General features: G+C 51.0%; 4 protein-coding genes and 2 long non-coding RNA genes across 20 annotated transcripts in view; 4 read left to right on the top strand and 2 right to left on the bottom strand.

Annotated features, from left to right (window-relative positions):
* Positions 1-10155: 10155 nt before the first annotated feature.
* Rasgef1a (RasGEF domain family member 1A) lies at positions 10156-93216 on the top strand. Of its 3 annotated transcripts, XM_063233575.1 has the most exons (14): positions 10156-10236; positions 16736-16788; positions 86158-86358; positions 87255-87377; positions 88320-88457; positions 88694-88915; positions 89234-89311; positions 89466-89558; positions 89847-89949; positions 90024-90103; positions 90545-90736; positions 91228-91351; positions 91617-91689; positions 91777-93216. In XM_063233575.1, the coding sequence occupies exons 3-14, from the start codon at positions 86164-86166 to the stop codon at positions 91799-91801; spliced, it is 1446 nt and encodes a 481-aa protein (XP_063089645.1). In that variant the 5' UTR covers positions 10156-10236; positions 16736-16788; positions 86158-86163; the 3' UTR covers positions 91802-93216. The 3 variants fall into 3 exon arrangements, with proteins under 3 accessions (XP_063089645.1, XP_063089644.1, XP_063089643.1); XM_063233574.1 differs by lacking the exons at positions 10156-10236; positions 16736-16788 and adding an exon at positions 70915-71230; XM_063233573.1 differs by lacking the exons at positions 10156-10236; positions 16736-16788 and adding an exon at positions 82497-83164.
* On the top strand, positions 10175-23641 carry Hnrnpf (heterogeneous nuclear ribonucleoprotein F). Of its 3 annotated transcripts, XM_013148577.3 has the most exons (4): positions 10175-10236; positions 16736-16788; positions 20071-20344; positions 21718-23641. In XM_013148577.3, exon 4 carries the CDS (start codon positions 21770-21772, stop codon positions 23012-23014), a length of 1245 nt encoding a protein of 414 aa, XP_013004031.1. In that variant the 5' UTR covers positions 10175-10236; positions 16736-16788; positions 20071-20344; positions 21718-21769; the 3' UTR covers positions 23015-23641. The 3 variants fall into 3 exon arrangements, with proteins under 3 accessions (XP_013004031.1, XP_005002089.1, XP_005002090.1); XM_005002032.4 differs by lacking the exon at positions 20071-20344; XM_005002033.4 differs by lacking the exons at positions 10175-10236; positions 20071-20344 and adding an exon at positions 16404-16547.
* Fxyd4 (FXYD domain containing ion transport regulator 4) lies at positions 29218-32286 on the bottom strand. Of its 8 annotated transcripts, none has more exons than XM_013148580.3 (8): positions 32168-32286; positions 30736-30903; positions 30382-30414; positions 30284-30307; positions 29755-29829; positions 29640-29676; positions 29441-29475; positions 29218-29359 (listed from the first exon to the last, which is right to left on the bottom strand). In XM_013148580.3, the coding sequence occupies exons 1-8, from the start codon at positions 32172-32174 to the stop codon at positions 29343-29345; spliced, it is 396 nt and encodes a 131-aa protein (XP_013004034.1). In that variant the 5' UTR covers positions 32175-32286; the 3' UTR covers positions 29218-29342. The 8 variants fall into 8 exon arrangements, with proteins under 8 accessions (XP_013004034.1, XP_063089653.1, XP_063089650.1 ...); XM_063233583.1 differs by having other exon boundaries at positions 32160-32274; XM_063233580.1 differs by having other exon boundaries at positions 30736-30895; positions 32160-32217.
* Positions 93217-98971: 5755 nt separating the features above from the next.
* Positions 98972-100063, top strand: LOC134472285 (uncharacterized). The gene is made up of 2 exons (XR_010042140.1): positions 98972-99139; positions 99768-100063. It is a non-coding gene; the product is annotated as an uncharacterized LOC134472285 (long non-coding RNA).
* Csgalnact2 (chondroitin sulfate N-acetylgalactosaminyltransferase 2) lies at positions 99653-137359 on the bottom strand. Of its 4 annotated transcripts, XM_003466110.5 has the most exons (8): positions 136918-137358; positions 125392-126317; positions 122587-122803; positions 120945-121046; positions 117757-117935; positions 115649-115743; positions 109921-110002; positions 99653-102527 (listed from the first exon to the last, which is right to left on the bottom strand). In XM_003466110.5, exons 2-8 carry the CDS (start codon positions 126050-126052, stop codon positions 102235-102237), a joined length of 1629 nt encoding a protein of 542 aa, XP_003466158.1. In that variant the 5' UTR covers positions 126053-126317; positions 136918-137358; the 3' UTR covers positions 99653-102234. The 4 variants fall into 4 exon arrangements, 3 of the variants coding, with proteins under 3 accessions (XP_003466158.1, XP_063089642.1, XP_023419239.1); XR_010042138.1 differs by lacking the exons at positions 99653-102527; positions 109921-110002 and having other exon boundaries at positions 115646-115743; positions 117426-117935; positions 136918-137359; XM_063233572.1 differs by lacking the exons at positions 99653-102527; positions 109921-110002; positions 117757-117935 and having other exon boundaries at positions 136918-137359.
* A 78-nt stretch (positions 137360-137437) lies between these two features.
* LOC134472284 (uncharacterized) overlaps positions 137438-139784 on the top strand; it is an 8305-nt gene continuing 5958 nt past the window's right edge. Inside the window, exon 1 of the long non-coding RNA XR_010042139.1 lies at positions 137438-137891. This is a non-coding gene — a long non-coding RNA (uncharacterized LOC134472284). The remainder of the gene's footprint in view (positions 137892-139784) is intronic.

The raw sequence follows: 139784 nt of genomic DNA on the forward strand, positions 1-139784 counted from the left end.
CAGATCCCAGGTGGTTTGCAGTTCTCTCTCACTACAGTTTTGAATGCATGGGGGGAAGGGACACTCAGAGCTCACCAGTCGCTTGCCTGAAATGGTGTCTTCGCCATACAGAACATCACAGCTGGTAAGAGTTGGCAGTGATGCTGGTAGAGTGACTACCTCTATCATTATCATCTTTTTTTTTACTGGTACTGGGGATCAAACTCATGACCGCCTACTTGCAAGGCAGGTGTAAGCCGCTGAGCTAAATCCCCAGCCCCTATCATCATTGTTATTATGAGGCAGTACTGGGATACAAACCCGACTCACAGATGCTACCACTGAGCCACACTACCAGCCCCACACAGCAGCCTCCTTTGCTCTGTGCATTTCCCCAGCAGCTGAGGCCCCAGCTTGCATGTGATGAGTAAAGTCCCAAAGTTACCCCTGACTTTCCTATTACAGAGTAGGTATGGTTAGATGCCTGGATCTGTACCAAGGTGTGCCACGAGGCAGGGCAGATGGCAGCTTCTTTTTCTTTCTGCCTCTTGGTACTTTTTTTATTTAAGAAATTACGGGGGTTAGCTGGGTGTGGTGACATAAACCTCTAATCCCAGCACTTGAGAGGATGACAGGAGGACCACTGTGAGTTCAAGGCCAGCCTGAACTGAATGGGGGAGATCCTGTCTCAAAAAACTAAGTAAAGAGGAGGAGGAGGAGCAGGAGGAGGAGGAAGAAGAAAAAGAAAGAAAGAAAATAAGAATTGGGGCTGGGGGTTTAGCTCAGCAGGCATAAGTGCCTGCCTTGAAAGCAGGCAGTCGTGAGTTCGATCCCCGATACCGATAAAAAGGAAAAAGACAAAAAAAAAAGAAAGAAAGAAAAGAAAATAAGAATTATGGGGGCTGGGACTGCAGCTAAACCTGGAGCTCTGTATCCTGTGGTTGCCTGCCATGCAGCAGACTCTAGGCTCCATCCCTAGCACCACAAAGAAGAAAAAAATCACTGTAAACACATTTTTGGCTTTTTTTGGGATACGTGAGAGTTGAACTCAGAGCCTTTGCACTGAGCTACTTGACCAGCCCTTATTTATTTTTTCATTTACCTTTTTTTTTTTTCTTTTGGTACCAGGGGTTGAACTCACAATCTTGTGCTTGTCAGGCAGGCATTTATACTCCTGAGCTAAACCTCTAGCCTACTTACTTTATTTTGAAACAGTGTCACTGTTGTTCAAGCAGGACTTGATCTTTCAATCCTCCTGCAACCTCCCAAATGCTGAGATTAAAGGTGTGCATTTCTGACTCCTGCTTTTTTATTTTTATTTATTTATTTTGACAGGGTCTCACTGTGTCAAAAGTGAGACACAGGCTAGTCAAAGCACAATCCTCCTGCCTCAGTTTCCCAGGTATGGGGATAGCCTAGCAAATAGAATTTCCAAATGATGAAACATTTCAAATTTTAGGGGCTGGGGATTTAGCTCAGCGGCATAAGCACCTGCCTTGCAAGCAGGCAGTCGTGAGTTCGATCCCTAGTACCGATAAAAAGTTTAAAAAAAAAAAAAAGAGCAAACATTTCAAATTTTAAGCTAGCTGGGTGTAGTGGTGCACGCCTGTAATCCCAGCACTCCCGAGGCTGAGGCAGGAGGATCCACTGAGTTCAAGGCCAGCCTGGGCTACAAAGTAAATTCAAGGTCAGCCTGAACTGCATAATAAAACCCTGTCTCAAAAAGGAAAAACAAAAATTCAAACAGAGCATGATGGCACACACCTATAATCCCAGCACTGGAGAGGCTAAAGCAGAAGGATCCCCTGGAGTTCAAGGCCAGCTGCATAGTGAGATCCTGTTTCAAAGAAACAAAAAATTTACAAAAGAGTTTGAAGATAATATACAGTCAGGAATTTTGCAGCTGGGAACAGAGGGTAACAAATTTTGTTTTACGGTCAGGTAAATTGCTTTAAAGGCCACTGCTTCAGGTAAATTGCTTTAAAGGCCACTGCTTCCCCCGTAAGGAGGGTCAGGCATGGGTGTGCACTGCCTTGACCCAGTTTTTTAGGCCCTGGCCAGAGGCCAGTTCATTCCTCGCCCCATACAGCCTTGGCCAGTTAAATCCCCAGCCCCAGCGGCATTCCTTATCCAGCTCCCACACTCTGGGCATCAGACACCTACTCTAATCTCCCAGGGCCAGGTAGCAGGCAGCTGCTGTGCCCGGAGCCCCCTGGACCTTTTCTTTCCTGCAGAAACCACAGTAAGGGTGCCCACAGCTCCCTGCTCCTGTGCCCGGAGCTTGCCCCGCAAGTGGCCTGCCTGTTGGAGCGTGCCCTCTCTGCAGGGCCCTGTGAGGACAGGCATTGTCCTCTGTGGTTTTACTTCCTCAGGTATCAGCCCCGGTCAACTGTGGACAGAAATATTAAGTGGAAAAATTCCAGGCATAAATAACTGCTACTTTAGGTGGTTTCCTGCTGTGTGGAGCCTGACCTCGATGAGGCCACCCTGCCCCTTCCTCCCAGGACTGGGCACCGCCTCGCCAGCACTTCTAGCCTCTAAACCTAGGCCTGCTGAGAAAGTGCAGTGGACAGCGTTGTGGAGGGAGTCTATCTATGGAAGTACACTGCTGTTGTTTTTATTACTGTTAATCTCTTACTGTGCCTAATTCATAAATTGAACTTCATCAGAGATAACCAAGTTTGATCAAAATGCACAGTGAATCCTGTAGTCCCAGCACTTGGGGGGCACTGAGGCAAAATCACAAGTTCAGGGGCTGGGGATTTAGCTCAGCGGCATAAGAGCCTGCCTTGCAAGCAGGCAGTCGTGAGTTCGATCCCCCGTACTGATAAAAATGAAAAAGACCAAAAAAAAAAAAAAAAGAAGAAGAAGAAGAAGAAAAAGACAAAATCACAAATTCAAGGCCGGCCTGGATAGCATAGTGAAATTGTGTTTCAAAAAAATTGTTCAAATAATAAAAAATTTTTTTTTGCCTTTTTCCTTTTTACTGGTACCAGGGATCAAACTCACGACTGCCTGCTTGCAAGCCAGGCACTTATGCCGCTGAGCTAAATCCCCAGCCCCAAATAATAAAAATTTTTATAGTAAAACACATTGCCTTTAATCCCCCTCGAAATCCTTCCCCTCATTTGAAAAACACCCTGTCTGTCTTGCCAGAAGCAATTCTGGGAGTCCTCTTTCCTGAGTGTCTTTAGGAAATGTGATAAAAAATGCAGTGAATGCAGCTGTGCAGTGCCATTCCATGGGAGGGCAGGATCCTAACGGTGTGACATTGTGTCCTCAGCCACCTTAACCAGGCTTGGTACTTCTGGTTCTTTCCTAAAGTCAAAATGGCCACGAAAGGGAAGTATTCTGAGTCCATTCAGGACATCACAACTACACACACTCAGGAAAGAGGACTCCAGAGGGGCTGCAGAAAGTTACAAGGGCCTTGGGATGAGTGTGTTGCCGGAAGCTTTTGAGTGTTGACAGCAACATGTTTTACTGTAATACATTTTAAAAAATTTAAATATGCACTGTATATGTTGGTTACACCTTGTGAGTGGACACCTCCATGGAGGGGAACTGTGCACCCCGGGTTTCGTCTGAGATTCCAGGCATCTGGGGGAGTTTTAGACGCTTGTTGCCCTGTGGGTACGGGGATAGCGGTACACCTGGACTTCAGAAGTCATTCTGGACCTGCATCTGACCTTGCCTTATCTTCTGCAGGAGAGGTTAGAACAGCTCCTTCCCCTCCCACTTCTGTTCCACAGCACAGGCTTGAGGGGGGTGTGGAACCTCTCCCTCTCAGAGGCCCCTGGCAAGCCCTCCCTCCTGGCTGACCGCCTCAGCAGGGTACATCGAGGAGAGCGGGCCAGAAGGGCCTTGATGCCCCTGGGAAAAGGGCCAGGTGGGTTCTAGGTGTCCCTCTGAGAGCAGTCAGCTAAGATGTCTTGTTTTCTGGTACCGGTGGTAAACAGAGGGTTACTCTACCACTCAGCTACATCGAAGCCCCTTTAATCCTGCCTCTCCATTTTATTTTATTTATGTGATCATGGGGATTGAACCCAGGGCCTTTCCACCAAACTACATCTCCAGCCCTTTATTTTAAAATGTTGAGATAGGGTCTTGCCAACTTGCTAGATTGAGCTAGGCTTGAATTTGCAGCCCTCTGGCCTCAGGCTCTCTTCGTGTTCCCCATTTTGGCCACACACTGTACCCTGTGCTTGCCTCCTTTCTCCTCCCACGGGTCCCCTGGGGCACAGGCCCTGCTGCTGAGACCTGGAGTGCTGGGGGCAGGGCTAGGAGACAAGACCTTTCAGAACAACAGTAGGCAGGCTAGCCTCCAGCACAGCCTGCCTCAGTTTCCTGAGTGCTGGGATTACAGGTTTGTACCGCCACACCACTGCAATAGAATTTGTTTGTTCATTTGTTTTTCTTTCCAGTCAGATTTTATGGGTACATTTAGGTATACATAATGATCACATTCATCCTAGAGAATTTGTACCTGTACATAATATGTTTATATTGCCCCATTCCCTTACCCTCCCTTCGTCCTCTCCTCCCTTCCCCATTTACAAAGGCTTTGTTTCCATTTTTCCTTGGTCACTATTTTTAACTTTAGCAACAGAATTTCTGAATGATGAAATATTTCAAAACGTCTCTAAAGGCTCTGAGCGTGCCATGGTGACTGCATTTGCAGAAGTGCTGACAGCTATAGCTTCAGCATTTCTCTCTGCACCCCACTCAGAATCGGGGCACCCACAAGGTGTGCAGGAGCTTCAGTCCCCACTGCTCCTCAGACACGAGCTCCTACTTCCCAGCAAGAACCTCAGAGGCACGGAAGGACAGCCATGCTGAGTCATCGCCTCTGTGCTCCTCACCCGTGTGCCTGACTCATCCCCAGATGAACACTGGGAGAGTAGGGCCATGCAGAAGCTGGACCGGGAGGCAAAAAGTCAACCAAGTGCAGCTGGGTGCTGAGCACAGGCCTAGCATGCTTGAAGCCCTGGGTTCCTCACTAAATAATTAAAATGGAAGACTCTGTCAGGTGTGGCCAGACAGGTTCCATCTTGCACTTGGCTGTAGACTGGCTACCACTTGTGACTTTGCACACCAGACACTGAGGCTTTCACCTGGCTTGGGAACACAGAAGCTCTTGGAGCTTTTGGAACCTCCCTGCTGTATACCCTGGGGACGACCGACCAGCACAGGTCCAGGGGCCCCAGGGTGATGCCACTGCAGGGCTGTGAGACACAGTGCATGTCCCTCAGCCCAGCTACAACAGCAAGAGTCCAAACGCAGCTCGGCCCCATCCATGGGAAAGCCAGGTTCTGACTGTGTGCCAGAAACCCCGCTCTCCTACTCAAGGGCCAGCAGCCATCTGCCCAGGACTGTGTGGAACAAGGTATTTATATCGCTACTGATCTTTTTTCCCTCTTCTGCAGTGATATGCTTGAACCTATGCCAGGCAACGCTATGGCTGGGTTCCAGCCCACCCCTTCTATTTCGGTTTTATTTTAGACACTAAATGGCCCAGGCTGGCTTTGAACTTTCCATCCTCCTGCCTCAGCCGCTCTAGTTCTGGGATTACAGGCATGTCAGCATGTCAGCACATGCAGCATTTATCACAATTCACATTAACCCTGAGAAAGGGGCAGATTTATATCACTTTCGCACATGAGGGACTTGGTAAGGTCATCCAGATAGGAAGTGGCACGTCCTGGTTTGTTTGTTCCTTTGTTTTAAACGAGATTGAAACTAGGGTCTGCCCACTAATTCCCAGCCCTATTTACTTATTTTTGGATTTTTGAGACAGGGTCTTGCTCTGTAGTCCAGTCTGGCACTGAACTCACTTTTTAGCACAGGCTGGCGTTGAACTCATGGCCGTCCCTCCTAACTCTGTCTCCAGAGCTCTAGGATTACAGTTGTGGGGCACTGTGCCCAGTTGAGAATTAAAAATTTTGATTAAATCACAGGTTAGCTGGCCATGGTGGTGCATGCCTGTGATCCCAGCACTTGGGGGCTGAGGCAGGAAGATCTAAGCAAGTCTGAGGCCAGTCTAGATTACCTAGTGGGTTCAAGGCCTGCCTCAACTTCAAAGCAAGACTGTGTCTCAGATAAATCAAAAAATAAAATCAAGATTAATGAAATAAGACTAACAGAAAAATAACACAGTTCCAATCAATCTTTTCTAAAATAAGAATTGTACACCACTAAAACTTGGTAAAAACCGGGCCACATTTGAGCCCTTGCCTAATGAAACCTCTATGACACTGGCTGGCTCTCCTCAACCTCTGTGCCATACCACAGGTTCCTGCACTGTTTACAAATGAGACAATCTAACCGGAAATGGTGGCACACACCTGTAGCCCCATCCCTTGGGAGGCTAATTAAGTAGGAGGACCACTGAATTTGAGGCCAATCTGGGTTATGTAGTGAGAGCCTGTCTCAAAAAACAAAACCCACAACAGATGAACCTTACAATAAGCTGCTTTTGCTTTTTTTTTTTTTTTTTTTGTCTCTCTTTTCAGTATTGGGAATTGAACCCAGGTCCTTCTCACTAAGCTGTATCCACAAAACTCCCCCATCCCTACCCATTATGGGTTTTTTAAGATTTTTTTTTTTTGAGGGGCTGAGGATTTAGCTCAGTGGCATAAGGGCCTGCCTTACAAGCGGGCAGTTGTGAGTTCAATCCCTGGTACCGATAAAAAGGAAAATGAAAAAAAAAAAGTTTTTTTTTGAGACAGGGTCTCTCTATGTAGTTTGGGCTGGCCTTGAACTCACTTTATAGCCCAGGATGCGCTCAAACTCACAGCAATATACAGGTGTGCACCACCACAGATGTCTTTATGTTGACACAGGATTTTGCAACATCACTGAATTTGGGTTTGGGCTTGGGATCCACCTGCCTCAACTTCCTAGAGTACTGGGATTATAGGTGTGTGCTACTCGGTTGCCACCCTGCTTTCCATTTTGAATGAGGGTGATCTCAGTGGGAATTCATCCACCTTAGAGCAAAGTTCACAGGTGACCAACGGGAGGTACAGTGGCCCTAAAAGTGGAAGGGTAACATATCAGATCACACTTTCTTCTGTACATGCAAATGAAACTCCCTAAAGAAACAGGAGCTCATATTGAAATTATTAGAATAACCAAAATTTCTCAGATAAAGGGATTTCAGTCATCAAGAAGTCAATAAAGGTAGGGGCTTAGGGCAGAAAAGCCTGTGCCCAGTTGTGGATTATTTATTTTTGGGTTTTTGAGGCAGGATCTTGCTATGTAGTGCAGGCTGCCTTTTTTTTTTTTTTTTTTTTTTTTTGTCTTTTTGAGACAGGGTCTCACTATGCAGTTCAGGCTGGCCTTGAGCTCACTTTGTAACCCAGGCTGGTCTTGAACTTGCAAGGATCCTCCTGCCTCAGCCTCCCGAGTGCTGGGATTACAGGCGTGAGTCACCATGCCCGGCTCTGAGACAGAGTCTTCTTATGCAGTTCAGGCTGGTCTCAAATGCAGGGATGCTCCTGCAAGTGCTGGGATTACAGGCATGCCACCACGCCCAGCTACAGGCTAGATTTGAACTCACACCAATCCTCCTGACTCAGCCTCTCCAGTGATGGGAGATATAAGGTATGTGGCACTGATTTGGCTTTTTCGTAGTTATAGGCTGGCCTCAGACTCACAGGATCCTCTCCTGGCTCAGCCTACGTGCTGGGTTTACAGTGTGTATCGCCATGCTCAGTCTAAGTGTAAAGCTGCCTTGTGGGGATACAAGGTCCACTGAACACTTGAGACCTGCCCAATGTCACTGAGGAGAATTTGCTTAAATTTTTGCTAATTGTGATTTGGTGCTGTGGATGGAATCTAAGGGCAAACATTACACCTCTAAGCTGCAGTCCCTGCCCCTACTTTTTAATGATAGTAAAATACATATAAGATTTATCATCTTAACCACTGTAAAGTGTACAATTTAGTGGTGTGTATGACACTCACGATTGCATAAACATTCTCCAGAATTCACTTCATTTTGCAAAACTGCAGCTTGGCACACATTAAAGTCTTTGCCTCTTCAGCTCCTGTTCCTGTGGATTTAACAGCTCTGGGTATCACAGAGGTGGAATTATTTGGTATTTGTCCTTTGTGACTTTATTCATTTAGCATGTTGCCTGAAATTCATGCATACTGCCACCTTTGTCTGAAATTTCCTCTCTTTAAAGCTGAATAAAGTTCTTTGTGGACACTCATCTGTTGTTGGACATTTTGGTTGTACCTATCTTTTGACTTACGAAAAGTGCCTCTGTGAACATATGCATAAAATATTTGAGTGCATCCTATAAATTCATTTGGATAGGGGCCAGGGATTTAGCTCAGTAGCTCAAGCACTTGCCTAGGAAGTGCAACGTCGTGAGTTTGATCCCTGGTACCAAAAAATAAATAAATTCATCTGGATATAAACTATACCCCAAAGTAGTGCTGCTGTATCACCATTAGTTTATTTTTGGAAATGGATTTCTTGGGGCGTTGCCCACATTGGTTTCGAATTTGTGGGCTCAAGAGATCCTCTCTCCTCAGCTTCCAGAATAGCTGGGTTTGAGGTCCAGCACTGCCCAAAAAAAAAAAAAAAAAAAAAAGTACTTTCTACACAAATTGCTCTGCACTTGGAAATAGCTGTTTGCTTTTCAGTAGGATGGTAGTGAGGCACACTTGCACATCCTATGCACATGCTCTCCAACTGAGCTATATGCTTCCAGGCATAATTTAATGGAAATTTTAGTTTGGCATTTTTTTTTCTGTAATGAAAACTGAACCATGGCTCCATACACTGAAGGGCATCCCCCAGACTTTATTTTTATTAGTTCCTAAATGGTCCCAAATGATATTAAACTTGCCAAATTTTAGATCAGAAAATTTACAAATATTTCAGACAAGAAGAGCCTATATAATCTTCACCAGTTAGCACTTTGTTTCTGGAGTGCTAAAGTTGACCCACTGTCTTTCCAGTCTTTTTGTGTTGTTTGTTTTTTTGGAGACAAACACTTGCTATGAAGCCCAGTCTAGCCTCGAACTTCTGACGATCTTCCTGCCTCAGCCTCCTCAGTGCTGGGACTACTTAAGTGCGAAAGCACCCCTCGGCCTTTTTGAAATAGTTTAGTAATTGCCCAGACTGTGCTTGGATTTGCAATCCTCTGCTTCAGCTTCCCAGAGTGCTGGGACTATCACACTCTTATGTATGCACCACCATAGCCTATCTTACTTGACATTTTTTGTAACTAAGGAACATGTTAAAACTTGACCACGGTTCAAAGACACACACACACACGACTTGTTTTTGGCACTACCACTGCGCTGCCCAAGCCCCTTGAGGTAACAACCCTCAGACCCTAACACAAATCTGGCTGTGTGCCTTTAGCGCAGGCAAGAAGCCATTGGTCAGGTGCAGGGCGCAGGCCAGAAGGGACATCGGCCGGTCGCTCCGTCCCCGAGGGCTACACCGGAGCTAGGCTCGCTGCTTCAGCACCGCGCGACCTTAAGGGCACTTGACGGTGTCTCCCCAGCATCGGGGGTCGGGATGTCGTACTTCCGCAGCCGGCCCGTTCTCAGGCTGTGAGATCTCGGGCACCCCTCCCTCACTCCACACCCAGTTCCGGGTTCCGCAGGTCGCCAGCACGCTCCAGGGGTTCCTTCCCCCAAGCGGGTCGCGCCTGCGCCACCGCAACGCTCCCGCTTTCGCCCGCCTCCTTCCTCGGGCCCCCGCTGACCAATCCCCCGGACCGCTCTGAGAGCGTCACAATAGAGCCGTCATGGCTCCGCCCACTGACTTCCGCCGCCGAAGCTCCGCCCCACCGCCGTCCTTGCGTCCTTCCGGCTCCGTCGTGGAAGCAACGCTGCGCGGTGTCTTCGTGAGGAAGGTGGGGTTCAGGGGAAGCTAGTCGCGGTCGCGCTGGCACTGGCGGTGGGTCGGGAACCTGGGCTGCCGGGCTGCTGTTCCGAGTGCACAGAGTGTGGGGCCGAGCTGGGACTGGGCGCGCAGAGAGCAAGAGGGCTTCTTCCGGAAGCGCCTCGTGCGCTCGACGGGCGGGAGCCGAGGCCGGTGCCGCTGCGCGCTGACCCCGCCTGGCGGATGCTCCGCCCGCGCGCAGACGGGGTTTCCATGGTGACAGTAAACAAGCCCCAACGGCCTGTGCTGCAACTGCCAAGTCCCCCGCGTTCCACTCTCTAGGTGCTCCGAGGGACGACCGAGACCACAGTGTGAGACAGGAGCCCGGAGACTCAGAGCCCGAGGTGAGGCCGCCGGGGATTCGACGTCCGCATCCTGGGTGGAACCATGGGACTGGGGCTGGGAGGCGGGATCCAAATTCGGGATCTGCACTCGGGTTGGAGAGGTACTAAGTGCCTGTGGTGGAATCGAAGGCCTGACTTGGGCTCCGGAGGAGTCCGAGCTTGGGGTGCTCCAGGGGTGGAGAGGCATTAAGTCCTCGTGCTGAGGCCTTGGGGCTAGCGTTTGGGCTCAAGCGAGATCCGAGATCGAGTTACACACCCCGGGTGGATTGAAGACTCGGCTACATGTTTGGGGTCAGCAAAGTGTGAGCTGTGCTTGAGGTACCGCATTCCCCCTCATCCCCGGTCGTTTCACGGTTTTGGGTCAGCGGCCTGAGAGTTGGAGCCGGCACGGCGTGTTATTTTGCCGTTCGGGTGGCGGTGGGCCCCAAAGGCCGCGTGCAGCTGGCTCTAGGCCCCAGGGAAACGACGGCGGCGCCCACGTGGCTGGGCACCTGGATTGCACTAGGCTGAGTGCCCCGCCCCTGCGCCCGCCCGCCGAGCTCGGCGCCGGCGGCCCTTTTTTCTTCCTCGTGGCGCCGCGCGTGCCCGCGCCCGCCGGGTGAGAGTAGCTGCGCCGCGCGGAACTCCGGGCCTGACCTTTGCTTTGACTATACGTATTGCTTAGTGTATAAAGCGCGAGCTCACGGGTCCTCCCCTTTCCCAGGACCGGCTGCCTCCAGCGTCTGTTAGTAAACTCATCGCCATGGTACCATTTTATATAATCTTTACTACTTTCATCGTGTTGTTAAAATCGAGCTTTTTTTTTTTTTTTTTTTTTTTTTTAACTTTTTGGTAGTGAAAACGAAAATATCTCCGGTTCTGTGATTAGACAAAAGTACGCATCCTAGGGTCTGTCCTTGAAAAGGTTTTCAAAGTGCTAATTCTAGAAGAGATTTCATTTTAGAGTATGCAACAATTTCTACTTGTAATGAATACTAAGAGATTAGTTTCAAAGCAACTTTGTCTTCTGCTTTAGGAGCGTTTATGTTCTTGCATGAAATTCTGTAAGACATTTATTTTTACATTTTATGGTCTGTTTCTGATTTAATAACTTACATCTGTGAATCCAGAGCAGGGCCCCCTGCATGCCAGCAAAATCCTTTCCCACCAACCAGAATTTTCTAGCCCAATATCTTTTTTTGTAGTGTTACTTTTTAAACTGGCAGGTGATTTAGGTTTTTATTTGGGGTTATGTTACGAAGGTTTTCTTTTTTTTTTTTTAAACTAAACTCAAATGAAGATGTGATTTAAAAGGAAGTATCAGCCCAAAGGGCCGAGAGAGACCAACCCAAGCCCTGGGCATGTACCCAACTTAACCGTTCCTAACTGGCTATGCAAGAGGTGTGTGTCTCCCTTTCCTATGTGCTAACCCATGGTACAGATGAGAAAATGGAGGCTGGGAGAAATTGCTCAGGGACACAATTTGGTCTGGGACCTAGATTTCATGGAATCTGTCGGAACCTAATGCTGATCAAGTGTTCTTATGAAGGCCTGGGTGAGCAAGAGGAAGAACCAAATCAGCCCAGCTTGTTTTACAGCAAATCCCAGGCCATTTTATAAGATCTTTTTGACAGTGGAGTTACTGTGCTGGAACCTCAGGATTTGGAATATGCTAAGAGAATATGTTCTTGCCCTTGAGCTATACCCCAAATTCCTATGAGTATTTTGCTTATTTTGGAGTGATAGTGGGGACTGAACCCAAGGCCTCACACATACTAGGCAAGCTGTCACTAAGCCACACCCCATCTCTTTGTTTTTGAGATGGCCTCACTACATTGCCCAGGCTGGCCTTCTGCTTCAGCTCTCCTGAGGAATACAGGTGCATGTCTCCAAGCCTGTTTTCTAAACACTCTTAGTTTACATTAAAAAAAAAAAAGAAAGTTGAAGGGTACATAGTAATTAATATTTTTATTTTAACCCGGTGCTGGAGATGCAGACCAGGGCCTTGTGCACACTAGGCATGACTCTGCCACAGGCTGCACAGCACCAACTTGCTTAAATGTTGTTCTAACAGGATCCAAACAAGGCCCCACTTCATAATTGGTAGATAGAAGGTAGCTCTTACATTGCTTTAATCCAGAGCAAGTGCTAGCCAGTAGAAATATAATGCAAGTTATATATGGAATTTTACATTTCCAGATAGTTAAAATGATTGCAGTCTCCGAACTCTGGAGGGCTAAGGCAGAATTACAAGGAGATATTGTATAAAGATAAACTTTGAAAGGGCTGGGGACAACAGTGCAAAGGCCCTGCCGCAGAGGAACAGTAATCAGTCACTACTTTAAGTCTGGCTATACACATTGCGAAGAGGGTCTGGCAGTCTATGACATAACCATTCTTTTTTTCTTCCCCACTTTGTTTTGTGTTTTTCTGTTTTGCAGTACTTTGTGAGATTTCCCCCCCTCCCCAGGCCACTGTTCTGTCTTCATTATTTACAAATTCAAAACTGTGACTTCCAGAACCAGAAAGACTTTTATTCTGTAATAGAGTTTGTGAAAGAACTTGTGTGTTTTCCCTTTTAAAAAATTGATGGTTTGGTCTAGTGCTTTCTTATCCTGTCCAGTCCCATTCGCATGCACATCTCTGGGGTCCAGTCCTCACTCCTTCCCACAGCAATGTGCCGTGGACCAGACCTGACTATGCCAGCCTACTCTGCAGTCCTCAGGAACATCTTGCTGAAGGGATGTGGGCAGAGACTCCCTGGGGACCAGCACCAAAGCTAGGGAGGTCCTCAGGGAAGGTGGTACCCAGGGTGGTGATCTAGGGTCCTTTTGTGTCCACTCTGATTCCTTAAGCAGAGTCTGCACAAACTTCTTAGCAAACATAACTTAGCTGTGCTATTGAGATCTTTCTGCCTCAGCTTCCCAAGAGTGTCCTGCCAAACCTAGCAAGGTGTTGATTCTTAACTCATTTGTAAAATGCAACCCATGATAAATACAGCAACAATTGCTTGTTCTATGCTGGGTTTAAAAGGTTTTGCCTTTCAGATACTCTAATCTCAGCATTCTGGGAGGGAGGCCTAAGCAAGAGGAATTCAAGTTCAAACCCAGGCTGGCCTAACACACTAATCTTTCTGCCTAAGCCTTCTGAGTAGCTGGTTATAGGTACATCACCACACCTGATTTATGTTAACTGTAAAACAATCGTATTGTTTACCTAACGTATCATTGCTGTCATCTTTGCCTCTCAGTAATAGTTTGTTTTATTTATTTATTAAAAGAAGGTCTCGTTATGTAGATCAAGCTAGCCTTGCTCAGGCTGGCCTGGGACTCTAGGTGATCTGCCATGGCAGGGCTCCTGAATGCCAGGGCTACTGGTGTGCACCACCACGCTCAGCAGCTTATTTTTTGTTTTCAGTTTATTTTTAAATTTTCTTACAAGGGAATTATTACTACCCTAGATTTAACTATAGTAAGAAAGCTAAGTAAAGAGTCTGAAGCTGAAAGGTAACAGAAAATTGCTATCTTACTGCAACTACATCATGACATAACATCTTTGGTGAATAAAAATGCAGCAGGAGCCAGGTGTGCTGGTGCACAGCTGTAATCCTAGCACTCTGGAAGATGAGGCAGGAGGATTGCCCCAAGCTGGAGGCCAGTTTGGACTACATAGGGAGACCATGTCACCAAAAAAAAAAAAAAATCAGTCGGAAGTCAAACTGTTAATAGTTTCATAATCCATTTGCAGCTTCTTGGTCCTTAATAGCCCTTAAAGATAGTTCGTGTTTCAGACTTGGCCCAGATGAGAATTGTATTGAGTTTCTCACAGCTGATACTGTGAATTCCTGAGAAGTACAGTTGTATATGTTGGTGTATATTTTAGTTTGAGGTTGGTTCAGAGTTGCATCATATTGTCAGATGAGTCCAGGACAGTAAAAAATGTTTGAGACCCACTGAATGGACCTGATAGGAATGCTACTTTGGAGCTTTTTGGCTTTTGTGCATTTTGTTTTTGAGACAGGGTTTCTCTAGGTAGTGCTGTTTGACTTGGAACTTATAGTAATGATCTTTCTGCCTCAGCCTCCCCAAGTGTGGGGAATATAGGTAGGTACCACCATGCCTAGCCCATTTGGAGGTTTCTTTCTTTTTTGAGTCCATCGACTCCCATTTCCAACAGAATTGGAAGATGATCCATAACCACTAAGTTAGAGCTCTGTTTACAAACTATCACCCCAGAATTTTGCCTCCCTAGACTTATTAGGCACAAACCACAGAAGCTGCAGACCTGGTTCTGTTTTATGAATTTATAACACTTTTTTGGTCCCAGGGATCAACTCAACGATCTTGTGCTTGTCAGGCAGGCCCCTATACCACTGAGCTAAATCCCTGGCTGTTTTATGAATTTCTTGAGAGCTAAACAGATTGAAATGTCTGGCTGCAAAATAAAACAATACAGTTCAACTAAAACAAACTGGCAAAAGCTGCATCAAAAAATTAAAAATTTGAGAAAAAAAATGAGTTGCTTCTATTTTTAAACGTTAGCTATTTGAGAGAAGAGTTCCCTTTTTGTCTGCATGGAATTTTTTCAAGAGTTCCCACCCCACCACCCCCACACACTCCTACCCTGCTATGCTTCTAAATGTCATTTCCTTGCAACAACCCCAAGGCAAGATAGCCCCCCTTACCCATTTTTTGTTCACATTAATTGCCATACATTTATTAGTGCTTTTTGAAATTTTTAAATACTTTTCGAGACAAGGTATCATCAAGTAGGCAGGGCTTGAATTTGCCATCCTCCTGCCTCAGCCTCCCCACATATTGGGGTTTACTAGTGTATTGTACATCAAACCCAGCTTGGTAAATTTACTGAATATTTCAATCCCACCAGCATCTTCTAGATGTGTGTCTTTCCTTTCCCATCTCTTATCTCCATGCATCCCTTAGTAGTGTAGCTCCTAAACCATTCATTCTCTTAACATATAAATTTCAGTCACACACCCAGGATATAGCTCAACAGCGCATTGCCTGCCTGGCAAGCAGGGAGGTTCTGAGTTCAATTCCCAGTATGTACATACATGCATAACATAAATGGAAAACCCCTCCAACCACTCCAGAACTTGGAAGCAATCTCCTGGCTTAGAACAGGAAATGTCAGCCAGGCACTGTGCCAAACCCCTAGAAATTCCAGGTAGTATGTTGGTGTATATTAAAAGAAAATTTTAAGAAGCAAAGTTAACTGTTAAGCAGTGTAGGTCATTTTCATAGAGGGTAGTTCCTGAAAACATCAGTTTTGTGCCTACTTCTCCTTCAGAATAGTTTTGAGTGTGTTTTGTTTTTCTTAAGAGATGGCTGGACATTGAATCTTGAGAATCCTCTTACTCAGTAAGAATGAGCAAGGAAGTGGGGTTGGTTTTTTTTCTCCATTTTGGGGGGGTGGGGTACCGGTAATCGAACTCAGGACCTGGAGTTGGCCAGGCAGGCCCTGTGGCTGGTAGCAGTGTTAGTGTTTTCAAACAGAAGGAAGAGTAGTAACTTCCCTCTGCCTACCAGCCAGCCATGGAGTTTTCGCCCTCTATCTCTACCTATAACCTTGTGAATAATTTCTAAACGCATCCCAGCCTTCCTACTGTTTCACCTACAAATACTTCAGGGTGTCTTTGAACAGCGGCTTCCGTATTCTACACAGAATCACGTTGCCATTGTTTACAGCCAAATGCCATTGTGTAGTTCTTCACTTCTCGATTCTTACCGGTCTGTTTGAATCAGGAGCCAGGTACGTTCTGTGCATTGTGAATCCTCCGGGAATCGGAGTCTTGTGATTCGTAGTGTCACTTAGTTCTTTGCCTGGGTCTGTTCCGTGGACAGGCCGGCTCGCTTCTCGTCGTATCCCAACCGCAAACATCACCTTACCTTATACCTTTGCCCTGTAGTCCTGTCTAGTGGCAGCGCTCGCGGGGCCGCCGGGCCTGCGGAGCTCGCGCACCCGGGTACCTTGGACTTGGGGCGGGAGTCCCACCCCCACCCGGGCGCTGCGCCCGGCCGCACCTGCAGGCCTCGCTCCCATTGGCTGCGCCCCTGAGGGCGGCTCCGCCCGCCCCGCCCCGTGACCCGCGCGCGGACTCCGGCCTGCCCGCCCCTCCCCCCCGGAAGCCGCCCCGCCCGCCCCTTCCTGCGCGGCGTTCGCGCTCGGCTCGCTGTTCGGCTCCGTGGCGCGCAGGCCGCGCTCGCTCTTCTCGCCGCCGCTTCCCGCCAAAAGCTCTCGCGCCGGCCGCTCGTGCCCCGTCCTGGGAGTCGTTGCGGCTGCGCGGAGGCATTGCGCCGGTCGGGACCGCGGTGAGTTGGTCGGAGGGGCAGGGGAGGCACCCGGGCCGCGTCGGGCGGCCGGGCGGGCGGAAGTGCGGCGCGGGGCAAGATGGCCGGTGTCCCGGCCCCCGCCTTATGTAACAATCGCGGGAAGTTCGCGGCGCGCGGGCGCGCCTACCCCGGCCCCCGCCGACGCCTGTCTCTGTTCTCCTCCGCAGGACGACCGAGCCGAGTGCCCGCTGAGTGCCCCGCTGCCGCCCTCCACACCCAGGTGAGTCGCCCCGAGCCTAGTTGGAAAGGGATTCGGGACTGCGCAACTGAGAGTAGTAAGAGGGGACGGGCGGGAAGTGGAGAGGGCGCAAAAGTAGCCGGAGAGCCGAGTTTTAGGACAGCGCGCTCCTGCCTGGACCGGAAGCGGCTCCCTCCCGGGGGAGGCGCCGCAGGAGCCTGCGCGCGGTGCCCTTGTTCCGGGGTGGGGGGGCGTCTAAGTCGCTCTCACAGCACCGGCAGCCCGGCGTGGATGCCGCTGTTGGAACCGCGTGGGGCAGAGTCCGCCCCGAGGGCACTCCCCTCCCCGCGACCTGAAAATGCTTTGTAAACAGCGACAGTGTTAGGTGAGCTCTGGAACTGGAGTTTGGGGTGTGGGCGTGGGGTGCTCTTGTGGGAAGGAAAAAGGTGGTGGAGCAGAGATCTGGGGATTAGATTAGTGGGATTAGGTCTTCACACAGGCTGTCTCCGGGCAGAATTAGCTCGTGCTCCCCAGCCCTGCAGGTCGAGGGGGAGGGAGCTTGGGGCACGTGCATAGCTTAGGCAGCAAGGGACCCGAGGTGCCAGGTCTGTAGTGGCGCTGAGGAAGTGGAGCGACCCTCTAGCTGTGGACACGTGTACCTAGGAACAACCAGTTCTTACCAGAATAAGAGCAAGAAACAGGACAAAGAAATATTATAAGGTGCTTTGTTAGGAGGTTGCCCATCTGTAGGCTAATATGATTTAAGATACGCTGGGTAAGCAGTATGCCGAGTTGACAGTTTTTCCTGCTCCTGGGAATTGAACCCAGGGGCTCACATATGCTAGGGCAGTGTCCTACCATGGAGCTACATCTGTAATTCATTTTGTTTGTCTGTCTTTATATTTACTTTAGATAAGGGCCTTTCTGTACAATCCAGGTTGGCCTCGAGCTCACTGCAATCCCCCTACCTCAGGCTTTCAAATACTGGGATTACAGTCTGGTGCCAACATACTGAGTGTGGTTTTATTTTTTGAGACTGACATTTGTGGTGTAGTCCAGGCTTGATCCTCCTGGCTCAGCCTTCCAAGTAGCTGGAGTTACAGGCGTGGTCCTCCACACCTGGTTTAAGTTAATCTTTTATTTAGAGTATTTTCAAGTTAGTATTTTCAAGTTAGGGTTATTATGATACGGGCCTACCCTTAAAACCTTGCTGTTGAAGTCAAATAGTCATATTTAGCATAAATTTTGTGAAGAATAGGCTCATTCTAGAGTTTGATTGGATTTCAGTGTTTGGGGAAGTTGAAGATGAGTTTGTCCTAGAGTTCCTGGGTAGATGAAGGTAGGTTACTCCTGCTGCAATTGGAGAGCTGTATAGGTCCAGAGCCCAAGACCCTTCGGTAGCTGTATTCCCCAGTCAGGTTCAGGGAGCTGAGCTGAAAGCCTGTGTGTCCTAAGCCCAGAGATGACCTAGAGAGAGGGTTTCAGGAAGAAAATGACTGTATTCTGTTGGGAACAGTAAAGAATGAAGAGGCACCATGGATAGAAGTGACAGTTGAGGGAGACCCTCTAGAAGACTAAGCTGGGGACTGTAAATGGGGCAGGGAATGGACAGAGCTCAGTGCAAAGTGAAGATAAAGCAGGAGGTTCTCCAGGTTTGGGCCCAGAGCACAGCTTTAGGTAACCATCTGCAAAGAGAGGCAGCTCCCTGTTGACAAATGCCTGAACTTTGGGACTTTTCTTCTTCAGGTGGCCCAGCTTGGAAATGCAAGGTGGTGGGGATAAGCCTGCAAGGCTGGCCTGGCATGGTGACTTGAGCCTATAATCCCAGCCAGCACTCAAGGCTGAGGCAGGAGAATCACTTTAAGTTCATATCTAGCTGGGGGGGCTCCATAGTTCAAGGCCTGTCTAACTTAGTGAGATCTTACTAAAAAATAATCCAAAAATACAGCAGGGCTGTTGTGACTCCTACCCTCTGCCTTGGTTACCTGCAGTTCCCAGACTTTCCAGGCTGGGGGCAGCCTTACCTTAAGTACCTTTCTGGCTGTACTTGGCTGGTGTTCCCTGCTGTTGCTGGGTGAAGGGTGTTACTGGCCTCTAGTGGTCAGGGAGGATATTGCAGCCACACATTAACAGTGCACAGGAGGTCAGTACCCATAACAAAGAACTGCCCTGTCCAGAGTGTCAGCAGCATTGAACCTAAAAACTGGCCTTCAAGGCACACTTTGCCTGGTGTGTGCACCTGCCCTGACATTATGGTCGTGGAACAGCCAAATGTGAAACTTCCTGAGTTGTCATGGATTGTGTTGGAGAGTTTTTGTTGGCAATACTGCCAGTTGAACCCAAAACTTGCCCAATGAATTAAAGCCAGATCTATCTATCTATCTATCTTTCTTTCTTTCCGTGCCAGGGATTGAACTCATGACCTCGAGCTTATCAGACAAGCACTTGAGCAGCTGAACTAAATCCCTAGCCCTAGGGTCTTTAATTTTTGAAAATCTTGCTCAGGCCAGGCTGGAACTGAACTTGGTACTCCTCCTGCCTCAGCCTCCTAGTGTGTTAATATAACCAAATGCTCTTTCTTACATGAGGGGTGACATTGTACTTGGGGTCTAAGGTGGGGATGAGGACAAGACAGTAGGCACTGTGAGGAGGGTGCAGCTCCACAGTGGGTTTCCACAGTGCTACTTTCAGAAGTTGGTGTGACAACAGAGTTTAGGGGGCCCCTGGGGAAAAGGAGGGTGGCTGGGAGTAGAACACAGGGACAGTGGGTGATAGGTAGATAGATCATGCTCCAGGAGAGTGCTAGGCCGAGGATTGGAGGAAAACCTCATGGCACCTCCAGATTTTGTGAATGAGGGAAGTGGTTCATACACAGGACAGTCGTGGGTCTGGAGGAGTGCAAGGAACCCCCTATTTTGGGGTCCTAGACCCATCACCCCAAGACACAATAAAACATGCATGAATTTGTAACCTGGGCCAGGAGAGGAAGGGGTCTATGGTAGCTGCTTGGATGAGGCTTGGGATGTGGTACCCAGTGAGGACCTGCTCTGCCTCAATTTATGGGATGAGTGAGAAAACGGTGCTTGGTCCTGGCAGCGTTTTTTGAGTTATTGCTTATAGATCTGTTTCACTTGTGCCATTGTACTGGTACTGGGGGGGGTGTGGAGGCTTTTGAACTCCCCACTGTGACAGTTAATGGGAAGCATTCCGGCCATCTTGGTCTGCAGAAGGTACCAGTGAGTGAAGGCTGCATCATAAGGGGTTTGCCAATAGGTATCACACTCACTGCTGCTTCAGAGCTTGCCTTGCTGTTTTCTCTTGCAGTTGTCATCGGTTTATTTGGTGACACTGGAGGTTTAACTGTGGCCCTTAATCCTGAGCTACATCCCCAGTCCATTCGATTTTTTGAAACAAAGTCTGTAAGCTACTGAGACTGGGCTCGAACTTCAGTTCTTCCTGCCTCAGCCTCCCAGAGCATTGGAATCACAGTCCCATGTCATTCTGCCTGCTTGCCCTTGCTGTCATACGAGTTTAGTCTCAGGTGCTGTGTGCACTTAACCCTGTCAGCAGAGGTATCTCAGCCTCACTGGCTGTGAAGGTATGGTTCATTTCTTGTCTCAGGATACCTTTCACACTGTCAGCAAAATGCAGGCCTTGCCATGTCTTCGCCTGCCTATGGACACAGGAAGCCTAAGGTCCAGTGATTCCACACTTACGTGTAAAATGCGCCCAGCTAGGGCCTCACAGGTGGATGGTCTGCTCCCTGGGTATGGCTCAGGTGGCCTCACTAGTTCACCTGGGCCTGACCTCACAAGACTGGTCAGGGAAAGAAAAATTACTCAAACTCTGTTGCATATGAGAGCTTTGATTGTTTCACCCTAGTGAGTTTTTTTCCCCCTGTTTTTGGTATTGGGAACTGAACTTCTAGGTCCTTTGTCTGTCTTTCCTTTTTGTCTTTTTTTGAGATAGGCTCTCTATATGCAGTTCAGGCTGGCCTTGAGCTCACTTTTTTGTAGCCTAGGCTGGTCTCAGACTCCCAACAATCATCCTGCCTCAGCTTCCTGAGTGTTGGAATTATAGGCATGAGCCACCATGCCCTGCTTGTCTCTTGTTTCTTGAGAACACAGTCAAATAGTCCCAGTTAGGTGGAACTTGTGAACCTTCGTTCAGCCCATCCAGATGTTGGAATTATAGCAAGACTGAGGATTCTTCTTTTTTTTTAAACTGAGTTACTTGGATGTCTTGTTATTTATAGATATTAGTCTTTTGCCAAATACTTAGATTGCAAAAATGTTCTCATTCTGTAGATTATCCCTTCAGTTTTTCTTTGGTACCGGTACCAAGGATTGAACTCATGCTTTGCCCCTAAGCTAAATCCCTGGATTTTTTTTTTTTTTTTTTTTTTTTTTTTAAAGAGATACGATTTCACTGTTGCACAGCCTGGTCCTGAAAGTTCTGGCTTGGCTCAGGTGATCCTTCTGCCTCAGTTTCCAAAGTAGGTGGGGCTGTGGGTGTGTGCCAGCAGGTTCAGCTCTGAAAAGTTCTTTCTAAATGTAGTACTCAAACTCAATTCTCTTTTTCTTCTCTTTGAAAACCTGTAGTAATTGGCCACTAGAAGGTAACATACTTTTAACTGAAACTTCCAGATCACCGCTTTGCTCTTCAAATTTTATTCTCCCTTCTCTGTGCTGCTTTTTTAAAAATCTGGCATTGACTCTTGGCTCTGAAATGCATTTGTTTTCTTTAAGGTTTTTTTTTTGGAGACACTGCTGTGTTGTCCTGGCTAACCTCTGACCCAGATCTAGGGATCTTCCTGGATCAGCCTGGCAAGTGCTATAGGACTCTAGGCGCAGGTCCTGGCTATTTCTCACTGCTTCATCTAGTTCTGTTGCTTCTTTCTTTACTGTTCTTTGCATATTCTTGTGCCAGTTAAAAGTAAAATCATGTAAAGTAGTTTCTGCTTTCTTACAGCCACACAGCTGCGCCCGAGCTTGTCTAGCGACCGCCCAGGCACGTGCTCACGATGCTGGGCCCTGAGGGAGGTGAAGGCTATGTGGTCAAGCTCCGTGGGCTGCCCTGGTCCTGCTCAATTGAGGACGTGCAGAACTTTCTCTCCGACTGCACGATTCGCGATGGGGTTGCAGGTGTCCATTTCATTTACACTAGAGAAGGCAGGCAGAGTGGTGAGGCTTTTGTTGAACTTGAGTCCGAAGATGATGTCAAAATGGCCCTGAAAAAAGACAGGGAAAGCATGGGGCATCGGTACATCGAGGTCTTCAAGTCCCACAGAACCGAGATGGATTGGGTGTTGAAGCACAGCGGCCCCAACAGTGCCGACACCGCCAACGATGGCTTTGTGCGGCTCCGGGGACTCCCGTTTGGGTGCACAAAGGAAGAGATCGTGCAGTTCTTCTCAGGGTTGGAGATCGTGCCAAACGGGATCACACTGCCTGTGGATCCCGAGGGCAAGATCACAGGCGAGGCCTTTGTGCAGTTCGCCTCGCAGGAGCTGGCTGAGAAGGCGCTGGGCAAGCACAAGGAGAGGATCGGGCACAGATACATCGAGGTGTTCAAGAGCAGCCAGGAGGAGGTGAGGTCATACTCGGACCCACCTCTGAAGTTCATGTCCGTGCAGCGGCCGGGGCCCTATGACCGGCCAGGCACCGCACGGAGGTACATTGGCATCGTGAAGCAGGCAGGCTTGGAGAGGATGCGCTCTGGGGCCTATAGCGCAGGCTACGGGGGTTACGAGGAGTACAGCGGCCTCAGCGATGGCTACGGCTTCACCACCGACCTGTTTGGGAGAGACCTCAGCTACTGTCTCTCCGGCATGTATGACCACAGATACGGAGACGGCGAGTTCACAGTGCAGAGCACCACCGGCCACTGCGTCCACATGAGGGGCCTGCCCTACAAAGCCACTGAGAACGACATCTACAACTTCTTCTCACCACTCAACCCCGTGAGAGTGCACATCGAGATCGGGCCCGACGGCAGAGTGACAGGCGAGGCTGATGTGGAGTTCGCCACCCACGAGGAAGCTGTAGCAGCCATGTCTAAGGACAGGGCCAACATGCAGCACCGCTACATAGAACTCTTCCTCAATTCTACCACGGGGGCCAGCAACGGGGCTTACAGTAGCCAGGTGATGCAGGGCATGGGGGTGTCGGCCGCCCAGGCCACCTACAGCGGCCTAGAGAGTCAGTCTGTGAGTGGCTGCTACGGGGCTGGATACAGCGGTCAGAACAGCATGGGGGGGTATGACTAGTTTCTAGGGAGGTTGGAGTCCTCAATCAAATTGTCACAGGCAGCCGACATGCAGTGAGGAGCAGTTTATGACTAGAGGAAGCTGTGGGACCCATTTTGCACCATGAGTTTGTGAAATCTGGATTAAAAAATTACCTCTTCAGTGTTTTCTCATGCAAAATTTCCTTCTAGCATGTGATATTGAGTAAACTAAACTATTTTCTTCTTCCGCTTTTCTCGATTAACATTTGGTAGTATATTGGAGTGGTGTTTCCTGAGTTAAGTAGCTTAAGTATGTTAAAGAAACGTGGATCCTTGGCGCCGACCCGTGAACACCTTGGGGAGATGTACTTTTTTGGACAACTCAAAGGTGCTAGATCCCTAATTCAAAGAGGAACATTTCTCATGTTTGTTCATTCTAGTTTATATTTTCATTTAAATAAATCTTTTAGGTTAAGATTAAGCTTTTTAAAAAGTTAGTTTTGAGAATTGAGACACAATACTAATACTGTAGGAATTGGTGAGGCCTTGACTTAAAGCTTTCTTTGTAATGTGATTTCCTTTTGGGTGTATTTTGCTAAGTGAAACTTGTTAAGAAAATTTTTGTTAACTAAATTTTTTTCTTAAAATAAAGACTTTTTCACAATGACTGGCACAGATTATCTGCTTAGCAAATAGGTAGCAAAAAAATGACCGGGTGGCTGGCAAGAACTCACTTTAATCCTAATGTATTTCAGTGTGGATTTGAAAATAACAAAACATCAAATCTCAATCTCTCTACTAGCGTTGAGGCTACAATAAAAATCTAATAAAATGTTCAACATGCATGGTGGACATGGTGACTGAAACACCCTGTGCGGTGGAGGGAACATACCTCCAGGGTGATGTGGGGGGGGCTTGATGCAGTGTCCCATCTGTCTCTGCCCTGCTGGAGTCTGAGTTTGGAGTCTTCTGCACGTGCTGAAGGCCATGGACCTCTGGGACTTAATTTCTAGTCTGCCTTGAGGTGTACTGGCTGCAGTGTTTTGTTGTGCTTCCTGTGGGAGGTGCATTCCTGAATTGCTGGGGACAAATTATTACAGGATTTGCATACACCTGAGCTTGAAAGCTTATTTCTAGATTACTGTGACAAGCTGCTGTCCACCCAGCAGAGCAGCCCCAGGCAGCTGTGTGTGGCTTGTTAACTTACCTGGTGGCACAACATGATAAAACATTCTATGCAAAAATGCTTTGTTAGGTGTTTCTCCCAGCTTTACATTTTTTTGTTGTTGTTGAGACAATATTATCACTGAATAGTCTAGACTGGCCTTAAACTGGTGTGTTGGCATCCTCAGGAGAGAGTATTGCTAGGCTTGCAGATGTGTGCCCCTCAATCGTTCTCTGTCCTCAGCTTCATCTTCACTCCCATTTGATAGTGTGTGATTGAGGTATCCTGACCTTCCTGACCTCACCGCAGAAATCTGCCTGGTACCCTTGTTCCTACCTTTACAGAGAAGCACCTTGGTTACAAGGGTTTTAAGTCTGATAACTGCATTTGGGCTCCCCAACTGTCTGGCCTGCAATCCTCCCTCCATTGTATGTCTCCTGGTGACCTGATGGACATGCCAAGGCATGGGGCTTAGATAAGGTGCTGGTGGGGAGCGGGAGGAGGGAGATGGAAAACCTGGGGGCTGGAGAAGGCTCTGCTGGGGTTGAGCTGCTATTGACCTGGGCTGCAGACTTCACTGGACAGTGATGTCAGGAGTCCACCTTCAGCCTTTAGGGTACACCAGGACATCTGGGGTGAACTCTGGGTGCCTCAGCTCATGCAGAGTAGTGTACAGGGCAGGTTGGCAGAGCCATAGGGCCGAAGTGCCCTATCTGGCCTCCCCTGTTGTGGCCCGAAGGCAAAGGGCGATTTTCCACACATGGACCTGTTGGTGGGTGGCAGGTTCCAGGTGCGCAAAGCGCTGTCCCTAAAGACTCGCTCACTCATCTCAGGCTGTGGTGCAGGTGAGACTGTTTCAGACAAGGAGTCCTGCTGGGTCAGCATCTTGTGCTGAGCGGGAGTTCATCTAAGTGAGGTTCACTAACAAAAACAGGTCAGGATAGCAGCTTTGATCCATCTTGCCACCTTTTGAGCCAGGGTCTCACTGTGTAGTTTAGGCTAGTCTTTTGGGTTTTTTGCTACAGGGAATTGGACTCAGGACCATGTCATTGCCAGGCAAGGGCTGTCCCCCTGAGCTGTATCCCTGGCCCGGTTCAGGCTGCTCTTGAACTTCCTTTGCAACCCAGGCTGACCACACCAAGCAGTCATGCCTGGCTTTAAAATTTAAGAAAAATGGCTCTCAAGCCAACTTGAACTACATGGCGTAATCTTGTTTCAAAAAACAAGAACTGAGGTGGGCACGTAGTAGCTCTGTGGTGGTAATGGCGGCTCATGCCTTGCCCTGAAAAAGTGAAACTACAAGTTTCCTCTTGGCCGTCCCCTTAAAAGTTACCCAACCCTGTTATGGAAAACTAGCTGGGCGTGGGTTGGAGGGTACGGCACCACAAAGCACAAGCCACACCTCAGCTTTAGTTAGGTGGACAGGTCGATTCTTGGCCTCTTCCTGTTAACCCACTGGCTCCACTCACACTGGGGACACATGACATGCCAGGGAGGATGGGTGCTCTGGAAGGACCAGAGAGAAGAGTTGCTTAGAAGGGAAAGTGCTTTACTAGATTCCATGTGGCAAGCTGTGGAAGCCTTTGGGTGCAGGAGGCCCCAACCAGCCTGGGTCTGGCAAAGGCTGAGTGTTGTGACCTGTGTGACTGAGGGCTCCTAAGGCAAGGAGGGTCAGAGCTGGGAGCAGGATCAGGACATCAGCCTGGTCTGTTGCCTTGGCCTGGAACCGAGAGCCTCATGAAGCAGGTACCAGCTGGAGCCACATCCCCAGTCTCCAGGGCCTCCGTCTTGTTTTCTGTCAGGACAGGAGCAGGGCCAAACTGGGAGAGTTACACTACATAGGCAAGCCTCGGGCTGCCATGTACCGGTGCAGCCACAGTGGCCCCCTGGACTCATTACACTGGCACCCCAGGAAAGCAGGGAGACATGCATGGGTGGGTCACAGGGCAGTGCACCGTGCTGGTTCCCTCAGGAAATGCTGAGGGGACCCCAGGTGGTGCACCACCTCCAAGACAGCAATAAAGGGCAAAGTGTATAACTTCTGCTACAAGGGCTGCGCATGGGGTCAGAAGGCAGGCATTCTGTCTTGAGGACTGAACTAGTCATCCAAGTGCATCCTCTTCAGTCAGCATCAAGGAGCAGAGTCTGAAGCTTTCTGTGTCCTCTGGGATGATGCTAATGCTCCTGCTTTGTTACAGTGGTGTCATGAGAATGTGACCACCTGGGACACCTCGCATTGGGGCCTGGCTCCCTGGATACCCCATGTGCTAGAGGGAGGCCGAATCCAGGGCTCCGTGGTCTTGGCAAGGTATTCGGGGTACACTCGCTGTTAGGGTCTGTGTGCTACATGTGGCCAGCCTGCCTGGTGGCGTGTGGCCTGGCTGCTTGTGCTGCCGCTGCAGGGAGCTGAGTGGCTCCAGAGACAACAGATTCCCGACAGCCTGTGCTCCTGGCTGTCGCTGTGGCCCGCTGCAGCTGGGCCAGACCCTGGGTTCCACCTCTAGCACCACAAGAATATCTCAGTGCTGCGACTCAGTATGTAGCAGGACCTTTGCATTCCGGTGCTGGGAGTGAGCCTGGGGCTTCACATGTGCCAGGGATGTGTACTGCACCGCAGGGCTCCTGAAGTTTTCCAGGTTGGCTTTGAACTTCCAGTTCTCCCTCAGCCTCCTGGGTTGCTGGGATTACATGTGTTACCATCACATGGCCAGATAGGATTTAGCATTCGGAGTTTGTCTTATGCTTTGCTTATGCCTCCTAATTGCCAGAAAGCTGCATGGGCTCTGCCCATTACTGTGCCACCTGCTATACAACACTCAAGCCCCAGTAGAGGTTCCCTGTCCCTGATTCCACATGGTATCTGGCCAAACCAAGCATCTGAATCGAGGCCTTTTTTTCTTTTTTAAACGTATCAGGATTGAACCCAGGACCTTGGCACTGAGCTACATCCCCAGCCCTTTTCCTTTATTTCCAGGCACAAGGGACCCATGCGGTGAACTGTGTGATGGTGGCCATGCATCTCCACACCTGCATAATGCTGCGTAGGACTAAACACGCACACACAAGTACCACGAGACTGGGCATGTCTCTGTCACGTGGGTGGCGGTGTGGCTGTCAGCATCTGGGGTGCGGCAGCCTTGCAGGGAGTAGAGGCGGGAAGTGGGATGGGGACATCTAGATGCAAGCCTCTCAGAATAAAGCAGCGCTTTTAAATTGCAAGTGGAACAGGCACAAAGATAGATGTGTTTAGTCGAAGTGCAGAATTGGATTGATGCTGTCCTGAAGGCGGCAAGCATTCCTCCACTGAGCTCCTTGCACTCCAGGGCTGGGTGTTTCTGTGTGAGAACTGCTGTCCAATAAAATGACGACAGCAGCAGTGTGGATCCAAGTCAGGAGAGAGCAAGCAGCCTTTCCAGTTGTTGGCTGTGGGGCACACCTGAGTCCTGGAGGGCGGGTGGGGGCTTGGTGGCCGGAAGGTCCTGCCTGCTGCCCTCGATGGTGTGGCAGTGCTCTTGGAAACTGCCTTGCTGTGTGAATGAGAGGCCTCTCTAGTCTAATAAGCATGAATAATCAGTGAAGCAAAACAGTGGCACATACCTGTAACCCCAGTACACAGGAGTGTAGCAAGTTGCTGGCCAGCAGCTTAGTGAGCCCCTGCCCCAAATATATAACAGACTGTAAATGTGTTGACAGAACAATGACAGATGTCCAGGTGGTGGCACACACGTTTAACCTCAGCACAGTAGGAGGCTGAGGCAGGAGGATGGCAAATTGGAGCCCAGCCTGGATAATTTAGTGATTCAGTGAGATGTCTCAAAAAATAAAAGGCTGGGGATGTAGCTCAGTACAAAGGCCCTAGGGGCTCAAAACTCAGTACTGCAAATACTAAAAATTAAAAAGCCAGAAAGGGCACATCAAGCACAGCCCTAGGCCCACTCTGGGACCATTTATCAGGAATGGAGCCCAGGTTCCAGAAGTGCCAGAGGTGGCCAGTCCCTTGTGCTGGCCCAAGAGAAGCCCGGGGTGTCTCAGTCTTTGGAGCACAGGCACTATTCCAAACCATAGATTTTTAGGGCACCGAGCCAGCACTGGGAAGTGTTTGGGTGGGTCCTCAGTACTAGGTGCTCAGTTGGTGAAAATTAACCCCTGTACCCTGCTTGGGTTTATACCCGTCCCCTCACTTTGCCAGGGGATGCCTAGTGGGGGCAGATTGTCACCTAGCTATGTCCCCCAGCCCATGTGGTGTCCCACCCAAGGACTGCCTGCCTGGGATGGGATGTCAGCACTTGGGCTCTTGGTGACACAGACAAGCATTGCAGCAGAGCTGACAACCTCGGGCGTGTTCAAGGGAGGTATGGCCATAGACTCCAGTGGGTAGGGATGCTGTGCTATGGGCTAACAGTGGCTGTGTGAGCACAGCCACTGTCGCCTTGTCAGGGGGCTCGCCACTGCCTCAAGGCCCTGTCCCCTCCACCCCTTACTAATGCCATTCTGTCCCCAGGACCTCAAGCATGGTCCAGGGGATCGACACTCTGCTTCTCTCCCTTGGAGACCCTTGAGGGTGGCAGACAGGATGGTGTGTTGGGGTCCCCACCATACCCTTTGCTACCCAGTTCTGGCACCTGTGCTCAGCAGCCACTGTAGGATGTGATAGGAAGAGGGTGGCCAGTGAGGACTTGGGGGAACAACAGATGGTTTGGAGGTCTAAGCTGCCACCTGCAGGGCACCTGGCTATGGCTCTTCCTGAGGTCTCAAACTGCAGGGTTGGGGATTCCCTGTGCTGTGCAGCTGGAGGAGGGCACAAAGGAACTGCCACCCCAGGTCACAGTTGGGAGCCTGTGTGGGGCCGAAGGGCTCCTTCATGCTCTCAAGGGGGCGCCCACTGGGCATCATTTGGGGTCACAGGCTCTCTGGGTCTTCAGGGCAAGGCCTGAAAACTGGGGCTTGCTGTGGTGGAACCCAGCCATGGGCCAGTCGGGGGTGAGGCTTCATGGTGGGGGTTGACATGGGGCGATGGGGGGCAGCCAAGTGTACCCTGACTTAAGCAGCAGACCACAGAGCCCACAAGACCACAAGCACAGAGGTGGGACTATTTAATAGACAGATGAGCACAGAGGGGGGACTATTTAATAGACAGATGAGCTCTGGGAGGGAGCTGGCATCGAGGCAGTGGGCAGTGAGTGCCCCCCTGTGGGTCCTTAGCTCAGCAGCCACTGGCACCTGCAGAGAATGGGGCGGGGCCTTAGAAACACAAACAACCTGGGGGCACAGACCCCACCCACCCACTGGAATCCAGCTCACCTGCGTTGAGGAGTGAGGTGCCCTTGGGTGGAGGGCTGCAGGAAGAATGGAACAGTTAGCAGCAGCCAGCCCTGGGACCCTCTGTCCCCTCCCCAGGTGCAGAGCTCTCCCTCACTGAGCCCTTGGGCAGGGGGTGTGAGCGGCAAACCCAGGTTGGCTTCCCAGTCTACTGCCCCACCTCCCAACCCGCGCCCCTCACCTGGGCTCCTTGCTCTGCTTGCACTTGCACTTGCCACCTGTGAGGGGAGGCACTGGCTCAGACCAGAGCCCTCCTCACCTCCCCCCCCCGCCCCTCCCTCACCTGCCCCACTCACTCAGGGCCCAGGCGAACCCCGCGATGCACAGGAGCCCCGCGAAGATCGTACCACCCAGCTGCAGGCTCTCCCAGTCTAGGCAGGTGGACCAGGTGGAGAGGGGGGGACAGAGAGAGCCTCACTCATCCCAAGAGAGAGTTGGGGGCTGGGCTGGGGGGCAAGGGGCCCCCTGTGAGCCCTGGCTCCATCCCCAGCATGGAAAGTGGGGTGAGTGCAGGCGTGTGGTGCACAGCAGAGCTGGGGCCAGGGCTCACACAGTAGGGGAGGCGCCTGTCCAGCTGCCCCCTGACACTCGGGCAGCTGATGCTGTGTAGAAATGGTACGGAGACAGGTGGCAAGGAGGGGCGCACAGAGCAAGGAGGAAGTGCTGCTGAAAGGTGGCCTGAGCTGGGACCCCTGGCCCAGTCTGGACGAAGCCGTGAGGACCAGGGAGATGGTTCCCCCCTCACTCCTCTACCTCCATCCCTCGGCTGCACTGGAGCACAGCCTTAATCCCCAGCCACCACATCCCAGGGGTAGCAGCTCTTACCATAGTAGAAGGGACTGTCCCTCTCTGAGGAAGGAAAAAGAGAAAGTAAAGGCCAAACCCTCGATGGGATGGGGCCCAGGAAGGGGGGTGCTCCTCACCAAACAGGTCACCGGCTTCCGTGACGGGCAGGCCTGGGCAGAAAGAGCAGAGGACAGCAGGTAGTGGTGGCAAGGTGCCACCACTGCAGGGTTTGGAGGCCACCCTGGCCTGCCGCAGCCCTTCTTGGTGCTTTCCCAGCCTGCACCCCCAACCCCAGGCTTCTGTGGCTCTGGCTTTGTACAGAATGGATGCCTTGCTGGTGTGTCAGTAGCTTCCTGTGGTACCTGGCAACCTCACTGCTCCCCAGGACACCGGCTAAGTGACCCAGGCCTGTGAAAATATTTCTGCAGTGCCCACATTCCGCCCTCAAAGTCCTTCCCTGCATGCCAGCCCCAGAGAGGTGCCAGACTCACCTGCCAGTGCCAGGAGGAAGGCCTGGGTTGCTGCTTCCATGGCTTCCTGTGAGCAGGGCTGTGGGCAGGACTGGTGGAGACGTGGGACTGAGTGGTGGGTCACCTTCTGGCTTGGCCACAGAGGCTGCCTCTTCTTCGGTCTGGAGAGGCTGGCCTCTGCCTGGCACCCTGCGGGGTAGCTTACTGAAGGCAGCGGGACTTGGACAGTGAAGTTGAAATCTACAGTAATCCCACTCCCTGAAAACTTGCTCATGATCTGTGGATCATAGGTGTGTCACAGGAGGAGCCCAATGGAATTCAGGGAGGGGTAGCCAGAATGGTCAAGGTCAGCGCTGCGGTCTGAGCCAGTTGAGGTCTGAGCCCTGGACATTCACAAAGGCCTGGGGCTGGGGTGGCAGCCTGAGCCCAGAAGCCAGGGCTGTTGCAGAGGCGTGTGAGCTGGGGCCCAGGGTGGGCAGGGGGTGCTGGGCTGAGTTCCCAGCCCTGCTTTAGGCCCCCAGATGGCACCACGCACGCCCCTGCCTCGCTGTGGGCGTGATTCCACCCACAGCCCCTCTAGTTGTCCCTAGTGACCTAGGCCTGTGCACATCGGAGTCAGTCTGGCTGGTGTTACTTGGGGTCTGCCCTGCAGCCACCATTGCTGTCATTGGGTAGGATCACGGAACTCAGCCATCAGCCCAGGTCCCTTAAACTCTCTGGGCTCAGTGACCTTAGAAGTTATGTGAACTATTTATTGAGCCTAAAAAAAGCCTACCACTGAAAACCAATTACAGGGTATAAATATATATATTATATCGCGGGTGTGGTGGCACACACCTGCAAGCCTAGCATTTACGAGGCAGAGGCAGGAGGGTTGATGTGAGTTCAAGGGCAGTCTGAACTACATAGCAAGACCCTGTCTCAAAAAACCAAAAAAATAAACACATAGCATACTGGCAAACACTTATCCCTCACTTGGGAAGCTGAGGCAAGAGTACAAGGCCAGCCTGAACTATATAGTTGGACTTTTCACAAAAAAAAAAAAAATAGCAACAAAAAATTTTGTAAATGCATAAACAAGCCAGGGATATAGCTCAGCGGCATAAGTGCTTGCCTGGCAAGTGCAAGGTCCTGAGATTGATCCCTGATACAAAAAATTAAAATAAATGCATAAACAAATGGTCATTTGCCAGACAAGGGATGGTGGACACTTGGTTTCTGAATGAGGCTGGAGCAGATCAGGCCCAAGGCTGCCCCCACCCAGCCTCTGGCTCTTGAGGGGTCCTCCCCAGACCACCTCCTCCAGCCTAGGCTGGCTGCTGCAGTCTCAGACCTCAGAAGCCCAGCAGCAGCCCACTCACTACCCAGAGTCCTCCGGCACCTGCCCCCCACCCTCAGGCACCAGAGCCACCCCCTCCTGTGGTATCCCACTGTCCCTCGGGTACCTGCACACCTGGCATTCACCTGGGCACGGTGGGAGCAGGTCTGGGGTGCACGCAGCCCTTGCTCTTTAAAACCCACAGCCCCACCCAGAGATGCCAAGGGAACTGGTCAGACTCCTGCCCTTCCCCCACCCGCCACACCTGGCTGGGGCTGAGGATGAGGGAGGGGGCAGGCGCTTCCTCTTCCTGAGGAATGGAGAGCAAGGGGTATTGGGCTGCTCTGAGGTCAGCATGGGTTCTGGGCTTCTGTGGGTCACCTAGGGCACAGGGCAGATGGCACTTGGGGACTAGCCTGAGGCCTCTGTCCTTCTGTTGTATGCTGAAAGGACACTTGGCAGGCAAGGAGCAGGGTCTCTGGCCATGGAGATGGGCTGGTCCTCTTAGGCAGAAGAAAGAGTCATGGGCAGAGAGCTTTGCAGTGGCTGCTAGATGGGGAGGGGTCCCTGGACCCTGCATCACTGAGGTCCCCTGCCGCACTGAGTCACCAGAGGGAGCTCAGGCAGGGATGGGGTTATGGGGAGTCTTTCCTGGCAATGTCCTTGATCTCTGCCCAACGTGCGGATGGGGAAGCAGGGACCCCTTAACTTCAGACAGCTCTGGGACCTCTCTGGCTAAGTTGGAAATGTCCACTAGACTTTTTCCCCTCAAGTATTGGAGACTGAACCCAGGGTCTTTGAACTGATCTACATCCTCTTTTTAGTTTTATTTTGAAACAGAGTCTCATTAATTTGCTTAGGCTGGGCTCAAGCATGGGCTCCTCCTGCCTCAGTTCTGGGGTTACAGATCTGCACCACCATGCCTGGCTATCCCAGGCGTATTTTTAAATGAAGGAGTATAGGCCCTGCAGTACTATGGGGCAATCTTTTTTTTTTTTTTTTTATTGGTACTGGGGATCGAACTCACGACCACCTGCTTGCAAGGCAGGTTCTTATGGCACTGAGCTAAATCCCCAGCCCTATGGGGCAATCTTAATAGGACACCATCAGTTATGCAGGGGTGAACTCTCTGAGGACCACCACCTGTGGGGCCCAATGTGAAGATGACCACTTGTGGGGAACCAGTAGGGGCAACACTCTCCACCTGCCAGCTTCCATGCCGGCCGTGCCTGTCTAGGAAGAGGTTACACACGGATGGCAGGGCTGCTGGCCCGAGGCTTCCAGAAGTGCAGACTCCTCATCCCCAGGCATAGAGAGGAGGCCAACGGGGAGCGAGGCTCAGTACCCTGCTCTTAGTGATCATGACCCAGCTGGCTCTGTCACTGCACCTTCACCGCATGTGGCAGCCGCCTCCGTGGCCTCTGCTTTCCCGTGTCCTAGAGATGAAGGCAAGTGCTCTAGCACTGACTACGTCCTCAGCCCCTTTTCAGTTTTACTTGAGACAGGGTACTGCTGACTTCCCTTGTCAGGTTTGAATTTGGAATCCTCTTGCCTCAGCCTCCCAGAGTGCTGGGAAGTGTGCCACCTTCCCAGGTCTGGCTGTGCTTTTGACAGACTGCCACAGTCTCCTGTGGGCCAATCCCAGCCTTTAGGCCCTGACCCTTGCAGCTCTGTTGTCATTCTCTAGATGCGATCCCATATATAGATCCCTGTAGTCTGGGAGCAGAATTGCACCTGGAGCCCATGCTGAGGATGCTGGATCATCACTGAGTAGAGGGACCCTGAGAGCCTTGCTTTGCAGCAGCGGCCACCACTTACATCTCCCCTCTCGGTGTGCGTGTGTGAACACGTGAGCATGCACTGTGTGTGTGTCTGCACACACAACTATCGGAACAGACACTCATGGCCTTATGGTGATTCCCATGCCAGCTACTGCATCTGGGAAGACAGGGGAGAACTCGGGCTGTGCCAGGCAAGACAGAAGCCATTTCCTTTTCCCCTCTGGTCAATCCTTTCTTCCCCTGTGGTGGGGGGCATGGAACCCAGGGTCTTTTCACTGAGCTATAGTCCTAACCCATTTTATTTTGAGACAAGGAATCGCTAAATTGTCCAGGCAGGATTTAAAGTTGTGATCCTCCTGTCTCAGCCTCCCAAGTGCTGGGATTACATGTGTGCACCACTGCACCAGCTTCTTTGGTCCACCTTAAGAAATTCCTGCTTTATTACTTTTCTTCCAGAGCATAAAATCCTTCAAGGAATCAGGAGTGGCAGCAGCAGGGGAAAGGAGCATTTCTGGGTGAGGCAGGCTCTTGACAGGGACGAGGAGCCCAGGAGGGAGCCCCTGGGGGTGCTGATGTCCAGGTCACTCTGCCACCCACCTCCAGGGCACAGTCCTTGGTGTCCCCAGCTTGCTGCCTCCAGAAGGGAAGAACTTGTGCTTTTTCTCTCTGATATTTGACACCAAGGTTGTGAGCCTCTGTGTGTGTGTGTGTGTGTGTGTGTGTGTGTGTGTGTGTGTGTGTCCCTGTGGGTGGTGGTGCTTGTTACCCAGCCTTCCCTGTCAAAGCAGTGAGAATTCAGAGCCCAGTGCCTTTGTGGCTCCTAGGCTTCTGCAGGACTGGCCCGTAGGAGGCCGAAGGTGAGCCCAGGCGGAGCAGACTACTCAGCCTGAATGCTGCACCTGAGATGGAGGGCACCTCAGCAGACACTGCCTTGCCTTGTTTGCTAGCAAAGCCAGGGTTGAAACCAGGGCCTCAAACTCTGTAACCACGAGCTCCAGCTCTACTGAGCCGCCCCAGTCCCAACAAATGCTCCTTAAGGAATGAAGTATTCAGAGACTCATTCCTCTCAGCCCTGGGTTTCAGGTTTAATATCTAGGAAGATAAGCTGGTTAACTAGGAGCTGGCAGTGTGCCACTTCCTGCTTCGGGGGTAGCTGCTGCCCCTGGGCCTGGGCCTGGCCACAGGGACAGATGCCCAGGTGTGGTGCCACCTCTTGGTGCAAAGACCGGCCTGCCGCAGCTTCCTTCCAACCTGGGATGGGGACAAGTGAGCTTTCTACTGTCAACTGTGACAGTAACCCGAGATAGGCCTGGGGCATGACCCTGGAGAGCAGAAGTGATGGGGTGAGGGGCACGTGCGTGGCCCCCAATAGGCAGATCTGTGGTCCCTTTCTGAAGGCTTTCCCCAAGCAAAGGTGGTGGTCATCGCACAGGGTCTCTACCTGCACATGACCTCTTCTGTCCCATTTTTTTGTATCGTTTAATTTTTACAGAGATTGAATCCAGCGCTTTCGCGCTACATCTCTTAGCCCTGTTTTAATTTTGAGGAGGATCTGGCTAACTCACTAAATTGCCAGAGCTGGACTTGAACTTATGAAACCCTGGCCTCAGGCTCCCCAAGTGCTGGAATGACAAGCGAATGCCACCATGCCCGGGGTCATGGCTAGCTCAGACCAGATCCGAAGACAAGCCATGCCTGTCCCCGCCTTAATAACTGCTTGTCCCTTGTGTAGCGCTGCCTGCTGCAGCGCACCTGGCCGTATCTTCGTCTCCTCGGTCTCGCAGAGCTGGATCTACTAAGAGCACGGCGGAGAGCAAGGTGCCTCGCATAAGGGACGGCCTAGTTCCGGGAGCCCAGGCCCGCAGTGTACATGGAGGCCGCAGAACCCCGGCAGCAGCCCGGACACTCCCTGCGCAGACGCGGCCTCCTACAAGAAACGCCGTGGCCTGGCCCTCGCTAGCCTATCAAAGCCGGACGTGGCGAACGGCAGCCAATCAGCCTCAAGGAATGTGAGTTTGCGCGGGCCCGCACAAAGAGTCAGTGTGGGCGGAGCTCTCCATTGGGCGGAAACGATCATGATGGTTTACTCGCGTGGATTGGCTGCTCCGGTCGCCGGAAGTGCAAGTCGGGTGTCCGCCCTCCCTTGCTTGTGCAGTTGCTCGCCAGCGCTCGGCGCCCCCTGGCGGCGGTGGCGCGGGTCGTGTAGAGAACTTAAGGAGTGCGGAAGGCGACAGCCTCGAGGTCCGTAGAGGACGCGGCCGGCGTGTCGGAGGACCCTCGAGACGGCCAGGGAGGCGAACAGAAAGACACTTCCTCTTCCTCCCCCACTTCTTTTTCCTCCACCTCCACTTCCTCCTCTTCGTTGTCTTTCTCCTACTGTTCCCCCTTCACTTCCTCTCTTTGACTTCCTCCTCCTCCGCCCTGTCCACCTCCACTTGTTCCCGCTCGTTTCTGGGGCGCCTTGACCTGTCCCCGCACCCGGCCTCTCTGCTGTGCAGCCCTCGCTCACTCGCGTCCGGTGCTGGGTCCGTCCTGATCCGGGCGGCTCTTTCCTGCGGCCTGGCTGCTCCTGGCACTAGGCTCAGAAACCTGGACCGCCGCAGGAAGACAGCATGGGGCCTGGGTGCATGTAGGACGTTAACTGTTGAGCAAAATGACACGGTCCTCGAATGGCTCGACACGACATGGGTGCACAGTTATGGCTGAAAACTACCCAGGGGCAGTGACACACCCCTGTACTCCCAACACTGGGAGTCTGAGGCAGGAGGATCACAAGTGTGAGGCCCCCCCCCCCCCCCCGTGCGGACAGTTTAGCGATTTCAGGAGACCCCTGTCCAAAAAAAAAAAAAAAAAAAACCAAAGGCCCTAGAGATGTAGCCCCCTTTGAAGCTTTGCATTCAGCCCTCAGCACCACTTACAGCCAAAAGCAGAATTATTCCAGCAGCATGTGAGCGCACTCCCCTGTCACCTCTCGCGCGCAGTCAGCTGCTATGCACTTCTTGCGCTAGCCACGCTGGAGCCCCACACTCCTTGTTATGCCCTTTGAGAGGAGTCTGCGCCCTGGGTCTCTTCCCCTGCGCTGCTGGACACAGCGCAGAGGCTGGGTCCCCAGACTGTGCCAGGCGTCCTGCCCCGCACCGTCGGGCTCCTCTGAGCTTGCTGAGCACCGAGGCCCCACACACATCCCTTCCCAGCCCTTTTACAACCCCGGGATACTCTCCTGTGGAGAGCTGGCTATGGAAGAGACCTTTTTGGATTGAACCCAGGGCCCCCTTAGCAAGCTACATCTCTAGCCTTTGTGTGTGTGTGTGTCAAACTTATGATTGCGCGTTTGCAAGGCAGGCACTTACGCCGTTGAGTTAAAATCCCCAGCCTTTTTTTTTTTTTTTTTTGGACACAGAGTTTCATTAAATTGCGCAGGCTAGGTTCAAACTTTCAATCCTGCCTCAGAGCGCTGAGGTTGCAAGGAGCTGACGTGGCACCTGTGGCCTAAACTGGGTTAGAGAAGGAAAGAGCTGTGGCTCCAAGCCCAGCGGTAGATGGAAGTGGAGAGTGCATCCAGGTCCCTGGAGGCTTGTCACTTGGAGCCTCGCCCCCCATTCCCCCTGGTCCCTCCTCCCCAGGGGATGTTGGGAAAGATAGACACCCCCCCCCCCATCTGCTGCAGAGCCCTTTGTCTCCCTCTTCTCTCCCGGGTCTTGATCTCAAGCAGCCTCTGCCTTTACTCTTCTGAGAACCTGCATTTCCCAGGCACAGTTAGATGCTTGGACCTCAGCTGTGCCTCTGACTCCCCTGTGGAAGGGAAGCTCTTGCCCCTGCCTGCAGGAAGGGCACACCCTCGGCAGGCCTCCCTCTGAACAATTGCTACACCTTGTGGTCTGTGAGCCAGCAGGGCCCCCAGGTCCATGTCCCTGCTGCAACTGTGTCACGTTAGAGGCTGGAGGCCCTCACTCACCCTTCAGTGCATCAGTTTCTTGTGTGGAGTGGGGTGAGCCTGATGAGAGGGCAGAGCTTAGCACAGTGTCAGAGATAAGGGAGCCACGTGGGAAAGCTGGTGTCGCTCCATCCTGGGCCTCTAGTGCCCCTGTCACAAGTCCCCACACAGAACAGCTACTTCCATCCAGCAGGGATCTCTCCCCTGCTTCTGCGCACTTGTGTGTCATACAACTTTGTGTGAAACTCAGTTTACCCTCAGGCATGGTCTCTAACAGGAACCTGAGATGTGCTGGTTTACCCAGAGCAGTGCTCATGAGGTCAGTTTTGGAGGTCTCAGGCCCCATAACTGGGCACCTTAGAGAGCAGCACCAATCACACAGGGACAGGTGCTGGAACAAACTGCTTTCTCGCTGCCAGGAAGTGAGAGGGAGAGAACCATGTCCCACACTCCCTGGAGTGACGCAGCTCCAGTGACCCAAAGTCCTCGACTGGGCCTCATTTTTTTCATTTCTGTCACCTCCAGATCACACTAGCAGAGGCCAAACCATGACACACCAGCTCCACCGCACAGGACAGATGCCTGCTGCCTTGCAGCTCTGCAAACCCTGCAATCACCCGAGTTGGTCTAAGCTGTCCTGTGAGTCCATCCAGACAGCCTGGAGCTAGGCTGGCCGAGGGCGGGCTCCAGCTGGCCCATCTCGGTCTGTGTGGGTTCCCACAGCATCTAGAGTGATTCATTTCTCCCAGGCAAAGGAGCAGCTTTTCCTCCTCCTTCATCCTTTTGAGCTCTGCCTGATTCCAGAGTACAGTGATATTTGGGCTGGAGGATGGGTGTTGCAAGCACAACCTTATTCAGATTAGGCCCCAACTCGAGACCCTCCTGTCTCAGCCTCCCAGACCCCTGGATGACTGCAGATTTTCGTATCCTTGAATGTGGAAGTTGCAGAACATGTAAGTTTGCATGATCTTAGCACACAACATGCAGTAACCATTGCCAACACTGCCGCATCCGTGGTCACCTTGCCTCTGTCCCCATAGCCTGATCCCTGGCATTCTGGAAGGGGGACAGGAGGAAGGATTTGGGTTCAGGGAGGGCCACAGCTTCTGTCACAAAGCCCATCTTGGGGGCCAGGGTAGGCACAGGGGCTTTTGGGAGAAGGGAAAGCCATGTTGCTGGGGTGCCTCACCCAGGGCCTTACCCAGGGCCTGTCCCTGCCTCTGGTCCCCTGCTGTTCCTCAGACAGAACCAAGCTGGGAAGAGTCACCCAGGCCGATGTATTGGGGCTCTGTGGGTCAGAAGAGGTACGACCTCAGTTAACCTGAGCCACTGAGGACAGATGCGGAGCAAGATATTTTGTGGAGAGGGAGCCTGGGGCTTGAAACTGTGCCTCTGGGTGGACTTTGTCATTCCTGCCATGCCCGTGCCTAGATTTTAGATTAGAAGTTTATGTAAAGGCACGCTTATCTCAGACTCCACACTCATTCCCAGAAATCACTCTGCAGAAACTGCCCTCCTCCTCTCCCTTATCCAGTAAGGCTGTCCGTGAGGTTTCTGGGAGGCTGCTGGCTGGAGCTGGAGGACTGAACACCACTGTTGGGGGCCGTGGACAGCCCAGCCGGTCTCACCTCCTGTTTGCTAGCTGCTGGACCTGAAAGTTCCCTGCTAAATGAACCACTGGCCGACGTCAGGTGGCCAGAGCTGGGCCACATCTTCCATCTCCACAGCAGCAGTGGGTTTAAAGCAGTGGATTTGTCATCCTCTGTGCAGTAAACAAAGGCCATGTCATGGTCCACTCCATCAGACCACCAAGAATAATGAGTTCTTCAAAACAATGTTTAAACCAAACAAAGACTTAACGTGTTTTGTAGTTGTAAATATTAAAATTGGACCCTCCTGCCTCAGCCTCCTGAGGTCTGGGATTACAAGCATGTATCACCACACCCACTAGATTTGCCCTCCCCTCCCTTCCACTCCCCTCTCCTCTCCTTTCTTTTTCTTTCCTTTTTTTGTTACGACAAGGTCTCACTGTGTTGCCCAGCCTGGCCTTGGGTTTTGTTTAGATTTTGTTTGTTTTGATTTTGCTTTTTTGAGGCAGGCCTCACTATATAGTTTAGGCTGATCTTGAACTCACTATGTATTTGAACCAACCTTGAACTCTAATTCTCCTGCCTCAGCCTCCTTGTGCTGGAATTATAGGCAGGCACTACCACACCCAGAAGCCCAGTCTGGTTTTGAATTTCTAGGCTCAAACAACTCTTCTATCTCAGCCTCCGAGTACTACAGGTGTGTGCCACTTCGTGCAGCCTGAATACAAATTCTTAACCAGGTGTGGTAGTACACACCCATAATCCCAGGACTGGGAAGTTGAGACACAAGAATTACCAAGATTTTGAGACCATCATAGGCTACAGAGTGAGTTCAAGGCCATCCTGAACTACATAGTGAGACCCTGTCTCAAAAAAACAATGCTGGGCGTGGTGGCTCATGCCTGTAATCTCAGCAGTCTAGAGGCTAAGGCAGGAGAATCACTTCCAGTTCCAGACTAGCCTGGGCTACAAAGTGAACTCAAGGTCAGCCTGAACTGCGTAAGACCCTGTCTCAAACAAACAAACAAACAAACAAAACAACAAAACCTCCATGAATTTTTGAACACTATTATTCCTTGCTTCTAAGCCCTTAGCAGAGAAGTAAAATGTTACTATATTAACTTCTGGTGAGCAGTGCTGGGATTTTCCATGCAGAGCAGTCATCAGCAAAGTGGCTGTTCCTCGAAGGCCAGTGTCCTTCAGCTGTCCACAGCAGGGGCAGCTGGGTCTGCGTGGTGGCATCAGCTTGGCCGAGTGGGCCACTTAGGTCTGGGCTTGCTCTCTGGAGTGCTCCCTCCCGAGACAACAGGGCTGCTCTGAGGCTGTATGTAGTTGGCCACCCGGTGCCCAGTATATGAAGCCAGTTCTGGACCCTGAAGGCGGGGCTCCAGGAGAGCAACTCGGGGGACAGGGTGCTAGGAGGTAGGAGCATGGGGGCTGCAGCTCAGTGCAAGCTCCTGCCCCTCGAGCCTGCACTCTGGGAGCAAAATAAGCAGAACCACAAGACAGTGCCCAGAGCTCGACTGGTGTCTGGAACCGGATTTTCATCTGAACTGCCTGTGATTAGCTGTACTGTGACATGGCTCAAATAGTCATCACCAGGACTGCGGACGTTGGAGATCATTTCAGAGGAAAAATGAAGAACGGTGGGCAGGTGCCTGTCCCCTCAGCCTTTCCTCCTCCATGGCCTGTGGCCTCTCCATTGGTGACTGCTGGCTCAGCTGTGGGGACCCTCCATCAAGTGTTCTGCTGTAGGAGCAGCAGGACTCTGGGGTCCCCCTGAACAGAGCCTGTCCTCACTCCTCCTGGAGCCCGAGAAACTCTTGGGCCATCACTGCCCACACCCGAAGTCAGGGAGGCCTTGGTGTGTGCAGGCGTGGGGAGGGCTAAGGGCCGAGGTTGTGGCTGCATGGGGGAGGGGTGGAGGCTGGGGTACCGGACACTAGGGACCTGGCATAGAAAGGGCACACCACATGGGGGGTCTAGGAGGCTGGGGGTGTGTGGCACAGGGGTAGGGTCAGCTCTGCGAGGGGCCACTGTGGTCAGGACAGGCAGAGGACTCAGCCATAGAAACCATTGAACTTACTCATTTTGTTTTGTTTATTTTTGCAGGACTGGGGTTAAACCCAAGTCCTTGGTGCCGAGCCACAAACCCAGTCTTTTTTTCGTGTTTTATTTTGAGTCACCAAGGTCCCAGACGGATGGGGCTAGAGCACCCAATCTTCTAACAGAAAACCAAAGGACAGTACATGTCTGCCCGAGAGCAGCCTCCTGTGGATGATCGAGGGGACCCTGGTGTCTCAGGACATCTAGGGGGAGCCCTGTGGTGTGGGCAGAGTTGTCCCTCAGGACCCCTATATTTACCTTTTCTGGAAAATTTTTACACTACAGATTAAACCCAGGATCTTCACACTGAGCCACATCCAAACCCTTTTTATTTATTATTATTTTTTCAGACAAGATTGTGCTATATAATTCAGGGTGGATTTGAACTCACTGTGTAGCCCAGGCTGGCCTCAAACCCGTGGTGATCCTCCTTGCCTCAGTGTCTCAGTGCCTCTTGAGTGTTGGGATTACAGGGGTGCGCCACCACATCCAGTCCCTTTTTTATTTTTTGAGACAGGTTCTCACTATGACCCAAAGTTGCCCAGACCTGAGTTCGAACTTGCGATCTTCCTGTCTCAGCCTCCCAAGTGCTAGGATGACAGGAATGTACCACCACACCTGGCTCCTCCTCTGAGATTCCTGGCAGGTGTCTTTACTGTCCCACCAGGCCCCCCGGCTGAGATGGGTCCAGATGCATCTTTCCACTTGCTCAGCCTTCCAGCACAGTGTTCAGCCTTCCTATGGCCAGAAGGGGGCGGTCCAGGCTGCCTCCTGTGACATCGCATCGTTCTATGTCCGCTACTCCAGTGCTGAGTGTGGGGTGGGTCTGCAGATTGGTCCCTATCCAAGCTTTTTCTTCACTAGTCAAGGGAGCACACCAGTGCTCAGCCCACTGCCAGGGGTCCTGAAGTCCCTTGCCGCCATTTCTTTCCCTCTTTCTGGAGTCCTCTCCCCAGGACAGGGGGATATGAAGGCACTCCCATCCAGGCTCCCATGGTGGCACCATTGTGGGAAGGGAGTGCCTGGCCTGGCAGGCTGGCATTCGCAGCAGATCCACTCTTGAGTAATGACCCCTGGACCCACGAGGCCTGTGAGCAGAGGAGCAGTTCCTGAAGGCAGTGACCCCAGCATCTCCTCTGCCCACCCGGTCCCACTTCCTATGCCACTGTCCCGAGAGAAGGATTGGGTCTCCACATGTGTTCCAGGGGACAAATCGCAGCAACCACACAGAGGAACCCAGCCAGGGAGTCTCAAGGCGGAGCCCTAACTCAGGATGAAGTGTGACTCAGCCACAGTGGACATGGCCAGCCAGTACCTGGTGTCCTGTACTTTACAGTCCTGGCAAATGGCGCCCAGTCTAGGTGCAGACACTGGCAGCCTGGGTGGACCCCAGCCCTCTGTGACTCTATTTGCTGACTCTGGGGTAGGGGAGATGCTGTCTCCCACAGACACAGGATCTTGGCTCAAGGCCAGCCCATCTGTAGCTGATAACTGGACACCTCTCCCAAAAACCCAATGCTCCTCACAGACTGCACCTGGACCTCATGGGGACAGGACCTGTCAAGAGACCTCAAGTGACAGTGGCTGAACCATGTAGGGCACAGCATTGGCTACCAGTAGCACTGTTCGCCCCACTGGCCTGGGTCTGGAGGTCACCCGGGTCACATGTCACTCATAACTGGGGTTCCTGATGGGACACTGGTGGGAGCTAAGGGTCAGGCCTAGGTGGGCCACTCAGTCAGGGCCCAAAGAGCAGCCATGCCACTGTTCCCACGGGTCTAGGGGAGGGAAGACCATGGGCAGGAGGCCAGTGAGGCCTACGTGGCTCCACTGAGGTGAGCCCAGATAGAGACACGCTGTCCCCGGCAGGGGCTCCTGGCCTGGCTGCTGTCAGAGCTGAGGAGCAGGAGGATGGTCCCTCACCTCCAGAGCTTGCCCTTGTCCTCTTCTGGAGCCTGCGATGGTGACCTTGTCTGGAAACAATCTTTGTCCACACGACGAATCTACAGACTCTCAGCTGAGGTTGTCTGGCCCTAAGCGCCATCCCTCATGTCATTCTGAGAGCCAGTGGGAGGAAAGTCACAGAAGAGGACCAGGGTGCACACAGTGACAAACTGTGGTGGGGCTGGCCTGTTCCAGGACAAGGAAAGGCATGCAGATGGCACAGGTCCCAGGTTATAGGTTCCGAACAGCAGGAGGAGCAGGAAGAACCCAGGTAGTCTGGGTCGGAGGAGGCTGTGTACATTGGGTGGGACAAAACGCCTGAGTCCAAGCTGGGATGGACCTGGTTTACCTTCCCTGACCCCCCAGGCGCAGGCACAGGGGCCATGTATCACTAGGGGTCACATCCTCACTTCCAGTTCAGGATCCAACCCAGGGCCCGTGCCCGGGTTATCCAGACAAGCGTGCTGGCACTGAGCTGCACACCAGCCTTGTTCATGTAGACACAGTATCCTGGAAAACTACACAGGGACAATGACTAGGTTCACTTGGCACTGCCATGCTGGTGACTGTTCAAGATGGCACAGTCACGCCTGGCTGGACGCACACCCCGATGTCACCCTGAGCCTGGAGAGGTGAGCTGTGGACTCTGGCCTGGTGACACCTTGATTTCAGACTCAGCCTCAGGACAATGAATTAAACTTGTGGTGTCTGGAGCCCCGAAGATTGTGATCATCTGGTCACAGAAGCATGGGAGACAGAGGCAGCAAAGGTCAGGACCGAGGAGGAGTTTGCAGAACCGAGGAAGTGGCGTGTGGAGCCGGAGTGCTCGGTGCAGCGGTGTCGGCCACAGCAGGGCTTCCGGACGCACCAGGCTTGGTTCTGCGGGGCTTTGCTTTCTCCTACCCCAGAGGAGCCTCACTTTCACCTGTCCATACTGCTAACTTCAGTGTTGGGGTGTTCAGCTTCTAAGATTTTGATCTGTGAGATTATTTTACATTAAAAATTCCTTATAAAATTGCAGTTACTGTTCTAGTATATTCTTTAATTTTTTTTTTTTTTTGGTTAAACAAGTAGATTTTCTGCTAATAGTGCTAGTAATTTTTTTTTTTTTTTTGGTCTTTTTGAGACAGGTTCTCTCTGTGCAGTTCAGGGCTGGCCTTGAGTTCACTTTGTAGCCCAGCCAGGGTGGTCTTGAACTCGCAACAATCCTCCTGAGTGCTCTGATAACAGGCATGTGCCACTATGCCTCACTAATCTTTTCTTGTTTTTGTTTTGTTGGAGGCAGGGTATACAAGTAAATCTTTAAACCCAGGCATCTCTTTCAAAAGATTTCTGTATTGTGCACTGTGCTTCCTTGAATAGGGGAGGGTACTGTTTTGAGCTTTTCTTTACCTATCTGACAAAGTTTGAAGCCTGTCCTCCCTACCTTCATTTTATTTTATTTTTGAGACGGGGTTTCACTCTGCAGTTCAGGCTAGCCTTGAACTCACTTATTATTTATTTTTGGTACCAGAAATCAAACTCGCAACCTTAGAGTTGCCAGGCAGGCGCCATGCCGCTGAGCTATATCCCCAGTCCTCTGAACTCACTTTGTGGCCCGGACTGTGCTCGAACTAGAAGTGATCCTCCTGCCTCAGCCTCCCAGAGCGCTGGGATTACAGGCCTGCGCTGCTATGCCCAGCTTCTTCCTTCCTTTTAGACTAGGGGTTGAACTCAGACTCTGCAATGAGCTCCATCCCCAGCCTTTTATTATTTTTTAAGTGTTGAGGGAGGGTCTCAGTAAACTGCTAATCTACCCAGAGTGTGCTTGCCCTTGCAATCCTGCCTCAGCCTCCCAGAGTTGTGGGGTGACAGGTCTGTACCCTGTACCCATGCCGGTGTTAAACATCTCTTACATGTCTTGTGCATTTTGGCTCCGCTCACTTGTGCACCCCTGGGTCCCCGCACCTCTGCTTGCGCGAGAAGGCGCTGGACTCGCCACGGTGGGCGGGCGCGGGCGCCCCTGCCCCGTTTCCGTTCCAGTCTAGAGTGGAAGCAGGACCTTCGCCGGAGGGTGGCGCCGTGACAACCTGGACAACCGCAGGGGCCACGCTCTCCACGCTGCCGCCTCCGTCCCGCCCACAGCATCTTCAGCCCAGCGGCCGCTGGCCAATCAGAGCCTCCGCTCAGGCCTGGGCCCCGCCCCCGCCCCGCAGCCTGGCAGTGGGTGGGGGAGTGGAGAGACTGGGTGTTCCCATGGTGACGGCGTTCCCAGGGCGACCGCCAACAGCCTAGCTGCGCTAACCTGCTTTCCGCGGGAACCTGAGGGGCAGGCGGGCTAGGGGACCACGGGGCACCAGGTCCCGAGGAGCAAGGAGGGCACCTCGCGTGGGTGCTGAGATGGGGCGGTGGGCTGTGATTGGGGGGAGCGGGCTCCTCACCCCCGCCGCCACCCTTGCCGCCTCGGTGCTTGCGGGTTCGGAGCCCCCACTTGCCCTCCCTCCACTCGTCTCCCCTGGCTCCACCTCTCCTTTCTTTTTCCAAGGCTGGGGCCTGACCCAAGGCCTTGATGGGGAGCTGCATCCCCAGCTCTCAGCCAGCGCCCTCTTATTTTTTATCTGAAATCCGGTCTCGCAAGTTGCCCAGGCTGGTTCAAACGCATCCTCCGGGCCTGCTGGAATTATAGGTGTGTGCCAACATGACCAGCTCTTTCAGAGTTTTGTACCCAGGCTTCTCAGGACCTTCACCCCTTTTTAGGAAAACAAAGTCATTTTTTTTTCCCAGCAGACCAGTGGATAAAGAAAATGTGCTATCTACACACTGTGGAGTGCTTTCTACTCTGCCATAGAGAAGAAAGAACCGGAGTCATTTGTAGGAAAATGGCTGCACCTTGAGACCCTCATGTTATGTCACACAAATTAGCACCCACCCTTCGTTATCACCCAGCAGTTGTCCCTTTCTTCCTCAAGGTCATAGGATTCTTGGGGCACCCTGAGTCACAGACGGGGATAGTGGAACCCCCTCCCTAAACACTTACCCCTTTGTCAGAGGTGACCTTGGTGATTCGGTACAAATCTGACTGGCAATGTGGGAAGAGTGGGGAGCCTGTGTGTGTGCACATGTGTGTGTGCATGCACGTGTGCGCACGGTGTGTGTGTGAAAGTGTGGATGAATGCACATGTGTGTGCATGTGTGGTCTTTGAAGCATCTTTGCTAAGTGATGGGTGCTGCTGAGCCCGTAGGATCCTGGGGGGAAGAGCCCCACCTGGCAGGTCACCAACGGCCCTGGGAGATGGCACCTGCAGCCCACACACCCTCGGCTGGTTGTCGTCCATGAAACTCTGTCCATCCTTCCTGACATACCCCGTCCCCACTGCAAACCCCTCGTCCCACTGGACCTCAGCTCTGCAGGCCAGCTCCCCATCCTCCCTCACATCCCAGGGTTCCTGGCCAAGCTGATATCCCTGGTGTGCCAGGGTCTCTCCAGTTGCCCTGTTTCACTTCCTCTACCTCAACTGGGGACAGCTGTGGGCCCAGGCCCTGGACCCCTGCTTCACTGTCCTCCTCCTCAAATGAACCCTCTTGTGTGAGCTGCTCCACACCCCTGGCTGCAGCCTGGCCACAGACATGAGGCTCAGGATACCAGCCTCAGCCTGTCTCCGCTCAGCCCACCTGAAGCTGGGCATCCTGCCCTAGGCACCGGTGAGCTGCCCTGCTGGCCCAGTTACCCAGCCCAGGGGGCGGGCGGGTGAGCGCTGTGAGGCAGAGCCTGGAGGTTAACTCTGCATATGCGAATGCACTAAGTATTAATAGAACATGATATTAATAAGGATGGCCTAGAATCCTTGCAGCTTGGGGGGAAGCTGGCTGTGCCGCTGTCCTCCCAGCCCTGCCCTGGGGACATCCTTGTGGAACAGCTCTGCCTTCCAGGCACTGTGGCTGCTGACTGCGATCCTTTAGCCGGGCTGCTTGCTCTTGTTGTGGCCCATAACTTCTGCATTTCTGCGGTGCCTACCTGAAGCCCATTTTAAACTAAATGTCAAACATTGTGCTCAACAAGTGACCAGCTGGAGGCCTCGATGAAGAAGAGGAAATTGGACACACAGAACATGAGGTTATGGGAGGCCTAAGGGTGGCGAGGTGCAGGCTGAGGCAGGAGGACCCCTTGGAGGCCAGGGTTCACAGCCAGCCTGGACAACACAGTGAGTGAGAGAATGTCCCCAAAGACAGAGCTCAGGGAGGCTGCCGCCCAGGTCATGTGCAGAGTGAAATGTGTCCTCTTGGGGCTACAGCACAGATGTAGGGAAATGGGAGGGACAGCAAGGGGACCAGCATGGCGTGAGGACCAGTGACAAAGGCTGCACTCACCTCCAGGCCAGGAGCCAAATCCTTGTTATCAGCCCTATCAGTGCCTCGGCTTCCCCGGGGGAACTTGGACCTCAGTGAGGACTCCACCCTGGGCTGTCCACCACAGACATCCTCTGAGAATCTACTCAAACAAGCTTGTCCTCAGCAGGGGTGGGGAAGGCCGGTGAGGGGTCACCGTGGGACAGTGCCCAGTGTCACAGAGAACAGGTGACATCAGATGACAGCAGCCGTCCAGCGGTCATTACTGCAAGCCAGGCCGTGTATAGAAGCAGGGCTCTCCCCTCCTCCCTGCGGAGCGGACCAGCCAGAGGAGAGGATGGAGGAGAGGTGGGAGGCCAGGACGATGAGCCCTGCCAGGGGCTCTCCCCTCTTGAGTCCCTGAGTCCCTGAGGCTCCAGGCTCTGTTCCCCGGACCCGTGGCCCTCAGCTTCTTCCATCCCTTCTTCAGGCTAAACTGAGTCCCCGCTGTGGGCCTGTGGTGCACAGTGCCTGCCTCAGAGATGTCTCCTCCTGCCCAAAAGACCCTGGCTGTCTGCCCACTCTCTCTGGGCTTTGGTCACTCTGTAGCCACACTGGTCATCTCCCCACACCCTCATGGAGGTGAGGTGGGGGCTGGAAACGGTGGGGGGACCAAGTGGAGGCACTGTGAGCTCCGGGCTTGGTCTGGGCTAGCAGGCTGGGGCGATGCTAGCTACACCCAGCATGGCAGGTTTTATTTTTGTTTTTGTTTCATGTTTTGCTATTCTGGGGGTGGCACTCAGTACCTCCTGCCTGCTAGGCAAGTGCTTTACCCCTGAGCTACGGCCCCAGGCTTTTTTGTTTTTAAGACATAGGATTTCAAAAAGAGAGAGCGAGAGATAAAACATTTCTAGATTGCTCAGGCTGGTCTCTGGGACTGCAGGCATGCGCCACCACGCCCGGCTCAGTGGCTGTTTTTATTATAGCAGAGGTCAGTAGCATACCATTTTGTGGATGGGGACATGCCATTAGGGCCTCAGTGCCTTTCTTCCCTGTCACCTCTCTCTGTCGTCGGCCTCCTCTTGCCCCTTCCCCATCTCCAAAGTCTGTCTCTTAGTTTCCTGCCCTCTCTCCCTTATTTTATTTATTTATTTATTTTTGTCTTTTTCCTTTTTATCGGTACCAGGGATCGAACTCAGGACTGCCTGCTTGCAAGGCAGGCGCTTATGCTGCTGAGCTAAATCCCCAGCCCCCTCTCCCTTATTTTTAAAATCAGATTTCCCCCTAATTTTTTGTTGAAGAGAAAACATGTTGATTTTATTTATTTATTTATTGCCTTTTTGGAGACAAGGTCTTGCTGGGCAGTTCAGGCTGGCCTTGAGCTCACTTTGTAGCCCAGACTGGCCTCAAACTCATAGCGATCCTCCTGCCCTCAGCTTCCAGAGTTCTGGCTGTAGATTTTAATTTAATTTTTTTTTTTTTTTTTTTTAGTGACAGTAGAACCCAGGATCTTCACACTGAGCTACATACTCAGCCATTTTTTAAAAATTTGAGTCAGTGTCTTACTAAGTCCCTAGATTGCCCAACCTGCTCTTAAACTTGCCATCCTCCTGCCTCAGCCTCCCAGACTGCCAGGATTACAGGTTTGCACCGCTATCCCTGGCTGTGATTTAAGGACGATTTTCCTACACACACACACACACACACACACACACACACACATTCTCTTACATTCTTTTCACTTGGACCTGTCATAGGGGAATCCTGTGTGACCGTGGTCCATGCTGAATTTGCAGGGAAAGCTGACATTTGATTTTCCCGTCGGGGAACATGGTGCTGTCTGTCTATCTCTGCCCTTGTTTGTAGAGACTCACTGACAGTCACTCCACTCACAGCCTTCTCTGGGGCTCCTGCCCCTCTGGGCTTACTCAGCTGCTGCCAGGAACCACCTTGGTCTCCTGCACCCTTACACATCCTGCTGAGGCCGTGGGGGGTTGAGGCAGCCAGGCGGGCTCCTCTAGATTTGTCCCCATTCCCCTATATTTGCCGTCTCAGGATGGGAAGTCGGGTCACAGAGCAGTGACCGCAGCATCTCCAGGCCAGCCCCGACCCTCTGGTCCACTGCCTGCCCCATGCTTCTTTATCTCCGGGGTTTTCGAGTCTTCGTCCACTCGCGCCGTGGGGGCCCACGGTTGTGCCTGCTGAAATCGTTGCCAGCTTTTATTTATTATTATTTTACATTTTTTTTTCAGTACTGACATTGAGCTCTGGGCCTTCAATATGAGCTATGACCCCAGGCAGTTTTTGCAACAGGGTCTTGCAAGTTGCCCTGGATGGATTCACACTTTCAGTCTCCCTGTGTCAGCCTCCCAGAACGCCGGGGTTACAGGCGTGCACTGTCAGCCCAGCTTCTCCTGGTTCCTAACAACAGTTTATTAACATACAAGTCACATACCATAGGCCATGTACAATATACTATTGGATTTTTTTTTTTTTTTTTGGCATTAATGTGTTGTTGTATATTGGATGGTTTTTAATGTATTAAATTCTTACATGTTTTTGGGGGCTGGGGATTTAGCTCAGTGGCATAAGCACCTGCCTTGCAGGCAGGCAGTCGTGAGTTCGAGCCCTGGTACCGATAAAAACAAAAAAGATAAAAAAAAAATTCTTATATGTTTTTAAATTTTGGTTGAATATATTTACATTTATATCTACCTAGAAACTCACATCTCTGTATATTTATATAGTATGTTTTTTTTTTTTTTTGGTCTTTTTGAGACGAGGTCTTGCTGTGCAGTTCAGGCAGGACTTGAGCTCACTTTGGAGCCCAGGCTGGTCTCAAACTTGCAAGGATCCTCCTGTCTCAGCCTCCGAGTGCTGGGAGTACATTACCCACCATGCCTGGTTCGGATTTCTTTTTTTTTGAGTTAGGGCTTGCTATGTATTTGAGGTGGCCTCGAATTTGTGTCAGATCCTCTTGCCTCAGCCTCCCCAGTGCTAGATAGGCTCGTACCACTGTGTCTGGCCACATTTGCCATTTCAATCACTGTAACTCATGCAGTTCAGTGGCACTGTGTGTGTGGAATGCAGCACACCCACTGTTGCTGTCTGTCCCCAGAGCCTGCTCACCACCATACATGGACGCACTCTCCATCAAGCGAAATGCCCACCTGTGGCTGGGTGTAGTTCTTTGTTGTTTTTTGGTACTGGGACTTGAACTCAGGACCTGGCACTTGCCAGGCAGGCACTGCCCCCCTGAGCTAAATCCCCAGCCCCCGGGTGTAGGTCTTGATAAAGCACTCACCTAGAGGCCTTCCCTGAAAAACAAAACAAAGGAATTAACATGTGGTTATGTACATGTATTAACTTCCCCCAGGAATAGAATCATTACGTGTGCAAACTGGTACTAATAAGATGTTTAAACATCTTTTAAAATATTAAAAAAAGAAAGATAAAAATGAAACAAAATAGCAACATTCCCTATTGTCCCCCTAGTCTTCGGAATTTGCTGACCTGAGTGTCTTATGTACGAGTCAGGGTGTGATAGTTGTCCTTTTGTGTTGGGCTTCTTTTACTGAGTGTCCTGTTTTCAGGGTTCATCCATGTGTAGCATGCTCACCTCTTCATTCTTTTGCATGGCTGTATAATACTCCACAACAGGCGGACCTCCTCGTGTACCCATCTCTGTTGATGGGCATCCAGTAGTTCCCACCTTTAGGCTTCTGAGAATGATGCTGTGTGAACACTGGTAAGTGAAGCCCTTCGAGCCCTGCTGCAGTTCCTGTGGGTGTTACTTGGGCATGGCCATGATACTGCACACACAGTATCTATGTCTTTTTTGGGGAGAGCTGCCAAACTACTCTCCATTTTACCTGCACCATTTTAACATCCTACCAGTGTTGTGCGAGGTTCTGGTAGCTGTGTTTTGGCATATGATCCAAGAACTCATCACCAATCCAACATCAAAGATTTTTCCCATGTTTTCTTCTAAGGGTTTCTTAATTTTAGCTCTCAAGTTTAGGTTTCTGTCTTGTTAGGTTTTACACGTGGTGTGGGGTAGGGGTCCAGCTTCACTCTTTTGCAGGTGAACACTCACCTGTGCCAGAACCCTGCACTGAAGAAGAAAAGACTCTTCTTTCCCTAGTGGACTTGTCTGGTGACCTTTTCAGATCCCACCTCTTGTCATGGTGAAGGTCTATTTCAGGACTGAGTTCTATTCCATTGAGTTCTGTGTCCATCTATTGCACACCAGTGGTTACTGTAGGTTTCAAACCAAGAAATGCAAGTCCTGCTACTTGGTTCATCTTTTTTTATATTTATTTTTTTTTTAATTTTATTTAAGGAGAAAAGAAAAAAAAAAGCAAGGAAAGGGTACAAGTTATACAGATTTACAGAAAAAAAAATGAACAGTAGGAAATCACCAGTTAATGGATTACACATTGTCATCCTAGAAATAATTGTTCAAGTCACAAAATTAAAGCTTGTAAAGTAGACATTCCATCAATGATACTGCAAACAGTTCTGTTCATTGATCCAATAAAACTCTGTGATATCATTTTCTATCTTATACACTTAAATATACATGCAGTTATATAGTTTGGAGCACTTTCTTTTCCTCTCTTTTGTATCATGACTATTACACATTTTGGGTTCCATTGCTCCCACGGTTCTTATTACTTTTTTGGAAGAGAGTAAAACCAAATGTGACATAACAGAACAGAATCGGTCAAGTCAAAAGGGTGGACATAATAGATAATGTAAAAACATAATACAAGGTGATCAACAATGGTTACCATAATGCCTCCCGCTATCTCTAATAGAATTGCCTATATTGTTAGTTATAATACAATTGAACAAAACAGTAAAGAATAAAACCGACAAAACCAAAACATTGGAGACATTGTAGGTCTTCAAAAGTAGATAAAAGTCAACAAGAATGGGCGTCATAATGAATCTCATTATCTTCACAGCTGATGCCTAAACTTTCGAACCTGATACTATCCAGCAAAACAGAATAGGGGAACATCAGTTAAAAACCAGATGGTGAGAGTAATACAGGGCTTTAAATCAAGGTAATGGAAAGTCAAAGTGGGTTACTATAATATATCCTGCTATTTTTTTCCCTTAATTAAAAGGATAAAGATAAAGTAAATAATGGAATGGAGATTGAGATAAAAGAGGGCATAACAATGAAACAGCACAGATCAAAACATAACCATTTAAGCAGAATAGTGTTTCAGCACCAGATAATCCTAACCTAAAAGTAGTTACCATATTGTCTCTTTCCTTGAAATCCTTGAGTACAACTTCGTATACTGTAGCATTAAGTATATCAAAACAATGTAAAACCATTCAAGAGAATGTCAGCATTACAGAGTATTTAGAATCGACTAACAGAAAATGAACAATGGTTTCTGTATAATCTCCTTGTCTTTAAAAGGTTTTCGCTTATACTATCGTACATAATAAAATCCAATAAGATACAGCCTATTTAGACCATTGGAGACAGAAGGACAAAAGCTAGATGAGACTTCAAAACAAGATGATACTAAATCAGTATTACCTATTAAGATGTCATTTTCTCCAAAATAGCTGTTCCTATCATCCAATCTTCTCTGCCTCATTTCTGTTGAGCTCTTTTTCTTTCAGTAGCTGTCAGTTTGTCTTCTTCATTTTGTTCTCTGCTCCATTCGTTGTGGCCTCTCTGCCATTATTTCTGGATTCTTTGTATTTTTCTTTTTTTAGAATATCCTGCAATACTCTCTGTATAGTTGAATTGGTGGTTGCAAATTCCCCCAGTTCCTCTTTATCCTGGAAGCACCTTGTTTTTCCATCAACTTCCAGGGACAGTTGTGCAGGATATCTCAATCTTGGCTGGAGATTATTATCTTTCAAAGCTTGAATTATTTCCCCCCACGCTCTTCGTGATTTGATGGTTTGTGCAGAGAAATCTGCTGTAATTCTGATGGGTGTTCCCTTGTAAGTGGTCTGTTTCTTGTCTCTGACAGCTTTTAATATTCTGTTCTTATATTGAATGTCTGGAATTTTTATTATTATATGCCTGGGTGTTGCTCTGTTTGGGTTGTAGGTAGCTGGGGTCCTGTATGCCTCATACATCTGAGTATCTTTACCTTTTGCTAAATTAGGAAAATTCTCCTGGATTATTTCTGTGAGTAGCTTTTGTAGTTCACTTGTTTGTGTCCCTACTTCTTCTTTTATGTTCTTAATCCTTAAGTTATGGATCCTCTTATCATCTTCTTGTCTTTGTATTATTGCTGTTTGTTTCTTTGTTATTTTTAAGAAGTTTTTCATTTCATTCTCCCATATTACAAGTCTGCCCTCCAGCTCAGATAGTCTGTCCTTAGTTTCTTTCAAGCTGTTATGCCAGTCTTCGATAGACTTCTTAGTATCTTGGTAGTCCCTTTGAACCTGCTTCACGTATTCTATGCTTTCTCTGTTTTCTCCATCAAACAATTCTCCCCTTTTTTTCTGTTCTTCCATTCCACCACCTGTTTTTTCTTGGGTGGTACTTAGCATTTCTCTAACTATTCTGCATACTTCTAGCTTCAGGTCGTTGATAACTTCATTCCTGAATTGGTCTATGAGGCTCTCTATATGGCGCCTTATGTGTATTGGTGTGGTGTCTGCTATTGCCTGTTTCTCAGAATTGGGGGCCGAGGAGCCTTTCTTGTTGCTGCCTCTTCCCATGCTGCCTCTTCTTCTCTGTTCCTTATATATGCAAGCTTATGTAAGAGGCCAGGCTTCTCTCCCAGTCAGCCACAGCCTGATCGAGTTGCGCCAGTTAGGTGTTCCCGCTCACAGCTGCGCACCAGGGAGTTACAGACCAGGCAGCCTACGTGTCTCCCCTCCCGGCCACCGTCAGGCTCTGGGATCTGGATTGGGACAGCCTACCAGGTCCGCCAGCAGCGTCACGAGGCCAGGCACTTTTCACCAATCCCGCCCGAGAGGGGGATGTGTGGCTGGAGTCGCTACCGCGCCCTGCTCCCGCAGGACTGCTCGGGCCCAGAAAGTCCTCTGCTGGAGTCAAACTGTGGTAGAGTGTCAGTTTCTCTCACTCACCTCACCACAAGTCAGTGCACGCCTCCCTGCCATTCGCAGATTGCCGTTCTCAGAGCTTCTGCGCGTCTCTCTCCTTGCCGAGCCGCTTAGAGGCAGCCAGCCGCCGCGCGGCGGGAAACCCAAATCGTGGCTTACAATGGCGCGGTTCCAGCCTCTACACCGAGTCTTTTCTGTTCCTGTTTTAGCACCAGGACTGCATTCCAAGTTGGCCTCTCTCAGCCCAGTTCGTTCCTGAGTCAGCAGAGCATATCTCCACCTGCTTATGTCTCCTTAGTCCGCACCATTCCTGGCTTCTGAGCTGAGTCTTTCAGAGAGCCTCCGGTAGTTGCTGTTATCTGTCCACCATGTTCTCCCGGAAGCCTACTTGGTTCATCTTTTCATGATTGTTGTAGGTATTCTGGGTTCTTTGAATTTCTGGAACAGCTTGTCAGCTTTTACAAAGAATTAACTTGAAGTTTTTTGAAGAGATTGTATTGAATTTGTAGATCTTTGGAGAATTTTGCCATCTTAACAATATTGAGAGGCCAGGGATTTAGCTCAGTAACTCAAGCACTTGGCTGGTAAGTGTGAGGTCGTGAGTTCAATCCCTGGTACCAAAAACACAAACCAACAAAAGCAAAAAACAATATTGAACCTTCTAATCCATGAACATGGAATATCTTTCCATTCAAGCTTTTTAAAAAAATTTTTTTTTGAGAGAGGATTACACTGTGCAGTTCAGGTTGATATGGAGCTCACTCTGTAGCCCATGCTGGCCTCAGACTTGCAGCTATCCTCCTGCCTCAGCCCCCTCGCTGCTGAGATTACAGACATGTGCCACTTCGTTCAACCATTTAAGCATTTTTAAATTTCTGATTTAAGGTTAAGCCATACAGGGCTGGGGATTTAGCTCAGCGGCATAAGCACCTGCCTTGTAAGCAGGCAGTCGTGAGTTCGATCCCTGGTACCGATAAAAATGAAAAAGACCAAAAAAAAAAAAAAAAAAAAAAACCAGGCAGTCGTGAGTTCAATCCCTGGTACCGATAAAAAGGAAAAAGACAAAAAAAAAAATCTGAAGTAATCATTAAACTTAAAAAGTAGTATTTAAAAAAAAAAAGGTTAAGCCATACTGCAGCAGGGTGGGCACTAATCCAGCATGACATGTGTCCTTATAAGAAAGGGGCACAGGGACCAGGAATATGGCACAGTGCCTGCCTGGCAAGCATGAGGTCCTCAGTTCAGTTCCTGGTACAATTTTTAAAAAAGGACTCTTGGGTTGGCCATGGTGACTCATGCCTATAACCCCAGCACTCAGGAGGCTGCAAATTCAAAACCCGCATGAACTACATAGGAAAGGTCCTGTTTTAAAAAATAAAACAAGCTGGGTGTGGTAATGCATCCCTGTAATCCCAGTGTTAGGGAGGCTGAGGCAGGAGGATTGGACCAGTTCAAAGACCAGCCTTGGCTACAGAGTGAGACCCTGTCTCCAAAAACAAAATATCAAAAAAAAAAAAAAAAACCAGTTCAAATCAAACCAAATGAAAACCAATCCAACAAGAAGGGACACCTGAGCAGGGGTGCACAGGAAGAATGCCGTGTGGAGACTGGGGTTACTCCTCCAATGACACAGGTCTGCAGAGGCAGATCCTCTCCTCGTGTCTTCAGAGGGAGCAGCGCATCCTCTAGGACCTGGTTTGCAGACTTCAGGCTGGCGCAGCTGAAGTGAGTGTAGCTCACTATGCAGTTCAGGCTGGCTTTGAGCTTACTTTGTAGCCCAGGCTGGTCTGGAACTCGAAGTGATCCTCCTGCCTCACCCTGCCTCAGCCTCCCGAGTACTGGGATTACAGGCGTGAGCCACCACACCTGACAGGAGTTTATACTTGTAATCCCATGGAAAAATCACAGGCATTCCAGAAAGGAAATTCCAATCTACCACTTCAGTGCAAACCATGGCGAGAATAGAGACAAACCTCAACCTGCGGCTGTGGGGAGCCACGAGGGTCCTAAGTCCAGGCAGAACCATAGCTAACCGGAACCAAGGCCCTGACCCAGGGCTGAACCTGGGTTTTAATAATTTGTGAAGAGGGGAGAGCTCAAGGTTCAGTTGACTGTGGATGGCAGGAAGCACGTGAGTGCTCCGAGCAGGGCTAGGTAGGAGGCCCAGTGGCGGCTCTGGGATGTGCAGAGAGAGAGTACCAGGTTCTGGTATCAGGTAGCTTCTAAGTTTGGAGGAATCTGCATAACGCAGTTTGAGGCGGTTCCTGTGGTTTTGGTCCTTTGCCTCCTCTCTGATGTCTGGCCTCTCTGTCTTGGGACATCATGGCCTTTTTCTCTTTCTTGGCTCAGCCCCAGCCGAGCGAGCGCAGGGTCTCTCAGCCTGGCTCACACTTAGCAGCACAGGCCGGGCATCACTGACCTCTCCCATTGCTTCAAAGGCCGTGCATCAGCGCCTTAACTAGGCCCATTCGCGTTGCTGAGCGGGTGCAGGATTATCCTAGCCAGCTCTGTACACGTTAATACCTGGAATTTGGGCCAGGTTTAGCCAAATGGAGACAAGTGGTCTTCTTTCAAGGAGAATCATCCTGCGGTCCTCCACAGACTGAGCAAGGGGACCTAAACATGCCGAGCTGAGCTGCCGCCGAGCTGCCTGCCACCCTCGTGCTTGTTTTCTTCACCCCGTTCCCCTGATGCTCTGGGCTGCTTGCAGAAACACGCTGCAGGGTCTGCACGCTGACCCTGGGCCAGCGTTCTGCAGCTCTGTGGCTGTCGGCATGTGTGTGCATGTCCAGGGACAAGACTGTCATTTTCTACACAGCCGCCGCCAAGACTTGTATCTGAATCTTTTTTTTCTTTTTCTTTTTTCTTTTTTTTTTTGTCTTTTTCTTTTTTATCGGTACCAAGGATCGAACTCACGACTGCCTGCTTTCAAGGCAGGCGCTTATGCCGCTGAGCTAAACCCCCAGCCCCTCTGAATCTTTTCCTGGCTCACTGTACTCTTGCCTCTCTGGGATGTCAGCTGGACTCTTTCTAAAGTCCTAGTTGGTTTGCTCAGTTATCTGGGCCCATGGCTGCTCAGGTTTCCAGTTCATGGTGGCTGCTTTCCTGGGTTGCTAGGTGGCAAGGACCCACTCCGGGTGCTTGCCTGCCCCTTGTCCATTTCCTGTCTACCCTATGCCAGCATCCTGCTTCTTCCCACAGCCCCTGCCCAGGCAGATGGCCGGGCCCAGGCAGGGAGCTGTGAGCACTGTGGTAAGGGTTCAGGAGCTGGCTCCCCCGGCTCTGTCTCCACACCTACTGACCTTTGTGGGGCACAGGAAATGGGAGGACCAGGCCCCAGCCTCGGGTCCCAGGTCCTTGTGCCTTCCAGAGCCTTGGACACCCCACCTGCTGCAGAAGTGCTCCCCTGTGGTGTCTGTGAAGACATTTTGTTATTTCACCAGTTTGTGGCTGCAAGGAACTAGAAAGCTCCCCTCTGCAAGGCAGGCACGGGATTCTCTCTCGGGTCACCAGAAAAGAGCTGGGCTTGTTTGAAACAGCCCAGGGTGCCCGGGGCTCTGCTCCTGAACTGCTGCACCTGGAGCCTGCGTGCGCACCGAGCCCCACAGATGCCCTCGCCTGGGGGGACCCCTGGAGCCAGCTGTCCTCCCTCCCCACAGCCATCTCCTCCCCTGCAGTTCCTGCCTTTCTTGCCTGGCTCCAAACTGGCATTGTCCTGGCCCATGGCTGTGTCTTGAAAGCACCTGTTCCTCTCAGGATTGGGACCCAGGGCTCCCGTGCGCTGGGGCCCGAGTTCCCAAGTGCGAGCCTTTAAGGGTCCCATCGTGCCCAGGCCGAGTACTGGACCCAGGGGGACACTCTACGGGGCTGGGCCAGCATGTGGCCAGGTGCCTTCTTGCTAGGCGCAGTTCTGCTCCCACAAAGGTCCCCTGTCCATTGGAGAACTCGGCCTCGGTGCACCCTCTTCCTGATGCGGCAGTGGACCGCGCTGGGGATGCCCATGTCCGCACAGCACTGAGCACAGCTCTGAGCACTCTGGCTCTGTCGGGGCCTGCGACCCTGGAATCCTAGGCCGCCACCCCCAGACGCTGTCCTTGGTGCTGACAAACTGTGAAGCTCCGTAGCTACCGCTGAGGGCCAAGTGTGTTTCCCACTGGTCCAGGGAGCTGGCACCGGCTGCAGAGCTGACGCCCGAGGGCCGCCCAGAGGTGTGGGTGTCCTCCCGGTGGGCTGCGTGACTGTGGTGGAGCCCCCCCTGCAGAAGCCGCCTCTCGGAAATCCGCCCAGGCCTGTGTCCTGCTTTCGTCCTCAGTTCAATGTCTGCCGCGGACGGAGGCTCCTGGGGTGTCTGTCTCCTCTCTGTGAGGGTGGCCCACTTCAGCCAGGTCGTGGGCGCCAGGGCGCGGGTCGTCCGTGTGTCATCATTATGGTGCCCCTGGGCTCTGTAATGATTCCTCATTTCTTTCTGTTGGTCTCGCTTTTCGATTTTATTGATCTTTTCAAGGAACTAGCTTTTGGTTTTATTGATCTTCTCTTTTCTATTTCATCTCTTTGTGATCTAACTTTATTAGCTCCTTTCTCCTTTATTTTAGACTTGGTTTACTCTTCCAGCATCCTAAAGTGTGAAACTAAATTGATTCTCCTTTCTATACAAACATTCAATGCTTTAAAGTTTCCTGTACGGATTTGTTATGGTTTGTGTTTAAAGATCCCCCTAAATCCTCATGCAGTCACGGGTGGGTGGGTCTTTGAAGGTGGCTGAGTCTAGCATTGGTGACTGGTTCATTGTCTAGTGCTGAGATTGGTGGTGTGAGCGCTGCGCCCATCCGGGGCACAGCCTGCGAGCAATATAAGGGCAGGAAGGAGACCTGCTCCCAGTTTTTGCCCTTCTGCTCTGGTCATTTCTGGTATCTGCTGCAGCAGCCGTGAACTGTTGCCCCTGTGCCACACCCCCCTGCGTTGGAGCCAGCTGATTACAGACTGAAACCTCCACAACCTGTGATCTAAATAAACCTTCCTTTCTTTCATTTTGAGCATCAGGTGTTTTGTCTCAGCAATGAGAGAAAAGTAACCAAGACCACATTGCTTTTGCTATATTCCACACTATTTATTAATTATTTTGAGACAAGTTCCCACTATGTAGTTCAGGCTGGCTTCAAACTCATGGCAATCCTCCTGCTCAGCCTCCCACGTGCTGGAATTGCAGGACTGCACCACCACAACCAGTTCGCTACACTTTTTAAAATTTATGCACATTCATTTGTTTCTGCATCAAGTTGGTATCATGTAAAGATACACAAGCATACACACATGTGTAGACATAAAGCCCACATGCACACAATACCCACGTGCACACAGACTTGCATAAGAGCAAAGGTTCTGCAGTTTTCATGTACCGGTTTTCAAAGTGTATAGCACACATGTTGTTATGTTTCATTTTTATCTAGTAAAAATATTTTAAAATTCTCTTGAGATCTCGTCTTTGACCATGTGTTGTTTAGAAGTGTGTCATTTAATCTCTCGTTGTTTGGGGGTTTCCCAGCTATCTTTTTTTCCCATTTTTTTGGTGCTGGGGATAAAACTCATGACCTTACCAGGCGAGCGTGTGTGCCACTGAGCTAAACCCCAGCTTTCCAACTATCTTGCTCTTATTACTTTGATTTCTAGTTTATTTCCATAGTGAGAGCTACACTATGGGGTTTCTGCTCTTTGAAATTTGTTTATTGTGATTTTGAGCCCAGGGGTGAGTGCCCATGTCTAAGCTGGGTGAAGTGTTCTACGTGACTGAGTTTTTTCCTGCTGGACCTGTCCATTTCTTTCTTGGTGTGTAGTGGAGGCCAACCTTGAGCTCACTATGTAGCCCAGGCTGGCCTCAACTTGTGGCAATCCTCCTGCCTCCATCTCCCAAGTGCTGGAATTACAATGTGTACCACCGTACCTGACTTTTTACTGATCCCAATATCATACTGTATCATGCTTTTCCTCTGTTCCTAGTTTGGTCTTTTACATTTTTTTTTTTTGTCTTTTTTTGGTTTTAGTCGAACATTTTATATAGTTCCAGTTTCTATCTTTTCTTAGTGTATAAATTATACTTTTTTAGTAGTTGCCTTAGAATTTGTAACATATGATTAAAACTGATCAAAGTCCCCTTTTAAATAACACTGTAGTATTTCACAGGTAGTTCCATCACTGTACAACAAAATAATCCTAAATCCCCAGGCATAACAACACTAAATTCTGGGCCACCTGTACCGTTCCTGGCATGCAGGTGGTCTGTATACTGGGTGTAGACTCGTCCAGCCCCCACTGTGAGCACTGACCTTGGGACCTGGCCAAGGGCAGTGTCCTGGGACACTGTTGACCTCTGCCAAACTCTGTGCAAAGGACACTTTTCCCCAAGCCCCAGGGGCCCAGCCATACCTAGCCCTTCCCTGGGGTGGCTGGTCCTCTGCCTGCCCTCACCGATGCCCCTGTGGCTGGAACCAGAGGACAGTGCCCACCCCAACACCTTGGGGCATGGCTTCAAGATTGCTTCCTTTTGCCTGTGTCCAGGACTGCAGCCCTGATCAGCCCCATCTTCTTTGTCCTTTTTTTCTTTTCTCTTCTTTTTGTCTTTTTGAGACAAGGTCTTTCTATGTGGTTCAGGCTGGCCTTGGGCTCACTTCGTAGCCCAGGCTGGTTTTGAATTTTCAGCGATCCTCCTGCCTCAGCCTTCCTAGTGCTGGGATTACAGGAGTGTACCACCATGCCTGGCTCAATCTTCTTTGTTCTTAAAGTGCACTCACTCTCGGTCAACACCAATGGATTTCCGATTGAAATCCAGATAGTGCAGGGTGGCCTCAAGGAATTCGGTGCTTCCATGAAGAGGAAAGGAACCTTGGGTGGCCCCATTCTTAGGTCTCAGGTTCAAGGAGCCCCCACCCTGGGCTGCCCACGTCCTTTACCCAACCCCTGCTCGGAGGGGAGCCTGGATAAGGAGGTGGGGTATCTCCTGGGGTCCAGGGGGTATGGATCCAGTTTCTCCCGAGCGCACCCCTGAGGACAGATGCTCTGAGGTGCTTATGGGGTGACTTCTCAGGGTCCACTGGAGATGCTGCTGGGAGAACTGGAGCCCCTGGGTGTGCCCCTCCCACAATGCTCACTGAGCCTGTAGAGCATCCTGAGGCCGGCTCCACTCTGGACCTGTCTCTTGTTTCCCTAACTGGGACCCCATTTCTCCAGTGGTGTAAGAAGAAAGGTTGGATTTCCATCTGTCCAGCTTTTCAGCCTTAGGACGTAAGGACAATGATCAGGGTGCTGAGGCACCAGGCCAGAAATTCAAGCATGTGGAAGTCGGTGTCCGCTGTGCAGAGATGGATGGTGACCTCGAGAATCCTCTGTGCCACAGGGAGCTCTGCTGGTCACTATGGACAAATTCCTCCAAGGAGTCATTGAAATTCACAATGTCACACCTTTTTCTCTGACAAAAGGACAAAAGTTCCAAGTCACTGACATTAATGGAATTTTTTCTGGGTCCTAAACAGGATGGAAAATGACTGTCATTTCTCAATGGAGAGAGAGAGACCCATCACATTTAACAGTGTGAATCCCTGAGAAGTCACTGGCAAGCTCAGCAAGAGTGGTTTTAATCCTTCAGTCTCCAGCACACACACAAAAAATGTTTACCCCAGTGCTTGGGTGCAGAGAGATGAGAGGAGTTGAGGGCGAGGGGATTCTTGAGTGAGTGTGTGTTGGGGGCTGGGATGGAAGCCAAGGCCTCCCACATGCTAAGCACTCAGTCTAACTCTGAGCTGTACCCCAAGCTTGGCTCTGAGTTGGGGACACATGGTGGGAGCTGGGGCCCCAGGGGACTCTGGTGACTTCTGAGGAGAAAGTTAGATGCTTAAGCAGAGGATATTAGGTGAGAAGGAGGATGCAGGACAGCAGAAGATGCACCTAGGACACCTGTGGGGCAGTACCTGGCGCCTGGCGCAGGCCTGCCTGGGACCTGGTATGCTACTTGGCCACACCTCAGCACGTGTGATTTAGAGCTGATTGTTTTGAGGACTCGGGTCTTGATGGTGGGAGCTCTGCACTGCACCATGAGGAGGACCATGCTTCCGTTCCCAGGACAGCTGAGCAGGTGAGCATCCTGTCACCCAGAGCTCTATGGGCTCTATGAGGTGGCTGCAGAAGGACCCAGCCCTCGAGTCCCTTGGGTCCCCTTTACTGCTGGCTGCATGCTGTGCTGTGGCCCTGATCCTGGCTGCCAGATTCTTGGGGTCTCAAACATCTCTGGCCCCTGGGGCCACCTCTGAGCCTCCTTGGAGAAGATGGCTTTGGATGGGCTAATCACCCAGAGCCATGTGACCAGGGGCTGGCACCGAGTAACCAGCCTAACTGGGGGTGGGGAGCTGGGAAGTGAGCCACGTGGTGATGATGATGACCTGGTCGTCCCTGGTGAAGCCCTAGACACAGTCTGCGCAGATGCTCAGGTGAGTTTCTTTGGCCAGCGACACTATGCACCAGACACCTCAGGACACCCAGCCAGGCACGGAGGTATAGTCCAGGACTGTGATACCAGCACTCTGGGAGGCTGAGACAGGATGATTTCAAGTTTGACTCCAGCCTGGGCAATTTACTGAGGCTCTCTCTCAGAATGAAAAATAAAAAAGTAAAGGTGGCTGGGGATTTAGCTCAGCAGCCTCAGCACCTGCTTGGCAAGCATGAGGTCGTGAGTTTGATCCTTGACACACAAAAAAATTCTTCTAAAAATTCAGGGGTACAGCTCAGTATGAACGACTTGAGTTCAATCCCAAGTCTTGGGGTAGGGAATGTGGTTTATATCATAATACATCACAGAAACACAAATTTGGAGTGTCCTTACCCAGACTTCTAGCAGGGCACCTGACACTGCCCCAGTCCTGTTGACAGCCCTCTGATGCAAGTCCCTCTGATGCTGTAGTGAAGCTGGGGTCTGAGACAGTGCTCACCTGGTTCCCCAAGCTGCTGCAGGGGTGGTGGGGACCCCTGAGTGAAGGGCTGGCACAGCCTGTGCCCTTGCCTCGTGCAGCCTGGGCTCACTCCAGGTGTCCTTGCTGCCCCACTGTGCGGTCCCCACTCCTGTCACTCCCCTCCCAGGACGCCTGGCCACAGGCCCCAGCCACACTCCTCCACACCTGGAGAGTTCCTGTCAGCTCAGTGGTGCCCCCTCCTCTCCACCTGGAACTTTTCAGTTTTCTTTTTTTTTGAGACAAGGTCTTGCTACATAGTTAGGTTGGCCTGGATTTCACTGTCTTACTTACTTTTCTTGTTGCTGAGACAAAATACCAGACACCCAAAGTTAAAGGAGGAAAGGTTTATTTAGCTCACAGTTTGTGGAGGTTTCAGTTGATAACTGACTGGCTCCAAAGCAGAGTGGCGCATAGCTACAGGGCAGCAAACTGTTCATGGCAGTGAAGACAGCAAAAGCAACAATCAAGAGGGCAAGACAAGTCTCTTCCTATCCCTTATATATCCCTTATATACAGGGATTATGGGGATCCCAGTCCCATCAGTGAACTGATCCAGCAGTCACCCACCCTTAACCCCAATATTTCATGGCCAATTGATCACATGCTCTAAATTCATCCACCTCTGGAAAAGCCCTGTCTAAAACTGCATAAGGCTTTGGGGGACATCCTGTCACAAACCATAGCATTCTACCCCAAGCCCCTGCAAAGACTTATGCACATCCCTTCACACAAAAGGCATTTAGCCCATTTTCAAGAGTTGCCAAAGTCCTAACAGTTTCAGCATTGCTGAAAAGTCCAAGTTCCAAATCTCCTCTGTGATTTAAGGCAAACTCTTAGCTGTGAGCGCCTGTATAAATGAAAGTTAAACATTCCAAACATTCAATGGCACAAGATAGGCATTTTGTTTCCAAAAGTTACAAATGGGTGTACAAAGGGTTAGGACTAAAGTAAGTCCAAAATCCAGCAGGGCAAACATTAAGTCCTGTAGTTCCATGTGCAGTGTCTGAGGCAACCTGTGGCAAGATGTAAACTCCGAAGGGCTTTGGTGGCTCCTTCCCTGTGGCATTTCTGGTAGTTGTAGTTCCCATGGCTTGTCTCGTGGGCCTGTTCTGCTCCCTCTTTGCAGTTTTCCTCAGGCCATCTAAGCTCCTGGATTCTCCACACTTTTGGGGTCTCCTCTACACCTTTGGCTTTACACTCAGAACTTCACACACTGCCCTCTCAGGGGCACACTGCCTGGCCTCCCAGGCCTGCTTCTGGAATCTGGATGGAAGCCTTCCTGACACCACAACTCTTGCATTCTGCATCCACCCAAAACCAGTGCCAGGTGGATGATGCAAAGGTCTGCTGTCAGCTGGAGCAGTATACAGGATTCCCTCTCTCTTGGCCTAGGGGGTGAATGCCTGGATCACAGAGCACTCTGAATCCAATTCTGAGGAACAAATTCTCTAGGCTGCTGCCATTATGGAACATTGTGCTCTGGTGCTCTCTTCTCAAAGTGAAGTCTTTCACTTTTGCAATTTTGAGGCTGCAAAAGGTACAGCCCTGCTACTTCTTGTGATGCCCTAGGCCATCTTCCCTATTGTCCTGTTCCTTCTTAGCAATCAGGATCTCCTCTATTTTATCTTTGCAGTTCACAGCTTTACTGAAGCTTCTTCTCTGGCCAAACTCACAGAATTTATTTATTTTTGTGCCAGTGATGGAACTCATGGCTACACACTTGTAAGACAGGTGTTTAGGCTGCTGAGCTAAATCCTCAACTCAGACTCACAACATTTAAAATCACTCTGCTGTGCTCTTTGCTCATGATCTCCAATGTAAATCTGGCTAAAAGCTCCCAAAAATAGCCATGCCACAGCCTCGACATAAAACTTCCTTGAAATCTCTTCTACAAGATGAATCTGCTGCCTTTAGTCACAGTCTCAAGACAAAGTCTCAGGGTGTAAAAAAAATGCAGGCAAACTTTGTGCCACGCCATAACACACATTGTAGAGAGTCCAACAGCCAGTGCAGTCCTTCCCAACAGAAACTTCCTCATACTGTTTGTTTTCTTAAGAGTAGGAAAATTTCCTGGAGAAAAAGAATAGGGACTAGGAATGGGAGAATAGGGAATAGAAATAGTTCCTGAGAGACCGGAGGGGATCTTGAGTGGGTTGCCAGTCTTGACTGGCAGAATTTCTTTTTTTCCTCTTTTTTTGTACTGGGCATCAAACTCAACCTGTGGTTGCCAGGCAGGCTCTTATGCCACTGAGCTATATCCCTGGTCCTACTGGCAGAATTTCTATCAGCCTTCTGGTCTGAGCTCTGACCAGAATCTCCAATACAGTACAACCTAAGGTGTTCCAGCTCTATTTCTGTTGTTGTTTGTTTGGTTTGGTTTGGTTCCGGGGATCAAACTCATGACCTTGGACTTGCCAGACACTTACACCACCGAGCTAAATCCCCGGCTTCCAGCTCTATTTTTTCAGCTGACATCTCCAAACCATTCCTAACTCTTCCCCTTCCAACAAGTCAGTTACAAAGAATCTTGAGCCACGTGGCCAAGTAATATCATAGCTACAACCCTACTCTCGGTACCAAATTTTGTCTTACTTTTCTCTTGTTGCTGAAACAAAACACCCAACACCAAAAGTTAAAGGAGGAAATATTTACTTAGTTCATAGTGTGTAGAGTCCAGTCCATAATCATCTGGCTCCAAGGCAGGGTGGCACTTGGCAGAGGGCAACAGTCCGTGGTGGCAGAAGACAGTAAAAATCAAGCAAGGGAGAGAGAGGGCAAACCTCTCTCTGTCCCTTATTTTGTATTCAGCCTGCCCTCTCTAGGGCAGTTGTAACAGTAACACCTTAATCCTGGACAATCAATCAGTCACAAACTCTAGATTCAGCTACCTCTGAAAAGCCTGCACCCCATGACCACATGTGGTTTTGGAGGGGCACCCAGACACAAACCATAACACTCACTCTGTAAGCCAGGCTGGCCTAGAACTCACGGTGATCCTCCTGCTTCAGCCCCCTAAGTGTTGGGGTTACAGGCATGCACTACCACATCTGGTTTACCTCTTCCCTGCAAGTTACTCCCATCCAGGACTGGGGGTCAAGCCTAGGGAGCCCTGAGTGACATCTCCGGGTTTCTTTCTTTCAGATACCGAAGCCTCAGCTCTTTCTTTTGATACTGGAGATTGAATTTAGGGCCTTCACGCCGAGCTGGTGGGTATCAGGTATTTTGTTCCTGGGATGGGAAACCTGATGACACAGAGTCCCTTGTTAGAACTAAAGATCATGTGTCACAGGCAGCAAAACGTAGTCACTGCAGTGGTGATGCCTGTGCCATGCTCTCTGGGTGGAGGCCGATGGTGACCCTATGAGGACAGCTCTGCCACAAGGTCTCTGAATCTTGATGAGAGAGGCAGGGGGACAGGTGCCCTTGCGCCCAGGATGGCTGTGCTCAGGGAAGATGCATCCCTTCCACACCCATGGCCAGGGTTCCATGTCTTCGAGAGGAGCTGAGTGAGTTGAGTTGGTCTTTTACTACACATGGGTTCCTTCCCTTCTGAAGTTTTTCATCTTTTTGAAGGAAACTCAAACATCTGGTGGTTCACTGGGGATCGAGGGACAGATTCACATCCTGGGTGGCAGCAAGGGAGGTGGATCAAGAGACAGTGACAATGGACCGTGGCAGTGGAGTCCACCTGGATTTCCAAAAACATCCCAATCCAGTCGATGCCAACTGAACAGCTGGCACTGTGACTGCAGGCCCACTGGACTGCCTTTCCTATCCCTCTGTGCTCAGGGCTGGGTGTGCCAGGTTCCCTCGAGGGCAAGCGGCAGTTACAACTGAGGTGGTTGCTGTCACTCAGCTTCCCATGGCTTTAATGGGGCACCTGCAAAGGTCATCTGCAAAGAGGAGAGGGCCACTTTGGCTCTTGCTATCTGCTGGGGCCATCGCTGTGGCCTGTGGTGAGGCCACAGTGTCCAGGAAGGGGACAGGAAATGGGGAGAGAGGAAGAGAATGAGGGAGGAGGATGGGGCAGGGCCAGCTGTAGTCCCCAAGCTCACACTCCAAGGCCACACCCTATGACCCACTCTCAGCTAGGCTCCGCCCCATTCTATCCCCCGCCCATAGTGCCACCAGACATGGTCTTCTCTCTGCATTCAGTGCCCTGACTGCCAGCAGAGTCAGAGCCTTGTGACCCAGTCACCTCCCCAAGACCCTCAGCATCTTGCTTCCATGTCCTGAGCCTTTGGGGACATTTCTGGTCCCAGCCGGGACAGCTTCAGTGATGCCACATGGACTCCACCCAAGCCTGCAGAAGTCTCCGGTGTCCTGCAGGACACTTTCTGCAGAGGAGAGAGGGCTCAGCCCTGCTTTTTTCTTTTTGTTTTTTTTTTTTCTTTTGAGACAGGGTCTTACTGCTCAGTTCAGGCTGGCCTTGAGCTCACTTTGAGGCCTAGGCTGGTCTTGAACTTGTGATGCTCCTCCTGCCTCAGCCTCCCGAGTGCTGGGATTACAGGTATGCATCATCATACCTGGCTCAGCCTTGCTTGTTATTAAAAACACTCCCTCAAGAGAATTATGAGGTCCCGAGAGAACTTCACGCTCTCCAGGCTCTCCTCCCATCCTGCTCTGGGAACCAAGCCTGCGACTTGGGCACCCGGGACTTATAGGCTGCATACAGACTGGAACCCGCCATGTATTCCAGGCACCAGTGGATTCCCCAGACAACAACGGAGTAGCAAAGAGGGGAGATTCTGAAATTTATCGTCACACTGGCTCCCACTTATGTTGGAAATTAAAATTATCTTAGAATTTACATATAGTCAAAGTCATTCTTTTTTTTTTTTTTTTTTTTTTTTTTGGTATCAGGGGTTGAACTCATGACCTCGCACTTGACAGGTAGGTGCTTCTGCCAATGAGCTAAATCCCTGGCCCTCAAATTCATCCTTGATAAATGGCCATTTTAAATCTTGACAACGGCACAGACACTATCATTGCCCCTGTGGTCTTCCCCATAATCAGTCCCCAGCCTTCTAAATTGAATTGTTTCCAATATCTGTCATTTTGCCTTTACTGGAATGTCATTAAATGGAATCATTCAGTATGGATCCTTCAGGTTTGGCTTCTTCTACCAAACATAATGTATCTGAGAATCATCCAAAGGACTGTGTTTCATTCCTTTTTTCTGCTAAGCAATATTTCACTGTATGGATGTACCACAATCTGTTTATCTATTTACCTACTGAAGGACTTTCAGGTTGTTTCCAGGTTGGAGCCATAGTGCAGATTTTAAGGTTCTTCTTTCAGAGCCAACCACGGTGGTGCACACCTGTCATTCTAGCACTCTAGGAGGCTGAGGCAGGAGAACTGCCAGTTTGAGCCCAGCCTGAACAACTCAGTAACTCAGTGAGATCCTGTCCAAAATTTAAAAGAAAACTTTTTTTAAAGGGCCAGGACTGTGGCTCATTGTTTTAGGCCCTGCATTCAGTTCCCAGGATTAAAAAAAAAAATCCTGGAACTGTAGCTCCCTTGAATTCCATTTACACACAGAAATCTTGAGCTAAATGAAAATAAAAACGGAAACATGAAACTTGTGAGGGAGAAAAGCAGTGTTCAAAACAGGAATTTATACCTGTAATCCCAGCACCGGGGAAGCTGAGGCAGGAGAATTGCTGCGAGTTCAAGGCCATTGCACAATAAACAGTGAGTTCTGGACCAGCCTGAACTGCAGGGCAAGAACCAGTCTTTAAAAAAAAAAGTGAATTTGTAGTTCTAAATGTAGAGCAGAAAAGAAGATTGGAATCACTGAGAACGGCCAGAAAGGAGGTAAAGAAGAAAAGGAGGTGGGCAACAGATAACAGCCAAAGGACCGACACAGATGTAACAAAACCGGGTCGAGAAGATGCATGAGATGGCCCAGCCAGGAAATTCAGCAGTCAGTTGTTTAACAACAAATATAAAATTAGTTAGGTGTTGGGGCACACAGATGTGATCCCAGCACTCAGGAGGCTGAGGCAAGAGGGTCGTCACAGATTCCAGGCTGGCCTAGGCTACGTAGTGAGATCCTGACTCGACAGACAGACAGACAGACAGACAGACAGACAGACAGGCAGGCTAGTGAAGAGCAAAACAGAGGAGGTTGAGCAGAAGGTAAGCAGCATCTGCCCACTCTACAAAAGCCTGAGTAACAGGGCGCTTGGAGCAGCTCACAGGGGAGCCTGGAAATCTAGACAGAATATTCGAAGTCTGAAAACCTCGGCAGCTGGTGATGCTTGGATTCTGGCGGAGAGCAGGCCCCCGGCTCAGGGGTTTCCCGCGAACGCGCTCGGTCCCCCTCAGGAACGCCCGGGAGGCTCCACGCTGTGAAACGCCCAGCGTTCATCTCAGTGGACCCAGCAGCGGGTGCAGAGGACAGGGTGGGCACGCTGAGGAGACGGCGCCAGGGTGGGCTCCGTGATGTCACCGCCATCATCATCACTGCTGCTCCGTGGCGGTGCCTCGTGTCTGCGTGGCGGTTGCTCTAGCCCTTACCCACACTCCCAGTCTTAGCCTCTGTTTTCCACAATAAAATATTTTCATAAAAAGCAAAGACTATCACATGCAAAGGCTCTGCAAAAACCCAGCAGCACTGCACAGCTGCTCTGAACAACGCCTGGGCTGTCACCGCCTGGCCCCCACCTCGTCTCGCACCTCCTTTCTGGGCCTCACCCCAGGGCCTTTGAACCTGCAGCACCCAGTGGCCCAAGTGCTGGTTCTTTAGTGCGCTGGACTCCACTGTGCAGGGACGTCCCCTTGACAGCAAGGGCGCCTCAGGACGCCCAGCCGCGGCGGCCCACGCTGTGCCCCGGCCCCTCTACCCGCTGCCTTCCTCCCAAGGCTGCTTTCTCTAGCAGTTGGCTGCGTCTTCCCGCAAAGCTGCAGCGGGGCAGGGAGCGCAGCTGCATCCCCTGTGGCCCTGCACCTGGTGCGCAGCAGGCCCTGGTGAATGCTGGCGAGGCCTGGCCTCCCCGTTGTGCTGGGGGGCTCCCCATTTTCCACGCAGATACCCTCCTTCTGCCCCCACGCGGGCGCCCACTCTGCTCGGGCGCCCTCCGCAGAGGCCCGGTCTCCCTGCAGGGTGCGGGGAGATGCGGGCCACGGGCGCCCTCAAGGTGACTTTGGACCCCAGTTTGTGCAGGGAAGAGGGGACCCCGCCCTCGGCGCGCCACGGTGGCGCAGGGGACCCGGCGTGGGATGCGGGGCCGCGGCGCCTCTGCCTCTGGGCTGGTCCTGCCTCGGCCTCCCGTTCCCTGCAACCCGCACCCCGCACCCCGAGCTCCGCGCCCCGCACCCCGAGCCCGGCGCTGAGGAGCCGCTCGGCCAGGCGGGGGCGGCGCGGGGCGGCGCGGGGCGGGCGGCGCGGAGCCGAGCAGAGCCGAGCATGAGCCGCCGGCGGCGCGCGTGGCGGGGTCCGGCTCGGCAAGGGCGGCGGGGGCGCGGCGCGGGCCGGGACCGAGGTAGGCACGGGGTGACGGGTCTGGCGCAGGGAGCTGGGTGCGGGGCGCAGGGTGCGGGGCGCTCGGGATGCGGGGCGCGGGGCGCGGGGTGTGGGGCGCGCGTGGCTCGGTCCGGGCTGCGCGGTCCGGGACGCGGGCTCGGGTGGAAGTTTCCGTCCCCGCCCGGCCCAGGCCCGCGCTGCCGCTGTGGAGGCCCCGGCCGCGCCAGCAGGGCTGTGCAGGACCGAGCTCCGGCCAGGCGGGCAGGGGCGTTTGCGGGGTGCGCGGGTCCCCGCCCCTGCGTCTCCAGCCTGGCTCCCGCTCAGGGCAGCGACCCCCTCGCACTCCCTCAGCGTGGACGTGAGAAGGACCCGATGCCAGTGTCCCCACGCGGGGTGCCCCATGGGTGTCCCCCAGGCAGCACCCCAGACCCTTTGCCCACCTCGGTGGGCCAGCCTGCCCTGCCCTGGCCCAGCGCTGGGCCTGGGTCCCAAGCAGAACCGCAGCCCCCGGGTCCTGGCGGCCATGTGTCTCGCAGGACAGCCAGACCGCAGGCCCCAGACTCGGTTTCCCCATCAGTACCATGGCACTGAGGTTCCGGGCCTTCCTGAGGGTGTTCCCGCGGTGACACCCCTAATACTGCTCTGGCACCTCTGGACCCTATCCCGGGAGGAGGCACCCAGAGTGGGAGGAGTGGGCCTTCCCGGGGCTGGGGCCTGCTGGGCTGGGGTCCCGCCTGAGTGCAGTGGGCAGGCTGTGGATGCCATGCAAACGTGTTCGTGTACACAGGTGAGCAGGTGTTCCCAGGTGTCCCCCCCCCCAAGCCAGCAGCCAGGTTGTTTTTCTCGGGGAGGCATCTTGGCACTGCCAGCCTCATGGCTCCTATCCACCTGGCAGTTGTGGAAAACGGAGCGGAGCCCTCATGCAGCAGAGAGGATTTTGGTGTAGCTTAGCAACTGCAGTGGAGGAGGATGGGGAGGAGGAAGAAGAGGAGGAGGAGGTGGAGGAGGGAAGAGAGGAGGAGGGAGAGGAGGAGAGCAGGAAGGAGAGTGGGGAGAGGAGGATGAGGAGGAGTGGTGGAGGAGGAGGAGGAGGAGGAGCAAGGCAAGGAGGGCAGGAGGGGGAGGAGAGGACAGTTAGCCTCCAGCACTGGTACAGGCAGTGGCCCGTGGCAGCAGGGTGGGCAGGACCGAGCCTGCACCTGTAGCCCCCAGGAGGAGGGGCTGGGCCACACCCCCTGGCCAGGTGAGGAACAGGCCCGGGAGTCCCCTGGAGTCCAGAAGCAGGAGAGGCCCAGGGTCCTTGCATGCACTTGCCTCCACCCGTGAGGGACAGCACTGCAGGCTGGAGCACAGGACAGCTGGGGGGCCCTGGATACTGGGGAACACTGGGTACTGGGCTTGGTTTTTGACGTTCAGCTTCAGAACCACGGGCTTCCTGGAGGCTGTGTGTGCGAACAGGCCCAGCTGGGGTGCTCTGGAGAACAGGGCAAGACTCTGAGTCCCTGCACCCCCGGAGAGGCCTGCCTAGAGCAGAGGAGGGACAGGGGGGCCTCATGTCGCTCCTGTCTTTCTGTCCCCTTGTACCCGAGGCCATCATCAGAGCCCTGTGGCTCTGGCTTTCTCAGGGCTTCCACCCACCTCCCCTTGCAGGGAGGGTGCTCAGCGGGGTGTAGTGGGCAGACCAAGGAAGGGTGGGAGGCACCTATGGGCAATGCTGGGCACCGAGAGCCAGGGCTGTGGCTGCAAGAGGGTGGATGTGGTGCCCTGGCCTGGTGGCCCAGCATGGGCTGGCACTGCCTACCCATGGGACATCCCTGTGCTCTGGAGCATCCTGACCTGCTGGAGCAGAGAGGATCCCATGCTGACACCTGCCAGGGAGGGTCCCCTTGATGGCCCTCACAACCTGAGGAGCACAGTGGAGAAGGAAAGTCGCAGACTTCAAGGGCCGCTGAGAGTGACGCGGGCGCCTTCGAGTGTGGCCCTGCCCCAGGAGGTTCCCTTGCTCCATCTGCAGGGGTGTCAAGGGAGCCAGGGTGCAGAGTGAGTGATGACCAGGACCTGGGGGCGGCCGGGCTGAGAGGGAGCCCCTCCTCCACCCACCCTCAGGCACCTGCACCGTGCTTGCATGGTGCCAGCCCCTGCGCAGGCTGGCTGCATCGTAAAAGCAGCACCTGTCCCTGCCCACCCACGTCCTCACCTCCCACGCGCTCGCTGCCCACAGCCATCTGGCCCGCGCCCCCTCAATCCCAGGGCTGCGTCTGCCTCCGAGCATGGCCTCCTGCCTGGTCCTCCTCCCTGCCCCTGGCCTCCTGGCCAGTAAGCCCCGTGGCTCCTCCTCCTGTCCCGGGACTGCACACCCCCAGCTTCTGTGCTGTGAGTGTGCGCTGTGCCCACAGGATGCTTCCGGGGACTGTGGGTGGCCTGCGTGCTGTCACCACGCCCCCCACCTCGCCTGCCCCTCGTCATCCTCCCCTTTTCCTGCTACCTCTGTCTGTAAGCCTGGACCGTGGCCCCTACGGGGACCCTCTGGCTCTCAGCATCTTTCAGACAGGGGTGACACAAGGGTGCCGGGGCCTGTGCAGCAGGGCTGCCCGTGGTCCCTGGCCCAGCTTGGCTGGTGACTGCAGTGCATGGTGGGCGGGTCGTAGCCCGTAGAGATCAGGTTGGTCATGTTGCCGCCCCACTGGGGACACGGGGGTGGGGTGAACAGGCTGCGGAGCATTGGATGGGGGGGGCGGGCACCGGACAGCTGGCAGGAGCTGGAGGAGTGGGAGTGGGACCGGAGGCCAGCAGCTGCTGTTGTCACCACTTCCGTTCCCAGTGTCACCCTCAGACTCTACCTTGAAGAGAGTTCTCCCTGATCCAGTTGCCGTGGCAACACTGCTAAAGAGTGGCTTGAGGAAGAGGCTGAGGAGGAGGCAGTGGGTGCTGGGGAGGATGCTGGGTGTGCTAGGATGCTGGAGGGGTCCTGTGGAGGGTGCTGGGGCATCCTGGGAGTGCTGGGGAGGGGATGCCTCCCAACATACACCGGATCTCGGGACCTTCCCCACCATCTGCCCATAGGGGTCTCCAGATTACTGGTACCCAAGTGACCATGCAGATGGGGCTTGGGTCCCAGCTCTGGGGCAGGCCCAGGGGTTCTCCCGCCAGGACATGGGGATATGCCCCAGCTTGGAGCTGCTGGGGTCACTGTGGGACCCCAGGCCTCCTGCAGGTGGCCTTTACCCAGCCGGATTGGCTGAGGGCCCTTGGGCTGCTGTGCAGGCACAGCCGGGGAACACAAGGTGGTGCTGTGGAGCCTGGCACTGGCTGACCACGGGCAGCCTGCCAGGGCAGAGGGCTCTCCTGGCTGCAGGACCCAGGCCAGTGCCCTTGGAGCTGGCCAGGAGGATCTTCTGGGGGAGGGGCAGAGCAGGCTGGGGGCTCCAGGGTTCTTCCCAGGTTTCTGGCTCAGGGTGGGTGGTGTCCATTATCCACCTTATTTCCGCTGCGGGCAGTGGGGACCCTGCTGGGCTCCGTGAGGACTGGGCCTCCTGAGCCCACCCAGCCCATGAACACCGAGGGTGCCCATGCTGTCCACGCAGGCCTAGACCTCCCGACAGAAATGGAACTCTGGAGTTACCCAGGGCCAAGCCCCTGTCCTAGGGTGCAAAGGGCTGAGGTCCCTGAGGATGGTGGCACAGGTGTGAACAGAGGCCTGGGCTGGCAGAGAGGGCACAGACTCGGCTGTTTTCTACAGAGCATTTGGGGTGAGGGCCTAGAGGGGGCCCCCCACCTGCACCCGCTCTGGCTCACCCCAGTGAGGTGGTGGAGGGCCTATGGGGAGCCCTGGATGGCTGGGGGTGCACTGATGGGGACACGTGGTGGGCAGGGAAGCATCACTGTCCCAGCTCTCATGAGCGTAGCTGGGGACATTCACAGAAAGGCCACTCCTTGCCTGGGAAATGCACAGGCCCAAATCAGCAAAGGTCCCAGGGGAGACAGCACTGGGCTCGTACAGAATTTAGGGTCACTTGAGGAAACACAGTGCAAAGCATTTGTGAGTGTGACCATGGTGGCACCTAAAGTGACTGACCAGGTTCCAGGATGGGGGCAGAGGGTCGGTTCCTGGGAGGGGCAGGACTCCGGCTTCCCCCTGGGGCTGCCTGCCAGTGACCTGGTGGACACCAGTGTTCCATGCAGTGTTCCTTGGTGGCCCCAGAGCTGTATGAAGGTGACGGGGACACTGGGAGAGGTGTAGGGGTTTTCGAGGCAGCACCCATGTGTGCAGGGCCCAGACAGGCTGCAGCTTGGGGGTAGGAGAGGTGGTGGGTGAGTGGCTCCCACAGGCCTGCTGTGTTCTGTGTCCCCCTGCCACCAGGCTCATGGGACTTGCTGAGCAGCCCAGCTGGCCGGAGTGCTTGGCCCAGTGTCCCTGGTGGGAATCATTATGGCTATATGGCGAGTCCCAGAGGGTTGTGGATCCCCGTGCAGGCTGGTGACCAGGAGTGGTCTGTCCAGGGAGCCCCATAGTGGGTCCTGGACAGGGTGGCCTGGGCCTTCCTGCAGACGGGGGAGTGTGGGAGGGACAGAGCAGGGCTTGGGTTTACCCACTTGGGGTTCAGCCCGATCCTACTCTGAACTGTGTGCAGCCTGTAGCTGAGCCTGGGTCTCTGTCTGCAGAGCAGGGTCTGTCTTTTCTGTTTACAAATGTGGAGAAGACGGGGTGACCCAACAGTGATACCTGGGATGGAGTCTGGGGTGACCAGCAGGTGGGGAGCGCCTGTCCTGGGGTCTCAGAGGTGTTGGCTGGGGCCTGGACGTGGGCCCTGCAGGCTCTTGTGGGCTGTGTCGAGGGCCTTGGTTTGTGTGCTGCAGTCGTGGTGTGAGGGTCTCAAGGCAGCCGTGGACCCCGGAAGTGGCTCTGCATCCTCAGTAGGTGGCCGCACTGGCTCCACCTCAGCTTCCTGCCTCTCAGTCCTTGGCTGCCATGGCAACGGGCCCCAGGCTGCCTTCCGTCCAGTTCACGCAGGAGCTGCTACTACAGGAGACAGGGGACAGAGAGCAGCCACAGGTCAGCCACCCCATCCCCAGAAGGGAGGAAGCCAAGCACTGGCTTCCTCGGGGTCCCAGGCAGGTGCTGTGTCAGGGAACGGTCCCTGGGGTCTCCCCAGCCTGAGCTGCTCCCCTGTGACTGGATCCATGTCATTTGCGGCCCTGGATGTCCCCAGGCATACGCAGCCTCAGGGGTGGTGTCCCAGCTAATGATGCCTCTCGCACTGGACCTGTCCCAGAGCCATTCCTGACAGTGGCCGTGGACACACTGGTCACAGTGTCCGTCCCACGGTGTTCACCCCACTCTCGTGTGATGCACGTGGCCTGCCGAAGAGTCTCCTGCGGCTTTGGTCAGTGCCTCTCTCATGCATGCCAGGCTGCTGCTTCTGGTGTCTGTGATGCTAAGTGCTGGGGGTGTTGGGCGCGTCCCTACTAGGGCTAGAACTTTCTAGAAAAGAAGCAATACTCTGGAAGGTGCATTGCAAATATTCCCACCCTAATTTATCATGCTGATTTTGTGCACTAGGATTTTTGCTGTGCATAATTTTTAAAACCTTAGGTATAGAGAGCCGTCATGGATCTCGAATAATTTGGGGTCTGACAGTGTTCATATCAGTAGAGGCCCTGTGACAATGCTTTCTGTGGGTTCAAATGACCAGAAAGGATCTCCCTGCTCCAAAAGATGTTCTCACACGGTCTATACCCACAGCATCCTTTTCCGAGCGTGGCTACTGATCACCCACCCTGGCTCGCTGTTCCAAGTGCCTGGGTCCCGCAGCTTCCTCCTCCACCTCCGAGCGTCACCTTCCAGTGTGAGCGAGTGTGTGGGGCTATTTCGAGCCTTTCCTGTTTGCTCGAGGACGTGTGGTCACGTGCAGGCCCTGCGTTTCTCACCCAACTTTTATTCTGAAAATTTCACACACACTGAGAGGTGGAGAGAAAGGGAGCCCCCACATCCTCACCACCACCCTGTCTGGCTGTGTGCTGGTTTTCTCCCCCTCCATTCTCCGTGCCCCCTTCCCTTCTTCCTTTCCTCCTCCCGTGTGCTGTCCTCCCCCTTCTGGCTTCTCTGCTCCTTTCTTTCTTACTTTGGGCGAAGTATTTGGTGGCAGCCACCTCAGTCACTGACCCTGTATACTTCTGGATGTGGACTCTAAATTCAAATGCAAATGTGGACTTTTTTTTTTTGCTAAACCACCTCCGTTCTTCCTGTAACAACGGTTCTCCTCACACACCCACCCCATCTTCCCGATCCCTGCTCTCGCCATAGCTCAGCCACCTCCTGTCCCACTGTTCCCTCCAGGCACGGTCTCCCCAGCCCCCCTATCTTCCAGAGGGCACAGGTCTCAGAGCCAACCTCTCCTGTTGTGATGTCACATTGAGGTGCCACCCAACCTGCTTTCCCAGCAGCCCCCAGGTGTTAAGGAGGCTTGACCTTGGGGTGTTTCCCTCCAAGGATGTGGGGTCCAGTAGCAGAGGCGCCAGCTTTTGCAGACACACCCCCAGCTACATCGTTCTGTCCATAATCCTCCCGGTGGGAGGCTGCTGTCAGTAGCCCTGGGAACCACTGGACCTTGGCTGGGCCTCCTGGATGTTTGGGGACCAAGTTTCCACAAGTCCTCTGGGAGGTCTGGGTCCTGCTGACACTCAGAGCTTCTCAGATCCTCTCCTGTGGTTCCAAGATTGTGGAGCCCTGCAGAATGCTGGGACTACAGGGGTGGTGGAGGCGGTGAGGGATCTACATGTGCTTGTGGTGACCAATGGCCTGGGCTGGGAACCAAGCATGACCAGTCCTCAGGGGTCCTCGGGGTACAGAGGACAGGACAGTGGCCTTGGGCTGGCTCTCAGCTGCAACTGTTTCCTGGTGTCATGGCCCACTTCTTCTGCACGGATGACCCAGATCAGATCTTCCTTAATTGGCACGCAAGCACTGGGACTTGGGCAGCTTCCCACGCCCCCTGGGTGACCTCACTTCTTGGCATCTTTCTCACTGCCCTGGGCCAAGCAGTGCCCAGTCTGGGTGACACCACGTGGAGGTAGCACCTAGTGGAGATATCCACGTGGCTCACTTGACTAATGATCACTGACTTTGCCAGGGAGGAGGTGGAGGAGCTCTGGAGTGGAAGGACGGGGTAGGCACCACTCATGGGCACTTGTGCCCCTACTGGGTGCCTCGGGCTGAGCAGAGCTACACACAGGTACAGAGAAGCCAGGAGCCCGCAGAAGCCAACCAGCCATCGGGGACTCAGCTGTTGACTCCTCCCCCAGAGTCCCCCACCAGGAAAAATGCAGCTTCCAGGACTGAGCGCTCAGCCTGGGGGTGCCCATCTCCCCCAGAAATACGATCCCCATGGGATCTGGTGTATCTTTTGGTGCTCCTGATAGGACAGAGTGGACAGGGAGTCACAGCTCGGGGGCTGAGTTCTCCTTAGACCCCCAGGGCTGTAGTGGGCTTAAGGCAGAGAGGTCTCAGGGACCCCTGTCCACCCTGTCCACCCAAGGGCAGGCACGACTCCTTCCTCACACAGCTCAGGTCACAGTGGCTCTCACACTGTCCCCTCCCAGAGGCTGCCACATCTCATACCTGGCTGCTCTGGGAGCTGGGTGTGATTGGGGACAGAAACCTGACCCTTGCCATCCAAGGAGGAGCTGGATTTGGGCCCTCCCTAAAGCCCCTCCCGGGCTTCCCGGTCTGGCCAGCCCTCAACCCAGGACCCTGACTGATGGATGTGGATGATGGTCTTGCAGCCTGGCCCTGCACCCTGTCCTGGCAGAGCCCTGTGACCTGCTCTTCCTGCCCCTGCCCGGGTCTGACCTGTAACATCCCGCTCTCTAATCCCTCGGGACTGCTTGCCTCAGCCCATAGGCCAGGCACCTGCTTTACACCCTGACCCTAGTGCCCTTCACCTCCCCAGCGGCCCTGCCCCAGCCCCAGCCCCAGCCCCAGTAGCTCTGTCCCTCAGCACAGCCCTCCCCCTGGGCTCAGCCTCTCTGCACCCCCCCCAGGGCTGTGTGGAGGGCACCCCACGGTGGAGCAGGGCAGGAAGGGTGGTCTCCCAGGGGCTCTATGCCCTGCAGTGCCCAGCCAAGGCAGTGAGTTCTGGAAGACCCAGGGGTGCAGGGTGGGGAGCAGGCTCCACACCCGCACAGCCCCTTGGGACCTCCAGCTGTCCTGGTGCCCAGTCATGTTCTTGCTTCTGTGTTGCATTTGGGCGGGGAGGGGTTCCTCTGGACTGGGGTGGGTCCTGCCTTCTGCCCTCCACCTTCTGCCCACACTGTGGATGCAGACCCCCAGCTCCCAAACCCAGGGCGGATACTCTCCGGTCACTGTCGTTACCAAGTGGGGCGTGGTCCCCCCCCCCCACACAACTGCTGTCCTGCTTTCCGTGGTTCAGTTACAGCCCACTGAAGTCAAAAGGTGGAGAAGCCGATGGACACACAATTTCACTTTGAGATCTCATGCTATACTGAGGGTGCAGGGAAATCCTGCGCTGCTCATGATTTTGGGGGCCCGTGGGGTCTTGGGGTGCACCACTGTTGGTAAGGAGTTATGACAGTCATCTGTGCAGTGACCTTAGGGAACAGGTTTGGCCCTCATCCAGACCTGTGTGGGCCCCAGGAACTTCTCCCTTCTGCACCCCGCTTTGCCCTGGAGCATTAGCTGTTCCTCAGCAGGCCAGGGTGTGGCTGCCGTGGGCTTGGCGCCTGACATTCCCTCTGCCCGGAAGTTCCGTGGTCAGTGAAGTGAAACTGCCCTCCACCCCTTTTTATCCCACCCCCTCTGGGCTCCTCCCTGGCACTCACAGTCTGGTACTTGAGTCTTCCTGTGCAGAGAGGCCTCCTGGGGCCACACTTGGTTGGCTCTGGTCACAACCATTAGCTGGGCCTGGAGCATGGGAGGCCCCTTCTGCCTTCGCAGGTGACCATTGGTGAATTGATAGGAAAAACCCGCAGGATGCAGGCAGCAAGGGAAGAAGCCGTGCTGGCAGGAATCGCAGAGTCGTGGCAGTCCCTCTCCCTCACTTCTGGAGGGTGGAGGCAGCTGGGTCCTGCCCGGTTGGTTGCCCTCCCTTTCAAACCTCAAGACAGATCACACACACGGCATCGGGCTCCCCGTTCCGGGGGTGCAGCTCTGTGACCCACAGCAGACTCAGCGTGGTGGGACCAACCATCCCAAGACACTTCCGTCATCCCAGAGAGACCCTGTGCCCTCATCTTGCCCCCAGACCACTGATCCAGTCGTGGCTCTGTGGCTTTGCTGCTCTGGGTACTTCACAGGAAAGAGGGAAAACGCACTGGCCAGCTCCTGCCACTGGGCATGCAGCCTCACGTCACCCACGCCGCGTCATGGCAGGGATCAGTACTACTTTCCGCTTTTGTGGCCATGGGTGAAGTGGCCTCGTTTTGTTCGCCCATTCACCCTCAGATGGTCCGGTGGGGAGAGGCGGTCGGTTCCGCGTGCCTGCTCTCTGGCTCTGCCTCTCTCTGCTTCCCGGCTGCCTCCCCCGGCCCCTTCCACCTTGCGTTGCTGGAATAACCCTGGAGGACTGGCTCCGTTGTGCCCAAAATGCTTGAATTTCTTTCGTTGCTTTTCAGAGTTTTTCCTCTCTAGTCCAGGGTAATGATCTGTGTGACTGCCCCCCTGGGACGCATGTGTCCTGGCTATGAGTCATGGTCGTAGGGGCACCACGGAACGAGCAGGACAATGTTGTGATGTGGACCGTGTTGTGGAAATGGTTTAATGTCACATGGACTCCCTGAGGCCTGCAACTTGGTGCCCACCGTGGGCATCGACTCTGCTCCCGTTTCCTTGGCTGGCAGCCGATGTCATTTGAGTAGTTATTGGTTATATTGATTATAAACGTGCTTAGTCCGACTTGGTTATTAGCGTTTCCTAGAACTGACCCACAGCCTCCTACATGTCCGGCAGCCTCTTGGATTCTTTCCAAATTTCTCCTTCATGTCTGCAGTGAGGGCCCTTTGCATGGCCAGCGGAGGTCTGCATTTCCTCCCTTCCTTTCTGGGTTAGAATTCAGTTTCTGGCTGTGCTGGAGACGAGCCTGGGCCCAGCTTCATGCCTGGGCAAGCGCCCGCCCCTGAGCTGCACAGCCGTGCAGCGGTCTCCCCTCGGGGTTTTCCATCTGCCATGTCCTCCCTCTGGGTTAATCCTCACGTGTGCCGCTCTGCCCGTCCTTTCCTGTCTGTTTCGCTGCTTCCTGTCTTGTTTCAAAGCTTTCTGTGCCTCTGGCTGGGGTTTGTGCAGGAGAGTGCAAGTCGGGTCCTCCGGCTTAGGGTCTGTGTGTCTGTCTGTGTAGGTGTCTCAATGCCCAGGCCCAGGACACGGCTGCGGAAATCCAGTGGGCAGACATCTGCCACCTGTGGGACCGAGCCGGGTCCTTGCATCCTGCACTGTCCTCTGCCCACGAGGAGGCACTCGCAGCTCTGTGCTTGCTGGAGTTCCCTCCACCTGGGCCAGGACAAGGGTTTCCTGTTCCCTACTCTTAGCCTGTGGGCCCCCTGCCTCCCTCCCTCCAGACACCTTTGGGCTGGAGGGCTCACAGGGCAGGGCTCGGTCCCTGTGAGCACCCTGCTTCAGGTGTCCCTAACAGACTGGTGGACACGTTTCTGCCCCCCTTGGCCTCTCTCCTGGGGCAGTTCACAGGGCTCAGGAGACCGTGGTGTGTGCTGGCTGATCATGAGGGATGTAAACACAGGACACTCGGTCACCAGGGGAGAGGTGCGTGGTGAGGCATGGGGGCCCAGTCCTTGGGGTTTGTGGAGGTGTTGCCACATGCCACAGTCACTGACCTGACTCCCCATCTTGTACCACCCCACCTCCGGCCCTCCTCTTCCAGCCCAGGCCCCTGTCACCTCCTTTCCATTCAGAGCATGTTTGGCACCTTGGGGCCAGGGGAGCTTAGGAACTGAGTGCCAGCAGAGGTGACGAGGGTCAGACATGCATCTCACTGTGGCTTGGTACCGCAGCCTCTCCATGTGGGTCAGCACCAGTCCTGTGGCACCGGGGTAGGAGCTGGCTGCCCTGACCTGCTGCTCAGTCCTGGGTGGTTTCAGGAGGACCATGACCCAGCTGCCCTAGGGGCCTTCAGACCTCACCAGACTCTGGTTTTGTGGCCTCACACTCAGGGTGGCCTCTCCCATCCTCACTGAAGTTCCTGCTGGCTGCACTGCACTGTTTGAATACAAACCATGCTGTGGGTTCCAATCCCAGCCCTGTCCTTGGGAGCTGGGTGCCTGGGCGGGACTTCAGCCCTCTGGGCATCATCCTTCACCTGAAGGTTGGCATCCAGGGCAAGTGGCCTGAGGAGGGCAGGGTCGGTCAGACTCACAGTGCACCTCCTGCTGCGGCCACAAGGGCTGTCCCTTGGAGATGGGGGCGGGGTCCTTACAGCCTGCCCATCCTCCCTCCTTCAAGGAGTGTCCCCCCAGGAACCTCAGGACTGGTGGCCCAGTGACTATGTGTCTATGTGGACTTGGAGTCCCAGAGCTGCCCACGTGCAGGGACCCCTGGGGCCGCCTGACCCTGCCCGGCCTGGGCCCCAGGGCCATTGAAGGCTGGGAAAGGGCAAGGCCCTCTGAAGTCCCACCTGCCCCACCCAGGCCTCCAGCCTCAAGAATGGAGCTGTTATTATGGACAATGTCAGTCTGTCCCCCAGCAGCCACCAGAAGAAGCTGACTGGACAGAAAAAGGAAAGAAGAGAAAGCTCAAGCTTGTCAGAATTCGCATTTGGGGGTGTGAGGGGCGAGGGTGAGGTTCCTCAGCGGGTGCTGTTGGCACCACTGGAGCCTGGAGAGCCCGGACATGAGCCTGCTGCCGAGCTCAGGGCCTTGCTCCTGGGCCCTGGCCTGTGTGGAGAGGGCACCCCCCGAGGTCCTGCAGCCACTTTGGAGTTGTGCCAAGGTAAACAGAGACCCTTGTCACACACCTCGGGGGCGTTGTGACCTTGCCTCAGGCCTGGGCCCCGGTTGGGAGGGTGTGATGGGGCACCCACAACCCATTCCGAAGAGCCCAGGGGCTGCGGCAGCCCAAGCCCCCTGTGCCTTCCTCTCCACAGGCCAGTGGGCATGCCCACCTGCTGGGCACAGCGGTGACTCCTGTCCACTCTGCATTGGTGGTAGGGCCCCTGCTATGCCAGGTGCTGGAGATGTGGGGGCCTAGAGAGATCCAGAGGGCAGCACCCACCCCATCGTCCACTGAGCCACAGTGGGCAGCTGCAGGACAGAAATTGTTACGGTGGTGGGCGGCCACTTGGGACCATGCCCACTGTGTGGGGCTGCAGGACCCAGGTTGAGCAGGCTGTGGGGGGACCCAGGACCCCAAGGAGAGTGTACCAGGTCCCTAGGCCCACGCTGAGTACTTGTGCCCCAGCCCAGGCCAGGGTGGGACCAGATGCAGCTCCAGGGCCAGGGGCGGGAGTGGCCACCATGCATAGACACAGGTGCCACAGCCGAGGGCCCTCGTGCCTGCCCATCCCTCCTGACCAGCATTGCTTCCCTCTGGAGACCCTGGGCCTCCCTTGGCCAGGCAGCCCTGATCTGCCTGCCCACCGGCAGTGCTCCAGGGGCTGCAGGCCACGGTGGCTGCCTCTCAGGTCCCCACCTCTGGCCAGTTCTCCTGTGTGAGTGCGAATGAATGAGGGAGTGAATGAATGAACTAACGGGCAGGGAGCCCGGCTCGAGGAGCACCCCACCCATACCCCCAAAACTTGACCTCGAGCCCAGGAGGGCGACTGTGTCCCCTGACAGCGGCCCTGACAGAACCGGCCGTGTCACTGCCCTGCTCCAGGTGGCTGGCATGGCCCTAGCGCCTCTGAGGCAGCCTTGGGTGCCATGGCCCAGCCCCCCCGCCCAGAGGCCCCCCCCCCCCCGCTGGGGGATGAGACTGGCAGGAGGTGTAATCTTCAGCTGCTAATTTCAATGCCTGCAGCTTGCTGAGCTAAAAATAGCCCCCGATCTTGTTGAGTTGAAAAATAGAATCTGTGCCGCTGCCTCCGAACGTAGGCCCTTGCGGGCCCCATGCACACCAAACCCTGACCCCAAGACGCTGCTGGGCTGCCGGCTGGGGGTCCTGGATGAGCCTCGGCCCGCGGCTTCGGGAGCCTGCACAGGACGCTGTGGCAGTGCACGCTCGCCTGGGGCCAGGCAGCCGGTCTGAGTGCCTCAGCTTCCAGGAGCAGTAAGGCAGTGCGCAGTGGCAGGGGCTTGAGGGGGCAGCGCAGGTCCAGCAGCCTGCTGTGTCCCCCGCCGAGGGGTCCCTGCTGGGACAGCAGTGCGCCATGCCAGGCGCTCTGCCCCCTTGTGGCGGATGTTTGAAGTGCATAGGTTGCTGTGATCTCAGGCCCCACCTGATTCTAGAGCCACTGGCAGGATCTCAGGACCTAGAATCCTGAAGGTGCTGGGAGTGGAGAGGTGGGTGGCAGAGGCCCAGCCCTGTCCTGGTTGGTGGTGCCACTGCCCACACTGCTGGCTCAGTTCCTCCCACATTGCCACTGTATCCAGTCCCGAGTCACAGTGGTGGCACACACAACCTCCAGGGCTCCAACAACATAGCTTTTACTCAGCTTGGAGCTCAGCCAGACCACTTTCCCCTCTGCCCACCTTCCTGCCTAGGTGTGACAATGCAGCCCTGTGGGGACAGTGCCAGGGTGTCACCGCTCTGGCTAGGAGGACAGGATGCTGTGCCTATTTCCCTGTGCACAGGAGCTGGTCTTTCTGGAGGCCTCAGGCTGCACTGCCCTGCCCATGGGGCCAGTCCTTTGTCTGGGAGCCAGGGAGCAACCAAGGATGGCAGGGGGCTGTCCTGGCCAGGCCTGGACAAGCACGGATGTGGGGATGACACACTCACCAGGATGTGGAAATGCCATGTACAGCAGGCCCTGCACAGCAAGGCTGGGATGCAGCTGGGCCCCTGGGTCTCAAGATCACAGCCACTCTGGGGTCCAGAGGCTGCTGAGTGACAGATGCCACCCCCCAACCTAACACAGGGACACTGAGAGGTCCAAAGTGGAAGGAGGATGGTGTCAGGGCAGGAAGGGGTCCAGGTGTGTGTGGCCCGGGGGCAGCTGCGCAGCTGTACCCAGAGTTCCTGTCAAGTGCCCCCTGCTGTGCTGCCTGGGGTGGTTGGGGCAGCAAGGCCTCAGGTCTGTGTAGGACCAGGAGGGACAAGGAGGTGGTGGGGTCCACCCCGTGCCTGTGCCCACTGATCCTGGGACCTGGGAGCTTGTTGGTCAGCAGGAGGGTGAGCTTCCAAGTTGCTGGCCTGCCGCCTTACACAGTGGGGAAACTGAGGCCTGTACCCCACCTTCTCCTGAAACCTCCTAACAGGGACCAGGCTGCAGCCTAAGGCGGTAATGAGGGGACCTTGCAACCCCTGCCAAGGTGGCCAGGCCCCGCTGGGCACCCGCCCCTCACAGGCCTCTCGCTGTGAGCGCTGGCTCTTCCCTGACCCAGGCCCTGGCTCCTCCTCCGTGTCCGAGGTCTGCCATCCTGTGCTGCACCCAGCCTGGCCCACCCCCTACATTATGGCAGAATCTGCCCTCAGCTTCTGATGCTGTCCTTGGTCCCAGCTCCGTGCCAGGCAGGGTTCACAGTCAGCCCAGGCCTTAGACCACTGTCCCTGTGTCCCTTGTCCACACGCTTGGGCTGCAGGACTTGGTACTGCTGCCCGCATGCCCAGGACCCATGTCTTCTCCTGGGAGTTGCTTGTCTTGGCTGGGTCCCTGCTTTCTCTGTGTCTCTCTACACTTGCCTGCTGCCTAGGTGTCACCCCTGGGGGCAGGGCTGGTGTGCAGGAGCACACACCAAAGACACACTTGTCAAACCGCGCATACAGGCTGCAGACTCCTGGGGTGAGGCCCCAGCTGGCTGAAGCCTCATGGCCTCGTTCCTCTCCAGGAAACTATGCCCCAGACATCCGTGGTCTTCTCCAGCATCCTCGGGCCCAGCGGTAGCGGACAGGTGCAGCCTGGCATGGGGGAGCGGGGCAGTGGCGCTGGCGGTGCTGGGGACCTCATTTTCCAAGACGGACGCCTTGTCTCTGGGTCCCTGGAGGCCTTGATGGAGCACCTGGTCCCCACTGTGGACTATTACCCCGACGTGAGTGCCTGGGCCTGGGGCGGGACGCAAGGAGACGTGGGTGAGGGGGACAGCGGGGGGGACAGGGGCTTGGGCGGGGGAGGGGGAGGAGGGGGCACGTGCTGGAAGCTGCCAGCCCTGGGAGAGGGAGAGACACAGAGGAGGGCTCTTCCTGAAGCCTGGAAGCCTGGTTCTTGCATGAGCCCCCAGGTGCAGAAGGAGGGGTCAGTTGCCCAGGTGTGGACCCACGGTCCCCTCCCCACCCTGGGGACAGAAACGGGTCTCTTCATTTGCCTGCTGGGTAGCAGGAGGAGGCCAGGCCTGCCTGTCCCTCCCCCACGAGGATAGCCACGCCCTGAGATCCGTACAGCACACAGGTGCATGCCCAGTGCCCTCACCTGGCCCCAGCCACCGGGAAGCTGCGCCCCTGTGTGACCACCTCGTTGGTCTGCCTGGTCGGGGCTACCGTAGAGGCAAGAGCAGGCACCCTATTGAGAAGAAGCCTTGGCCAGATGGGGCAGAGTCTGGGGCACACAGGCCCTGTGAAGATGGCAAGGCTCAGAACCCTTGGGGATCCACTGCGTGCAGACCACACCTCCACTGATCAGTCCCGCCTCTGCCCTCTTACTAGCCATTGCGTCACCCATCAGGCTTTCCAAGCTCCGCTGATGGCCCCGCCCCTTCCAAGAGGCCACGCCCCCATGTAAAGACCTGTCTGGGTCCCTGGGCAGGCCCTGCCCCCAAGAAATCCCTGCCCATCATTCCGCCCTGCCCCACAGGCCTCCAGGTTCTCCTGGGGCGCAGAGTGAGCAGGTTAGTAGGCAGGCACATAGAGAGTGCGGGGACCTAGCAGCGCGGTGTCAGAGATCACGGTTGTGTTCCTGATGGCATGGCCTGTGTCCTGTGTCCCTCCCCAGAGGACGTTCATTTTCACCTTCCTGCTGACCTCCCGGGTCTTCATGCCCCCCCATGACCTGCTGGCCCGTGTTGGGCAGATCTGCCTGGAGCAGAGGCAGCAGCTGGAGGCTGGCCCTGAGAAGGTGAGCTGGAAGGGAGCACCTGGGAGGGTGGGCACCGCACCCTCGAGTGGCGGCTGTACACTGATACCCCCACTGGCAGAGACCACGGTGCAGTCGGGCTGTCTGGGGAGCCCAGGGAGCAGAGGCCCCAGGTGGTGCCAGCTCACTGTACGTATCCTTAGTGTCACTGGCCGAACTGGCTGGACCTTAGGTCCGAAGCCCAGCATCCCTGCAGAGGGGTGTGGAGAGCTGTTCCAGCTCCTGCCTCCACCTGTGTGGCTGAGGCTTGCAGACGAGGCCATGGGTGGCCTGTGGCCCATCCGTCTCCTGGGGGGGGGCTGGCTTCTGGTGGCATGGCCCAAGGCACCTGCCAGCTAAGCATCCAGTTCCCAGGGCAGCAGGCAGTCATCCTGCACTGTGGCATTGCAGTCTGCCTTGGCAGGGAGGGCAGGTACTGAGCAGGGTTCTGGGGAGCTGCGGGTAAGGATTGTTCTGGCTTGTGTGGCATTTTTGGGGGGACAGAGTGAGCACCTCATCCCTGCCCCTTTTCTGGGCAGAGGTCCCAAAGCATCTTCCAAGGACAGTCGCCTTCCTGCACTCTCACCCTTGGCCCTCGTGGGAGCAGTACCCAACGGGTGTGGTATGGTATGGAGTGGCCTGGTGACCTCAGGGTGTCAGGCCTTGCTGATGCAGTGGCCGTGCAGCCACCCATGCCTGCCTGCCCTGGGCTCACTTGACGTCACTTCACTGTGGCTTTCTATGGGTGATATCTGACTACAACAAAGGAAACCAGTGCCTTGTGTCAGGTGCAGATGGGGTTGGGTTTTTGAAAATGAATGTACTTAAGTGACAAAGATGACCTAAGGGGTTGGGAAACAGGATCCTTTGGTGGGGAGTATGATTGTTGTCTCAGGGTTCACAAAGATTGAGTGGGGGGCCTCTCACTCTGTCCCCACTGCCCAGGCCAAGCTGAAGTCCTTCTCCGCCAAGATCGTGCAGCTCCTGAAGGAGTGGACAGAGGCCTTCCCCTATGACTTCCAGGATGAGAAGGCCCTGGGCGAACTAAAGGCTATCGCGTACCGGGTCACCCAGTGTGATGAGGTGGGGGTGGAGATGGTGTCCTCAGGAAGGGGAGGTCAAGGGACAGCCCCAGAGGTGTCCACCGTCACTCAGGGCTTTACTGGACTCCATCATACCCCCAGGGTCCTGGGTGGTGTCCACATACAGCAGCCGTGGGCATCTCTGGGCCCTGGAGTGGGCCGCATGCATGCAGGTCAGGGAGGTGTCTCTCCCTGGTGGGTGGGGCCTGGTGACACTTTCATTGTCCCCTCTGGCAGGAGAACGGCACAGTGAAGAAGGCCATCACACAGATGATCCAGAGCCTGCTGCTGTCCCTGGCCGCCAGGAGCCAGCTGCAAGAGCTCCGGGAGAAGCTGCGGCTGCCGGCTGTGGACAAAGGGCCCGTGCTGAAGGCCAAGCCACCGGCGGCACAGAAGGACATCCTGGGCGTGTGCTGTGACCCCCTGGTGCTGGCCCAACAGCTGACCCATATCGAGCTGGTCAGTGCCCCACATGGCCAAGCAGACGGCATGTCCACCACCATGGGGCCAGGGCTGCTGCCAGAGCTGCTCTCTGCCCAGGGCCACGGAGACCCTGCTGGCCATACTGGTGACACAGGGCTGCTGGCTGTGTGCAAGGGCAGCAGGTGCCAGCCTGCACTGGGCCCCAGGAGCATGGCAGCCTGGGAGTGAGGGGTTGGATGCAGTGCTGTGGTGGCCCTAGAATGGAGGGTAGGGGTGTGTGTGTGTGTGGGGGGGTGCCGCACTGCTTCGTCCCCTCCTCAAGCAGGCCAGTGACTTCCTGTGCTCTCCCCACAGGAGAGGGTCAGCAGTATCCACCCTGAGGACCTGATGCAGATAATCAGCCACACAGACTCACTGGACAACCACCACAGGGTGCGCATGCCGGGCACCATACCTGGGCTGTAGTGTGGGGTCCTCTGGTGCCTGCCTCGGGGTAGGGTGTGTGTGTGCTGGGAAGGCACGGCTAGGCCTGGGCGGGGCTGTCCAGCCGGGGTCCTCTGGATCTGTGACCTGCCTTGTCCCCTAGTGCCGAGGAGATATGGCCAAGACCTACAGCCTAGAGGCCTATGACAGTTGGTTCAACTGCTTGAGCATGCTGGTGGCCACTGAGGTGTGCCGGGTGAGTGCCAGGGCAGGGTGGGTGCCAAGGTGGGCCAGATGGGCACCATGGCGGGTGAGCAGCTGGCCCCTCAATTTGGGGGTGGGGCTCTAACACTGTCCCACCTGTCTCAAGGTGGAAGACGTGACTTTAGAAGGAAATGTGGGGTGCCCATTGCCAGGGCCAAGGGTTCCTGAAGGGACAGGGGCTCCCCTGTGCCCAGTGCCTTTCCCACACCCCAGGGTATGAGCTTCACTGGTCCTTGGGGCCCCCAGGGGAAACTGAATACTGAGCCGCTGCCCCCCACAGGTGGTAAAGAAGAAGCACCGGACCCGCGTGCTGGAGTTCTTCATCGACGTGGCCCGCGAGTGCTTCAACATTGGGAACTTCAACTCCATGATGGCCATCATCTGTGAGTGAGCAGGCCGGATTGGGCAGGGGCCTCCCCCACTGCTGTGGGTCCTGACCCTACCACTGTCCCTGCAGCTGGCATGAACCTCAGTCCTGTGGCACGGCTGAAGAAAACGTGGTCCAAGGTTAAGACGGCCAAGTTTGACGTCCTGGAGGTAGGCGCCTGGGTATGGTGCCGCCACCCCACACGGCGTCCTCAGGGGCCCGGGCCCTCTTTTCCCTCTGCCCCTGGGTGGCAGGCAGAGGACAGGTGTCAGCATCTGACAGAAGTGACCCCGCTCTCTGAACAGTCTAGCCACACCTCCTTGAGCAATGTCTCCTGGTCCCTATCCCCTGGGTGGCTTGGAGGTCGGGAGACCAGATCACCTGTGGCTCTGAGCACAGAATCTATCTTTCTGCAAAACATCTGTGTCTCGTGGGGCAAGTGGGTCTGGGAGGTGCTGGGGACTCCAGAGGAAGGAAGAGGTAGGGGCATCATGGGTGTGGGCAGGACAGCGGCAGCCAAGGTCTCCAGGACCCTGGGATCAGCAGGCACCTGGTCCAGGGCGCCGCCTGGTGGTCTGAGGCTCAGCAGCTCCCCCCAATCCTGCCCACAGCACCACATGGACCCATCCAGCAACTTCTGCAACTATCGCACGGCCCTGCAGGGTGCCACGCAGCGGTCTCAGACAGCCAACAGCAGCCGAGAGAAGATCGTCATCCCTGTGTTCAACCTTTTCGTCAAGGACATCTACTTTCTGCACAAAATCCACACCAACCACCTGCCCAATGGACACATCAACTTCAAGGTGCCAGCATGGCGAGGGCAGAGGCCACACGTCCTGGTGCCTTCTGGGGCTCCGGAGGGCCATCAGGGTGGGCTGCTATCTGGTTGTGAGGTTTGAGGCGCAGCTCCTGCTCTCTGGGGGATGACTTGGTCACAGAACTCGGGCCAAGGGAAACTGCGCTGGCCCAGGTTGCTGATTTCACCAGGGAGTTGGAGGAGGGGCCTGCCCAGGGTCAGAGCTTTGGGCGAGAAGCAGAGAGCAGGGCAGGCTGCCTGGGTGCGTGGTGGTGGGCAGGTGAGTGGCTTTTTCGTGGTCCTGAGTGGGAGATGGCTCAGACCCTGCTGCTGTGCTGGGCAGCAGAATGGAGGGCCTGGGGGACTGGGCCAGCTGTGAGGCTCATGGTCACCATGGCTGTAGGTTTGCTATGCAGACCCCAGACCCAAGTCCCTGCCCTTGACGATGGGTTCTAGGCTCAAAATGACAGACATCCCCCTGGCTTTGTGTCCCTTCAGAAGTTCTGGGAGATCTCCAGGCAGATCCACGAGTTCATGACCTGGACACAAGTGGAGTGCCCCTTTGAGAAGGACAAGAAGATCCAGAGCTACCTGCTCACGGCGCCTATCTACAGCGAGGAAGGTAGGTGCCCCAACTCCACGCAGCCCCAGGCTTCTGTGGCTACTCGAGCCACCGACCAGGAGGGCAGTCGCGCAGGCTGGATGCAGGCAGGTGACAGAGGACAGGAAAGGCTGCCAGCAGGGAGATAGGCTTGGAGTCCCTCATGGGCAGCCTCCCAGCAGATGCCTGCATTTGGTGGAGGCCCTGGTCCCCTGGCAGGGACAGCTGGGTGCAGTGGGCAGGTGACATGGGTGGGCGCTGGTGCTGAGGCTGCCCTGTCCCTCAGCTCTCTTCATCGCCTCCTTCGAGAGCGAAGGCCCCGAGAACCACATGGAGAAGGACAGCTGGAAGGCCCTCAGGTATGGGGGTACAGGCTGAAGGGCTACGGGGGCAGAGGGCTGGGCATGCCCGCAGGAGATTGAGCACCCCTGTGCTCTGTCCCCCAGGACCACACTCCTGCACAGAGCCTGAGCGGGACGTGCTTGCACCTCTGGATGCCACGACACGCACGCACAGTCCCGGTGGAAATGGGTGGAGACCAGGAGGCCTCACTGGTTGGGGTCCATTTTGTATATAACTTTTATGAAAAAGAAAAATGGTAATTATTTCACGCATTGACCTTTGGCACTTACAAAGATTTTTGTTTATTTTGAGTAACAGGGCAGGGCCCTGCTTTGGGGAGGGGTGGGAAAGAGTATCAAGGGAGATGCTATCGAGGACAGCATCTTCTGCGGAAATGTAGAGTTTTATTTTCTACTTTTGATTATGAACATCTTATGAGAAAATATTTAGAAAAACCCAACCAAAAGCAGCAGCTCGAGCCCGGCCTGCTTGGATGCCTTCCCAGCCAGTCTCTGACGTCGGGTTAGTGCCTTAGAGGGTACTGGGCTCTGGTCCTCCTGCTCGGGCCCTGCCCTGGGCAGCGGCTCTGGGGGAGGCCTGGGGCTGGGGCTGGGGCTGGGGCTGGGGCTGGGGCAGTGAGCCTTGATGCGGGCTTTCCAAAGTTTACATTTTCATTTTCCTTTATCAGGGATTTAGGGGTCCGGGAGGGCAAGGGGGTGGCCTGGCAGCCTGTGTTCTGCAAGACCACGTCTTATGGATTGATCCTTAATGCATTTTTGAAAAGAGCAAATGTGAAGTAACAGGGGAGGGCTTCCTGGCCTTCTGTGAGGGCTTTTAACTGAGAAACATGCTGAGCCGTCCCAAGGAGCTCAGAGTGGACGCGGGGAAGGTGCCGTTAGAGTTGCTTCTGAAGCCCCACACAGGAGACTGAGGGGCTCCACGGGTGTGCGGGCGCCGTCCAACGCCCCTTGCACAGAATCTGGACCGGGAGGATCGCTGGGCAGGTCCACCGGAGCCCTTTCCACAGAACTGCCCAACTGCGCTGGGTGCGCATGCCCACCCAGGGCACCGACCCACGCCCCATGCCACCTCCTGGCACGGACCCTGGGCCTTACTGACTGGGTCGGCGCTGCTGCTGGCCACACCGCCTCCCTGGGCGCCTCGCCCTGCCCGCTCCGGGCTGCGGGGCCTGAACCACAGCGGCCCGGTGTCTGCACTTTCCCGCCTGAGGGACGGGTGGCACAGGACCTTGCGTACTGCTCTGTTTACGCTTTGGGATGAGAAGGCTGAAAATGAGAATATATATTTGGATACGGAGTCAGAACACCTCCCATGTGTCAGTGTGTGCTTGGTCTCGGTTCTAGTACTTGAAGCAGTGTCCGCCTTTGCTACTTTCCTTTCCCGATTTGATACACAGCCTAAATGCAATGTCTGGTATCTGGAGGTGACCTGAGTATAACGCTGTACCATAATGCAGGATGTCAGTTTTGGTGTGATCGGTCATACTTGCATCAATAAAAGAACATGTCGTTTCCTGCCTGCCAGTGCTTGTGTGTGTAGTGAGGCTTGGGGGGCGGGGGAGGAGGAGGTGGCAGCAGCTGCCAGCACCCTCTGTGGCCCTGGGCAGGCAGCCTCCATCTGCTGTCCCACATGGGACTCGTAATGCTTCCTCAGAGCACAATGCAGAAGACACTGCTGGGTGTGGCGTGCACAGCCACACTCGGAGGTCACCTCCTTAATCAAGGTCATGGAGGCCTCTTCCCTGCAGGCCTGGCCCGCACCTTGGTGGGATGGGTGCCATGAGTTACACACATCGCAGGGTGTGCTGAGGGAACGTCCCAGGGTGCCTGGGACGGGCAGAGGGGTAGCTGGTACTGTTTCCCCAGCCTTCCCTCCTTCCTGACGACAGCCCATGGGGTGAGCCCCTTGCTGCAGCTCTGCAGGACTTGATGAGATTGGTGTATGGCATCCTGTGAGCTGGTGGCGCCCAGCAGGAAGCTGTCTGCAGGGGCAGGACATCCTATGGCTGCACCACTCGGATCTGGTCATGTGGGAATGGATGCTGTCATGTGGCCACCATGCCCACCTCAACGGCACCGGTGGGGTAGGTTGCGCTAATGGACTCCTCTGTGCAGTGGCTCCTGGGCTAGTGCCTGGCCAACAGCCCTTACGTCCCTTGTAGGCACTGAACTGGGCACCCTGCATCCCTGACACCCGTGCATGTAGCATAGCGTGCCTACCAGCACACTAGTGTCCCTGGGTGCTCCCAGGAGGCGTGGCCATGCCCGGCTTCCCCTCCCCTGCTTGTGTACCAGCTCAGCCTCAGAGCAGAGCTAGCTCCTCTGCAGCGAGCACCACCTCCCACCTGGCTCGGGGAACCCCTCACTGTGGGAAGCCCCATGATGGGGTGCACATACCCATGCTCCGGGAGGCCGAGCAGGCCAGGGTCAGAGCCGTGGGTGAGATGGGAGCTCTGGGCCTGAGGCCTGGCCCCAGCTCACCGAAGCTGGGACGAGTCACTTACCCAGAGTTAAATGGGGGTCACAATCACATCTATGTTAGGCTGAACAGGGGACGGCATTGGGTGCAAGCCTGGCAACATGGACGTCCTGGGCCAAAGACACACCACCATCGTGAAAGCCACTTTGTGGTTAAATTCAACCATTACACAAGCTTATGAGGGAAAACATTTGTGTAAATTTGGAGTTTAAAACATGTTTCTTAACACACACCCTGTAACCCACCCATGCCCAGTTTGGATGATGTCTAACAGGGTGCATCTGTATCCCCCAGAAGAAGTCCTAACGCTGTGAGGAAGGCAAGGAAGGGCCGTCGAGTGTGTACCCTACAGTCCCGGGCCCCAGGCACGCCTCTGCAGAACGTGCCAGCCCATCTTGCCCCAGGCGTCCTGAGTGCTTTGCGAGACCCAGGGACACCCGCAGGGGATGACAAGCATTCTGGCACCCAAGGGAACACCCCTCAGGGTGACAGCCTGATGCTAGCTGCCCTGAGTCTACTGCAGAGCTTTAGGAGAATCACTGAGCCGAGTCCAGGAGACCGCGTAAGCCTCACCCAGCTGTGTGGCACGAATCACATGGCCCCACGGACCAAGCGTGGACAGCGTGGCAGAGCCCTGAACTGGCCCTGGCTCCAATCACTCCATACAAGCGAACACCTGCCCTGTGTTCTAGGTTTCATGATCTCCCCTCAGGCCTGTCGCACCTTCTGTTATTCCTTTCCACTGGGTTTTAATATTTGATCATTGTGGCTTTCACTTCTACATGTTCTATTTGGTGTTCTCAAAGTCTGTCTGGCCACGATTCAGAAGAAGTTACTGTTACACAATGTATAACAACAAAACCAAGGATTTGGGCGCAAGCAGTGCAGGCTGCAGTGACAGCCTCAGTACACGACAGCAGCGCCACCGAGCACGGGCCAGGCAGAGACGACACGCGAGCACCCAACAGCTGAAGAGAAACAACAATCCCAGGAGCCCGAAGACCCACGTGCAGACACAGCAGAGGGACAGAGTCCAGCCAGGAGAAGGGGGTATGGGGCCCCGGAGGACGGCCTGTCCCTCCACTGCTCAGGCCATGCCAGGCAGCAGTGCACAGCGGGCCACAAGTCCAGGAGATGGGAGAGACGTGTGGTTGAAAGGAGCGGCCACCAGGACTCTGCCCTGCAAAACACATCGCCAAGAGGACAGGAAGACAATCGAAGGCAGACTGACGCTCACAGGCTTTAAACTCCAAACAAAAGGAAACAAACATATTGTGTGGTTGGTCTTACACAAGAAACTCCTGTATAGGTAAGGTGCAAAGTAAAAAGTAGAGCAAAGGAAAACAAGAGAGAAGGTATTGTAATCTAGCATGGAAAGTAGATCTAAAGGTGGATCTTGACTTAGTGTTTACACTGTCTCAGGGGTTTCGTAGGTGTTTAGCCCGTTGTCTGGCTATTAATCTGCGTATAGCACAGCTGACTTCACAAGGACTCGCTAATTCCCCACAACAAACGATATCACTATGTACTGAAACATGACTAATAAAACTGAAAACTTAAAAAGAAACAAAAAAATATCGCCAGATGCACTGTAGATCTAAATTTGAAAAACAACGCAAGACAGTAAGAGAGACATGAAAATTTCTATTGCAAATTAGAGTAGATTACTTACATTAAACTCTGGCTATGAAGGAAAAAAACTGATGAACTGGATTTATTATAGTTAGGATCTTTTGTTTAAGGGGGTGAAAAATAGGGCCTTCCCGGGGGAAGATGTTTGGAATATATAAATCGGACAAAGGAGTCAAATCCTGAATGCAGGTTTGTGGATGTGGCTCCATGCAAAGGCCTGGGTTCATTCTCCAGTGCACAGTGAGTAAATTAATAAGGCAGACAGATACCTTTGTAAATTCCATCCAGATTTGCAAAGGTATTAGTATAAATTTCTAGAAAAGTATAATTTATCCAAAATACTTCGACAACACACTGACTAGATAAAACAAGATCCGAGTAGTTCCACAATCATTAAATGAACAGAAGCCATGATCCCCAGTCTCTTACAGGAGGTCCCTGGCCAGGTGGCCGGGGCAGCATGCCAGAGCCCCTAGAAGAACCAAGTGCGTCTAGAAACGGTGCAAGGGGTGCTGGTGACCTGAGCTGTTCTATAAACTCAGGTAACCTTGACAGAAAAGGCCACCGTGGCTAAGAAAGGTAAGGGACAGGCAGTCTTCCTCGCAGACACAGAGGAGCACATCTGAATCTCTCACATGCACACACTCATGCATACACACACTGCACAGAGATGGACACACACGTGCAGACGTGTGAACCAAACTCAGCAATGCACAGGATAAAACCTGACCAACTGGAGTCTGCCCAGGCAGCACAAGGCTCCATCAGAAAACCTATGAACCCAGTTCATCAACATAGCGAGGGAGGAAAAAGTCAGGACATGTTGACACCTGTAATTAAGGTATTTGATAAATGCTCTGAAGTAGGACAGAAACTCACCAAGTAAAACCAGAAGGACACTTTCTTAGCTTGCTCAAAGTTGCTCTCCAAAGCCTTCCAGCAAACACCGTCCTTACAGATGACCTGCCAATGCGACGGCCTTGGGCTCTGTCCCATGAGCCCCATCCCACTGCCGCTGTCATGGCAGGAAAATGGGACAGCACAAGGAAGCTGGGAACAGAAATCCAGTGTCTGAAAAAGGGAGTGAAATGAGGCTCTCAGGTATCTTAGGGCTGTGTAACAAGACAAATGCAAAATAAACTCAGAAATATAGCGATACTTTGGTTCATGAACTTAATTTGTCTTACGATTTCAGAAAAGATGGTATGATTGTGTTTGTGTGGGAAAGATGGTTTCAGTGGTGACTGCCACCCAGTGCAGAGTTTGCAAACAAAAACAAAATTTTGCCAAATGCTTCTGGGTGTAGTGGTACATGCTTGTAAACCTCATTTTTGGGAGGCCGGACAGGAGGGCTGTTGCAAATTCAAGTCCAGCCTGGGACACACAGCAAGTTCAAAGGCAGCCTAAATCATACAGTGAGTGATACACAAAAACAAACAAAACCCAACTCAAGTGTTGCCAGATGCTCTGTTTGTGAACCAAACTCCTTGCAAACAAAAGCATTCACCAGGGGCTGGGGATTTAGCTCAGCGGCATAAGCGCCTGCCTTGCAAGCAGGCAGTCGTGAGTTTGATCCCTGGTACCGGTAAAAAGGAAAAAGACAAAACAAAAAAAAAACAAAAACAAAAAAAAAAAAAAAAAAAAAAAGCATTCGCCAACTGAGGTACCACTGTACATTACTGGAATTAAAGAGATTTTAGGAAGGTTTCTGAACACAAAAATTAGCATGCAAAACCAATGATTTCTAAACATCAGCAAGAAACAATAAAAATTGGTAAGAGACATGTACAATGCTACTGAAAAGCAGAAATCTAAAGAAAAATACATATAAGTCTGCTACGTTTAAAAATTATAAACTCACCTGAAAGGCAGCACAGTAGACAGATGTTTAGGAATTAAAGACTCCACATCTCACAGAAGTTGTTCTTTTTTTTTTTTTTTTTTAAATTTTTTGTGTCTTTTTCTTGTTTTTTTTATCGGTACGGGGGATTGAACTCACGACTGCCTGCTTGCAAGGCAGGCGCTTATGCGGCTGAGCTAAATCCCCAGCCCCTGAAGCTGTTCTTCTTAAAGTGATTAGAGATTCAGTAAGATCCCAGACTCACACAGTTTTTTTGTGAAACGTTTATTTTAACGTCTATATGACTTTTTAGGCTGTGACAGCCACGGTTGCTTTCAGGAGCAAGGCACCTGGCCAGGCACTCCCAGACAGGCACGAAGGTGCAGCGCCTCTGCCCTTAGCTGGCCAGGATGGGCAGGACCTGTGGGGGCGAGGTACAGGCTCCCCGAAAGGTGGTGCTGGATAATGAGGAATGCAACACTCAACTGACATCACAAAACTCTTCTCTGTTAGGCTGCAGATCTGAGAGCAGCAAAGCTGTTTGTGAGACGTTTAGAATATGCATTACCTTTAAGAAACTCTTCTCTATTATCAAGTTATAACCAATGATAAAAATTAGAAGCCAACGTCTCACCAAAGACATGGTGGAAAGGAAACAAGCAAAGATGCCCATCGCTGTGTCCACGGGGAAATGCAAACCAGGCACCAGTGGGACATCACTTGGGCCCGAGGTGAACGGCCAATATAGAACAGACCCACACATGCTATCAGGAGGTGAACAGGATTGCTTGTTGACAGCTGGTGGGGCGCACAGTGACACAGTCACTTTAGAAAAGCCTGTGGGAGTTACACAACACCGAACACACGCTACCACACAATCTGGAAGTTGTGCTCCTTGGTTTGCCTAAAGGGGCTGAGTACTCACATCCCAACAAAAACCCGCCAATGGATGCTTACAGAACTTTGTTCAAAATTGTCAAAACCAGGAAGCACCCAAGCTGTCCATCCGTAGGTGAGTGAAACATGGTCTATGCGACAATCCGACCCCAAGAGGGAGCCCAATGTGAACGGCGACTTGGGTTATCGTGTGCAGACGTGGGTCCATCGACCCTAACCTAAGTGTCACCCCAGGACGGGGCACTGGTGGGGGCTGTGCATGTGTGTGAACGCGAGGGACAGCTGCCCCCTCATCCCGAGGTCGTGACAGACGCAGCGCATGCACGAAACCGGAGTAGAGCCAAACACCATTATGTATACAAACAGAGGATAAGAGCTTGACTTGTAAATTAAGCACATTAACAGGTCAATGCTAGGACAGTTATGTCAATATACTTTTTTTTTTTCTTTTTCTTTTTTATCGGTACAGGGGATCGAATTCACGACTGCCTGCTTGCAAGGCAGACGCTTATGCTGCTGAGCTAACGTCAATATACCACGCAAAGCTCGTGAACGTGGTCGGTCCTGAAAGCCGCCGTACTGCACTCACCCTTCACGCGGTGAGTGAGGACGCGACCACACCTGCACCCTGAGTACGCGCGGAAGCTGCACAGTGTTGTGGTGCCGGCTGGCCTTCCCAAGGGAGCAGACATCACCCTTGGCCAGGGGGGGCCTGACGCCCAACTGGTGCACGGTGGGCAGCAGGCAGGGCAGGGGCTGGCTGGACAGGGTGGCGCTTGTCCCAGGCAGCTGGAAGCTGGACCGCGTGAGGTTTCATCACACTACTCAGAAGGGCACAGATTAAAGTTTTATAGGTTATTTCTAGGATTCCCCACTTAGTATTTTCTAACCATGGTTAAGTCAGAGTGCAGACAGTAAGCCCTTGGGTGGAGGACACTGCTTGATAGGGTCACTTCTTGCACCTTCGGCTCAGTCTTTTTTGGGCGGGGTGGACCAGGAATCAAACCCTTGACCTCGCGTGGCGCTTGCCAGACAGGTGCTGTGATGCTGAACTCTATTCCCATTCTCTAGGTTTTATTTTTTATTCTGCTCAGTCTTGCTCTGAACTTAAAAACTGTTCCAAAAATAAACTTTATTTTAAAAAGAAGGTATCACAAGGGAATAAGAAAACCCACATTAACTTTTTTTTTTCCACATTAACTTTTGTTCATCAAAAAATACCAGCAGAATGGAAAGAGACGAATCACATCCTGGGAGATACCTGCAAACATTTACCCAAGGAGAACTGCTGTAGGAGAGTGTAAGGAATTCCTGGGACCTGCATGGGCAAAGAGGCTGGAAATGCAAATCATGACTACAGTTCATCTCTACCGCCCACTCTCTGGCAGGAATCAACAGCTCTGACGAAACCTGCATGGCCAGGGCTGCAAGGTGAGACGCGCAACAGTCAGACTGCAGACAACGAAGTAACGCAGAACTGGAAACACCACAGACATTTATCAATAAAATAGAATTTGAAAGTATCACGGTATACTCGTAATAGAGTATCACTGAACTAACAGTAATAGAAGTGAATTTCAAGATTAACAATGGATAAACTCCGAAAACAATACTGAGTAAGAGGACATATAATGAAATTATATATATGTATACATATACGTATATACATATATATATATATATATATATATATAATACTTTATATTCTAGACTGGGCAAAATGAAACAGTATATCGGGCAAAGATACACATGCCATTGGAAAATATGAGGAGAAACAAGTGGGAACACCACAGTCAGCTACGTTGGCAGTGTGGAAGGGTGCCCAGGGCCCAGCACCGGGAAGCCAATATGTCCACCTGGGGGGTGGGGCTCTGGGGTTTGCTTTATTATTAAGTACATAATGGTATATAACACACATTTTTGGAATTATGAGACTTTATAACATAAGTTAATTTACCATGTTATTTAATACTTAGTAATAAAATACTTTATTAGTACCATTTAATGTCACAACATAGTGACGGTTCCACTGCTTAGCTTCCATCTTTAGATTATAAACCAGTTTAAAAAAATAAGAGTAACGGAAAAACCATCTGATTCTCCCACGAAGGCAAGTGGCAGCTGTTACAAATAACTTAATTCTCTCAGTTTAATACCATAATTCAGTGGTCTTCATAATAAATAGCTGCATATAAAAGGAGACAATGGCCTGCCTCACTTTGGAGAGAGCTTTCACGTAACCTAAGAAATACTCCCCTAACCTAAAATTTGTACGAACAGTTAGTCACTGTAAAATTGGACTCATGTAGCACCTGGAAATTGCAATCTGCAAGATTTCAGATACACAAGTGACTGTGCCTCTCCTGTGAATTTGGGGTTTATATACAAACACTGGGGCATCTTAAAGGCAAAGGTTACAAAGCTTAGGTCTTTCAACTCTTCTCCCAGCTCTGGATGCAGCCAATGCCCCAGTGGTAAAGGGCTGGCTGCCGCGTGTGATGGACCTGTGGCTCCGTCTGGTCTGAGCACCGCTGCTCACTCATCTTCTCCCTCTGGTGTCAGACTTGAGTAAAACATCGTTTGCCTCTGATGCGTTTCCTTAGAGCCGCTGCCATTCTCCTTTCTGTTGGAACACCAGCCTTGCTCTTCTACCAGGCTGATCTTATACCTCATTTGGTTTTCTCCTTTAGAGAAATTCTCTTTCCACTCAAAGTATTATAGCAATGTAAATACAGATGTAGCGAACGTCAGCATATCAGAAAACAAAGGATAATAATATAAATGTATCCATGCCTGAGGAAAGACAAAGCAGAAACCAAACCCTTGTGTCCAGCTTATAGAACTGCTACTCGGGACATGGCTGGCAGCCTGCACGCCAATATATAAAATGCTCTGTTAAAAATGTTCCCAAGCCAGGCATGCGGTGCATGCCTGTTATCCCAGTGTTATCCCAGCACTCGGGAGGCCGAGGCAGGAGGATCACTGCAAGTTTGAGGACAATCTAGGCTGTAAAGTAAGTTTGAGACCACCTGACCTGCACAATGAAACCTGTCTTAAAAAAAAATAACAACAAAAAAAAATTTCCATATTTACTTCTTTCACTCAAAGCAGCTGACAGCAACGCTACTGATCCAGAACACGGCGATATACTTCATGTTCTAACCTACTTTGTACGTTCCCCGTCTGCTTAGGAATAGACCTCTGGGGGCTAAGCAACAGGATGTTGCGGGGTTTCTTTCTAAGTTCTGTCGACCAGTGGGATTTCAGATGCAGTGCTTCATTCCACACTGCTTCCGCAAGCTATAAACAAAGCTCTCATCTGAAAGGGAGGCAGGCTGACTGCTGTGCTGGTCAGCAGATGGCACAGCTGCCTGTGCCCACAGGAAGCCTCTGTGCTCCAGGCCAGCCTGCCGTCCTGCACCTGCCACGCTGTCTGATGCTACATAATCCCCCAAGCACTTGTAGGGCAAACACTGGTTTCCTTTTGTGACTGCTCCACCATGTAGTATGTCACAAAGCAGGCTCTGCCCTCAAACACTCACTTTTCCTTCTCGTAACTTGGTTAACTGCAGAAACATCAGAATGAGTGTGAGAAACACATCTCCTCAGGACAGGCCTGGCTTCTAGAAGAGGAATTAAGGCCACACGAACACTGTGGGCTTGTGGTCAGACTGCACGCCACTCGCCTTGAGTGCTAGCCGGCGGCCTCGCTGTTCGTCCGGTAGGCCTGCTTGTGCAGGTGCATCTCGATCTCCTCCCGGAAGACCATCATGCCCAGGTGGGAGTGTGAGGCCTCGCTCATGGCCTTGGACTGGATGCACATGCGGTACTGCTCCGGCGTCAGCTCATCGGCACAGTGCTTCTCGTGCCACAGGTGGAACAGACCGGGAACCGGGGTCCGGACCACAATCAGGTCGCTGTGCAAGTACTTCCGGTACAGGTGGACATCTTCTCCACCCCAGCCCTTCACTTCCATGTCGAACCCACCTGCGGAGGGATCAGTGCACACAGTCAGTGGCTGCCCGGCCGCAGGAGGACAAACCTGCCATCAGCCGGACTTCAGGGCTCTGCTTTAGTATGACAGCCTGGCCCCGTACGAGCACTGGACGGCGCCCACCGGCTCATGGCATTTGGCCAGTAGCTGCCTCACTCTCGGGGCCGGGAGCATGACAAAGAGGCCAAGCCTCTGAGTACATGATGTAAACCTCAGAGTCCTGCAGGAAATCAGTGAAGGAGAAGGAAGTATACGTCACCTACACTATCATCACGATCAAGGGTTCGTTTTTTGTTGGTTTTTTTTTTTTGAGACAGGGTCTTGCTATGTGACTCAGGCTGGGCTTGAGCTCCCTGTGTAGTGGCGATCCTCCTGCCTCAGCATCCTGAGTGCTGGGATTACAAGCATGCAGCACCACAGCTCGCCTTTCTTCTTTTATCTTTTGAGACACAAGTTTTCCTGGGCTGCAAAAACTTCCCAGAGGGGAAAACAGAAGAGAGGGCCAAGCTGGAGACAGAAATTTGGAGAGGGATACACAGATGATTTGAAGTCATGGGAATGAGTGAAATTATTTACATTTCTGAAGAAGTATAAGGGCAAGGCCCAAACACTAAAAAATGTCTATCTGCAGAGGTTTACCAGAGGCAGAGAAAGGTAATCAGCAAAACAGCCTGAGACGAGGCTCCAAATGAAGCAGCAGCAGCCTCTGATGATTCCGGCACGGGAAGGGGAAAGGCAGCATTCTGCAACACACCTGGGTATTCTATTCTCAGCGAGCCTGATCTCGAGAGAGCTGTGTGAGGCTCAAGAGGGCGTGGCGCGCAGCTGAGGGAAGCACTGGCCCCAGGTCAGAGCCGCCCTGCTGCAGAGGAAGGGCGGCCTGCTGGGACACGGCCTCTGTAAGTCCCAGACCTCTCAGAGCTAAAAGCGCGCCCCTTCCCCCGCCTCCCATGTCACCCAAAGCCTGTGGACTACTGTCCTGTCCACCCACTGCCTTCAGTTCAGCTCTGAACAGAAAAAGTAAAGGGCAAAAGGCAGTCTGAAGAAAGTAAACCCCAGACCCGGAGTCAGATGAGGCAGGACTGCTGGAATCACCATGCTGGAAATTTAAAACAATTACAATTAATATGTCTAACAGAATAAGTAGACAGCATGTTGGGTAAGGAACATAAGCAAAATGGAAATTCTAAGAAAGAATCAAAAAAGGAATGCTATAGATCAAAAACATATACGAGAAATGGAGACCGTCTTTGATGAGCTCGTTGGAAGACTGAACATGCCTGAAGAATAAATCTTTGAGTTTTGGGATATGACAACAGAAACTTCAAAACTAACAGCAAAGAGAAAAATGTCTGAAAATATACAACGAAATATCCAGGAGCTGTGGGGCAACTACAAAAGGCACAACATACGCACAATGAGAGAATGTGACAGTTAAGCTTGACGGTCACCCAGGAGATCATCAGATCACACCTGGGTGTATCGGGGTGGGTCATGCAGGTCGAGCTTGGGGTGTATGTGTGGTCCTGGCCCCTTTCTCTCAGGCAGTGCTGTTCCACGGCACCTCTCTGCATGATGTTTCTGCTCTGGAGCCTGTTCCACGGTGGACTGAACCATCTGACATTGTGCGCCAAATAAGCCTATCCCCCTCTAAGCTGGAGGTGTACCAAGCAGTCAGGTTGTTGCCGTGACTCTACTTGACCATGTGGCTCTGCAGCCTTTGGAACTGGTTTGCAGGAGGTGTTTAGGAAGGCTCAAAGATGTGGCCTGAGAAGCCATCAAATCTGTACACAGAGCAATTCTGGTCAGAGCTCAGATCCAAATGCTGATAGGAATGAGACGGTAAAGGCCAGGTTCATGAGTTTTCATTTGGGAAGTAAGACTTAATGGAGAACTGGACACAAGGCCAAGTGTGTTACATTCTGACAAATAAATTGACTACATTCTGCCTGTGTCCTAAAACTTTGTTTGAGCATGGATTTAAAGGGAGCAGACTAACTGATCCGATCAGGGAAATTTTAAGGTTGCTGAAGATTTCAGGTTGTGGCATGGGTACTGCTGGCTCTTTTTAGCCAGATATACTGTGAGAACTGAGGCAGAGAGTAGAGCAGAAAAATTTGAAAAACTTAAGTTTGGCCCACAGAAATACCATGTATGAACCTGGGGCCAAACGAGGTGTTGTTCCTGAAAAGGTTTGTGCCATTAAAAAGACACCAAGTATTTTGAAACAGCTCAAGATGCCACCTTGAGGGCATCTTGGGAATCAGCAAGGCCCCAGTCATTAGGCTCAAAGGTGCAAAGGTATAAACCCTTCACTGGAGGACAGAGGGCCCTAGGCCCTCTGCTAAGGAAGAGCAGCCTAGGGTATTGGTTTCCTGGGGTTCCCTAGGACTCCACCGTGCTCAGCCATCCAGGCACTCAGAGGCCACTCCAGCCACGACCCAAGGTCATCTTCGTGCTGGTGTCATTCATGTCATACTCCTGACCTCGGTGTCATCTATATAATACTGCTTTTCCAAGTATGAGAAATGCAACAGTTGTGGTGTCATGGAGGCTTCCACTATGATTTTTTTTTTTTTTTTTTGGTCTTTTTCATTTTAATCGGTACCGGGGATCGAACTCACGACTGCCTGCTTGCAAGGCTGGTGCTTATGCCACTGAGCTAAATCCCCAGCCCCTCCACTATGATTTCAAAGGCAGGCTTGGGAAACCAGACACTGTGGCCCTCAGAGGAGGCTGCTGAAGCTATGAGAAGGAAAGGAAAGGTGCAGCGGAGATCCCAGGAGAACAGATGCTGGGCACACGGAATGCTGGCTAAGGAAAGTTGCAGGCAGAGGACAGAACCGGCCCAGAAGACATATGGGTTACACTAAGAAGGCCGCGGGGGGCTGCCTCAGCCCTCTCTCTGGACCTCGTATCTCATCACCATGTGACCCAGAAGGTCCAGAGCTACAGGACTTACTGTTTGCACTGCTGGGTTTCTGGCTTGCTTTGACACTTTTTTCTGTTCTTCTTTGGGAATGAGTGTAATTGTACTTTGATATTAAGGAACTCACTTTTAAATTTTACAGAGGTTCACAGCTAAGAGTTCACCAAGAATCTCAGAGGAGACTAGGCTTCAACTCTGAACTGTTGAGACTTCGGGGGAAGAAATTATTCCATTTTCAGTTGTATGAAGGATAACTGTATCATGTGAGGCAGGATTATAAACTTAGTTCTGTCTAATTTGGAGGCTAAGCATGGTTTAGACATGTTTTGAGTATCAAGCTGACAAGGAGTATGTTGTAACTCGTGTTTAGATGTCTCCCCAAAGCCTCATCCATCATAGGTGGGTATTTTCAGCAGTGGCTGGATCTAGACTGTGGGATGCTAGAATTGTTTCACAGTACAATGCTAAAATCATGGCATCAGGATTAAGGGTGTGAGTACCACCCACCCTACACAGCCTGGATAAGACATAAAGGATAGAAAGAGCTGTGGTCACCCCTTGTTTGTTTTGCTACCTTTTGCCCACCATGAACTGTTTCTCCTCTTCAGTGCTTCCCTGCCATGCCACCCTGCCTTGGAGCCAAATGACTATGCACTGAAACTTCTACAGACTGTGAGCCAAACAAACCTTCCTCCCTTAACTATGGATGTTGGGCATTTTGTCTCATCAATGAGAAAAGTGTGGAATATGACAATTAAGCTGTATTGTCAACTGGACTGGCTTGTCAGCCACCCAGAGATTAGTAAAGTACACTCTGGGTATGTCTGGGTAATCACTGGGTAAGACCTTAGAGTCTGTATCTGGGCTCCGGTTCCTCCTCTCTGGCACTGCTCCGTTGTTCCACTTCTGACTCACCATGAACTAAGCAACTTTGCTCCACCGTGCCCCTCCACCATGATGCTTCTGTCATATAGCCAGCAACCATGGACTGGACCCTTTGAAGCTGTGAGCCAACATAAACCTCTCCTTTAAACTGTGAACTTAAAAATGTGGTATCATTTCCCTCACCACCAGCCAGTTACACCCCTAGGCTTTACTCTAGACATGCAGGCAGAGAGTACTGGAGCCCCCACTGCCTCTACCCAGTACTCGCTTGTAGCACAGGGATATCACTTTGCTTTACGGGAAGTGCACAACTGTGGTCCTCAGTTCCAAGAGAAGCTCAGAGAAGAGGTCCACAAGAACACAGAGCTCCAATGCTCTTTTCAAAAGAATTGACCATCTTTGAAACAGAGTATAAGGAAAGTCAAGCTTCAAGAAGGGGGCTTTTGAAATAACAGTGTGGTCATAAGCAATTAAGAGGAGGACGGTGACTCCATGAAGACAACAGCTAACCACAGGCTGGCTAGGTTACCAGAGGGCACCCCGGAGACAGACAGCTGAGAAGATCCCTTCTGGGCTCCACACCGACCTCAAAGATGGCCTCCAAAATTACCCTTTTAAAAAGCCCAAATTAACTGGTTCACATCACAGAGCAATTTATACCCTGAGCACTGTCAAAAACAAGACAGCAATTAGTGAGCAGCAATGGACCAATAAAGGCATAGGAAGAGACCAAGACAGCCCTGCCAAATGCAGTGCACCCAGGAAGAGAGTGCAAGTGCTCTGAGAGTGGCAACAGAGGTCTGGCATTGGTAGGGGTGCAAGAGGAAGGAGAACGAATTCACCAAACAGTTCAGCCGCATCCATGAGGGGATAAGAAAAGACAAAGACAAGCCTCGGAAGAGTGGGGTGTCGGTATCCAGAGTTGCCACAACACATTACCTAAAACATTGGTTTTCAAAACAGAAAGTATACAGCACACAAAGAAGAGGGAGGTGGGCCATACACCAGAGAAAAAGCAAGTGACGAAGACTGCAGTGATAGGGCCCGTGTTTTCTTCAACAGACAGAGGTCCCCAAGCAGTCACTCCAAGAACGGTCACAGAGTCAAAACAACTTATGCTTGAAGAGTAGCAGATGGTAATATGACAGTGTCTTATCAAATAGAGACTACTACCAAAGACACAGATGTTACACATACTATATACACTACGTATGTGGAGCTGAATGGAACTTCTGTAGTTAAAAAGTATGATAAAGGAAATGAAAGATTCATTAGAGCAATTCAACAGTAAATCTGAACTAACAAAGGAGAAATTCAGAGAACTTGAAGACAATTTCATGGAGCGCAAGCACTCAGATGAACAGAGGAAGAAAGAACAAAGAGGATGAAGTGGGCTTCAGGGAAAGGCAGGGTGCACCAACACACATACACTGAGAGAATCAGAGGGAGAGAACAATCAGAAAGGAGCAGAAAACAATACAGACATATTGGCCAATAATGAACAATACTATTGTGTCTATTCCAACAAACCCCATTAACCCAATTAATAACGTGCAAAAGATAAGAACAGATACCCCACTAAGCAAGATATATAACCTGGCCATAAGCACACAAAAGACGCTTATCATTATCAGTCAGCAGGAAACTGACTCAAACACACAATGAGATGCCACCTCACCCACAGTGATCACAAGAAACAAGAGAAGCAGGATGCTACTCAGGGGAAGGTGGGGACACTTAGCTGGTAGAAAGATAAACTGGTACAGCCACTCTGGAAAACAGCACAGAAGTTCCTCAGAGGTTACCACAGGACCCAGCAAGTCTGTGCTAGGTACACAGCTGAAGAACAGAGGTATACACAGGTGTTTTTAGCAGGATTCATAACAGCCAAAAAAGGAAAAAAACCCCCAAAATCTACCATCAAGCAGATAAACAAAACGCAGCACAGTTACACAAAGGAGCATGATCTGCCTGTAAAAATGAACGAAGCCCCTGCCATCTGCCATGCCACGGATCAGCCTTGGGCACAGCAGGCTGCGGGGAAGCAGCAGGCAGGAGGACCACAGGCCGCAGGGCTGCACTACAGTGGCTTCCTGGAAGAGAGAGGCCAGGCCACAGATGCGGCCAGTGGATGCTCAGCCCTGGGGTGAAGGGGGCTGGCTGGAAACAGGCCTTGGGTTTCTTTCTGGGTGACAACAGTCTAAATTTGATTGGTGGTAACTGTACCTCTCAGGTCATGGGTACATTTTAGATTGATGTTTTATGTAAGTAACACTGTAATATAAAAAAGAAATAAGGCATTTTAAGCACTCAAGATACTGCTAAAAACATATTGAAGTCTATTTTTGAAAGAAACATTTACTGTTTTCAGGGAAAAGGGCATTAGTTTAATTTAGTAGCTTTTATCATTATTTCCTGATTTCCCATGATAGATAAAGGGACACAGTGGAGAGATTTCCAAAACAAATGGCTAATTATGAAATTAAATGTCACATGGCCCTAGCATGGACACAGGACATATTCTATGAGTCCTATGCTGTGGAAAGGGATAATAAACAATAAATCAATCAAGAGAGTGCAGTAATTTTGGCCGCTTCCCTTCCTGCTCTCTGGCACTTCATTTCTGGGGGGAAGACAGACCCAGGCTGGGTACCAAGGCCGGCTCAGGCTCTTCCTCACAACTCTGCTCTTGGGTGGACAGCACAGCCAGTGACTCCAAGGCCTGAACAACTTCTTCAATCGCACTGGAAAGAGCAGCTCTTTCCTCTGTCTTTAATCAGACATTCTGCATAATAGTCCGATAGATAACTAAAAAGGGTTCATGTCTAAAAACTATGGCAGTCCAGAGACTAGACACACCTCGCAGCTAGCAGCACAATAGTACAGCCACAGCAAGGTCTTTGTTTGACACAGATCTACATAGTCTGGGCTGGCACTGAACCCACTATCTGGCCCAGGCTGCCCTCACATCCTCCTGCCCCAGCCTCTTCTCCCAAGGCATGCACCACCACACCTGGCTAGAGACCCTTTGTTTTTGTTTTTGGTCTTTTCGACGGGGTTTCATTATACGATTCAGGAGAGCCTTGAACTCACAGTGATCCTCCTGCCTCAGTCTCCTGAATGCTGGGATTATAAGTGTGTGCTACCATGCACAGCAAGGGAGGGTTTGTTTGTTTTTTTGAGGGATGTATTTTGAAGAGTACTCCGAATAACTGCAAATATGGTAAAACATTAAACAAATGATTTTTGAAACTAGCAGTGCTTTGATTTTGAAGGAACTAATAAATTTCATATTATACTAGTATCTTTAACATCATTTTAGCTTATAAAATAACATTAATTATAAACTCATTCTGCCTTTTATTTTTCTAGATATAACTGGAAATACTAGGAAAACTCAAATTCTGATACCTTTTAGAAAAATGCCAGGCCAGGGATTTAGCTCAGTGGCATAAGCACCTGCCCAACAAGCCTGAGTTTGAGCCCTAGTACCAAAAGGAAAAAAAAAAAGAAAGAAAGATGCTATAAAGTCTATGATAAATCCATAAAGTTCTATCCTCAAACTCACTTACCAATAGACAGGAAATCTGATTGATACTGACAAGTCATTCCAAAGCCAAAATCTCGCCAAAAACCAGAATCCTTTTTATGAACCTTAAAAAGAAAAGGAAAAAAAAAATCAATTTAATCTCTTAAGAATTAGAAGTTTCTTTTCTTTGTTATTTTTGGTGCTGGGGGTTAAACCCAGAATCTTTTCACCGAGCTATACCCCAACTGTTTTGTTTTTAAGACAGTGTCTTGCCCAAATGCACCTGAATTTGTGATCTCCTGCCTCAGCCTCCCAGAGTGCTAGTATTACAAATGTGCACCCCAGACCTGATTTAGAAAATTTAATACATAACAAAACAAATTATTTTCCAAAGGATACCTTTTTCCTGTCATGTGACTGATAAAAATTATTGTTGGCTGGGCATGGTGGTACATGCCTATAATTCCTATACTTTGGAGTCAGCAGGATCTAAATGTGAGCCCTACCTGGGCAATTTAGCAAGATTCTGTTTCAAAACAAAACAAAAGGCTGGGGATACAGTTCAGTGCACAGGGTCTAGGCTCAGTTCTTAGCACCACACACACAGACGTCCCCCCAACCAGAAAATCATGTATACTTAAATTATTAAATCCTGACAAAACCAACAAAAATACAGCAATCTGCATGAGCAAAAGATTTCCCAACAGCAAGTGAACTCAAGTCCTGAATGCCACGCATGCTGAGGTTACTCTTGGTCATGTAGTCCATGCTGATTGGCATGGGCAGTGGCTCTGGAGTCCAAGAGCCATCAACTCCACACAGACCTCCGACTGCCTGCTGTCCTGAGGAACAGCTGGAGTGTGGGGGTGCTCCTGTCGCCAGGGAGACCAGCTCCCCTGCCTACTTTCAGGGCCACGAACTGGCATGAGACAAACTCATGCTGGCAAGCTGTGTACATCGATAGCAATCTGCGTGACATTCACAACACAGTGAGCTGAGCAGTTACCACGGGGCTGTGTGGCCCAGAAGCCTGAAATTCTTCTGCTGGGCTCCTCCGGGTGTAGGACACAGACGGAAGGCTCAGAACTGCTGTGCTTTCCACCACAAAGGGAATGGCTTTGTGGTATCCCCGCTGTGCCCGTCACCCTGGGAGCCCCACAGCTGTTCTGCCTGGAGCATTTCCCCAGCTATCACTGGCTGGTCCCTTCCTGTCCCCAAATTCCTTCTCAGGGAAGCCTGAGCATGTGCCCGCACGCACGGACATGTCCTCTAACTGCTCTTTAGACTTGGCCTGCTTTACTGATCTGCATGCTACCTACCACCTCATCTGATTCTCTGCTTCTACCACAACAAAGACCCTGTGAGTCACTACCCACTGGGCGCTGGGTATGGGGCTCCACTCAACAGACCTGCCACCTGCACTGAACTCAGAGGCCAGAGCAGGCCCTGTGGCACGCTGCCCAGTGTATATGGACCCCCACGCAGGCCAGCTGTGCCACCATCTGTTAAGAGGACTCCATGAGTGGGCACACAAGCAGAGCAGGGAACACTAGCCACTGTTACCATGAACGCGTTGCCCAAAACACACACGCCATTTCCACCTCCCTCACATGCGGCGCTCTCGTCACGTCTCTGCTCCTTTCCTCTCGCTTCATGGTATTCGCTGCAGCACGGTAACTCAAGCTCATTTGCTGCCGCTGCTGTGCCTGCGCCTCATGCTGTCAGCATCTGTGCCTGGCTGCTCTGCTGCTCTGCAGCCTGGTGGGGGACCCCGGGCGTGGGGGTCACTGGGCCAGGGCATGAGCCCGACCCCCTACCAGCCTCACACGCATGGCTGGGAATTTTTAAATTTTTTTATGATGCCATGGTTAGAAAAGCTTGACTTTTAAAAGCAGCAATTTCACAGAAGAAAAAAATACTACACAGCTGCTCTGATTTATTCCTAGTAAGGCTATTTCAATGTTTAATGTGAATCACTTAAAAATATTATTATCATTATTTTTGGACTGGGGATTGAACTCATGACCTTGCGCTTGCCAGGGCAAGGGGGTTATGCCACTGAGCTAAATCCCCAGCCTATTTCTTATTTTTAAGAAAACCAAACCAAACAAAAAACAATAAAGCCAATCAAAACAGTGAAAGAGATACAGCACTTCAGAACAAGATAATAGGATATCAACAATGGCTGCTATAATGCCTCTTGTTAACTTCAAAATAACTGCCCATACCATCAGATGTAATAAATCAAACAAAATAGAACAGAATAGAACCAATCAAAACAAAACAATGAAAATGATACCGGACTTTGAAACAAAATAATACAGAACTGACCATGGCCATGGCTACCACCTTCCTTTTTTTTGATGCTGGGGATTGAACTCAGGACCTTGCATTTGCCAAGCAGGTACTTAGGCCGCTGAGCTAAACTCCTGGCGCCACTTTCCTTTTTTAGATGTTTCCTCCCCTTTGAGTTTCGTGGTATCTACTGTACCTTTTGGATTCCACTAACCTTTAGTTTATTATACTAGGGAGACAACCTATATAAGTCCGAACCATCTCACCCAAGAGTATGATAAGTTGCATCCACTTAGCTACTAGAGCTGCGCAATTCTCCTTATTTTTTATATTTTTGGTACTGGGGATTGAACTTATGATCTTGTGCTTTCCAAGCAGGTGCTTGTGCCGCTGAGCTCAATCCCTGGCCCAATTCTCCTTCTTCATAGCTGAGAAGCTTTCTACTGTCTAAAAATGCCGTTTCTTTTTTACCCATTCTGATGGTTGATGGGCAAGCTACCCTTGCTTTTTTTCTCGTTCCTTGTCACATGGAACAGTTTTCTCTCCTCTACTTTTCAGTCTGTGAATTTCCTTTTAAGTTAATGTGTTTCTTGTATACAGCATATTGATGGATCTTGTTCTTGTTCCACTCTGCCTGTTTCTTTTTATTGGTGAACTGGGGCCACCTACTTTAATAGTTACGGCCAACATGTACTGGTTTGTCTCTGCCATGCTTTTCTCCTGTCACTGGCTTCCTACTTTCCCCTCCATTCACCTGCCTGTCCTCTTGGTGATCCCACTCTGCTGCTGTTCCTGGGACCATGGCCATTTTTCTCTCTCTTGACTGACCTTCAGTTTTCTTTTTAGGGTTGGTTTGGTGGTCATGTACTCCTTCAGCTGTTTTCTGTCATGGAAGTATCTTATTTCTCCATTAATTCTAAAAGACAGTTTTGCAGGGTATATCAATCTGGGTTGGAAGTTGTTTTCTTTCAGGATTTGAAAAACTTACTCCAAGTTCTTGCTGAGTTGATGGTTTGTATTGAGAAGTCTGTCATGATTTTGATAGGTTTTCCTTTTTAAGTGATTTTTTTTTCTAACAGTTTTTAGTATCTGTTCTTGTGAATTTCTGAGATCTTTATTATTTGTCTGGGTGTAGATGTATTTTGGTTATGGCTGCTTGGAGTTCTGTATGTCTCACTTATCTGTCAGGCCTTTGCCCCACGCTGGGGAAGTTTTCTGCTATCACTTCTGTAAATAGTCCCTTTATATCATATGTGTTGATGCCTGCTTTTTCATTGATAACTATAACTCTTTTTTTTTTTTTTTTGCGTCACCTTGCAGCCCTTGAATGTTATTTCCTGGTTCCTTGTTATTTTTAAGAGAGCTTTCCTTTCGCAATCACTAACTGCAATCCTGTCTTCAAGGCATGAAAGTCTATCTTCAGGGGCTGGGGGTTTAGCTCAGCGGCATAAGCGCCTGCCTTGAAAGCAGGCAGTCGTGAGTTCGATCCCTGGTACCGGTAAAAAGGAAAAAGACCAAAAAAAAAAAGTCTATCTTCAGTTTCTTTCCAGTGGTTTTGCCAGCTTTCAATGGAGTGTTTAATTTCCTGTATATCTCTTTGAGTGCTTCATACATTCCATTTCTTTACTATATTATTCATTCAAGATTTCCTTCATCCTCCTATGCTTTTTTAAAGTCTACGTCTTTAGATACACTCAGCAACCTTTTTATTATGTTTGCCACTTCTTTCACCTGAGATATTACTTCTGATCTGATTTCTTTTACAGCCTCATGAAGTAGCTTCTTCAGTTTCCATCGTCCCAGAAATTTCAGGTGCGTGACTCAGTGTTCCTCCATGTCCATGTCTCCTAGACTTTTTCTGTTTGAGCTGGAGGCCAGAGATTGCCTTTGGCTCCTTTGTCTTGACATTTTCCTGGGTTCTTCTGGTTAAGCAGGTTGTGGGGTCGCAGGCACTTCCCACCCTGGCTGCCCATCCATAGTGTAGGAGATGGGTCAGGCATCTAGTTTCTCCTAAGCCAGGTTCCCCCGGAGGTGCTGGGGTGTGGGGTGGGCTTCTCCAAACACTCATGGCTTCTCCAAGGCATGGCTGGCTGGTTCTCTTGGCCCACATTGAGACCCAGGGGAGAGTCTCAATGGTGGCCAGCCAGTGCTTGGGGCTGGGCTGGCTGCTTCTTTCCACCTGTGCTGGCAGCCCCAGGAGTCTATTTTTACTTTTATTTTTTTAATCCATGTGCTTCGCATCCAAGTTTAAAAGGAAGTAGAGCACGTTTCTGTCTTCACTGAGGTGATGGAAGCTTAGCAGCATGCAAAGCCAAAAGCAGAGGGATGAGGCTTGGTGCCCGCCTCACTGAGTCGGCGCTCGCTTCCTCCCACATCTTGCTGAGTCAGATGGCAGCGCTAGCCCAAGTCCGCGTGCCTCTCACCCATTTGGCACTTGCTTTTGGTCTTTTGTTCGCTTCCCAATGAGGTTTGATGTATAAGCTTTCTATTTTATAATGACATTAGGTTTCCAGGAAAGTTACCACGGGCCTCACTCTGGAGTTTAGACTAGCTTTGCTACTGCACAGCCCAGGCTGGCTCGGATGTGGTCTTGCTGCCACCCTGCAGACTTCTCAGGCCTCCTGTCTGCTGCCAGCTCCTCTCACTTCCCAGTACTAATGCACCTAGTTTTTTTCCTTCTCTCCCTTTGTCTCTCCTGGTAATTCTGAGGGTTGAGGCCAGGCCTTCACACTAAACCAATCCCCAGCCTCTCTTGTTATTTTTTATTTTGAGACAGTCTTATTTGGTCACTAAGCTGCCAAGGCAAGGCTTGAACTTGTGATCTTCCTGCCTTAATTTTCAAGAGTGCTGAATTATAAGTGTGCTTCACTACGCTCAGCCCGTATTTTTCTGTAATAATTCATCTCTTTTTTTGGTATCAGGGATCAATCTCACTACCTGTGCTTGTGCCACTGAGCTAAATCCTCAGCCCTGTAGTAATTTATCTTTTACGGATTTGAGGTGTCAGAGTCGTTTGCCATTTTGATCCCACTTGTATCTCCATTCCTAAGTAACACCACCTACAGATGAGACAGAAGGATATGTGTGTGTCAGGAGAATGCCAACAGATGCTGGCATGTTAGTGGAGTTGTTTATTTTCAGTGCTGGGAATGAAGCCCAGGGTCTCACAGGCTAGGCAGTCATTCTACCCTAGCTCAGGGGTGGAGTTTTTAAAATTAAAACTTCAGTGTTACTAAAGCTACTAAAATTAAGTTGGCAGAGATGACTGCACAATTTCCACATTCTGGAACATGAGGTTTCCGTTGTGGCCTACACTGGTCTCCTCACCACTTAATTGTGAAAGCATTTTCCTGGGGGCGCAGAGGTGTGAAAGAGATGCAAACAATGTGCTTTGTAAGGGAAGCTTGTGTTTGCCCCTTGTACAACACACAGAAGGTCTCCAGAGCCATTCACGGCCAACACTGTCAAAGTCTCACCAGCTGCTGCTCCACGGGAGGGGGGGCATCCTGATTGGCATAGACGATGGCAGGGTTGTAAAGGCTGAACACCACAGGGTAAAACAGCTTTCTACCTGCAAGTTAAAGCATATTTTATATCACCCATGGAGGTATAAAACAAAGGACATCTTTACTACTAAACAGAGACTTCAATGAAATCTTTTAAAAATCACGTATTATCAATATTCAAGCTACAGAACAGCATGCTGACTGGATGAACATGAGGATGACCTTTTCATGAGGTCAGGCAATGAAAATGCAACTTGGCAAAAAACCAAAACCAGAAACACCGGACTAAAGGGAACTTCACGTGTTTATACCCTTGACTCCAGAGAGATCCACAAACGTAGTCTCTCAGCTACTCATTAGTTGAGCTTTTTATTACTCATTAGGTCATCTAGCCAGCAGTAAGAGACATGATTAACCTTTGACAATCATCAAGAAACGTACAAAAATCTGTTAAATCTAACCTTCCAAGGGAAGAGTTAAAAATAGCAAATATAAAAAATACTGTAGATATGTAGAAAATAATTAATACAGAAACACAGACAGACTTAAACCAAGGTCTGGGAAGACTGAAAAGATGGGGAACACACTGAGAGCCTGAAGAGCCTCCAGGTTAAGGGTACCTGGCCACTTGCCACAGGAGAGGTCGTTGGCAGGCCTGGCAGCTGGAAGTGCCAGCTGCTCAGGGCCTGAGTGTGACAGGCAGCCTTCTTACCACCAGAGCCCAGCTGATGCCAGGCCACTTTCTTCAAAGCCATTTAGGGCCAGGAAGACACAACTTCCCAGAGGCAAAGCTATTTCTGGATATAAAAATGCCTTTTACACTGGGCAAGTGTGCCTCCTTCAACCTCTGTATTCTGAATTTCATGCTGTCTGGAGTAACAAGAACAAACCAGACAAACACTTACTCATCAGGCTCTCAGAAAACTCTGGACAGCTCTCGCTAGCCAAGGTCATTAGGCTGTGTGTGAGATGATGAATTCTATGCAGAAAAATATGCCATGAATCCTTTCATTTAAAAAACCATTTTTATGGGGCTGGGGGTTTAGCTCAGCGGCATAAGTGCCTGCCTTGCAAGCAGGCAGTCGTGAGTTCGATCCCTGGTACTGATAAAAATGAAAAAGACAAAAAAAAAAAAAAACCTTTTTTTTTTTTTTTTTTTTGGTCTTTCTGAGACGGGGATTCACTATACAGTTCAGGCTGATCTTGAGCTCACTTTGTACCCTAGGTTGGTCTCAAATTTGGATTGCCTCAGCCCCTCAAGTGCTAGAATTACAGTGTGCACCACCATGGCAGGCCTAAAATTACTGTTTTCATAAAAATTGTATATATTTATACATCCAATGTTTTGATATATGCAAGCCTGTATGATGATTAAATCATGCAAATTAACATACCCCTCACCTCACAACTCACTTTTTTAGTGTTAAGGGTATTCAAATCTACTTCTCTTAGTCACTGTCAAGCACCTGGCACATTATTACTGTCTACAGTCAAGTTGTACAATGTGCCTGAGCTTATGTGTACTGAGACTTCTTAATACATAAAACTTTCAACATTTAAAATAAAAGTTGATTTATAAAACTGTTATTTGCTCATTAATTTTCAAAAAATACCTGCAGCATAAAGCACAGCACAACAACCCCGATAGGTACAGTCTGAAGACTACATAGAGTATACATAGGTGCGTATGCCCGTGTGGGTGTGAAAGCGCACGTGCACAGACTCCCTCCCCTCCCCAGACTCGCACCTCTCCACACCACCTGGGTGGCTCTTTTTCTGTCCCCCCAGTTGTTTCCTTCTCATCAGCTATTAGACTTCTGTTCTCTCACATTTGTTTACTTGGCTTCCAATGTAGGCACTGGAATTTGGCTCCATGAGAACAAAGGACATAAATCACAGAGGGGCAAATCTTCAACTTACTGAGTTTTCCAGTTAAATAATACTTAGTCCCACTTACAAAAAGCCATCCCAGGGCTTACTTCAACTCCCTTCCCCTCAGACTGACGTGATTCAAAACATGAGACATGCCAACACCATCCTCAGTCCACACTCCGCTCACCCGCTCACGGTGTACGCACCTGGCTCAGCATTTAACCGGCAGCTGTTAAGGAACTCGGCTGAGAAATATATATCAACATCACAGAAAAACATCAAGACCTCGCCCTTGTCCCAAGCTCGGGCACCCACATTTAGTCCTCGTCCACGATTAAATTCTTCGTTCAGTGACACCAAGGTGTAGTTGTGAAAGTTAGACTCACTATGAGGAAAGCACATACAACACATGATGAGTCCCAGTCACAACGCTCTCCTGTCCACAGAGCTCGAGCTTACGAACTTGGTTCATGCTACAGACTTTCCACGGTGCTGGTTCTCACTCTCTCAGGACAGGCCAAGCGCCGGCTTCCCTGATCCATGGCCGCCAGGGACTAAGGCTCACTCAGTGCCTGCAGGACAGGGGTCAGGCATTCTGGGGGTGTGAGGCTGAACAGGTGCTGCTAAGTGGCCGCTTCCCCCAAGCCCTAAAACACCTACTCAGGAGATGACCAACACCACGCATGGCGAAGCAAACCCGTGTCTGTGAACCCCTGCGTGTCACACACCAAGCACACACACACGCTCCCCTTGCACCCTGGCCTCTGCACATGCTCTGGCTGCACAGGCAGTGGCTGCCCTGGCTGATCTCCTCCGCATCCCAGACGTGTTGTGTACATGTCTCCCTCCACACAGCAGGCGTCTGTCTTGCCCACTACTATGCAAAGTGACCTTGCAGAGTTGGAGTTCAGTGCCTTTCTGCTGAATGAACGAGTGAGCAGCAGTTCTCGGGACAGATGGCTATGTCTAGAGCAGTCAGAGAAGACACCAGAAGTGGAATATGAGCCGTGCCTTGTGTCGAAACCCTTCTCAGTAATTACTCTTCAAAGCAGAGAAAGTAGAAAGCGTCTTAGAGGAAGCATTTAGGGATCAGACAAGTCAGGTGGTAACAGAGGACCCTTCAATGGAACAAAAGGACCCCAAGATGGGAATTCCAGGAGTCAGAGTGAGAAGTGCCTTCTTCAAGGCTGTGGAACATGGGTCCGAAGGGCTGGCGGGGTCTGCTGCTGGGAAAGTGGTCTCACAAGCAGGCTTCCACCTCAGAGTCAGCTCCCCCTGGCAACATGTTAGGAGCAGAGAGCAGTCTCCACCCCTGCTCCCCGACTGGGGCCGAGGGTGTGGGGCTGAGGGTAGACTGAGCCCTCCGTGCCCTCCCACTGAGCTGAACAGCCACTGTCCCAGGAGGCATCGAGACCCAGTGAGAACATGGGAACCACTGTTCTTTCCACAGTGCAGGGTGTGCTGGAGACGAAGGCACAATCAAGCTGCTCCAGGGGCCTGGGACTGCTCTCCTCACCTTCCGACTCAGAACCCTCTCCTTTCTTTGGGGGAAACTGCCCATCACTGTTCCACTGCGCAGCACTGCCTGGAAACCTGATTGCAGACCACCCACACTCCACCCACCCCTGGGAGTGGGGATCAGGCTCAAGTGAGGCCAGTCGCACCCCCACCCCACCTGGCCAGTGACTGGCTCAAGAGGGAAAATGTCCTTTCCTGGGAGCTTCTCAACTGGAGCTCAACTGGAGGGAGAAAGCGCTTTCCTCTGTGACGGCAAAGCTGAGAAGTGTGAGCCCAGAGCCGCCAACAGCCACATCCCTCAGCATGTGGAAGAAGCCAATCTGCAACAGGAGAAGGAAGTCAACATGCAGAGAACGGATGGTGTGAGAACTGTGACAGACAGCATCTGCCCCTCGGGTCCCAGCGCTGAGACACCAAGGCTGCCCTGATCTTCTCTGAGCTTGCCTGCAACTGTCCCTCCGTTCTGAGAGGCACCCCAGATGCTTCAGTCCTGCCCTTCCTCAAGCAGCTCAAAGTGAGAGTCCACCACCTGCTGCAGAGGCATCCTGAAGGCAGGGATGCCTGCGGAGTACCAGGGCAAGCACCCATACTTGGCAATAAGGAGGGAAGAGAGCAAGGGAAGAAATGTAGCGAGGGGGAGAAGGTTAGGGGAAGCGACAGATGCAAGTAGGAAGGAACGCTTCAGACGACACGTGAGGAGCACTCAGCTCTTGGGTGTCAGGCTGAGGTGCCCTGAGAACGGCCTGGCTGAGCTGGAAGGCGCCACCCAGGGCAGGGGGTGGGTGCGCTGTGCGCTTTGGTACTGAGAGGGTCCCAAGGCTCGCAGGTGCCCCTGTGGGGCCCTGGCCCCCTGCAAAGTGTACCTGGACAAAGAAGGTGGGCTTGGCGTGGCGGTGAGTGGTGGGGAGGAGAATGGCCTGGCTCTGAGCTGGAAGGGGCCACCGGGGGCAGCTGTGGAAGGGGAAGAGGGTAGGTGCGCTGTGTGCTTTGGTGCTGAGAGGATCCCAAAGGTTCACAGGTGCCCCAAAGGGGCTTGGCCCCCACAAAGTGTACCTGGGACACAGAAGGTGGGCTCGACATGTTAGTGAGTGGCGAGAGACAAGCAGTGGCCAGTCTGGCGCTCAGTGATGGCACCAGCAAGGGAAAGCAAAAGAGCGTGGGAAGGGCATAGCGCGGCAGCGCTGCTCTGGCTCGGGTGGACAAGCAGCCTGCACGCTGCTGTTGTTTCATGTTTGCGGGTTATTTGCATTTTTCAAGTGTAACAACATTTAAAAAGAAAGTGCTGGCTAGGGCATCCTGTCAAAAAGCAATCTAGGATAATAGAGAAAAGGGTAAATTTGCAAGTTGGGCTGTACCTTTGGGCCTTTAATTTAGAGAAAGCAGCTGAGAAGCTAAACAGAGAAAAATGACACACTGACCCCTTCAAACTCCGAGTACCTACTACCCATAGGTACCCAGCGGCTGCTTAGTGACCCAACCACCGCTCCGTGAGGGCCGACTGTGAGAGGACAGCACTGCGACGCCCCGCAGAATCAGAGGCTTAGACACTCGGTGAGCTGGACATCGTCCGTGGGGTGAGAAGAAACAGAGTGAGCAAAAGAGAAGAGAGGAGATGAGGACAGCAAAGCCCAGGCTTAGAGCTAGGAACAGGAGAGAAGCAAGTGCCCAGGAGGGGGTGGCCCTAGAGGACAACATCCCGACCAGGGCCAGGGCCCATCGGGCAGCTAGGGGAGGACAGCGCTGCTGTGCTGAGGGGCTCTGCACCACACCCCCATGCTCCGCAGCTAGCCAAAAGCACGAGCGCTTTACATGTGTGAAATGCTCACTCTTCCAAGCACACCTATCAAGAACTTCATTATGGACAGGACTCACCAACCTTGAGACAGATTCTAGGATAGATTTGACTTCAGACAGTCCTTCTTTACCAAAGTACACCACTGTGAGGTGAACCCTCTTGTCCTGATGAATGCAAACATCCCTAGTGGAAGTGAAAAACAGAGTTTAAGAAAACATGAGATACTACTTACTCTGCAAACACGTGACACTAACAAGAAAGTCAGTGAGGCGCTGCTGATGGAGCTGCTCAATCACAGTGGACCATGGGATCGACGCCGGGGCACCTCGGAAGGCTGCAACTGCAGCACGCTTTTGGAACTTCTGTTTTGGGACTGGTTTTAGAATCAGATTATAAAATATCCAAGGAAGTACATTCAATTAGTTGAAAACTAAATAAATATTCAAGTTCTGTATCAACAGTTATTTTGTCCTCAAATTGGCTAATTTCAAAAATTATATCATTATGATTAAGAATATCTACTGTAGGGGGAAGGCATTTAGCTCAGCAGTGTATGTGTCTGACTGGCAAGAGCAAGGTCAAGAGCAAGGTCCCTGGCACACACAAAAAAAGAGTATCTACTGTAAACCAGGTGTGGTGCACATCTGTAATCCCAGTGCTTGGGAGGCTGAGGTAGGAGGATCGCCACAACTTCAAGGCCACCCTGGGCTACACAGTGAGTCCAGTCCAGCCTGAACTACATAGTGAGACCTTGTCTCAAAAAAAAAAAAAAAGAAAAAGAAAAAGAATATTTGCCATAAAGAAAAACACAGCCTCTGAAGGCAATGCCAAGAAAAATGCCTTGGGGGAATCAGCTCTCAGGAGAGCTAGTTCTTTCTTTCTTTTTTTTTAGTACCGGGAATTGAATTCAGGACCTTGTGCTTGCCAGGAGGGCACTCAAGTCTCCTCGGCTCAGGAGAGCTATTTCATTCATAAGTCCATCATTCATAAGTACAACTCCTAGATATTTTGCTACAGTACATGGTTAAATATATTTTTAATGTAAGAATAAAGGTTAGGATTACAAAGCGCTAAAGTAGCATATTAAAGTTACTAAAGCATAGAAATGTTAACTTAAAAATAAGCAGTATTTTTTAAAATTGCTATTTCAATGTGTAGTTATTAACATTTCAGCATTCTAAAATGCCAAATTTAATGACCAAAGAAAAAGAATAGAAATACTCTACTTCATAAGGTGGAATAAACTCCCACTTGAGTTCAATATTTATATTTTTAAATTTATTTCAATCTTATTTTTAAGATTTTCATGGGAGATGACTTTGATTTGGATGTAGTTTACAAGCGTATGTATCTGTCAAAAGTCATGAAAATACTTACTATCCTTAAAACACCCTTAAAATATATGATTTTATTGAGTGCAGTTATGCATTAATAAAAGTAATTTTAAAAATTCCAACGGGACCTAACATGACTTCACACACAATTATAAAGGTCATTAAATTTAATTTCTAATACTTGCCACTTTTAATTTACAGTTCAAATTGTTAAGACACTATATGCTCCTTAAAGAAAAAAAGTTAAAAAAATAAAGCTACTTGAAAAAGCCCATAAGATTATTCCATAATCCTAAGTAATCATAGTTATTGAAGATAAGTCAGACAAAGCAGCATAAGACGTGCTTTTCCAGAAAAACTCAGCCAAGCCCTCAGCACCTGAGAGCTACCTGAAGTTCTGCATGAACTGCGTGAACGCTTCTGTTCTCTGCGCCAGGGGCACGATGATGTTGATGGTGGCCCTGCTGATGTCAACCGCTTCGCTCTTCACCTTCATGAGCGGCCCGAAAGGCCGGAAGAGTGTCACGTGCCTGTACTCCATCAGCTCTGCCTTCTTGAAAAAGAGCTCATACTGAGTGCCTTTATCTCTCTCGGTGCGATAGTAACCTAAAGTAAAGAGTTTGGAACGAAGATGTGTCCACGTTAGTGGAGTGTGAAGCCAAGCGCCAAGCCAAACTCAACAGGAACACAGGCTTTCCTTAAAGATTAAAGTCTGAAGCCAAACCTGCACAGTTTCTATTATGAAAATATTCCTGCAGTATAATCAGCACAACCATTCCTTTAAAAGTAGTGATAAAAACAGGTTTTCTGCTCTATTATTTATTATTCAACTCATAAAATATGCTCCAAAGGATACAGTGGTATCTCAGTTCACGATTGGGAAGAGATGGTCAAGCGGGAAAGACGGCTGTAGTCACCACACACAGTTTGCAAACAAAAACAAATTTTGCAAAAGACTTGTTTCCAAACCAGACTGTTCACAAACGAGTGTCTGTGAACACAGGGACCACTGCAATTATTCCTTTTCACATATGACTTTCATCATACCCAAGTCTACCAGCACAGTAACCATATGAAAAATAAACTGTTAGCAGTATTAAATTCTGAGTGCAAGAGTCTCGACTTGTATTGCTTGTTTTGGCTCACAGAAGTGAATCAGAGCCTTCACAGAGGTCACTGACAACCTCTAAGACCACAGGGTCAGCACTGATGAAAGAGTGGTGCGAGATAAGAAAGGGAAACAGTAAAAACTGTGTGGGGCACATGTTTGTGTGCATACACATTTTTTTCACTGAGCTAAGTCAAAGAAAGTTAGTACCAATTTTAACACAGTGAGTCCAGTTGCCTTTAGGAGAAAAGCATGCAGGGACACTGGGGAGTATTTTTTTTTTTTTCTTCTTTTTTTCCAGTACCGGGGATTGAATCCACGACCGCCTGCTTGCAGGGCAGGTGCTTATGCCACTGAGCTAAATCCCCAGCCCCTGGGGAGTCTGTTTTATGTTGCTCTTTTTCTTTCTTTCTTTCTTTTTTTTTTTTTTTTTTTTTTGTGAGTCCCATGGCATAGTTCAGGCTGGCCTCAAACTTGCAGAAATCCTCCTGCCTCAGTCTCCAAAGTGCTGGGATTATAGGTGAGTCCACCACACCCAACCTGGGCAGCCTGAGTTCCAAGTGTGATAGTCAGGAAACAGATTAGACTTACAGATGTATATGCCACTCAGTCACTATCTGGGAATAAATAAAGCAGCGGACAGACAGATTGCCCAAGCCTTGAGGCCTACAGTCCCGCAGAAGACAAAGCAGGAAGTGTGCAGACCACACACCTCCACCAGGATGGGAGGGTGTAGGGCAGCGTGACAAAGCAGAGGAAGCACTGCCATCTCAACCAGGGCTCGGCAGCTTCCTGAAGTGACATCTGTGCCACGGCCTAGCAGGGGCAGGCATTGCTCAGTGGCTGCCAGCAGTGACTCCAAGGAGTGACTCCAGAGAGAACCCTGAGAGTACGAAGCCAAGAGGAAGCTAAGCAGAAGCCGGAGAATGTGAAACAGGCTTCCTCCTCCCAAGCAGAGCTGTGAAGACATCGCACTGTTCCTAACTCACTTCCTCTGCAGCTTTCAATTCTGCCAGAAGCTAGGGAGTGAGAAGGCAACAGGCTGAGTCTGCAGACAGGTCATTAGAATAACCTATGACACATGGGAGGAAGTGACAGTAGAGGAGTCCACAGGGAGAAGACAGCTGGAAGGTCCCCACCCAGCAGGACGCCCTGCCTGCCAGCTTCAAAGGCCACAAGGGTCTATGTGATACAAGAATAGCCAGGATGACTTGGAGTGGAAAAGAAAGCAAAAACATAAGGAAAAGCTACATGTGCAGGCTGTTTATAGAATCAGAGGATTTTAAAGAAAGAATTTATATCCGAAATGGTTTTAAGCCTTTCATTAAAGGTCTAGCAGGAAGGGCCGGGGATACAGCTCAGTGGCACAGTGCCCGCCTGGCAAACGTGAGGTTCTCAGTTCATTTCCTGGTACCAAAAACAAAAACAGAAAACCAGACAGTAAAAGTCCAGCAGATACTACAATAGAGATGAGTAGGAATTTAGAATTATTTATTTACAACAATCAACAAATATCTTAAATTTATGGCAGCGCTCCTTGACCTCTGAATCAGGTCCTTTCTTACAGGTGCCATGCCCCTTCCACTATCTGTATAGGAAAATACGCCACTCCTTACCTTTCCAACCACCCCAACCCCAGAGCTGTGTGTGCCCCATTGATGTTCTGGCCCCTCCTTCTCTCCAGTCCAAAATGGAAAACAACCGCAAGTCTGCTAGTTAGCTTTTCTCTTTCCTTATCAAATAGTTCTCAAATTTTGAGCCTTAGTTCATACATTTTTAAGAACATGACAAGGAGCAAGGAGAAGCGATAAGACAGGAATGCAAATCCTACGCAAACACCTCCCAGCCCACAAGGGCCCTTCTACCTTGAAGGCTGGGGATTCTCAGAGGCATAGACTTCCTGGTCCTGGCTTCTATTTTTATTATGATTTCATTACAACCTTTTACAAAACTCTACTTAGAATTCTTCATGGAAAGGAAGAGGGTAAAACACTCTTTTAATACTTTGTTCATGACTGGCAGGTAAGCATAAATACCAGCATACTACCCTGCTACAGACCACTGACCAATACATTTTTCATATTACCTTCTACGAAGTCATTTTCATTAAATATCAGTTTCTCTCCAAGGGGACCCTCCTCATCTTCCTGCTCGTCCTCTTCATCAGGATTATTAAGGACTTCCAATCCAGCTTCAATAACTTCTACCAATTCGTCTCGCTTGTCTTTTCTAACCGGCTTTTCTTCGGGATGGCGGGTGAGTCCCATTTCCAGCTGAAAAACTTTCGTTAAGGTAAAGCTCTCGAAGGGGACCACTCCGTACTCACTGGGCAGTTTGGCTCCCTCGCTGACTTCGGCCTTGTCGATCTGGGAGTGGAGGAACTCCAGGAGGTCGCCAGGGGCCTGCTCGCCGTTGCTGTGGTAGCCTATGCTGTTTGCCCCTAGGTTCCTTCTCTCCTGCAGTGACCTCATCTTCTCACTCATTTCTTGCAATTCTTGCTTTAACTGGGCAATCTGGCGTTTCAGACTGGCTGCCCTGGTTTGATAATGTTCCTCCTGCTCCTGTAAGAGGGCTTGATAATACTCTTTACCGTAACTTTCCCCGACAACCCCGGGAAGAGATGCATTTCCGTCGGTCTGGGGGGCACATTCCAGAAGATACAGGAACAGCACCAGGCTGCAGAGCAGAGCCAGACCCAGCAGCAGCCAGTGGGCCCGGGCAGGAAGGGCGGAGCCTCTTCTAGACATCCTCAGCAAGGAGCGTTTGCCTAGCCTGATAAGCTCTTTGCTTGATCATACCTTAAGCAAAAAGCTATCAAGATTTTGAAACAAAGTCAGCATTTCCATAAAAGGGACCAAAATTAATTTTGCTATAGCTAAAAAAATTTCTTTGTTCCATAGTCATGACTACTTGCAGAAATAAGAAATTAAGCACACTTCCTTATTTGTTACCATGATCTCCAGGAACGCAGCAATCTGGTCTCTAAAATCCATGATGTGAATGGAGACTTTTCTGCAAGAAACAGATCAGAATCAATCAGAATTTTGTTTCCTGAAGTACACCAAACAGCTGGCAGCTTTAACAAATGTAGCTATGTGACTGCTCTACGGACAGTACCACAAGAAGTGCTGATATAATTGAGCAGTCAGTTGATAGCAGTATAAATCATCAATAAAAATTCTTTTCAAACTACTAAAGTGTTAGGTACAACAGTTTTAACCAATAGCATTTATACATACCCTAACCTCCTGCAAAGAGGAGAAAGAAATCAAAGAAATACTAAAACTATATTCAACAGTTTGTTATACAGATTCTAGTGTTTTTAAATTATTTTAATAGCTTGTAACTATTAACACAGTATTTCAATTAACATACCATGAGGAATTGAATTTTGACATATTGTTTCTATTATAGTGCTAAATAGCTTTTTTCATGATAGTTTCTTCTAATTTATTCAATTTAAATATACCACTCCAATAATTTCTATTGCTCAAGCAAGCACCTCCCCTCCCTGGTAAGCGGAGGCAGGGGGGCAGACTGCAGCCCTTCCAGGGGGAGAACTAGCAGTGTGTCCTGAGATGCATGCCATGTTGGAACTTAGGACTCTGGGAAGCCAAGCCAGCACCTCCTCTCCCTGGTAAGCGGAGGCAGTGTGGCAGACTGCAGCCCTTCCAGGGAGAGAACCAGCAGTGTCTCCTGAGATCCATGCCATGTTGGAACTGAGGACCAACAAATGACCATCCTGCCTCCCTCCTAAGCAATAGTGAACCTGCATGGCCTATAGTCAAATATCCCACTTCCCCTATCCTCCTTCTCCCTCCACCCCTGCCCATTAGCAAATGGGAACCAGAAATCTGAGCCTCTCTTGGGAGGCTGACCATAGCAAATAAGGGGGACTTCCTTCTACCATTTCTTTGAAGGCAAATATTTTTATTACTGTTTTGCTCTTTTCTGATTAATGGTACTGCTCTATTCAATATTCTGTTTTGATAAGTTCCATAGTGTTCTACCTTTCATCTCATTTAGATATACGTGATTGAAAGAACAACTATTATAAAGATAACAAAATATACTGTGATACCTATTACTGTTATCCTGGTAACCTGCTGTGAAGTTCTGTACCAATATCACTGTACGATCTTAGTTGGCTTTATTCTGACTTGTCCTGTTTTATACTTTCAAAATAAAATTAAAAAAAAAATAATTTCTATTGCTCAACTTCACCAATCTAGAAGCCTTAAATTAAGCATTGTGTGTGGGGGGGCCATTTAAAAAGGTCACAGACATCTGGAAAACACATTAAGAAAACATTTTTATATCCAAAGTCCTCTGGCAGATGATTTCAACATTAGATCACACAATTCTTTCCACTGTATTACACAGCAACAAATTTCCTATAAGTCTGGAAAGGTTTAGAGAATATAAAGAAGAAATACAAAATATTTTAATAATGTTTATCTGTTGAGAAAAAATTTAAAAATTATGAATTTATAGTACTTGAATATCATTACTGAGAAGATAATCTTAGAGGTAAATCTCTGGGAAATTTCTTATTTATTTATTTTTAAATAGGGTCTTGCTATGTAGTCTAGAGTGGCCCAAAATGCACTCTGTAGCCCACACTGGCTTTGAGCTCATGGTGATCTTCCTGTCTCAGCCTCCCAACTGCTGGGTTACAGGCTTGTGCAACCACACGTGGCTGTCTCTAAACAATTTTTACGTTTTTTAAATCAGTATATGTTCCCACACAATAATTACATTCATTTTGGAGAACTGATATGTACATATCACATGTTAAACCCTTTTACTTCCCTTTCACCTCTCCTTCTAAGTTATTACTGGCCTACTTGTTAGGAAAAGAAAATTCAGAACTAAACACATGGAGAAAAGCCTATATAAACTATTGATAAAGGCAGACCTTACTAACTCTATTACATACTCATCGTGGAAGCAAAGCTTGATAGCAGAACCAAGCATATAGTTTGAGCACCACCACCTCCTATTCATATCTCATCACGCAGGCAATGCATTTTACTACTGTGAGCCCTGACTCATGAATGGGTCACTACTAAAGATTTTTCAACAAAACGGAAAATACCAGCATGCATCGCATTTAATAGTAAGTTTTGTGTTGTGATTATGCACACGGTTGCATCAAACCTACACATAAAAACAACACTGGTGTAAAACACATTTTATGTATATTCTGAGTGACCCTGTTAGCTTAGTACTGATACTAGCTTTAGTCTACATAGGAAAAAGTTTGAGAAATGAAGATTTAAATAAGTTCATAAAACTACTAAGTAGGAGCATTAAAACTCAGCAGTCTTGCTCTTCCTTTAATTATAACACAGGTGTTAAGATGCCTTACATATTACTGAATAATGTAGTTGAGTATTTTCCACTGAAATGGAAAAAAGGCTGCTATAATTAGTTTAGAATGTAAATTTTAGTTGCATAGCTCTGTGGTGGTTGTTAAAAATAATATTTTAGCTAAAATTTTACTTGCCTAGTTTCTGAAGGGAACTCTTTAGCCACGTCCTGTGAGACTAGGTGACAACAGCTCTAAACCCAGTGGCACCTTGGTGCACCTCAGTCATTTCTGGGAACTGTGTCCAATGCCGAACTACGAGAACCAAACAAAGGGTTTGGGCCAGAAAGGACAGTGAGCGGCCATCAACGCCACACCAGCTGTGTGTGCACGCAGGGCCAAACGAACTGTGAGCAGTAGTTTGGCTATTTGGCTTTTCCACTGGCAGCCAGCAAAGGACAGGGCCATGGGGTGGAGTCAGCTCAGTCTGAGTGGAAAGGCAAACACAGGGAGGGGACCCTTGCAGCCGACACCCTTCTCCCTAATTACACAGCACTACTCCTGTCTGGCCGCAGAATGTGTGATTAGTGCCCGCCACTGAGTGTTTTGTTCCCCCACAGGTCGTCTGAGTGCAGGGACTTCCACACCCAAACTCAAGAGGATAAGCCACCCTCACCTTTTATGGCCAAGGACCCCGCCATCTCTTTGATGTAAGAGACCCTAAACTAAAAGCCCACTTGACAACTCTTTTTCTAGACCTTTCCCAACTATTGGGAGCTTTCTCTCTTCTATTTCCAATTAACACTACCCGTAACAGCCTCTTTGTCCATGATTTCATTCTTTGGCTTTGCGACACATCAGTCCAGTTTGGATGATAACAGAATGACACATCTTGGGACAAATTTTTTGTGTTCAAATGCATGGAGTACCAAATTCAAGGAATTTCAAAGCAGTCAAGTACTAAGGTGTGACTACGTTAAGAATACTGGAAAGGTTGGCCATGACACAGTTAGTAGAGTGCTTGTCTCACAAGTGCGAAGCCTTGGATTCAATCCCCTGTAACACACACACACACACACTATTAGAGAATGCACTCGCTTTTCTGCTGTTATACTTTGCTCATCATCATTCTGTGTAATGTGTTCACACTGTAAATAAGGTTCATGCACAGCCCCAGAATTAATCTGACCGGTCTTTCAAATAGACACAGATAGTGATGTGTTTTGAGGAAGAAAAATGTATATAGTGGAGTTGGAAAATGAGCTGGTAAAGGGTACATAATATAAAACTCAAAGATCTGAGGGTTGAAAGAAATCTCAGAAGCCACTGACTAACTGTAAGACAGACTAAAGAGAAGTCCTCTTACAGACCAGACAGAGCAACAGAGACATATTTACTCATGTTTGAAACCACAAAAAACTAAGACAATTGTAAACAAGTCCCTCCACCAAAAACAAAAACAAAAACTCCCCAGAATGTAAAAACAGTTTTGAAGCCATGGAACTTCTGGTAACAAAGGACAGCACTTGCTGGAGAAACAGGACACAGGGCTCATACAGGCACCACCTTAGCTCCAGGCCACCCCGTGGGAGAGGGAAACCCGGAGAGAGCCAGCAGACATCTGAGCTAATGGGTGCAGGTGATGGGATGAGGAAGTCCAGGCAGCCTGGGTTCCCGAACACAGTTCTGGAGAGGACAGGACAGAGGGGAAACTCTAGACCTCGCAAAAGACACCTCCAGTACCAACAGACCTCTCATCGGCGCAGGTAAGGAGGAACCTAAGGCCAAGAAAAAGACCACACATAACGTAAGAGGACACAGAACCCTGTATTCACGCAGGGCCAGAAACAGTGCATATTTCCACCAGCCAGACTAGGAAACTGCTTATTCAAAAACCAGTGGGAAATTAGCTCCAAATAGGTCTGGCTCTGCCAACAAACCCTAAAAACAAAACCTGAAAGGATTCATGCAACAGTGCAAGTTTCAGGAATATTTACAGGAATAACGTCTAGTAGACAACAAAATGAAATTCATAATCTCTGACATTTAAACAAAAATTCCCAGTCAAATGAAAAAATTCATGATTACAACTATGCAGAATTGATACAGAAGTGGAAATTCACAGAAAGAATATCAAAATATTTACCATATTTAAGCCAGGCATGGTGGTGCATGCCTGTAATCCCAGCACTCAGCAGGCTGAGGCAGGAGAATTGCCTGGAGTTGAAGGCAAGCCTGGGCTACATTGAGAGTTCAAGGTCTACCCAACAGACTCTTTCAAAACAAAACAACAGACAAAACACCCTATTGTATTTAAAGTATGTGCCTATTCAAAACACTAAGCAGCCTGGCCTGGCAGGCACAAGGTCCTGAGTTTGATTCCCAGTATGAAAGAGAAAACAAACTAAGCAGAAGCACGATGACATAAAAAAGATATAAATTAAACTTCAGGAAATTAAACCTTCAATGTCTAAAACAAAAACTACACTGAATGGGATTAACAGTAGTAGTTCAGATACTTTGGAAGAAAATGTTAATGACCCGGGAACACAGCAATTGAAACTATGCAAAATCCAGAAAGCAGAAGGAGGAAAATCAGAAGCACAGCATCAACAACCTGTGTGAGGACACTGGAGTCCCCCAAGAAGGGGGAAATTTCATAGAAGAGATATTTAAAGAAACAAGGCGGTACATTTGCAAATTTGGGGGAAACTATAAACACAGGAGAAGCTTGACAAACCCCAAATAGGAGAATCCAAAAACAAACTGCTGAAACTCTTGAGATAGAGAACTGTAAGAATGTCAGACAGAACTCACACAGGGGAATCAAAGACCACCTCAGACCCTCCACACACAAGGTAAGAGTGCAACAGAGTAGCAGTTTCAAAAGCTGCAAGGAAAAACAGCCAACCTAGAATTCCTACCCAGGAAAACTCCCTTTGAAACACAAAGGTAAAAGGCTTTTTCAGACACAGAATGCTACAGAACTCATCATCATCAAACATGCACTATCAGTCTGTTCGCAGAAGGAAAGTGATACCAGATAGAAATACTGATCTACCTAAAGCCATGCAAAACATTTCGAGTTCATTCTTTACCCAGCAAAAAGAAAGCCACAGAATTACGTGAAAAGCAGCCACTAGTAGAAAATGAAAACATGGTGTTTGTGAAAGAAAAAATTAGGACCTTTTACTCCATAAGCACCTGATGAAACTTTGTAGCTATACATGGACTGTTCAACATGGTACTGAATAAACATTTCATAAGTATTTGGACATGAAAGTGCTGATCACCAGAAGAGGCAGCTATTCAACAAACACTTGCGTACCCATGGCAGGTCAGGCACCGTGCTAAGTATCCAGAGAGAAACAGCAGACACACCACCATCTAATAGGGTGTTTCTGAGGAAAACTATACTCATGATACTTGGATTTTAAACAAATGAAAATAATAGTCTTGCCAGGCATGGAGGCACACACCTGCAGTCCCAGCAATTGGGAGGTCGAGGCAGGAGGATTACCACAAGTTTGAGGCCAGCCTGGGCTACACAGTCAAATTCTGTCTCAAAAACAAAACAAAACAAAACAAAACCAAAACTTAAAAGGACAAACACATGAAAGAAAAGACTATTCTCAATATCATTCTAAGTAAAGTAGCAAAATATGCCAGCCTGTGGCACAGTAAAAACAACTTAATAGTCAAGTTAACTACTTAGTAGTCATGTAACTACATGCACAAGATTTAAGGTCTCCAGGCTTCCCATATGAGGCAGTTTGCCTGGATAACTAACTTTCCTTCCAAGATGCTATGATTCCTTTAATTAAAGACAAACCAAACCCATAAATTTTTTAGACAAATTTGACTTGAATATATTCCTTAGTCTGGCAATTCACATCTTCACTTTTTAATATTCTTTACTACAGAAATATCCATACAAATATATAATGTCAGAAGTGTGTTCTCTGACGGTGTATCTAACAGCACAACAACAAAGCATCTAGTGCCGCTGACGGGAGAGACTGAGTAACACACAAAAGGTTGCACCATGGAACCTGCAGGAGGAGCAGGCGGGCCTTGCTGCTGACACAGGCCCTTCCGACAGGGGCAAGGTTGTACTCAGGTTGTCTCCCTGGTGTAACTGGCACGGAACCTAGCAGTCTAATTCTAGCACCTGCCCTACCCAACCCTAATTCTTCACCGCAGGTAAACTCCCTCGTCTCTAAGCTTCAACCTCTTCATCTTTATTAGGGCTAACCACAGAACCTACCTTGGAGTATTACTGTAACAATGGATCAAATAAAACCTGACAAGCACTAAGTGCTCAAAAATCATATCCCAGTTTACAATTTCGATTTGGTGTTAAGTAGTCACACTTATCAAGCCGTTCCTACAGACTTCTCAATTTTACACTCTCTAGCTGAAGTAATGCTACTATAAAATAACTCTTTATTTACTCAAATGGTCAACTCCTATCACTCATGACCCAGTCCTTGTCTGGCAATAATTTGAAATGCTACCTTTATCATAAGCAAAATCCCTACACAGAGAGAGGTCTATTTCTGACCTTTGTATCAGGGGTCAGCAAACATGATAGGCCAGATGGTGTCCCAGCCAGTCGGTTCTGTACGTGGCAGAGAGGCAGCCACAGGCAACAAGAAAGTTAGAAGGCACGGGTGTATTCCAGAGGATGCTGCAATCTGAACTTTATACAATCTTGGTGTATCATAAATATTATCATCCTTCCGCCCAAAAGTTTTTAAAGATGGAAAAACCACTCTATGGTCAGAAGTCATAGTAAAATGGGTGGCCAGCCAGATACAACAACCCATGTCTAAATTCTTAATTTTTCTTTTTATACTTCTAAAAAGAATTTTTTTTTCTTGAGATAGTGACTAGTTAAGTAGCCCAGGCTCAAGTGGCCTTCTTGCCTCAGCCTCTGCAACACACCACAGGCGTGTGTCACCTACAGGAGTGTGCCACCATGCCTGCATAAAATGTGTATTTCCAAAACCTTATAAAACAAACACAAGAAAAACGGGAGTTAAGGCTGCAGAGACCCCTCCCTCCTACTCCCCAGGCTCAGGTCCCTCCAGTTTCATGTGTCCCTCCAGATCCACTGCACTACCGCACACTCACCATCACAGCCTTAGGAACATGCTCTGACTGAGCGGGGACTTCGCTACTAACCCCAGGAAGCGGGACTGCTGGGCACATGGCCTTCAAGAGAGCACTGAACACATACTTGGTCTTGCCCAGAGCTCCCTCTGTTTAGGATAAACTTCCAATACACTTTACCCACCTCCCCGAACACTAACGTCTACATCACCAGTGTCGCAAGCAGCTCATGTGCCGAAGCATGGTCCCCAGCCTGTGGTGCTAACAGGAGCCTGGTGGTGGAGGCTGCAGGAGGAAGTGGGATCATTTCCATCCAGGTGTACCCTTCAGGGTACAGCCCCTCCTGTCTCTCAGTTCCCTCTTAACCAAGTGAGCAGCCTGCTCTGCAGTGTGCCAAGCTGCGCTGCCTCCCTGCAGACCCAAATGCAGCAGGCTGGCCAGGCATGGCCTGAAACCTGCAGAACCACAAGCCACAGTAGCCCTTTCCTCCTCCAAGATGACTGCTTGAGATATTTTGTCACAGTAATGCACCCACAGGAAGCTATTACACCAACCGACTTGCAAATCACATTGCATTTTTGCTCTAGAATATTAAAGACTTTAAAATTCTACTACTCTGGCTTATTGATTCTTCTTTAACATTACGTTAAATCCCTTAGCTACAGTCACCCATGACTTGGAGTTGGAAAATGCTTGTTTTCTTTAAATTCCATATACTTCCCTTAATTTTTTATTTTGTTAGAGTGTATTACAGGGTGTTTCTAGTGTGTACAGATGACAATGGCCTCATTTTGCCCCTCAGTTTGAATGACAATTTGGTTAGGGATAAGATTCTGATTTTTGAAGTTAAGTTCCATAGACACTTTAAAAATATGACTCCACTGTGATCTAATACTCCATTTTAAATTAGAATTTAAGTCTGACTTCCACTGCTGTATAAATACACACTCATTCCTCTCCGAGGCTTATGAGATTATGTACTTACCCCTCCATTAGTCAGTGTTTCACTGCTGCTACCAAAATATCTACCATATACAACTTGAAGGAGAAAGGATTATTCTGGCTCCCAGTTTAAGAGAGTTCAGCCCATGGGTGGCTGAGTCCAAGGCAGAAACAAAGGAGACTCTGCAGAAGAAAACCGCTCATCTGCAGTCAAGAAGCAGGCAGCAGGAAGAAAGCCAGAGAGAGGGAGGGACCATAGCAGGATGCAGCCTTCCAGGTATGGCCCACTGTGATCCATTCCCTCCAACCTGGCCCCACTGCCAAACAGCACTTTCCGCAACTCATCAATGATCCATGCAGACATGAGTGTAGACCCCTAACGATATAGTCACCTTCTAAAAGCCCCTTCTTAGCTGGGGATTTATCTCAGCGGCATAAGCACTTGCCTGGCAAGCTTGAGGTCATGAATTCGATCCATGGTATATATATTTAAAAAAAAAAACCCTTCTTGAACACAGAAGCCTTATAAAGAACATTTCTGACTCAAATTCTAGTACTCCTGAAGTTAATAAACGAAACATTACAGAAATGTATCTAAATGTGTGAATATTCTTTTAAGATTCTCAGTGTATCTATCCTATTCATTGGCTCAGAATTTTGCTAAGAGAAAAGTCATTTTCTTGATACAGTATCTTAACTGTCCATTCTACTGTGAAGTAGAAATGGGAAATCTGGCAGGTACTGTGAATTAATAACAGAGGAGAGCTGGGAACAGGAGTTTTAGCACAACTGACACATCTTTCCACTACTGAAAAGACACCCTTCCTGACCATCCCCACAGGCCACAGAGAGCACGACTGATCTCTATTTGCCAGTAATTTGTGCCCCAACTGACACACAGGTCTGTCTGGCTTAGGTGACCTAAAGTTTGGCCTGGTTATTCCTATCTCTGTAGTTATTTCTTCTCTTCTAATTCATTCCTGGGTCTACGAGCAGATGTGCATTGGCTCTTCTGGATCTATTCTGCAAGTAATGGTTATTTCTTCCTATTTTCTATGTTTTAAAATTCAAGAATTGGTTGCTTTCGTTCACAGCAGCCTACAAGTGCTCAGTAGGCAGGATAGCCTACCAAATTTGAGGTTACTAATATTTATCTTAATATTTTCTTCTGTTTCTTACATTATCTCCATTGTTTGGAGTTAATGCTCTATTGCTTAGTTTTATTTGCTCAATTTGAGGCTTTTCTTACACTACTCATTTCTCATGAAGGTTTAGTGATTTCTGTTTTCTGTTCACATTATAAATGTATATTTCCATGCATGTGGAAATCACTTTACCCCTGTAATAAATTCTTTTGGGGTGGCAGGGCTTCCCGATGCATTTCAGGTTGGCCTTGAACCCACTACTGACCTCAGGCTGGCCTCAGATTCAGTGATCCTCCTGTCTCAGCCTTCTGAGTGCTAGGATTACAGACATGTGCCACCATGCCTGGTATATATTCCTATTTGTAACTAATCCTGCGATTCAGTTTTGCATCTGTACACAGTACTGTGTAGCATAACAACAACAATGTGAGTTCCTTGTCTCCAATTCTTAGGATTTTTCAATTCCTTTTTAGATACACCCTTTGGTGTTTCATTTCCCCTAACGACTATTTGTTTTCCCTAACAACTACCTAACTTGAGAAACACACAGGCAGATGACGATCAGTTATAACAGACCTAACATAACTAGAGGAGTAATGTCAGTCTGTAACAAAGCTGTCACAGATACGAAACGGGAAGGGTAAATAATAATATGATAGTGAATCACCAAAGTCTTGAAGTCACAATAAAAACTTTTTAGCAACCTTTAACGTTACACTAGTTAAGAGACTTTATTCCATTTTTCTTGTCAGTTTAAATGTTACTCTGTGCATAGTCTACGATGCAGTAGAGCTACTTCTGACCACTGGACTCAACACGCTTACCAAACACTGACAAGAATGTTCACGGCATTCAGAACATGCAAAAATGCATACTCTGCGCGCACGCACTGGGAACGTAAGTGCCGATCAGCAGAAAAGCCCTCACCCATCACATAGTGGAATATTACACAACAACAAAAAGCAAGAACGTAAGATAAAAATACTGTTCCACGTATAAATGACATCCATCATGAAACATCACAGATGCGACCCACGAGCAATGCGCGAAGCACATGATACAGTTGCACTAAAGGAGGCTCAACACAGACGGCACTCACAGCAGAAGGCGGATCGATGCCCTCAGTGGGTCCAGCAGGGGAACCGTGTCGCGGGCGCTCACCGACTCCACGCCTCCGAAAGTCGAGCTGAACCCAAGCCGGGCTTGCCCGGGCCTGGACACGTCCTCCGCCCGCGCGCTGCGGGTCACGGGCGATGTTGCACCACAGCGGCGGGGTCGCGAGGCTGGGTCGGCGATGTCACCGCGGCCGGGCCGGGGGAACGTAGCGCTGCCTGTCGCCGTCAGGGTCGCGCCCTGGGGCCCGGGCTCGAGCAGAGAAAGCCTGTGGCTCCGCAGCTGGCGACCCTCAGACCGGACCAGGGTAGGCCGGGAGCTGCGGGCGGCGGGTGGTGGCCGCGTACTCAGGGCGCTCAACCGCCAGCCGCGCCCCGCCGCCTCAGGCAGCGCTGCCTCACCCGCCCACCTAGCGGGCGCGCAGCGACCGCCCGCCACTTCCGGCGCGCGCGAGGAAATGAGGCCGCCGGCCCCGCCCACCTCCGCCCCGGGGCTCTGCGCACGCCGCGAACCCCGCCCACCGCCGCGGGCCAGCCACTCCCCGCTACGCCCACACATGACCACGCCCACTCAGGGCCCCGCCCACACAGCTTTTTGCCTCCTTCCGACACCAATTATACCAGACCCCACCCACTCCACTCCAGCCAGAGCCGCCAGGGACCCCGCGCATCCCAGGCGCCAGCCCACTGCATCCAGTCCCCGCCCGCTGCCAGTTTGACCCGCCCCCCGCAGCCATCTGGCCCTGCCCACTTCCCGTCGGCCCCGCCCCCACACGAGCTGCTCGCCTGGCAATATTGCTGGGTGGTGGGCACCTGCGTATTTGTGGGTGCATTGAGAAGTTCGCTCTTTGTGGAGGCCCTGCAGGGCTGGGACAGCTGTTGCCCTCGGAACTGCAGGGCACCATCCAGAGAAGGCCTCGAGGTCCAGGCCTTGAGAGCCAGGTGCAGGCAGATGCAAGAGGTGAGTGCTAAGACTGGGCTTCTCGCGTGGGTCGGCATGGCCTTACTGCCTCTGTAACCTCAGTTTCCTGGGCTGGGTTTGGGGAGCAAACATTAAAGTTGTGAGGATGGAATGCAGTTCTGTACTAAAGTGCTGGCACTGTGTCCAGCGCCGATCACCATGGATAGTACTGGAGGGGAGGGCGGGATGATGGATGCCCCTAGGAGTCTGTTGAGGGGAGCCGCTTTTTTCCTGCCCACATTGCTCTCCTTGGTTGGCACTTGCTGGCATCTTTAACACCAGCCCTATGATGTTCACAGTACTCGGTGGGAAGGCCTGGGGAGCGGAGGGTCCACTCGTAAAACCAGTTGTGATCTGTTGTCCAGTTCCTTCCAACTGCAGGGCTGTGGGCCTCTCTCTCATTTCTGAACAACTGTAAGCATTTACAGTTCCCACGCCTCTTTCCCCTGTCTGGCCAAAGGTCAGGAATCAACCTTGTCATGGCCAGCGCTGGTCCAGGAGCTGTCGATGATGAGGACCAGTGTGTTCCCACCTGCAGTCCCTGGCCCACAGCAGGTATTGCTCTGCTCCTTGGCTTGGCAAGTTTAGGACGCTACAATGCAAGTCCTGTTGAGCATGGACACAGTCAGTGGATATGGCAGCTCCTGGGACCAATTCCCAGACTGGCAACTTCCAAGTTGTCAGTATGTCTGGCCACTCTGTGTGGCCTTGGACTCCCCTGCCGACAGCTTGTAAGAGTCGTGTCCTTGGGCACATGGGTTGGCTGTCCCTTTCCTCCTGGTCTCTCAGCTGAGGGTGCTGTCTGCTCCTTGGGTAGTGATGCACCACTCCTGCTGTCTTGTTCTGTGCCAAGCATGGGGCTAGGCCCCTTGCAGACACTACAGACCCCCAGAACTGTGATGAATCCTGCAAACTCTCTAGAGGGTCTGTATCTCCACAAACCAAATTCAGGGCCTAAGCACACTCCCTAATATCCAGAGCCATTCTGCTACACCAATCACTTTCTTCTTTCATTCCTTGCCGTCTTCTCTCATTTGTGACGTCTGCTCTCCCTTTGCCCTCCTCCTTCCTGTGCAGTGTGCTTGCCAGGGATCCCCCTCTCTCTGAACCTCTGAACCTCTGAACCTCTGATCCCCTCAACAGCCCTGAGTCAGAGCCTGCAATGTACAGTGGAGAAAACAGAAATTCGGGGAGAAAAATGTCAAAGCTCTTCCAAGGAAAATGCATGGCTTTGGGGCAGCCAGGTTACTCAGTTGTCCCATATTTTAAACTGCAATTTACATTTCCTCCTAAAATTATTTTTGTAGTGAATGAGATTCTTAGACAGCAGATCAAATTTTTAGCTTCTGATGACTTTTTAAATAGCTAAATTAAATAGCAATTGTGTGTCTTTTGGATGGCAGATAAGGCACAATTCAAAACCTGGGTGATACATACTAGGGCATATATAATACTTTGTACTTTGTAGTGTATATGCCCTAGTGTACAATGTAGTTTCTTTGTGGAAAATACTAAAGCATGATTGTGTTTCACGTCAGGAAACTTTTTTTCCAAAAGTTCTTCTCCCAGTAACAGCCAACCCCCACTACACAGCGTGTCATCTCACTGGCCACTGGCTTAACAGTCTGCTCCATGCAGGCGATGGTGGCCAATACCTGCACAACACCAAGTCAGGCCTGCTGTGTGGTCTTCATTTGCTTCTGGCGTCCCTGGTGGCCCTGACATTATCCCGTACCGCTTGTCACCAAGGACGACAGCCTTCCCTAGCTGTGGGCCCTCAAGTGGTAGTGCTGTCAGTTTATGGAGTTCTCACTGATGTGACCAAGTGAGCACTGGATCTGAGCTCTGCCTTTGCTCTGTTTGGCACCCAGTGGTTGTGACTGATGCCCACAT

This window comes from Cavia porcellus, unplaced genomic scaffold, assembly GCF_034190915.1.
Source record: "Cavia porcellus strain 051 isolate PalLab524CR breed Dunkin Hartley unplaced genomic scaffold, mCavPor4.1 scaffold_23, whole genome shotgun sequence".
Classification (NCBI taxonomy): Eukaryota; Metazoa; Chordata; class Mammalia; order Rodentia; family Caviidae; genus Cavia; species Cavia porcellus.

Bases quoted from the DNA above. Each gene is read 5' to 3' on its own strand.
- Hnrnpf (XM_013148577.3), top strand. From the start codon at position 21,770: ATGCTGGGCCCTGAGGGAGGTGAAGGCTATGTGGTCAAGCTCCGTGGG.
- Fxyd4 (XM_003466105.4), bottom strand. From the start codon at position 30,988: ATGAGCAAGTTTTCAGGGAGTGGGATTACTGTAGATTTCAACTTCACT. The intron at 29,830-30,283 runs GTAAGAGCTGCT...CCACCTGCCTAG, and splicing joins GGACAGTCCCTTCTACTATG to ACTGGGAGAGCCTGCAGCTG. The intron at 29,677-29,754 runs GTGAGTGGGGCA...CTCCCCTCACAG, and splicing joins GGGGTTCGCCTGGGCCCTGA to GTGGCAAGTGCAAGTGCAAG.
- Rasgef1a (XM_063233573.1), top strand. From the start codon at position 83,066: ATGAGCCTGCTGCCGAGCTCAGGGCCTTGCTCCTGGGCCCTGGCCTGT. The intron at 90,737-91,227 runs GTGCCAGCATGG...GTGTCCCTTCAG, and splicing joins ATGGACACATCAACTTCAAG to AAGTTCTGGGAGATCTCCAG. The intron at 91,352-91,616 runs GTAGGTGCCCCA...CCTGTCCCTCAG, and splicing joins GCCTATCTACAGCGAGGAAG to CTCTCTTCATCGCCTCCTTC.
- Csgalnact2 (XM_003466110.5), bottom strand. From the start codon at position 126,052: ATGTCTAGAAGAGGCTCCGCCCTTCCTGCCCGGGCCCACTGGCTGCTG. The intron at 122,804-125,391 runs GTAATATGAAAA...TCTTTACTTTAG, and splicing joins TGAAAATGACTTCGTAGAAG to GTTACTATCGCACCGAGAGA. The intron at 117,936-120,944 runs GTTGGTGAGTCC...CTTTCCTCATAG, and splicing joins ATCCTAGAATCTGTCTCAAG to TGAGTCTAACTTTCACAACT.